At 52.2% G+C, this 142,285-nt stretch overlaps 1 protein-coding gene across 1 annotated transcript; it reads left to right on the forward strand.

The window, feature by feature from the left end:
- Window positions 1–7,607: 7,607 nt before the first annotated feature.
- Bmp7 (bone morphogenetic protein 7) lies at window positions 7,608–78,507 on the forward strand. The gene is made up of 7 exons (XM_041641896.1): window positions 7,608–8,029; window positions 33,161–33,353; window positions 54,104–54,252; window positions 68,110–68,307; window positions 72,359–72,435; window positions 73,809–73,919; window positions 76,560–78,507. Exons 1-7 carry the CDS (start codon window positions 7,615–7,617, stop codon window positions 76,707–76,709), a joined length of 1,293 nt encoding a protein of 430 aa, XP_041497830.1. The 5' UTR covers window positions 7,608–7,614; the 3' UTR covers window positions 76,710–78,507.
- The last annotated feature ends 63,778 nt before the right edge of the window (window positions 78,508–142,285 follow it).

Consider the following 142,285-nt stretch of genomic DNA (forward strand, 5'->3'; position numbering starts at 1 on the left):
TTCTGTCTCATCTGTGGGACGGGAAAGCCAACAACCCCACGTAAGGTTAGAGCTGGAGTTCGGTCCTTTGACATGGGAAGCTGTGCCCTTAATCTAGTTCTTAGGAGGCTTTGCATCCAGTTTAAGACCCTCCCAGAACTGCTAATCTCCCCATATTGGCTTTCTCCTACGAGTCAGGACTGAGGTAGTTAAAATAGGCTTAGGGGAGGATAACAAAACCCACAGAGTGAGAAGCCATCACACTGTTTCTGTGCATGTGTCTCTGTTGTGTGCACACGCATGCTCATGCACCTGTGTGTGTGACATAGGTCTATCATTCTCCATCGTATAACCCTGAGGCAGGGTTTCTCACTGAACCTGGAGTCAGGCTGGCAGCCATCAAGTCCCAGGAATCCTCCTGTCTCCACTTCTCCACAATGCTGGCTTTCTACGTGGGTGCTGGGATTTGAACTACATCTCTCTTGCTTACACAGCAGGCAGTTTTAACCCACTGACTGAGAGAGGGTCCTGTGTCAGGTGGTGACTGCATGCCTGAGTGCAGATTCTAAGCCCAGCTTGGCAAAGGCTCCTGAATCAGAGCCACACTGCTCTCTCCTGGCCTGAGAGGAAGACATTGAAACCCAATGGCCTGAGGAAGAGCACCTCACACAGTGGCTTAAGCTGGGAAATTCTGGCCCAAACCTAGCAGTCCCCTCTATGAGACCAGGGTAAGCTGGACTCCCAGAAACAGATCCCTGAATCATTTTTTTTTTGTCCAAAACTCAAAACCCAATTGGAGCGTGGTGAGAAGAAGGGCACTTGCAGCCAAGTCTGATGGCCGTGTAACAAACGTGGGAGAAGAGGATTGATCGACTACTGCAAGCTGCCCTCCTGCCTCTTCATGCATGCATGGCACATGTGGTTACGTGTGTGTGCGTAAAATAAGTAAATGTAATAAGACAATTTAAAAACAATGTGCTTGTCGGCAAACAAACATGAGAATTGTCGTATGTAAACTTGGTCCCACTTTCCCTTTTAGATCAGAGCTGTCTGGTGACTTAGTCAAGTTTGGGATGGTTTTGAGGTCCCCAACTCATGCTGGCTCCTTCCCTCCTTACTGTGTAAAGGTTACTTGTCCCAGCCTGTGTGTTCACAGTTTCCTTCATGGAAGCCAGTAAGGGTGCAAGCATCCTCGGGCCCAGTGGGGCTTATGCTGGTTTCTTGGTGCTTGCTGTGACACTGGGATACATTGCTTCTGCTTTAAGGCAAGCAGAAAAAAACGGGTCCCAAGATGCTGTGGGCATCATGCTACAATGATGGGCATGCCTATGGGCAAGGCTCCTGCCAGTACTTGGAGATATGCATGGGGCAAGTCCCTGTTCTGGGATGCCCCAGTGTTTAAGACTAGACAGCCTGCATTAGAGCTCTGATTGACAGCATTGGGCAGGTTCCTAGCAGCTGAGCTGAGCTCTCCCTTCTGGGGTGCAGACCAAGTACATCAACAGGGAACATGGTATAGGTGGTTGGGAGAGGTGGACCTTTAACTGAGGAAGTACTAACCACCAGGCATGCAAGTTTTGGTCTGCAGCCTTGGTGCCTTAGCCACCACTTAGGAGAGTGTTTGGTCATCCGTGGAGAGTCCACAGACAGTAGCAGCTGCCAAGCCCGGGAATGGTATGGGGCAGAGTCCAACTGCTTCCCCGGCCTGCACATGAGAGCTGCATTCGCCTGCACACTGGCAGATTCCAGCACCCCACCACCAGAAATGGTGGATGGAGTGAGGGGGAAGAGCAGGTAAGTTCTATTTCTAAAATCCTGGCAGTGCGCCTAGGCCCGCCCCCAGTGTGTCTGGGCCCGCCCCCAGTGTGTCTGGGCCAGCCCCCAGTGTGTCTGGGCCAGCCCCTAGTGTGTCTGGGCCAGCCCCCAGTGTGTCTAGGCCAGCCCCTAGTGCGTCTAGGCCAGCCCCTAGTGTGTCTAGGCCCACCCCCAGTGTGTCTAGGCCCGCCCCCAGTGTGTCTGGGCCCGCCCCCAGTGCGTCTGGGCCAGCCCCTAGTGTGTCTAGGCCAGCCCCCAGTGCGTCTAGGCCAGCCCCTAGTGCGTCTAGGCCAGCCCCTAGTGTGTCTAGGCCCACCCCCAGTGTGTCTAGGCCCGCCCCTAGTGTGTCTAGGCCAGCCCCCAGTGTGTCTAGGCCAGCCCCTAGTGTGTCTAGGCCAGCCCCCAGTGCATCTGGGCCCGCCCCCAGTGCGTCTAGGCCAGCCCCTAGTGTGTCTAGGCCCGCCCCCAGTGTGTCTAGGCCCACCCCCAGTGCGTCTAGGCCCGCCCCCAGTGTGTCTAGGCCTGCCCCCAGTGCGTCTAGGCCCGCCCCCAGTGTGTCTAGGCCTGCCCCCAGTGCGTCTAGGCCCACCCCCAGTGCGTCTAGGCCCGCCCCCAGTGTGTCTAGGCCTGCCCCCAGTGTGTCTAGACCCGCCCCCAGTGTGTCTCTGGATCCTTTTCCACCACTGGCTGGACCTTGAGACAGCCTTTCTTGGACTCTCAGGCTTCTGTTGCATGTGGAGATTGAAGCATGAGGCAATGTTATCTTAACAGGTGCCACCCCTGTAGCAAATGAGTCCTGTGGGTCAGGCATTCCCTGTCACCTTCTGGAAGGAGAGGAAAGGCCTCCCTCTAAAGTGCCCATTACCAAACCGGTCTTTCTCCAGAGGAAGGAGGGACAGCAATGATGGTCAGAACAAAGTACCCTCCTATCCCCCCACCCCACATTGCGGTGGCCCATTGCTTGCCAAACCCTAGAAATCATCACAGCTCCTGTGTGTATGATGAGGGCGCTGTCTGTCTGGCAGTGTGACCCCACAACCTGTGAGTCAATGGGACACTTTTCACTCCTCTCCCATCCTTTTTCTCTTTCTTCCTTTCTTTATTTCTTTTCTCCTTATTTTCTTCTTTTCTCCCCCACCCCCATGTGGTAATTGCATTTATGAGTAAAGGCCAAAGGCCAAGCTCAGGTACACGCCTCAGGAGCTATCCACTTTGTGTCTGTCAGGGTTCCTAAGGGAAGCTGGAGTTCACAGATGGGCTAGGTTGCCAGGCTGAGCAGTGAGCAGTGGGTGTCCTCCTGTGTAAATGCTGAGGATTGCTCTCCTCACGCTTGACAGGGAAGCACTTTCCTGACTGAGCTCTCTTCCCAGGCCACTTTCCTTCTTTCTGGCAATAGGCTCTGTGTAGCCCAGCCTGGCTTCGATCAAGCAATCCTCCTGCCTCATTGTCCCCAGAACTGGGGTCTTTTGGCCACTAAGTGCAGTGCCAAGATGGACTGATGGGTGGATGCCTACTTTCTTGTTCTGGTTTAAGTCGGCAAAGAACAGGCAGGAGGCGTGGACACAGGACCTGCTGCTGCTGCAGAGAAAACTTTGCCAGGAAGAAAGGCATGGCAGACGTGCAGAAATAAGTTCCCCTGTGGAGCGGTGCTCTAAGCACACGGGAGCGTGTGTGTGTGTGTGTGTGTGTGTGTGTGAGAGAGAGAGAGAGAGAGAGAGAGAGAGAGAGAGAGAGAGAGAGAAGCAGGTTTGTGTGGGTGGAAGGGTGGAGAGAGCTTGCTTTTGATCCTGGTCTGAGATCTAGGTCATCTGGCCTTGACCAGGTTGGGTGGGGGCAGAGGGAACTGACTGTAGCTTAGCCGTGCAAGGTACCCCTGGGTTGGCTCAGTTCCCGCTCTCCAGGCAGATGGAATTAGACTCTGCAGTGGAAGATGAGGTCCCACCTTGCTCTGCAATGTGTACATCAGCAGAATTCTTTTCTTTTTTTTTTTTTTTTTTTTATAGCCTTGGAGACATATGCTGTTGGGATCAAAATCACCTCTGCAGGGTGTGACTGACATGCAAACAGCCGAGAACTCCTTGCCCAGCACTGGGAGACTGGCTGGAGGGAGCAGCCTCCAGACACAGTGACACCCCTCCATTCCAGGCCCAGGTGGCCCAGGTGTGGAGCAGTCTGTGGGGATCACATTACATCCCAGAGCCTGAGCTGGGTGCCCAGGCCGGGTGGGGGTGGGGCTGGTGTGGGTCAGGCAGGGCCTGGCTGTTCAGGAAGTCCCCGGGCCCAGGCTGGCCTGGGGTGGGGGCTGGGGGACAATCAGAAGCTGGCAGGGGACTGGGATTCATGAGCCTTAACACTGGCTGGGCCTCCCTTCTTCTCACTCCGTTGCTCTTTGCTCAGGCCTGTCTCAATCCTCTGTGCAGGCCACCCTGGAAAAGTTCTGCTCATTTTAACCCCCGGGAGCTTCCTCTCGGTGGGTTTTCACACTTACTAGATGGCAACTAACTTTTAACAAGGATGTCTTCTCTACCCCAGGCACCTGGCAGATCCCTTTGCCTGAGGGGCACTTGTGAATCTTCAAGCAACCTTGGGAGTCACAAGCTCCTAGTCCCCTGTTTTATAGACTGGGAAACTAAGGCAGGGCCTGGCCAGTTTCACTGTCACTGAACCCAGGCTGTCACTTCCTCCCCACAAGGCTGTCCCTAAGCATCCCTAAAGGCTTTCCTGGGATGGCCTGGGTGCTCAAGGAATGCTTCTGTTCTGATTGCTTGCTCTAGCACCCAGGAAAGCCAGCTGGGGTCTGCTGAGGTCTTGGGGAGCACAGAGAGAGAGAGCCCTCCTCCCTCCAGGGTTTGACTGAGAGATAATCCTGACTAGGGGATGGTTGGAGTTCAGAGGGAATCTTCAGAGTGGAGGGATGAGAAAAGGTGGCTTCTGGGAGACAGGGACCTGGGTGAGGGGCGGCCTTTCGTGAGCCACCCCTGAGACAATGGCCATCTGGGTTATGTACGGTCCATCCACCCAACCCAGACCTGCTCAGGTTCCCTCTACAAAGCTTGTTAGGGAGATGCTCCTAAAGATGGGGCCAAGGATTGGCTTCCTAGAGCAGGACATCTTAGTTTAATGTAATTCTAGACTTTGGAAGGAAGCCACTTCCTGCATTGAAGCTGACATTGGGCTCAGCATAGTGCCTGTGGGGCCTTGACCTAGGCCTTGAGAGGGGCTGAGGCTAGCCTAGTTCTCCTTTCTGCTCTGTGGGCACTGCTGGTTGGGCTCCTCTTGTTGATGCCTCTCCCAGGAAAGTCTCTTCTTTGGGAGTTGTGTCTCACCTCTCGCCTCATGTGGGTGGCCCACTCTGTTGGCAGGGACTGGAGTCACCTGGGGTCTTGCTTGTGTATTGTGCTACAGACAGTGGATGCAGTGGCTTCCCTGTCACCTGCCCTGCAGCTCATAGGTCAGATGTCCTTCTCTACCCAAAGGCCAGCCAGATGTCCTATCTCTACTCTTTTGGATGCCTCCTTCGCCTGACTTTGGGGCTTTCCGGGGAGAAGGAAAGGGAAGCTACCTTCCGGTTCCCAGACCTTACTGTGGGTCCTTGTTGTTTCCAGAGGCCTGAGAATCAGTTCGTCATGGAGGTCACCATGCTGGCTCCCTCCCTGTTAAATCCTCCTCCCTGGCCCTATCTGAGGCATCCAGGCTGTCACAGGGTATTCTGAAGTGAAAGTAGGGCCTTTTGTTTATTCTTTATCAAGAACTGCAAAACGGTGACCATAGGTGTGACACCAGCTCACAGCCAGCATGGCCTCAGTTCACAAGGTCCAGGGAGGGACCTCTCGGGGTATCTACTGGCTAGGGATTCAGTACTGGGGGTATCCACAGCTTGGGCTAAGATCTGCGGGCCTGTTTTGTTGTCTAAACTCCTGCAGGCCTCAGGAAGCCTTGTTGTCCAAAATCCCCACAAGGAATCTCCTCTGTTCTAAGAGGCTTTCTCCCCAGGCTGTCGCTTCTCACCCTAGGACTCCAACAGGGGCCCCTACCCAATGCCCAATACCCAATTCACTCTTAATCTCAGACTTCCATGGGTCCTCTCAAGCCCAGCCTCCGGAGAGCAGGGCAGCCTGCCATTCCGTAGAGCCCCTGTCACTCTGGGCGAAAACTGTTCTGCTCCTGTTTTTTTGCAGATGAGGAAACTGAGGCGGCAAAGAGCAGCAACCCACTGAAAGCCCCAAAGGTCGAGTGTAGGGGGCCTTTCCTGGTGTGAGGAGAGGGTGGCTGATCCTTTGGGAACAGGAAAATGAAGTTGGGAGGTCTCCTGAACAGCCCCTGGGCCATGAATTTGGGTACAAAGACTAGCTGCCTACTCCTCAGCCTTGGGGGGGGGGGGGCTGGGAGGTGGTGTCTGACTGTGAGGGACTAAGGGGCTTGTGTCAGGACGTCACGATAAGGGGTGGGTGGAACCCCTCCTCTCCGAGGGGAGTGTGGCACTCTCTAGTTCCAAATTTTGCTTATACATTCAACAGAGTTGTAACCTCAGGGATTACCCCGGTTCTGGGTTCAAAATACTAGGGTAAAAACGCCTAGAAGCCAAATCTGAACGCTCACGGTGCTGGACTTGGGGGATGGGATGGAGGCTGGGGGGAGACCCCAGACCATGTAAATAAAGATTCGGTGTGTGTGTGTGTGCGTTTCGGGGCGTGAAGTGCAGAAAATAAAAGTACTGTCCGTAGGAGGAAACAACCTTATCTCCACATTATCTCTGCCCGTCCTGGAAGGTTCCCAGAGGAAGTGGCACCTGAGGGGGGAAGGGCGGGGAGAGACCGTCCCCTGAGGAGGATGGCCAGGGCAGCAGAGCTGGCAGCCCAGTGAGTGTGCAGTGGGGGTCTGCATGACGGGAGCAAATGCAGTATTCGGGAAGAAAGAGAGAAGAGCCAGGTCCAAGGATGGACACCTCTGGGAAGCTTGCTCTGATTCCCGCGCTCCCTCCCCGGTACTTTCCACCACAGCCCGAAGGTGCCACAGGTCTCATTTTGGTCACCTCCAAGTGCGAGTCCCTAGAGGGCAGGGCCGCCTCGGATTCCTCTCTCCGCACCCCTGCAGCGTCCGACCAGGTACGGGACACTTGGTGGGCACTTGGTAAATATTTGTAGAGCGCCCTGGGAGGAATGAATGAAGCCATTGGGCCAGGCTTGGGGAGGGCGGGGCTGGGCGCAGGTGGGAGGCCGCGGGAGCGGGAGGGGCGGGGAGGTCGGTCCTCCCGCTCCTCCTCCCCCCTTCTCCTACCCGGCCCCAGCGCGCACCACTCCGGGGCTCCCGAGGCGGCTGGAGGGGAGTCCGGGGCGCGCGGGGCTGGAGAAGCGACCCGGGGCTCTTGTTCTGGGCGCGGGAACTCAGAAGAGGGTTTGTCGCCGGTGCCCGCAGGCCTGGGCGCAACCCGAGCGAGAGAGGAGGGAGCGAGGGCTCGCCCGGCGCCCAGCCGCCTCCTCGGCACTCGCTCTCCGGACTCTAAGGTCTGCAAAGCTGCTGCTCCTCCCATCCCGGCCCGCCTCCTCGCTCTTTCGCTAGCTCTCCGGAGCTGCCGTGCTAACCCTGCGGTGCGTCCCGGCGAGTGCGGGCCGAGGGGCCCCGCGCCAGGGCTGAGCAGAAGACAGGGGCGTCCCGGGCAGAGCGCAGCCGGTCGGGGAGTGGCCATGTGTGGCAAGGCCGCTGCGAAGCTCGTCTGCAGCAAGTGACCTCGCGTCGTGGACCGCTGCCCTGCCCCCTCCGCTGCCACCTGGGGCGGCGCGGGCCCCGGTGCCCCGGATCGCGCGTAGTAGAGCCGGCGCGATGCACGTGCGCTCGCTGCGCGCCGCGGCGCCACACAGCTTCGTGGCTCTCTGGGCGCCTCTGTTCTTGCTGCGCTCCGCCCTAGCCGACTTCAGCCTGGACAACGAGGTGCACTCGAGCTTCATCCACCGGCGCCTCCGCAGCCAGGAGCGGCGGGAGATGCAGCGGGAGATCCTGTCCATCTTGGGCTTGCCCCATCGCCCGCGCCCGCACCTCCAGGGAAAGCATAACTCGGCGCCCATGTTCATGTTGGACCTGTACAACGCCATGGCAGTGGAGGAGAGCGGACCCGATGGCCAGGGCTTTTCCTACCCCTACAAGGCCGTCTTTAGTACCCAGGGTCCCCCTTTAGCCAGCTTGCAGGACAGCCACTTCCTCACCGACGCCGACATGGTCATGAGCTTCGTCAACCTCGGTGAGTGGCGGTGGGAGGGGTATATCACAGCCAGCCAGCGAGTCTACCTTCCCTTTGCAAAGCATCAGTGCCCGCCAGAGACTTTCGCACCGGGTTCTTAGTGAACCCTAAACTCTGTGCGTTCCTGGTAGGGCTTGCCGGCTCAGCGGGTTTGTGGGGGATACCGGGAGGGAAGGATAGGTCCTGAGTCTCTCTGCGGTCTCCGCCGCGGGTTGGGGCGGAAGGTGCTGGCCGGGCCGCGGCTTAGTTCAAAGCGCCCGGCTGGGTCATGTGAGCTGAACCGGCCACAGCGGCCCGCGCTACCTGGATTTAAAGGGCCCTTGTGGGCCCAGCTGCCTTCCCGCCCTTCCTTCGCTCCTCTCACCCCAACTTGGCCCTGGCACCGGGAGCATCCCTTTCCCTTACCTGCCTTGGCCAGCCCTACCTGTCCCCTTGCGGTGCGCCTGTGTCGGCGCGCGCCCGGAGCTCCTCGGAGCTCCTCTTCCAGTCGCAGGGCCCCCTACCTTTGGGTTCTTGTCTGGAGCCGGGGAAAGAACGTTGCCATTGCGAGTTTTCTATTTTAAATATTTAATGATAGGTCCCGGGCAGGCAGAATCCATTTTCAGCGTTTATCACGTGTGGCGCGCAAACCACGGGGTTTGGCGATTGGGTAGCTGGGGACCTCGGAGCAGAGGCCGCCACCGAGTGGCTGGTGAATCCTCTTCCCTACTGGAGTCCTAGCCAACCAAGTGATGCGAGGCTGGGTTGCAGTTGGTCCGGGATAGCTCCCCCTGCATCCGTGCGCTCACGTGTGTCTAACTTGCTCAAACTAACCCCCGGCAGTGCGCTGTGGGGTTGATCATCAAATATTTGGTTTTGGTGATAACACACCCTGATAGTGCTGTTTCCTGAGCCGCTTTTATTCTGCTTGTGGAAATTGCTGAGAAAACCCCAAATCAAGATAGCAAACACCGCGGGCGCTGTGTCAACTTGGAAATAATGAAGTTTGAAGGCCACCCCTCCCCCGCTGGGCACCTGGGGCTTGGAAGGGGACTCAGGTTAATCCTTCCAGCTCCAGATAAAGGCCCTGGAGTCCCTGGGAGGCTATTGTCTGCCTCCATTATTGGTCAAAAATATCAAATAATGAAACAAGGGTCACCGTGGGTGATAGAGATGCCAAAACAATATAAAACAAGTTTAAATTTTCCTTAGACGCTTGTTAAGAAGAGGCTCTGCTTTGTAACTATCTCCAAGACATAGGTGGAAAAAAAGGGTAGGAGAAAGCCTGAGAACTGCAGAGAGATTCTCCTGGGGGCAGGGCTGGGAGGTGGAGGCTGTGCTTCATTGTGTTAGTTCTTCAAAGTGTGTAGATTACCAAAAACTATAGACAACCACGTAATAACATGCTTAGCAATATATGGTCAGCATGGATGTGTGAAACCGCCTGTCCCAAGGCCAGAGTTAATAGGGTCCTTTTCCCAGAGTGAGGGTAGGGGCTTAAGGCATCTTTGTTCTCTCCTTCTGTGATCTCCAGGAAGGTCCTAACTGATGATTCAGAGTCTTGTTGGGCTCATCAAGCAGCGATCTATAATTCCTGGCTTTGGTGGCAGTTCTCTGTGCTTCAGGTCAGGCAGTGTGGCCCCAGCTGGCCTCCTCTATCCCAGAAGGCCAGGTGGCTCCCAGGGCGGCTCCCTGGGCCCTGCTGGGAACTTGGCGGGGGCGGTTGCTCCCCCCCTGGCCTTGGGTACAAGCTGGGGCATGCTGGGGAGGCCACAGTTGGGTGGCTTCCTCTGGCTGCACACACACCTTTTAGTCCATTCTTTCATGTTGAAAGGACAAAGACTGGCTTGTCTGAACCTCTTACCCAGTGGGGCTGGCTTCGGGCTTTTGTGGGACCATCCTGACTTTCTCAGGCCTGGCTTTCTGGGCCATCACTCCCAATTAGATAGCAGAGTGGCTTTAACAGAACCCATGGGCCTGGGTCTTGTGTTCTTTCCCTTTCTGTCCCTAAACTACAGGTAATTAGGGGAAACCCCAGACTGCAGCTGCTGTGAGCTCCCGTGGATGCATCTTTAATCTCTGCTGGGCCACAGCACAGGGCATGAACCTCCTGCCTCTGCTGCTGGGATTTCTCCCCGGGAGCGACTTGGGGGTGGCAGTCGGGTGGAAGAGGGGTTGTGTGGCCGCTGGAAACGTGTCCGACATTGAGTTTGCTGAGCTTAGTTGAACTGCCAGTCACGTGGATCAGAAATAGACAAAGCTTTAGAAAGCCAAGATGACTTTTACCCTCTCCCCCTGAGTGATACAATGTCATTGGTTCCCATCAACCATCCCTTGTCACCATTGTGGCACTTGGTGTTGGTGCAGACTGGCTTCCCTAAGCTGTTCCTTCTGACCCCCCAATACCTCTTGGGGACCCCTGCCTCAATCCTGAAGGCTTTGCAGGTCCTTTACCCTATCGTCTGCAGCCAAACTGGTTTTTATTCGTGTAAGTTGTTCTCCCTGGAATCTGAGCAGTTTGCCAGGCCAAGTTGGATCTACACTAGAGGGGACTGTACAACAAAACCAGGGTCGCGTGTGAGGACTTGACCCTCCCAGATGACAAAGACCAGCCCCGCATCATAAAGCCCCTGGACGGGGGCGGGGGTGAGACACCCATCATCCCAACTCTGGCCCCAGAGTTCAATGGCAAGATCTGTAGACTGGTTTGGATTAACAAGCCCCTGACTTCTCTGGGTAGACTTCATTTTGGAATTCAAAACAGGCTACACTCACTTAAACAGTCCTTAGGCAAAGTCGATCCTGCGGAGACTTAGTCTGGCCATTAACCCCAACTATTCTTTCCTTGGGAACCCCAGCATCTTTTCTCAGAATCTTCTAGAAAGCCAACCGGCTTGGAGAGGGTGTATGTGATTCCTGTTTATCTCTGGACCAGGTTAGGAAGGAATGAAATTTGTTTAATCTTTGAAACTAAGTTAGAAAAAGGAGAAGGTTAGAACCCTGTCATTATTGTAGCCAGCACATAAAAGTGGCTTTTGTTAACTCAGGCTGGGAAGCAGAAGGGAGACCTAGCAGTTTGGTTTTCACTTTACCCCATCTGGCTGTCCTTTCTGTAGACAAGTGTTTGGCGTTAACATCTCTCCTTTACCCCTCGGAACAGGCCCTACCACTGGGGAGTAGTAGGGAAAGGTTCTGTTACAATTTAAACACGTCCTTTGGGGACTGCTCCACAGAGCATGGCTGCAGGCGCCTGCAGCTGTAAGCTGGCCCGCCTTAGAATTTGGAAGGGGCTCCTTCACATTCCAGCCCTTTCTGGTTAGCAAAGGAAGGTTAATAGAGATGTCACATGGTTTCCCCCTTCATCTTTCTTCCTCTCTCTCTCTCTCTCCCTCTCTCTCTCTCTGCAGACCAACTTCACCATAGGGGTGCACTAACAGCTGTGTTTTCAGTAACCCTTTCAAAATCACTTTTAAACCTCATTTTCCTGGGTCTATAAATCAAAGATTTCCCCCTCCCCTTTTCCCAAGGATATTATGTGACCCAGATTTGAACTGTTTTGGATCTTTTGTGTATTTCCCTTCTGCAATCAAGGCAGAGGCTGGGCCCTGGATGGCAGCTCAGATGGCTGGCTTGGGTGTTTATCCCAGGGCTGTCATTTGGGTCTGAGGTTTCTGCAGAAGGTAGGAGGTGGTGCCTAGAGGAGCTGGTGATTGTTTTCCCCGCGTGGAGAAAAGAAAGCGCCTCTGAGACCCAGCTCCAGAGAACTGGGTCGGTGGGACTTTAGCCTAGGCAGTGATGGTGGCAGCCACCAAGCCTTTGCCCAGATAAACAGAGCAGGGACGATCCCCTACCACTCTCTGGCGAGCCTGTGATGTGAGCACATGTCACATGCCTGCTGAACTGGGAGACAAGTGATGATTTCATCCCAGGCAGAGTCCCGTGGACATTGATCGATCGCCCCGATCGCTTTCATATCTTGCCCACCCCGCTTGCTAAGGTCATATTTGGCCCTCATCGAGCCTCACAGTGTCCTCCGGCTGCCTCCTCCACCCTTCCCGCCCTGCCCCTTGGTGTAACTGGAATGGAGAGCCCTTCCCACCCCACAGCCCAGCAGTGGTTGGGGCCCATCGACGCACAGGGGATGTGGCTGGCTGCTGCACAGCTTGCCTTCTCGGGCTGGACTCTGCGGTGTCTCTGGGGTCAGGGCACAGGCAGGGATGTATAGGATCTGTCTTGCTATTGTCAGAAGGAATGCACTCAGGGATTAGCGGGAGAGCACGGTGGTGGGAGGGAGCCACAGCTGTGTACACTTATTATAAAAGATTTAAGTCCCACTGGTAAAATCAATATATTGAATTGCACAGCCCTCTGCTTTTAATTAGTTTAAATCAAACGCGCCCAGGCTGTTTTGCCTCTCCTTGCCTCCGTGGGGTGAGGAAACAACAATATTTACATAGAAACTGATAACACGTCCAGCTTCCCACTCCGACGGCCTCAGTTTGATGGATCCCAGATCGACGTGGAGTTGGGAGGGATGATGTCAGTGGGACATCGGTGATGCCTAAGACTTGGATCCCGATATTAGGATACAGTAGGTGTGTGCTCAGAGGCAGAGTTGGTGAGTCCCCTTTTCGTACAGGCACTCGGAAAGCTGAGATTCACCAATTCGCCCTCTAGAACATTCTTGCAAAACCATTCAGGGGCTCCGCCAGCATGTGGGGTTCTTTGTACTGGGGCAGCTCAGGGCACATGCTTTATTTATTCCAGAACTCGCCTTCCTAGTCCCTGCAGCTGTTTATAGAGGCAGGAGGGCTTGCATTGCAAGCGATCGCATGCACCACCAGGCCATTATGTGAGCCGGTCGGTATTAGCTGTGTGCTCAGCTGGGATTGAATTCCCCAGGTTTTGCAGCAAATGGCATTTGACAAATACTATTTGACAAAAAAATGTGACTTGGTATTTCTTAATGTGGAACAGATATTTCACGGTTAACGTCCCCCGGCGGAAAAAAAAAAAAAATCTCTCGACCCCCAAGTGTAATGGCAGTGCAGATGAACGCCAGGACGGGCTGGGTACTTCCCCTCTCCAGGATGGGCTGTTTATGATTTGGGGGATGTCAGGAGTGCACGGAGCCTGACACGCCCCGTTGTGAAGCTCAGAGTAGCATGTGCCAGGCTGTCCTTTCAACATTTGTGTCGGAAGGCATCGCGGGGAGCGGCGCAAAGCCTGCAGTGATCCTCGAGGAGTGGATCGAATTAATGAGGCCTCTGTGAACACCAGGGTTTGGGTAACTGCTTTATTGTTTGGGAACCAGAGTGCTTATAATCTGGTTCCTGTACCAACATGTTTAACGTGTGTTAATGCATTTCCAAAGCGGAGCCTCTCAGCACAGCCCTGCTTTTCATTAATTGATGTCAGTAGCATGGTACAGTATTTCAAAGGGCCGGCCAAGCATAAACTGTGTTTCCAATTTCCTTCCTTTCCTGTGTTTGGGATGCCATTGTTAATTTGTTCCCATGCAGGAGCCGGGGCTGCCAACCGGCTTTCTATAAAGGGCTTCACAGTGAAGGCTTCCAGCCCTCGCTCATGCTCAGGGCTGCCTGGCCAAGTTTCCTGACACTTTGCAGTTAATTCTGGATGATCTACGGGGTGGGGGGTTGGGGGCTTCCCTGCCGAGGAACGGAAGTTCTTGGTGACAGCGGTGGGTGTGGCTTGGCAAGGGAGCCCGGAGGAACATCCACCGTAATTCTCTTTAGACAGGGCTTAAACCCTTGCGTCTGTTTCCACCCTGGTAGAGTAAGTAGCCCTGTGACCTTGGGCGAGCTACTTTAACGTCTCTGAGTCTGTCCCCTCATGTTGTAAAGGCCAGATAGCAGACCTCTCCACCACAGAGTCTCAAGAAAACACCAGTCTCACCAACCCAGAAATAGTTGGTGTGTAATCAATGTACTTCTTGTTGTTGGGGTAGGTAGAACCATATTCGTTTTCTTATGTTAGTCCAAATTTCAGTTACAATTTCTTTTTTAAAAAATATTTTTATTTATTTTTACATACCAATCTCAGTCCCCCCTCCTCCCCAACTTTCCCCCACCCCATCCCCCATCCACTCCTCAGAGAGGGTAAAGCCTCCCCTGGGAAGTCAACTAAGACTGTCCCATCACCTCGAAGCAGGACCAAGGCCCTCCCTGTCCTGCCAGGCCTAGGCTGAGTGAGGTGTCTCTCCATAGAGAATGGGTTCCACAAAGTCAATTCATGCATTAGGGTTAGAGCCTGGTCTTCCTACACTTATTTATGGGGGAGGGGGTGCCAGTGTGGCACATGGAGGTTAGAAGACAGCCTGTGGAAGCCAGTTCTCCCCTTCCACCGTGATGGAGGTTAGAAGACAGCCTGTGGAAGCCAGTTCTCCCCTTCCACCATGATGGAGGTTAGAAGACAGCCTGTGGAAGCCAGTTCTCCCCTTCCACCATGACGGTTTTGGAGACTGAACTCAGGTGGTCACGCTTGGCAGTAAGTGCCTTTGCCTGCTGAGCCACCATCTTGCCCACCTCTACATTTCAGCTTTGTTTTTTTTTTTTAAGAACATTTTATTCTCTTTCTCTATCGTGTGTGTGTGTGTGTGTGTGTGTGTGTGTACTCACAAATGCCCACTGAAGCCAGAAGAGGGTGTGTGATCCCTTGGAGTTGGAGTTATTGACCTTTGTGAGCCTCCCTGTGTACACGCTGGGTCACAGCTCTGAGCTTCACGACTGAGCATCCTTCAGCACCGAGTCCCCTTTTCCGCCACAATTTCAGTTTCTAAGTAGTTAACTATAGATAATGAGATCAGCAGGGAATGCAGCTTGCTTGGTAGAGCTCTTGTCTGATGTGCAGGGGGTTCTTGGGGTGATTCCCAGCACCAAACTAGGCATTGTAATACCAACACTTGGAAGGGAGAGGGAGGAAGATTGTCTTGCTAAGGCTAGCTTTGGCTATGGAACACATTCAAGGCCAGCCTGGGCTACACAAAAACATGACTTTCAAAGAAAAAAAAAGGAAAGAAAAGAAAAGAAAAAAGGTTAAAAGATACTGAGCTCAAGTATTTGAAGTGTAAGAAAACGTATGTCCTGAGTTAAGTTTCTCCCCTTTTTCTGAGACTTAGAGACTCTGTCCAAACTGTCACTAATTCCATCCATCGTGCTCGAATCATCAAGGCCTCTGGACCACTCTGGTGGCACACAGATGCCATCCGACATAGACGGGAACAGAACACTGAACTGACTGATGGTGAACAGAGAAAATCCTGACTCTTTCTCTGGATTTTAGCACCTGTGGTTATTTAAAAACATCACAACCCGGGAGACCAAAATCGAGTAAGGGTTCTGTATAGAAGCTTCAAATGAAAACTTATTCCAACATGAAAAAGTTTAATTAAAAAAAAATCTCATTACTGAAGTATTTGTGCCCACCCCCCTTTCTGGAAGCTTTCACTTCGGGGGAGTTGACAAGCCCAGAGCATTCATTAATGGAGCCTGCGGCTTCCACTTGTGATTGGAGCAGGTGCAAGGTGCCCCCTGACTCCTCCAGCTGGGGCTGAGCAGACGACATCAATAAAGCCTTGTGTGGATTCCATGGAGGCCAGAGAAAGAGCGAGATCACGGCCAAGGCCCGAGGCAGATGTGCACCCTCCTTCCAGGGCTCCACAAACTTCCTTCAGCTCTCCATGCCTTTTGGGAAGTCCAGCACAGTATGCAAATGTCTGCATCGCTAAAGCCACGTCTCCCCGGAGCTTTTAGGCTTCCATCTCTGTAGTCACGCTTGATTAAATTTGTCTGTGAGTACACACGTGTGCTGTTTTCAGAACTGAGGGCTTGGTGTTTTCAGCCCTGGTCTTGGGTGTGTGTATTCTTATTGACTCAACCTCACGGGCATTTTTCTGTGGCACTAAACATTGCACTCTGAATCTGATGTACTAGGTGCTCACCTGCCTGGTGGACGTCATACAGCCATGTGCACGCAAACACGCATGGATGTATGCACATGCAGAGACATGTACAAACATGCATGCATACACATGCACGTTCACACACGTGAATATCCACATGTGTGCATGTATGTGTGTATCCACACACGTGTGCATGCACATGCACACAACCTTTGGCTTTTGATGAGGGACTCCTTGATTATTTTCTCAGCTCTCCTTGCTGCTGGGTCAGGCGCTGCCTTGCACAATTCCCAGGGTGCTCCAGGTGTTCACATGTTGGCTGTCTGTATCTGTGTACATAGCCAGCGGGGTGATGACATTCCAGGCAGAGTCCTGTAAATATGTCTGATCTTGTGGTTCCTCCCCGCGACGTTTTGAACGCACAGCCTACCTAGAAACAAACTGCGCAATGAGAAGCATGTTGGGAGATTTTTGCTTTATAAGGCATAGATGAGAATGGCAGTGTAAGCAGGGGCCCTAGAGAGGAAAAACAAAATGAGAATCTTTGTGTTTGTTTATCGGCAGGAATTGGATGTGACCTGTCCCCCAGCAGCTCATGTGTTTGAACACCTGGTCCCCAGCTAGTGGTGGTGTTTTGGGAGGTTGTAGGAACCGTTTAGTGACGGACTTAGGGTTCATGGGGGAGAGTTTGATGTTGAGGACACTGTGAAGTTTTCCCAGAAGGTACCAGCTGTCCCTTGTCCCCAAGTCTTGGCCTGCATGGAGAACGTCCTCTTCTCAGGCCTTAGAGATGGCATCTCCCTCCTCATAGGACCTGTGTGGCTGAAGCCAGACACTGAGTTCCCGGTCTTATCTAACCCTCTCTGAAATGGGACAGGATGAAAGTTCAGAGCTGGTAGCTCTCTATGTAGCCATTTAGTTAGTCTTCCCCTGCCTCAGACCTTCCCTTTTTTTTTTTTTTTTTTGGTTTTTCGAGACAGGGTTTCTCTGTGGCTTTGGAGCCTGTCCTGGAACTAGCTCTGTAGACCAGGCTGGTCTCGAACTCACAGAGATCCGCCTGCCTCTGCCTCCCGAGTGCTGGGATTAAAGGCGTGCGCCACCACCGCCCGGCTCAGACCTTCCCTTTTTTTAGCTCCGATTTCTGTAGGGTAAGTGCCACGGGGCCTAGAGGAAGAGGACAGACTGCCTGGGAACAGACAGCAGGCCTTGACCATGTGGTCCCTTCTGATGGGTAAGAGAGCCAGAAGAGGGCATGCCCTTCTCCCTCTCCATCCTGACTGTAGTAAAACTTCTCTCTGTCATAACCAGAAAAGAATTGTCAGGACAAAGAGCCTGCACACCCATAGATGGGGTCCTACATGCCTCCTGCTTCTCCAGCCCATCCAGGAAACCCCGGGGCAGCTACATGGGTGTTTTAGCTGTCAGATCTGGTGATGCTAGTGGAGAAGTCTGTGGAAGCGGTCTCACCATGTGCCCAGGACTTCCAATTGCAGCTGGGTTGTGACACGGGACAGTCATCCTTCTCTGGATGTCCTCCAACGGGGAGTTGAGTTCTTTTCTTGTGCCTGTGTGTCTCCCTCTGTGTGTCTGTGTGTGTATGTGCCGGTGGCTGGGTGTATGTGCATGTGGTATACGCATTGTGGGGAACACCCCGGCAGGCTCTGGGAACGAAAGCAGCTGTGCAGTTCAAATGCACAGACCTCCATCTGTGTGCAGGGTGACTTAGGACACAGCAAGAGAGGAAGTGAGGGGCAGAGGGTGTTTAGAGTGTGGCTTAGCGCACAGCCCAGGCTCACTGGGCACTGGGGGTGACTGCAGATTGTGGGCTTGCGTTCTGTAGTGAGGGCATGAGCATGGGAAGAGACTCAGGACCTGCAGGGTGACAGCTGCTGAGTCAAGGCAAGGGGTAAGGACCAGGAGCATACGCCACAGCTGAGGTCCTTCCTTGTGTGCGCATGCTCGTGTGGTGTATGCGTTTGCACCCGTGGTCCCCCACCTTCTTAACGCTGCAGCCCTTTGATATAGTTCCTCGTGTTGTGGTGGCCTCCAACCAGAAAATTATTGTCATTTATGTTTCATAGCTGTAATTTTGCTACTGTTATGAATTGTAATGCAAATACCTGTGTTTTCTGATGGTCTTGGGCGACCCCTGTGGAAGGGTCATTCAAACCACCAAAGGGGTCTAGACCCACGGGTTGAGAACTGCTGATTTTTACATGCTTAAGTATGCGCCTGGGTCAGGGCGAGTATACACATGTCGGGCGTGTCTGCATGTGTCTGCACTTGTGTGGAGGCCAGAGGTCAGCATGAGGTGTTGTTCCTGTCTTTCTTTCTCAACTAGTCTCCTCTTTGTTTTTGAGATAGGTCTCTCACTGACCCTACACCTCAGCATTGGAAGGCTGACAGGCCAGTGAGCTCTAGGGATTTACTTGTCCCTCCCTTCCTGTTGCTGGAGTAACAAATGTGTGTATGTGCCTCCTGCAGCTTTTTACATGGGTGTGGAGGATCCAAGGTTGCATAGGAGCCTCTCACCATCTCCTCAGCCCCCTGTAACAGTAAGAAGCCAAAGGGAAGCACAGCATGAAGTCCCCGGATCAGATCTTGGACAGGGCAGGACCAGACAGCAGTGAGCAAGCAGTCATGCTTCCAGCGCTCAGGTTCTGCAGCACGCCAGCACGAGTCTCAGCGCCGACAGTGCGTGTTTCTGGTCGATGCTCACATGGTGGGGGACTGGGTAAAGTGCACAGGTGTGGCTGTGTGTTTCTGGTCGACGTTCACATGGTGGGGGGCTGGGTAAAGCACATGGGTAGGGCGTCTACCCACCAGCCTTGAGATTCCTTTACAAATCTTGTTACTCCAAAAATAATTTATCTTATTTAATTTTTTTTAAAGGAAGCAACAAGAATGTCAGATCTCATGGGTACATGGATAGATGCCTGGCATGTTTGTCTCCAAGGTCTGCTTATGTAGTTAAGCTTTTCCCAAGCTCAGGCCCACCAGACCGATTCCTACTGGAGATACCTGCTGGGCACAGTCTGCATCGGGTCTCAAGGCTCTCTCTGTGGCAAGGCGCCCCTCCCTGCTGTCCAGAGTAGTGCTGTGGATTTGTGCCTCATGGGTCAATAACCAATCAATCTTCAGACCCATTAGCACAAAGGGGACCAACGGAGAGCAACTGGGGACTCAGTGGGGCAGTGCCTGGAGACATTTAAAGCTCCCTTGCCTGTTCTGAAAGGGCTTAGAACGGAGTAGACATTTGTTCACGGGGCAGGGGCTGTCTGGGGTCTTTCCATTTCTCCTCGGTCTTGAACTTTGTAAAACACCCCCCCACTTTTTTCCCTTCTCAAGTTCCATTTTCTGACTGACTTGACCTTACCATTTGTTGAGAGACAAGCCCTTAAAAATGGCAGTGGGGCCAGGAATCTTCCAGGGCCAGTAAATGTTTATGGGATGGAGGCATTGGTTGGTCCTTCCCCTCAGGAGGAAACAATAAATGAAGTGACTTGCCTCTCCACCGCGGGTACAACTGTGGGTTGTCTTGGTGGGGGTTGGGTAGGTGGAGAGGAGGGTGTGGAAGAGGGATCCAGGAATACTGGGACCAGTGAATGCCTTGGGAACATGGAGGTAGCCTTTGGAGGGAGTATAGGGCTGCTGTGCATGCAGTCTGCACGGTCACCCTGGTCTGTGTACCGTGGAATCTTCAGCCATCTCCTAGGCCTCCGCACACTAGCTACTAGGACTGTGTATGTCCACAGTCCTGACACCCTAATGTAAAACCCTAGACCTGGTTAAGCATCTTCTGGTTGAGGGGAAGTCCCTCCCCACAGTTGGAAACCACTGGCTCAGGGTGACTTTTCAGAAGCTTAAGAAGTTAACTGCAAGTTTGCAGCAACCAGGCTGAGTGGGGTTACCATGTTTTTGGGAGTGACTCACTTGCTGGCTGTAAGGGAGGAGTGTTGCAGTGAGGATTGGACCACTCCTGTACCCTGCCACCTTCCTGAGAGATGCCCCAGCAACTCAGGTGGAGGAAGACACTCCACTGACCAGCTATTCTCTCTCTGGGAGCCCAAAGTGATGGCTCTGTTCCCACTCCCTACAGGCTAAAGATGCTTAAATGTGCACCCAGACCTACTGGTTGCCTGGAGGAGGCTGGGTGTCTTAGCCTGGTGATCTTTTCAGATGAGCAAAATGGGCAAGCCAGCTTCCTGTAGGTTTCAAACCCTTTCAAATCAGAGAGGCCTCCTTAGGCCTTGGCTGGAGTTGGACCACGGTCTGAGGCTTGGTCTAGCCACTCACCTATTTCTGTACAACCCGTGATCTCAAAACAGTTTGTTCACCTAGAACACGAGTTAAATTGTCAGACATGACAATTAACCCACAGTCCAAGTGGCAGGGATGCTAAGTAAATGTTTTGCTGGCACACAGGCTGGGTGTGTTCTCTGTGGCCATCTCCGGTTCATAGTGGCCTTCTAGGGTGTTTTCGTCAGATGTTGTGGTAGTCGAAGCCTGAGTGTCTCCTGCCTGGTGGGCCATGGGCCTCTGCAGACTCCTGTGTCTCAGTTGCTAAGCCCTCCCGTGAACAGATACCATCTGGTTGCATTAGCCTTCTGCAGGGACCTCCTCCCCCTTCTCAGAGCACCTCCTTCCTGGTTTGGTGGGACCTATGTCTCCTCTGATGTGAGCCCCCAACCCGTTCCCCAGGGCAGTACTCCACCCCACCAGGTAGTGAGGTCTCTGTGTCCCATCCCTACAGACTTTTTGAAGTTTTCATAAGCAGCCCAGCTCTGAGGTCCATTCCTACCCCTGGGTAGATCCAAGACCTTTTCTTTTTTGAGCTCAGGGATTTGGTCCCATCTCTAGAGTTGATTCTGGTGCCCGTACCCTGGGGGCCAGGTTAATAGGAGGAGAGAGGAGATTGGTGCATCCATACTGAGGCCAGGGACCTCAGCTGTTGGCCTCAGTGTGGCCTGAGGACAGGCATGCATGCAGCCAGGGACCAGAGCATGGTGCCTCAGCCCTGCATATAGGACACAGGATGGAGGTGGCATGCCTGAGCAGAGAGACACTGGCTCAGTCAGAAGCTTGCCTGTGTTGACAGGGCACGAAGCAAAACGGGAAGTTGGCATTATCACATCAAGCTGATCCTGTCACACTAGAAAGTTATATCTGCACTGATTAGGATCTGTCATTGGTCAGGGCTTTTAAAGAAACAGAACTGGGGACAAGATGGAGGAGTGCCCTGAATAGAGACTGGTAACCTCCCCTGAGGTTCCCTGGAAGATGTCGCCTTCCTTGACTCTCCAGTCACCATAGGTTACAAGGACACATCTTTCTGCAAGCGAGGGTAGAAAGGTGTGCTCTGGCCTCTAGCCAGCTGTGCTCATGGAAGACAGGGGGAAGGTTAGACCTGGCTGTCGGGAGCCATGTTGAATGAATTGGAACGTTCTCTCGCTCTCTGTTGTTTCCTATATTGCGTACTTGTAGTTAGGAAGGTATGCGCGTGCGATTGGCTCCACTGTATGCGTGGGAAGCAGAGGCTGAGCCACTTCCAAAGCCTGAGAACACAGCAGTGTGCCACCGTGGATGTATGCAAAAGGCTGCCTGCATTTAATGGTTGCTTTGGGTTTGTTGGTACAGGGGACAGAACCCAGGGCCTTGAACCTGCTGGCCAGTGCTTCTTCATCTCTCAGCTGTGCCCACAGCTCATGGCTACTAACCGAACCAGGCTCTCAGCAGTCTACAGACTGCTCGAGGTTTCTCCTTAACCCCCACCCCAAAGGTCTGGCCTTGAAAATCCAGCTGAAGTTCAGCATTTGCTGCTAACATGACCTGTGACCAGCAGAATACTCCTAGTGTCCTTCCACAAGGGCAAATGTTCTTGACATTGACCCAAGCAAGTCAGGAGTTCAATCCTCCAGGTAGAAGTAGAGCTGGACAGGCCTCCGTCTGGGTCCTGCTCAGGGACGGGTGACAGCTGTCTCCCTGGTCAGAGTGTACACAAGGACAAGATGCCGTGAGTGCCATTAGAGTCTGGTCACATTTGATCCTTGGAGGTGGCTTCAGGCCATGTGGACCTGAACCTTAGCAGGACCCTTCGTCTGTGAGTGGGGTCTAGCCTTGACCCTGCTGCTGCTTGTTCCCCTGGAGGATGCTGGGACAAGGCCTGGGTGGGAGGAGTAGGAGATATTCGTCGGGTGCTTTCTGGCCAGCGTGCGTCTGCACATTTGTCAGAATTCTCCAAGCTTGGGCATCATGGCTCAATAATGGGTAGCTGTGTGTTGGGAGGAATCAGTGTAAAGAAAGAGCTCACTAGGCCAGCACCTGCTGAGTCCTGGAGAGGATGCAGGATCTGTGCAACAAAGGCTCACAGCACTGTCTATAGACAGAGCGTAAGCCCTCCCGCCTAGTCTGCTACCTGGCCTACTGGAGCAAACATGGCTGCTCACAACAACTCTTGATTATAGCATAGGCCTCCACCCCACCACACCCCACCCCCTTTTGCTTGCTCAGCTTCCCTTGCAGCTCGAACCAGCCTTGGGCTGTTATTCTAATTAGCAGACACAACAGGAAACCTGCTGGTTGGACAGCGGGCTAGGGGGTGGTTCAGAAAAATATTTTGCTTCCCACCGAGTGACTGCTTAGCAAACAAAACTTCGTATTCTTCCTTTCCTTGCCTTAAGTGTGGTTCTGTGGAGACGGTGCTTGGTGTGGGGACGGCCCTTTTGTGACCACGAGACCCGAGGATTGAAAGCCATTGTGCAAACAGTGGCAAAGTGAAAAAGACAGAAGTGGCCCCGGTTATTGATTGATGTGGCTGAACTTCCAAATTTAACCAAAACGTTTGGAGAGAGACTTGAAGCTTGATCACATGCTCTGCCATGACTCAGTTGCTTTAGAAGGTAGCTCTTACCGCATTGATGGGTGGCAGGAAGTCAGGCTCTGGTCCCTTGTGGCTGCGCTGCAGATACTGGGATATTGGGCCTGCTCTTTGGTTGCCGCTGGGTTAGTCACCATAATAAGAATCAAGTTTCCTTGTGCCCCATATCCTCTTGGTTCATAGTATCTTATGCTTGTAACATATACCCAGGGACACTTGGAACAATGGATGAGATGTAGGGGTGCCCCTTTCTGCTCTGGAGCCCCTAGTTCTCACACCCAGTGGTCATCACAATTTGTCGTTAAACGTGTAAATTCTTTTGTCAATCTGTTCTTACGTGGCAGATTGCAGGAACCCTGCATGGGAAGGACCCTGCTTGGAGCAGTACGAGCCTGTCAGTGATTTGGCATGAGTGTGTGCAGGAGGAAGAGTTCCTCAACTCCAGGGTGGGTCCACAGCGTCTCACTGTGAAGCCCGGGCTGGCCTGGACTCAACAGAGATCTCTCTGCCTCTGCCCCACCATGCCAGACTCCACAGACAGTTTTTTTTTTTTTTTTTTTTTTTTTTTGGTTTTTTCGAGACAGGGTTTCTCTGTGGTTTTGGAGCCTGTCCTGGAACTAGCTCTTGTAGACCAGGCTGGTCTCGAACTCACAAAGATCTGCCTGCCTCTGCCTCCCAAGTGCTGGGATTAAAGGCGTGCGCCACCACCGCCCGGCTCCACAGACAGTTTTTAAAGGGCTTTGGTAGTTCAGACCAGGAGTTTGAGCACCGTTTGTTCAAAATGTGAGCTTGAGACAGTGAGGGCCTTGAAGATTTCCAGTTCTCATCAAACCGTTTCCAGTCATCTCCCGCACCAGCCTTTTTCCAGGAGGATTGGTCTGGAGCCTGAGGTCAGTCGGCGCTATGGAAGACTCTTATTTTGAAGGGGAGACGGAGCCTGTTCTTCTCTGAGACACCTGCATCTCTGGGGCTAATGAGTTTAGGTTGATAGAACCCAGACCCCAGGAAGGATTATAAATTCTCATGTGATTTGATTTGCTGCTGGATACCTGAAAGCAGCTGTGCCTACCCAGCTGACCCTGCAGCCCCAGCTGCCTGGGGGCGGTCTGGGTCTCCCCTGGCCCAATGGGGAAGGAGGAGGCAACAGATCCACTCCCACCTGGCTGCTGGTCCTGGGCCCCTGCTGGGCTTGGGCCCCTGCTGGGCTTGGGCCCCTGCTGGACTGGCTGTTTAACAGGGACCTGCTTCTGCCACCTTGTATGCTGGCCTCTGTTGTCTTCACTTTTCACTACAGCCTCTGTGTGACTTTGTGTCCCGGGGGTGGGGAGAGGGGAGGCCGAGCCTTTTAGAGATGGACGAACGTGTTCTGAGCCCCTGTCAGTGGTTGCCAGAGGCTGTGTCCCATTGGGCATTCGAGGCCCCTGGGATCACACTCAGATTTCTTCCTGAGCGGACTGAGGTCAGGAGAGGAGTTTTCCTGGGCACCATGGGATGCTACCCAAGCCCTCTGCCGCCTTCCCAGAGAAGCTGCTGAGCTCCTGGCAGAGGAGCGGTAGGTGGGGCAGAGGTGAGCCGAAGAGCAAAGGCAGCCATCTTTGAAGACCTTTGAATGTACTGGAGGCTCCACAGATGTCGTGTATCCCAGTGGTTGTTAAAGTGGGGTCCCCTGGCAACATCATTACTCTTGGGAATAGGCTAGTCCCAACCCCAGAGCCCGTTCAGCCATCAGCATCTAGCAGGGGCAGTCTTGACCTTCCCCTGGCCTGGGTCCTCGGATCTGGAGCAAGAGCCGTGAGCCGAGAATGTGGAGCCAGGATTCATCCTAGCTCTGAACCACAGTGGGGACTGGCGTTTGGTTTCTGCAGCAGACAGCACACGGGCAGCAGTGTGCCAGACCAGAAGGGATGGAGGCCACGAGAGGGTAGTGATGAGCTGTGCCTGCCAGGCTGATTCCTGCCAACTGGGAAGAGGCCGGGGGCCAAGGGTCAGGTGGGTCTGGAGCAGAGCCCTTCATGTGTCACCTGGACATGTCTGACCACTGTGCCCACAATGACGTTAGCCACGTGTACTGTGAGCATCTGCTTTGAGGGACCTTGTGCCTGCAGGGGTCTTCCTGCAGGCAGAACCAGGAACATCAGTCTCCAGGGTCCATGAAACCCCACACATAAGCCTTAGACCCCAGGCTCTGGAATGGATGTGTGTGTGTGTGTGTGTGTGTGTGTGTGTGTGTGTGAGATACACATTAATGTGCACGGGTATGCAGGTGCATGTGGAGGCCGGAGATTAAGTCGAGTGTGAATCTTTTTCCCTCTTACGTTTTGGGGCAGGGTCTCCACCAAATCCAGAGGTCAATTCAGCTCGTCTGGTTGTGCAGCGAGCCCCAGGGATCCTCCCGTCTCTGCCTTCCCAGCACTGGGCTACAGATGTGTGCTGTCCTGCCCGGAATTTATGTGGGTGCTGGGGATCCAAACCCGCACCCTCATGCTTCTATCACAGGCCCTTCCGTGGAATTCTGCTGTCCATTGGCCGTCTCACTTTCAACTACCCTTCTTTGAAGATAGCCATCATGTTACCCCACACGGCCCTCCTTTCCACTTCACATCAATCCTACAATGCCTCGGAGCAGGTGGTGGCACTGGTGCGGCAGAGTCGTGTGGATCCGCAGGGCTTTCCACCATGCTGCACGCATTCGTCGGGCAGGGAGTCCACAGGCCACAAGTGGCTGCTTATGTTTAAATTAACTGTAACCAAAGCAAAACACTCAGCCACAGTGGCCACATCTCAAGGGCCCAGTGGCCACATGTGGTCCATGGCTACTGCCATGGTCAGTGCCCGTGGACAGAGGCCTATCCTGAGCCATGTGTAAGATCAAAGTTGGTGGGATGCTGGCAAGTTTGGATGACATGACCTAATGGAAGAGAAAGGGGACTTCAGAGTGATGAAAGGCATTGGGGTCCCACCCAGCTGGCTGACAGCCCAGATGGGGACCAAGTCCAGCACCCTTGACCTCTTGAGGTCTGGTTAGCTCAGAGCCTCTCAACACTTCAGGATAACATCTGGGAGGCATTGTGGAATGAGCCTGCAATCCTAGCACTTGAGAAGTGGAGACAGGAGGGTCAGGAGTTCAAGGTTATCCTTAGCTACACAGCAAGTTCAAAGCAAACAAGTCATGATTTCTCACAAAGTCAGAAAAGGGCCTAGGGGTATAGTCAGTGGTTGAGGGCTTGTCTGGGTTTAGTTCATGTCTTTGCAACAGATTAATAAACAAAGAAGAAAAAAAAAAGGAAAAAAAAGTGAGATGGACCTTAGCATTTTGTTAGGCTCTCCTTGAACTTGTAGGGGCTAGTGACCCTCTTACCAGAGCTTTCCCAGTAGCCAGGATCCCAGGCATGAGCCACCATTAATCCCCTCGTGTCTTTCTGTATTTCAAGGCTATGCAGTGCATTGTGGGGCGTGGCAACATTATGACCCCAACCAACCGGACTCTAGTAACTGCACCCATCTATCTGTATGATACCCACAGATGTGTCACGTGCTGCTTAGAGTGGCTGGGTGCAGAGGGGTTCTGGGACAAAGCTGCCCCAACTGGGAGAGTTTGACTTAGTGGGATGTTGTCATGATTTCTGTTGTTTTCCCTTGCTTTTCAGTTATTTGAGGATAGGACTGGGATCAGATAGCCCTGGATATCCGAATCCACACTCTTGGGATGTGAATGACAGGTCAAAGCTGACTATTGGCTTGTGGAGGGCAGAAGGCCCTAGACTCATGGACCATCTCTGCTCTCAGGTCTTTTTAGGCAAATAACTGGCTCGGCCCTGGAGAGATAATTAGACCCATCTTTCCCTCTTCTCCACCCCAGCCCGAACCCTCAGCTTCACCCAGTTTACAATGATGACATTGTTCGAGCTGTGCTGCACACATGTGGACACTGAAGTGTTTAATCTCGCAGCAAAGACCTCATGCCTCAGCCTTGTCTCCATCTCAGCGTCTCCGTAGCGGAGAAAGACACCCCCACCCCTGCCAACGCCAAAGCAGCCCCGTGCTCAGAGGGAGGGAGGCTGAGTCTCCTAAGACCCAATTGGAGAGCTGGTGTGGGGGACTCTGGAGGCCTGACTGTCACTACAAATACTCAGTGAAGTTCCAGAGCTAAGTGGCAGCGAGATGGACGTGAATCTGTGGGGAATGCCAAGGGCTCTGTGCACACCTGGCTCAGGTGCCTCCCCAGGACAGGGTTGGCAGTGGTTCAGAGTGATGGGGGCTTGGTCCTGACCTGTGGGCCTCCAGGTCTCTGTGGCCGTAGGTAGCCAGTGACTTTATACTGAGCCTCAGTCTCCTCAGTTGTGAGACAAACCTCCCTTGGAGTAGGGCTCTCATAAGGATCAAGGATGTAACGTGTAGGATAGGGATGGGGCATCTAGGCCGGTGAGAGGGTGTGTGTGTGTGTGGGGGGTATATGGGGTGTAGGTGGGTGGTGTGTGTGTGTGATGCGCATATGGTACTGTGTTTTTGTGTGATATAGGTTTGTATAGTGTGTGTACTGTGTGTGTTATGTGTGGGGTATATGGGGTGTAAGGGTGTGTGATGTGGTGTGTGTGTGTGTGTGTGTGTGTGTGTGTGGTGAGGTGTGTATTGAGACAGGAGGTCAACCTGAGATATCTTTTTCAGAAGCTGCCCATTGTCTTTTTCTGTCCTGCTAGCTCCCAAATAACGACACAGAGACTTCTTATTAATTATGAAAGCTCGGCCGATAGCTTAGGCTTCTAACTAGTTCTTATAATTTAAATTAACCCATATCTTTTTATCTATGTTCTTTTACATGGTTGCTTACTTTTACCTTGTAAAGCCCATGCTGTTTGCTCTGCGGCACTGGCGTCTCTCTCATGCCTCTGCCTTCTTCCCAGCATCCTCTCTGCCCCCCAAATCCTGCCTAGCTATTGGCCACTTAGCTTATTAAACCGGTCAGAGCGACACATTTCCACAGGGTACAAAAAGGTGATTTAGTTTTTTAGACAAAGTCCATTTTAGTTTTTAAGACAAAGTCTCTCACTGTGATCTGAAGCTCAGCAATTAAGCATGGCTGTCTGGCCAGTGAGCCCACAGACCACCTGTCTGCAGCCCCCCTCCATTGCTGGGGTTTCAGGCGGTGCCACAACGCCTGGCTTTTTCACGTGGGTCCTGGGGACTGAACTCATACCGTGCTTTTCCGGCAAGTATTTCACCATCTTTTCCAGCTGAGAGGGCTCTTAAGACAGTGGCTGTCTACCTCGCAGCCATCTCTGGTGACACACAGAGACACCGGGGCACAGGGCACTGCTGGTAAAATGGGCAGCTGCTGTGGCTGACAGTGGGCAGCTGCAGTAGAGCAGACAGAATTACCGGTCCTCTTTTTGGTCTCTGCCTGGAAGAATTCATAGCAATGTCTCCAGGGACTGCCTATACATCTATACTGACAGTGGCCTTTGTCACATCAGCGGGAATGGAAGCAATCCAAATTCTACAGGAGGATGAAGAGATAACAGGGTGTCGTCTATCTGTATGGTGGAATATTATTTGTCCTTGGAAAGGGACATCCTGATGCCTGTTATAACCTTGATGAATCTCAAGACATTGCTGAGTGAAGTGGCCAGTTGCAGGACAGATTCTGATAGGAGGTCCACGGAGGAGCGCAGTTAGCAATGACAAAACTTACCCGGTGGTCTCTAGTGCTGGGGAGTGGCTACTAAAGTGAGCATTTACTGGGGACAGAGTTTCACCTTTTCCAGATGAACAGTCTAGAGACAGCGGAATGTAAATGGGTCTTCAACGACTGACTGACGTGGGCGCAGGTGGAGAGGTGAGGTGGTGTTTTATCACCCACCTTTCCCCAGGTGAACGTTAAAGTTCAACAGCTATTGAGAACAAAGGGTTGGCTCAGGAGTTAAGAGCACTTGCTGCTCTGCTAGAGAATCCAGGGTTCTGTTCCCAGCACCCACATCAGTTGGTTCACACAATGCCTGTCGCTCCAGCTCCAGGGGATTCAACACCTTGGTCTTGCATAGGCACACACACATATGGCATGCATTCACACGAGGTCCTGGTCTTGCAGAGGCATGCATAGGCACACACACATATGGCGTGCATTCACACACACACACACACACACACACACACACACACACACACACACACCTAAAAATAATAATAAATCTTCAAGATCATCAAGTATAGGGACTTTGACGTTGCCTGGCTTAGAGGCCACATTGGTGAAGACAGGAAGGCCCTATAGGCTCCACCCACTTCTTTCTGGTACCGCCCAGCTGGATCTTGGATCCAAGCCTGGGTCTCTGTTTGAGCTGTGCTGACTGATGTGGTGATTTGGAAAACTGTTGCTGCGAAAACCTGTCTCCTCCCTCCCCCAGCAGTGAGGATGTCCTGGCCGCTCTGGAATAGCACTTTCCTTTAGAGTCCCAGGGTTTCAGGATCACTCAGTTTACCATGTATCTCCAGTGTCTTTTCAAGCTCTTTAATCTTGCCCTTCCTAGACACTGCCCCCACCGCGTGCTTTGTTTGCAGTTTAAGATGTGAGCTCTCCGCTTCCAGCTCCAGCCACCACGCCTGTCTGCTGCCATCCTTCCTCATCCACCTCCACCATCACTCAAGTGATGGACTCTAACCCTCTGGGACCATAAGCTCAAACAAACCCTTCCTTCTGCCAGTCGCAGAAAAGTAACTACTACAGTTCCCTTTTGTTTATTGATTTGTGTGGCTTCATGATTCTTTCTTTGCTAAGTGACCCTGTGATGTAAACACCCAGAGGGACATCCTGTTGTCTCCACTGATGACTGTTCCCCTGCCTCATTGTTTAGAGACCCCCTGACAGTGGCAGACACCCTTTGTGTGCTGAAGGGCCACCCTCTACGCTGCTAGGGCCATTACTGTTCCTCTCTGAGGACACAGGGCCATAAAGAGGAGAGGTCACATGACCCAGGCCGCAGAGCTAGTGACAGAACAAAGACCAAGACCCCAGGTCTCAAAGAATAGAGGGCAAAAGCGTAGGGCTCAGAGTTCCACAGTCACCCCTTTTGTGCTGTGGGTAAGCTAATTGGCCTCCCTGAATCCCAGTTTTCTCACCTGCAAAGCAGGGATCCCTCCAACCTCACAGGTCCCCCCTAGACAATGGCCAAAGCTATGCATCACGGGGGCATCTCCGAGCACTAACGAGACATGCGCCTTCTGCATCTCTGGCTTCTTCAGCCATCTTTGGCTGTGAGAGAGGTCCCACTCTACTGGCTTCTTTTCTGGCTGATCCTTTTTTTTTCCCCCAGTGGCACTGTTCTGAAGCCCGGGGCAGAGGTGGGGGTGGGGCTCAGGACTAAAGAGTTTTGGAGACTGACTTCACTTCAGCTGGGAGCCCAAGGTGCTCCTGGGCAGACATAGGGTGACTCTCCTTGCTGAGCCTGGAAGCATCAGTGGTCCAGGAGAATACGTCCCACTCAGTGAGGGAAGGGGAGGGGAGGGGAAGAGGAGGGGAGGGAAGGGTTGTTCCTGGTCTCTTCTGTGGGAAGAGGAGGAAAGAAGATTGGAAGTCTCATGGTGAGGGCCATCTCTCCACAGTGGCAGGGATGGAGCCAGGAGCAATCTCCTGACCTCCAGGGCACCGCTGGAACCTAAGCAGAAGCTCCCATGATAGCCTGATCCCATCTGTAGGCAAAGTCACCCAAACTCCACCGTTCAGTTGGAGAGGGCCCATGAGCCTTAGGATGAGAAGGGAAGAGGTGTATCCTGGTGACTGTGGGGGTTCTGTGGAGCAGACAGGGAGCAGAGCAGGGTTGTTTGGCCCAGGTGACAAAGAGTCAGGAGACAGCTGGGCTTGACTAGGGGTCTTTATGAATGACTTTTGGGAGTGACTCGTCATTGGTCTGTGAGGCCTACAACTGGAGGTATCAAAGGGAGGATCTGTGTGCGTGAGCTGGAGGCTGGGGAGACAGTCAGGTATGAGAGGAAGCCACATATGTGCCAGGGTTGTTTATATGCGGAGTTGTCTCCATGTGGGAGCCATTAGCATGTAGGCGGTCATCTGTAGGTGGGCTCATTTGCATGCAGGGAACCATCTGCCTGTGGGCTGTAACCATGTTCTGGGTAGATGAGCTCTCCCTGGAGGCGGAAGAGTGTGAGGAGACCAAGCCTGAGGGAGGGAATGCCTGCAAGGCGGACAGAAGTGAGGACCGAGAGGATGGTTGGGGAGTCAGAAGGCCCCTAATAGTTCCTGGTGAAAGAGAAAAGAAAAGGTAGCATTCAAATGCTGGGGTCCCATGCTGAATGCTACCTCCTGGAGGCCAGCAAGACTGTGGACGACCATTTATGTCCCAGCTGGTTACTGTGTGGTCTTTAGCGACTTTGCTGGGGCGGAGATGCTGTGGGGGTGTTCCCTGGAAGCTCCTCCCTGAGGTGAGCAGATGGGGTGGTGTGGGCGTAGGTACTGGCTGTTCACTGTGGCACAGGATGCTCTGGGACTTGTGGCTACCTCCCGAGCCTCAAGCCCCCTGTGGCTTCATCTTTCCCTGTCCCCTTCATAGGACTGTCCTCCTGTAGCTCATGTTCTGTGTGTACCTTGACAACTCTCCCTGGCAGCACACTTTGGGAAAAGAGTATTGTCTTAGTTAGCTGTGAAGAGACATCGTGACCACGGCAACTTTTATAAAGGAAAATGTTTAATTGGGTGGCTTACAGTTTCAGAGGTTTAATCCATTATCATCATGGCGGGACATGGCAGCATGCATGTGGGGTTCATGCACACACTACATACATGTAAATGGTACAATGTGACATCTGTTAAACAGGCAGAGAACTGATCCCACCAAACTGTCCTCACTGTTGCTATAGGCATATGTGGTGGTAACGGTCCTGGGTTTGGTAGGTCCTGGTTTAAATCCCGGCAGTGTGACTCCAGGCAGGCTGTTCGACACCCTTGGGTCTCAGGTGTGTGCTTGGCCATTGCTGCATTATGCTCCCTTCTTCAGGTAGCTCAGGCACGCTGCTGGTTAATTTTACCTATTAACACCGCCTAGAATCAACTGGGACATTGAGAAATGGTCTACATCAGGTTGCCTGTGAGCATGTCTGTGGAGGACTATCTTGATTGCTAATTATTGTGGAAAGACCAAGCCCTCTATGGGTCTTGGCATCCCGTAGGCAGTCAGGCCCTGGCTGTGTAAGAACGAGGAAAGCTGGTAAGCTCGCGGGCAGCATGGGTACATTCATTCTCTGTGCTCTTGCCTGTGACCAATCTCTTGCCTCTGCCTCCTCTGCTGTGACGGACTGTAACCAGGACCCGTGAGCCAAACAGACCCTTCCTCCCCTTAAGCTGCTTTGTGGCAGGATGTGTTATCACAGTAACAGACATGAAATGAGGGCGGACTGAGAGGAGCCGGCGGAGGACAGGATAGACCCGAGGATTTCTGCCTTGCCTCCTTGTCCTGGGGCCACCTCCCCAGGCTCTCTTGCTATCCAGGAGACTGCCTGGATCTCAGCAGCTGCTTGTCTTCCCTCTTAGGGATTGGTGGCATCTCTGATGCCTCTTTGTCATGCTGGCTCGCCTTTCCCATGTGCTGGCGTGGAAGGGATGGGCTTCTTGTGCTCCAGAGGACAGGAGGAGAGCCGACACTGGGAGGCGTGCCGAAGGTTTCTGGAGAGTTCTCTCTGGCACGGTGGGCCACGAGCAGCACGGTGTGGCTTCTCTTCCCATCTGGGAGGAGCCTTTGTGTCAGTGATTGAACTCTCTCATGATGGCAGAGCTGGTCATAACACAAGCAGACCATGACCAGACATCTCTAATTTTTAAAAGCATCCTCTGTCATTCTTCTATGCCTCCCAGGGCTGAGAACCACTGTCCTACGCTGTCCCAGGACAGGCCTACCAAGGTGCATCTTCTCACCAGTGGCAGTTACCTGCCATAACATCATCCGTCTCTTGTGTGAATCTTAGGTCCCTCACACATCACAGCCTCGTTTTCCACATGGCAACACGGAGCTTCAGGCGGGGTATCGGGACTCTTCACTGCCGCAGTGCTTCTTAGTGGCTGAGGCTGCATTCGAACCCAGTCCCGAGCTTCTAGGATTCCAGGCTGGTGTGGTTGTTTCTGTGGTCAGTGCTTTAGTTTCCCCAGCAAATTGGCTACAGAGCTATGCTCTTGTTGCTCAAGATGTCCCTAAGGTCTGGGCCTGTGACCATCTGGTCCACAGTGTGTCTATATGGGATGTGAGGTTTTCACAAAGGTTCCCTAAGGCAGTGTCCACCCAGCTCAGGTCAATTGCACGGGCAGAGATGAACCAGATACTAAATGTCTTCGGTTCTGGTGTGCTTTCTTCCCCTCCAGTGGAACATGACAAGGAATTCTTCCACCCCCGCTACCACCATCGGGAGTTCCGGTTCGATCTTTCCAAGATCCCCGAGGGGGAAGCCGTGACTGCAGCTGAGTTCCGAATCTATAAGGACTACATCCGGGAGCGTTTTGACAATGAGACCTTCCAGATCAGAGTCTACCAGGTGCTGCAGGAGCACTCAGGCAGGTAGGTTCGAGTCTGCCGGGTGCTCCAGGAGCACTCAGGCAGGTAGGTTCGAGTCTGCTGGGTGCTCCAGGAGCACTCAGGCAGGTAGGTTCTGCCTTTGTGTGGGAGTGGGGTGCTGAGCTTCCTCTCGCTGCAGAGAAAGGAGTGGGTGAGAGGCAGAGGGTGGGGCCAGGAACAGTCCTGGTGGCTTTCACTATTGGGCCCTAGACCAGATGACCATCTTAAAGTGTATGATGTGTGCATGTTCTTTCAAACTACGACCCTACACAGACTTGGTCAGGGATATCGGGAGACCAGGAAGCCTGGAGCCTGGGGCTGTGCCTCTCTAGACAGGCCTACATGAATGGTCTAGATTTGGTGGTGTGTTGAGGGGGAGGGGAGGGAGGGCTGGTGTTGATGGTTCTTCCGCTCACCGCTCTAAGTCCAGGGTGATGTCAGACCACCAATAAAAATGACCATTTATAATCAAATGCTCTAAGGGGAGCGGAAAAAAAGAAAAAACAAAAACAAACAAACCAAAGCAAACAGCTGGAGAACTCTTGGCTGTCCAAGAGTTGCTAGGTCAGGGACCAAAAGTTTGTTTCGAAAGCACTTCTGGGGCCCCGAGAAAAGTAAAGAGCTCAGAGATGATGGGGGGCTGCCCCTCACGTACATCCCAAAGCTGCTTTGCAGTTGAGGTTGCCTTTCTTTGTGACCAGGCTTTTGTTGAGGCTGTGAACTTCTGTCGTCCCCACAGACATGGTGGCACAGGAGTTAGTGGGAAGATCTTTGGCTAGGACGGGAACAGGGACGAGGGAAGCCTGGTCAGGGCAATGCCGTCGGGCAGCTCGTCTTGGTGGCTAAGGACACAACTTCTGTGGTGTGTCTCTGGTGACCCATGACACATGTGAAGTGACCCATGAGTCACTTCAGACAGACACTAGCACTTGGAAGTAAGGAGTCTGTGCAATGGGCACGATCGAAGTGTCCTAAGAGCACCGAGAAGGCCAGCCACGGGGACTTGGCCCAGCTTCTGAAGAACTCTCTGGTAAAAGTTTAGTTTTGAACTGAGTCTGGTGCTGCTCAGCTACCCAGGAGGATCAGGATGTCTTGGTGACGCCCTGTCTCACACTGAAAGGTAAAATAAGGTCTGGGGATGTAGCTCAGCGGTAGAGGGCTTGCCTAGAACCCATAAGGCCTTGGTATCTTGTGGGTCTTACCTTGGTCCCCAGGCCCGGCCTCATTTAGAGGACCTGGCCCGTTTTCTGGAGTTCCAAGCACCTGCTGTGTACTTGGGAACATCATCACTGTAGGGACTCTTTGTTTACAGAGCCGCTTGGAATCAAATCCAGGTTTTCGTGTAAACTGGGCAAGTGCTCTACCACTGAGCCACCCACCCCGGGCATCGAGACTCTTAGCCAGACCACGTGTTTGATCTTTCTTGAAGGTCGATGGCTTAGAGAAGGCACACACCCCAGCGGTTATTCGCCAACAAGTGGGGCCGCCACCTGTGCCCAGGGCTCTTAGCTGGTCTCCAGACCTGCCTCTCATAATGTCTCATGGAGAGGTCCAACTTTGGGAATGTGGTCCTGCCTAGCCCACCTGGGATGGCTGACTGGTCATGGCCATACACACCCTCTTCTCCCATCTCTCCCTGAGGGCCATTTGGTCTGCAGGTCACCTCTTACCTGTGCAGAACTGGCTTCCTGATACCACAACTTTTCATGCTGCTTTTCCAGAGAAGGGAGCTTCTCTATCCCGTGCCTGCGCATACCTTCTGTATCCCATGTTAGAAGGTGATGGAGGCCCAGAGACCCACAAGCTGTGCCAGGCGGTGTTCGTGGAAGTCAAGGCCACACCACTGATGAAACAATGGGTGCTGTGACTTATTTGTCAGCTACGTTTGTGTGCACATATGCCTAGTGCCATTCCCAGAGGTCAGATAGTGGGAATAAATGGGGGGCTGTGAGAGCCTGAATGCCATGTAAAGCTCTGGTTGGGGTGCATCCAAGTTCCCAGGATGCCACTATAATGAAGTCTCACAAACAGGGTGGCCCAGAACATTAGGACTGGGATTCCCTGTAGGCTGGAACTTCAGAGTTAGACTCAGTGAGGCCTGGCCCCCTGAAACCTGCGTGTGTGTGTTTGGGGGGTATGTGCGTGTACGTGTGTGTGTGTGTGTGTGTGTACACGAGCCTATATGCGAATGTGTTCTTCCTGAGGCTGCTGTCAGCTGCTGTGCATTCAGACTCAGCCTCCGCTCAGCACGACCCCAGCTGTTTTCACCGGGGTTCCCTCCCGCTGCATCTCCTCCAGCAGGAGAAGGTCCACTCCTCTCTACTCTGAGCATGTCTGCATATATCTACAGAAACACTGGTTCTGAATGAGGTCGGTTCCATTGACAGATCTGTGGGTTAGGACTGGAATCTCCTCCGTTTGGGGGTACAGTTAGTCATCACAGGATGACGAGGAGATGTGAATTCGGGAGCAAGCGAAGAGCCAAGGGAAGGGCTTGGAGCTGCTGGGGAAGGTGGTGGGATGATTGGGTGTCTCTTAGGCAGTCACCAATGTCCTGCTGAACTAAGGATGTTTGAATGACAGAGACCCCGTCAATAGAGGGCAGGGGAAGAGTGTCTGTGGGAACCACAGGGTCCTGTGGTCACATGACGGGCAGGATGGAGAGAACTGCCGTTGCTGGGATGGGGTGATCCTCTTGGGCCTTGCGTAGGACAGCCTTTGTGTGTCTTCTCCCCTCCACTCCTGAGACTCAGTGATGGATCCGCCGTTTGGGGAGGCGAGGAGGTATGGGTTGCCAGAGTTGCCAGAGGGACACGTGGTGTAGGAGTTTCCCTGGCATGGGTGGCGTGTTGCTGAGGGTCTGCCTCTGGGGGCAGGGGAGCCCTTGCCAGGCAGAGGAGGGGACACAGAGCAGGTAGAAGTGATTGGCCTGGAGGGAGCAGAGTTGATTGACAGCAGGAAGGCGGGACTATTGGGCCACTAAATATTCTTCCTGGGCTCCACGGACAGAAGCCATGTGGCCCTTCTCCAGGAGTTAAATAGCTTTAGCTTTAAGTCTGTTTTCTGGGTCACCTTTGAATGTAGGTGCTTCTCTGAGGCACGGGGATGGCTAATCCAGCTTTGAGAACCCGGATTCAAATCCTGCTAGCGTGCTCCTGGGAAGTCATGAGCTTGGAGCCTCAGTTTCCTCCTCTGGAAAGGAATGGGTTGTGGAGTTTCCCTGCCGGGGTGTGGGGGAGGATTTTAGGGACTGTCTTCCATGCGGTAAGTGTTCCCTAAGCACTCAGTCATTGTAGGAGGGAGAGAGACCATAGCAGAGTGGAGAGCTTCAGCCTTTGGCAGAACCACCCTCTCTGGGCTTCAGCTTCTGAACACTTGAATTCTTTAGCCTAAGAATATGCCTGGGGACACAGGCCTGAGCTGGGTAGAGATGTGTGGCTCTGTGGCATGTCTCTAGCTGTACATCTTCCATTAGAGCCTCCTCCTTGCCCAGACCTCTGAGGAGCCCAGTGCCTACCCCCCCCCCCCCCAACAAGTCCTTCCAACCCCTGGGCTCTGGGCTTCGAGATAGAGAACATAACTATGCTGCCACCAGCTACCCAGCTGTTCAGGGCCTGGGACATCTGGCTCTCTGGCAGGCTCAGCTAAGCTCCAGAGACACTCCGGGGGTGCTGGGATTAGCCAGCTGTGGGCTGGCCTCCACATCTCTCCCCTGGGGGAGTCACTTCCCACCAAGTCCTCTTGATCTCTTAGAGTTGGAGGCCTTCCATGGCCTGTCCCTGCCTCAAGCCCCAGGCAGCTGGAAAGGCAGGAGAGGTATGCCACCCTTGCCCAGCTGTGGGAGAGCCTGGGCTCAGGGTGGGCCTGAGGGTGGTGGCTTGGTTCTGAAGGCTTTGCTAGGGTTGCTGGGGAGGATCAGGAGCTTAGTCTTACTTTCTTGACCTTGGGCCTGAGGCTGGACTAGCTAGCTTCCAGGACCTGAGTTTGCTTCTGCTCTGTTGGTTCCATCCTCAGGCTAGGGGTTTCATTAGGCCCATCCTCAGCCTGTGCTCTTGCTGGCAGCTTCCGGATGTGCTCCTCCTGTATTAGAGGGCTATGCTTGCACCAGGAGCCCCAGGAGGCCAGGCCCTGTCACCACCAAGGTCAAGATGTTGTCTGCAGCTGGATGAAGAATATCCCCTGGTCCATCACAGGGTCTTCGGCTGCCAGGAGGGTGACCTCAGTCTCTACAATGCCAGGACTTGGATCAACCCTGGCCTGAGTCACTGTGAGGGAGAAGGGGCTGTTTCTGCCTGTCCCTCCAGAGAGAGATTCAGGGCAGAGGAGGCCAAAGGGGTGTGTTACCAACTCCCTCCTGAACCCAGTCCAGCCCTGCTTGTTCCTGAGTACCCAAGGTGGGGTTAGCAGCTTCCCCAGAACAGGCTCTTGCTTTCTACTCAGAAGAGGTGTCCTGTCCAGGGTGCCCCTGCTATCTGAACAGGTACACCCCTGTCCTGCAGTCCACTGCAGCCAACCTCCGAGGTGTCTCAGCTGTCTTTACCCCTCAAGTCCAGGGTGAGCAGGTGGAGCATGGCCTTTTACCCACACCAGGACAGGCTGTGCCGCTCTACCTCAGGATACACATGGAGGACCACAGGGGTTTGGGAAAGCTTGTGGGAGCTGATGGCAAGAAAACGTCCATCTGGTCTCTACACCCCCCCCCCACCAGTGGCCTCCAGGTGGCCCTGGGGTGGCACCTTGCCTCACCTGTTCTCTGTGAGGACTTTCAGGTAGCCATCACTTTGGTTGCAGGCTCAGGACTTGGCATCCAGACTCCGGGAGGGTTTTCCTATATCCAGGTTTAGGCAGGGGTCATGGGCACAGCGCAGAGACAGCAGACTACTGGGGCGTGTCCTGTTTTAGTATTCTCTCCATGCAGTGTCGTAGTGAGTATCCCACCTCCACAACGGGCCTCTTCAGTGTTACCCCTCTTCCACAGACTGCTTCAGAGGCGGGGTGGCTCAGCTGAGAACACACAGTCAGGAAGTGGCAAAGGGAGGCCTTGAACCCAGGTTTCTGAGACACCCCCACCTGCATTCTGGGTCGCAGTGAGAGTCTCAGCCGTGGCTGTGCATTGGGTGGGCTGTCCAGGGTCTGTTAAAGCTACCAGTGTGGGTGGGTTGGGCTGGATGTTAGCATTTCGCGAGATAGCCCATGTGTGCCGGGCTCTGAGCAGGTGGCTGCCATGCCTTATGGCCCTGTCTTGGTTGAGTCCCCTGTCAATAAGTAGAACAGGGGTCACCTGCCTAGCAAATGGCCTGTTTGCCTGCAGACTTCCTCTTCTCACAGGACAGAGCCCCACTCATGTTCCAGACTCTGTCCATTTCTCTAACATGGGGGAGGGATTAGCTGAGAGTGAGTGGGGGCCCTTCCAGAAGCTTCTGGCTTCTCCCTGCTCCTATTGGCCTATGCATAGGCTTTTGTATCTCCTTACTTCTGCCTCTTCCCACGACCCCTCAGTCACAGGGCGTTAGCGCGGGTCTGAGCTGCCTTAGCCTTGGGCAGTAGCTGGTGGTAGTTGTCCTGAAAAATCATGCGGGACGTGAAAATCCTGGGTTAGGACCACCTGGGTGCCTCTGCCTGAGGCCCCTTTCTCAGGGCGCCACTCCAGACCCCAGCCCGAGCCTTGGACAAGGTACCGTCAGACCCTGGTACTGCGTGGTTCCTCTCAGCGCCCCCTCAGTGATTTGCAAGGATCATTCTGGAAAAAGCTTGCATTCAATACCACCCAGCGTGGCAGGACAGCAAGCCACTGTGTCCAATCTAGTTAGTTCTGGAGAGGCAGTCAGCTGGTCCTGTCCTGTGTCCTGGAGCCAAATGCCCACTGGCTTCCTGTCCTGTGGTCTGAGGCCAGCTGGTGGGCTTTGATGGCTGTTTTGATCTGTACTGTGTGCCTTTTCCTTCCTTCCATCGCTCTTCCACAGCCTGGCTTCTTGGACTGGCTGGGCACCAATTGGATGTCAGTGGTAACAGGGCGTATTTGTGGGGCGCTTGTGATAGAGCCCTGTGGGGGCTCAGCAGGGGGCTCACAGGGGGGCTCTCATTTTCTTGGACTCCTTCCAGCACTGAATCACGTGGAGTCAGTCACTAGCCGGAGCCAGCATCATTTGCAGACCTGTGGCATGGGGAGGGCTCTTTCCTACCGCTGGGTAGATCCGGGCAAGTTCGAGACGCAGTCCTCCACCTCCTGTGACGTGTCGCTGCAGAAGAGATAGCTGTCCTGAGCAGCCATGACAGATGAGGGCAACTTGTCCATTCTCTTCCCCCAATTCTATGAACTGGGTGATCGGTCAATTGGATTTCCACCAGGGAAACTGAGGTAGAGAGGACAAATCACCTTCCTAGCTTGTCCTAGCATTATTGTGAAGATGCCCAGGTGGCCACCTGTAGCCATCCCCAGTTTCGTGACTGTGGGGTTGGCAACCTGCTGACCTTTCAGAGCCTCCTTGAGCACTGAGTGAATTCCGATAGGGTGGGTAGCCCCGGAGGCTGTGAGGGTGGCCCAGCTACAGAGACTGCTTGGGAAGTGAAGTCTGAGGCATGTAGTAGGCACTCAGGATGCCTGCTGCAGGAAAGGTCTGACCACTCTCAGCAGGGCAAAGGCTTCTTGTATGGCCGTGTCGCACCACCGCGAGGACATGCCCACGGGTACCTGCCACATATGTGAGTGCCAACAGCGCCTTTGCTCGTGGGCTGTCGGTCCACCCCTGCACATTCTGCCATACTCTCCTCGCTGCCTTGTTACCAATCTTACCTCAGCATCTGAGCTCCATTTCCAAAAAGTGAAAATTGCCTGTAATTATACTGCTTTCAATTCTCTGCGAGCTTTGCTGTGATGATTGTTATATTACACAGAGCCAGGGGGCCGCCTGGGTGTCCAAGGGTCGGCGGACCCTCGTGGCCAGTGAGGGGGCAATGGCAGCGTGTGCCGGGGTCCTGTGTTCCTGATGCTGGAATACATCTGGGGACAGTGCTTTAGGATCGGCCTGTCTGGATAACTTGATCAGATGCTTTAATTCCAAAAGCACTCTGTTCTTGAATTGGGACCCCTGCTTCCCTATAGGAACCGATTTTTCCAAATGTATTAACATATGTGTTTCATATCAGGGCCTGTAATTGCTTTAGCCTTCTTGGCAGGACACAAAGGGAATTAATATTTTTCAGTTTGTTTGTAAGCGGTCATCTGTAGCTGGGATAACAAATACCTTCTCAGATGCTGACTCGGTGAGGGTAGGGGAACAGGTGCCCCCGGAAGCGTTGTTTCTAAGAAGTCGGCTATTTCCGCGAAGGCCTCTGCTGCCTCATATTCTTGTCGGAAGACGGGATTCTCAAGGCTTTGTCAAACTCTGGTTTCTCCCATTGTCTTTCTACTGTCACCCCGTCTGTTCCATCTTCCTTCTTCTTGGCTTTGCATTTGCTGCTGCAGGAGTGGAAGAAGAAAAGCTGACATTTGGCCTCTGTTCTAGCACGCTCTGCCCCAGTCTCCCTCTGAGAACCGAGGCAGGCATGACTAATGGATCACAGCACTTCTTCCCACAATTCCTCAGTGCAGCTGCATGAAAGGGGAGCAGCCACTGTTGCTCAAGGGAATCTGCCAGCAAGGGAAGCCTGCTTGGCCCCTCGCTCAGGTCAAGGTGTCTCCAGGGCCGATGGTGAGATGACCTGTGTGTGCCTGTGTGTATAAAGCAGAGGTTGACATCAGGTATCTCCCTCAACCATTCTCCCCTTTCATTTTTGAGATAGGGTCTTTTGCTGAGTCTGCCGTTAGGCTGGATCTACTCACCAGGAAGCCCCCCGGGGCCCTCTTGTCTCTGCCTCCCCAGCGCTGGAATTGTAAGCGCACTACTGCCTTGCCAAGGACCTGAGTCTGGCCCGCAGCAACCTCCTAAAACCCACCTTCCCAGACCCTGAAATGAGGGCTTGTTACTAGGAGAAGAGTGGGTGGGGCGGTGGGGAGATGCAGGGGAGGGTGGTGCTCTTCAGGGTCCCCAGCTGTGGTCCGCTCCCCTGCAGGGGATTCAGAGGCAAAGCTGAATCCTTTATCTGGAGTGCTCCCACTTCCGTAGGCATCATTTTAGGCAGAGCTTCTGGCTTTGTGCTGGGGGCTTTTGACCTTTTTCTGGGGCAGGCTGATAGGGAGATGGGAGGTGTGCAGTGGCCTTTCCAGCCTCAATACACAAGATGCTGGCCTCATCCTGCAACACCCCAGTGCAAGAGCGGAATAGCCCCGGGAGGTCCAGAGCAGGCCACGTTTGGGGTGGAAAGTGCCTCAGTTCCCTCCCAGCGTTCCCACCTCCTCCTCAGCTTGTGCCTGCCTTCCCATGCCTGCCTCCCCTTGGCTCCCACTGTCCACAGTGCCTGAATCCACCCAGATTAGAGAGAAGAATCCAGACCCTCGATTCCAGCCTAGCTGTTTAGACAAAGATCCAGAGACAATCACTCTTGTTAACACTTGCTTCCAAGGCGGGTCACAGATCAGAGAAAGGTGATCAAGCGAATGTGTCAAGATACCATCTATAAACCTAGTCCTGTAGGAACAGAGGCAGGAGGATGACCACAAGTTCAAGTCCAGCCTTCTCTATGTAGAGACTTCCAAGCCAGCTAGGATAATATAGTGAGAGCCTGTCTTTTTTTTGTTTTGTTTTGTTGTTTTGTTTTGTTTTTAAAGCCTGTCTTTAAACAGAGTAACAAACACTGTCAAAGTGGGACCACAGATGTGCCTGGGGGCAGAGTGCTTGGCTGCTTCACAGGCACGTTCAGTGTCTGCCTGGCTCTCCACTCATGGCCAGTACCTAAGCAGGAACCATTTTTCTTAGCCGTCCCCTTTCCTTTCCTCCTCTGGTCCTCTGCTTCCTGAAACTTCCATTAGCCTAGCTGTGGAGAATCCTAAGCTTGGGAGTGGTCACACCCACACTGTCAGTAACAGAGCAGCAGAGGTTTGTGTTCGTCTAATGTAAGAGTTTATTGAAGATCCCTTACAAGCTGCACCAGTTTCCTTGCTGTGAGGGTACTTAAGCCGCTGGCAGGTCCTGTAGACTTGGAGATGGGGGAGGTGTGAGGGGCTATTTTGCTCATTTCCTCTTGGTGAGATTCACTCGGACACAGTGCAGGACTGAGCCACAATGTTCATCTAGTGACACATTCAAACACCACAATGACACAGCGAGACCGTAGGAGGTTCCCCCAAGACACGGTGGGGAGTCCTATGGAGATTCCGAGTCAGCTTGATGGTCTGAGGCGGGTGGTGCAAAGGCAGGTCACTCCAGACGTTCCCTGGTTGTTCTGAAATGCATTCCTGGTGGCCTCTGGGAGTAGTTCTCTCCTGTGTGGGTCCTGGGGATCAAGCTCAGGTCACCATGCTTAGTGGCAAGCACCTCAGACCAGTGAGGATCCTGTGGCCTTCGTACTTGGTCATCAGGCTTAGAGGCCAATGCCTTTACCTCTTGAGCCGTCTCACTGGCCCAGGTGCCCCCACTTTGCATGATCCAGGTGAGGCAGGGGCATCATTCGTTGGCCTCATATGTCTGTAAGTTCAAGAGTCTGTTAACTCTGCTATGATCTTGTGTATCCCCCGGTGTTTGCTTGTTTGTGTGTAGGTGTGCATGTGTGTACTTGTGTGTGGAAGCCAAGGCAACCACAGGTATCACCCACCTTGGTGTTAGGGTTTTTTCCCCCCCACTGGCTTGGAGCTCACCAAGTAGGCTAGCCTGGACAGCGTCCCTTGCTTCTGTCTGCAGCTCCCTGGCTTGCGGCTTTCAGGTTCCGTTTCTTGCTGTGCCCTGTTCCCCTCCCCTTCTGGTCTCTGGGTTTTGGAATCTTTAAGAGTCGGTCTGTGGTTCTTTTTTTTCTTCAGGTTGGAAAGATGACACGGCGGGGAAGCTGTCAGTGTCCACTAGTTGCTGTCTTGAGTGTTCGTGAGGAGTCTGAGGTTACCGTGCCCTATTTCAGTCTCGAGCTGGAGGCTGGAGGAAGTGGGGCAACCAGGGAAAGTCTGGAAAGATCCGCCTTTGCACCACAGCCTCAGTCAGGGGTCCATCAAGAGGACACGGAGCTGACTCAGAATCTCCACAGGGCTCCCCACAGTTTCTTGGCGGGGGGCTCCTAAGATCTCGCTGTGTCACTGTGATGATGTTTGATGTGTCACTAGGTGAACAGTGTGGCTCAGTCCTTGCACTGTGTCTAAGTGAATCTCACCAAGGGGGGAGGAGAATGAGTAGGCACCCCTCCCCCCTTCCAGTCTCCTAATCTACAGCACCAGCCAGGGTTCCTGTGGGAGGTGAGAGGAGGTGTCCAGGGTCTTTCCTTAGTCAGTGTGGGTGACCACCTTGGGATTTGAGAGTGGGCTTCCAAGGGGCTCAGAGCAGGATCAGTGGGTAAAGGCCCCAGGGAACTGGGGGAATCCAGTCCCTTTCTGGTGACACCTGTAAGTTTGAAAAAAAAAAAAAGCTACTCTTTATTCTTCTTTATTCTTTAATTTCTTTAAATACATACGCATACATATTCATTGTAAGTATTGTGCGTGTGTGTCTGTGTGTGCATGCATGTGCACACGCACAGATCAGAGGACAATTTGTAGAAGTCAGTTCTCTGCTTCTGGGGTCCTGGGGATGGAACTCAGGTCACCATCTTGGTAGCAAGCGCCTCGAGCCACAGAGCCATCTCAAGGCCCTTTCGGAGCATTTAATGTACTTACGCACATACAGTTTGGCATCTTTGAGGGTCAGTGGTACACATTTGCTTATTTCACTGCAGAACCCTTTTGGCTGCTGACCCTCTGCTCATGAGGTAAACTCCAGAGACCTTGATGAGTTTCAAACCTGTCTTCTTGCAGACAGGCTCCTGAAGCCCTGACGGTGAATGTCCTCTCCTCGTTCCCTGCCTGTAACAGCACAGCCTTCTGGTTGCTGTGTAAGCTGTCTCGGGCCCTCCACGGATGCCTGGTGGGCTTCCTCAGTGGGCAGCCTGCCAGTCCTGGGCTGGATGGGAAGGCGGTGGGTGGCCCCCCAGCTCATGCCGTGGCAGGAGGTGTTGCGGCTTCTCATCTGTTTTTCCACCTTTCTCCCGAACGACTTAATTTTGGTCTTCCTGGATGTGTAGGGCCTCAAGAGAGTGGTTTATAAAAAGCGCTGGGCCTCTCTGACCTCACCGTCAGGGCCGTTTGTGTCCTAACCCTGAGGTGGGCAGCTCCAGGCGCCTGGCGACCCGACCCTATGGGGCCAACTTCGTCTCAGGACTTTGATCTTCCTCCTGGGCCTCCCTGCGGCCTGGAGTGTGCCTGCTGGGCTGGCTCCAGGTACACCAGCCAAGGGCCTTCTCTCCTGACTCATGGGGCCTCTACCCACATGACATCATGCTAGCCTGCAAATGCTCTGTTCGCTCTCTGGATTTCTCTCCCGCTGCAGTGTTCTCTCTCCTTCTCTCTTTCTCCCTCCCTGCCCCCTCCCCCCCATCATGTCCAGAAGAGGGACGGTGTGGAAGGCAGGGAGAGGGAGGGAGGGAGGATCTGGCAAAGATTTTGCCACCCAATGTGCTCCCTACTTTCTGGGTCTTAGCATCTGACTTACGGTGACCAGAAGCCTGCAGGCTGTGGCTCCGCCCACCTCTGTCTCCACAGCAGCTTGCAACCTCTCCTCACTGGTCTCTGATCACACCTTCCACACTTCTGTTCCCTCTGTCAGGCACACTTGTCCCAGCAGACACCCTTGTCCCGGCCGTCTGGGCTGAATTAACTCTGCTCATTCTTCTTGTCCTGTTGGGGTGTCCCCGGGAACCTCCTTCCCTGGGAAGTCTTGTACTTTTGCTGTTTCCTTGATCTTTGTCAGCATCTTGCCTGCCCAATTTGGGTATTGCTGTCCTTGCCTCTGGTCCTCAAACCCCATTCTGGCTGCCATTGTCCCTCCAGTTTCTGGCGCTGGCATAAGGTTGAGAGGCAAGACATCCCAATGGTGACAGGGTTGCTGTAACAAGGGACCACACATTTAATGGCTTAAAATACAAACTCTAGGACTGAGGAGATGGCTAAGTGGGTAGAGTCCTTGCTGCCTAAGCATCCTGAGTCTGGATGCTCATCACATACACAAAAGCTAGGAACAGTGGCCACACCTTTAACCCCAGCATTTGCGATGGGGGCCAGGCGGGGCCAGGTAGAGCTCTGTGAATTCAGAGCCAGCGTGGTCTACATAGGGAGACCCTGCTTTTGATTGTAGTGCAAATTTATAACCCAAGTGTTGGAGGGTAGGGACAAGCGGATCCTGGGGCTCTTGCTGACTGACTGGGCTGGTCAACCCTGAGCATGAGGGCTCTGGGTTCACAGAAAGACTATCTCAGAAACTGAGATGGTGTGGGGGCTGGAGAGATGGCTCAGAGGTTAAGGTGCATTGCTTGCTCTTCCAAAGGTCCTGAGTTCAATTCCCAGCAACCACATGGTGGCTCACAACCATCTGTAATGAGAACTGGTGCCCTCTTCTGGCCTGCAGGCATACACACAGAAAGAATATTGTATGCATAGTAAATAAATAAATATTTAAAAAAAAAAAAGAAACTGAGATGGTGAATTACCAAAGAAGTCACCAGATGTCCACACTGGACTCCTGGGGAGGCCTCGGTTCCTAACCTTTCCTGGATTCTGGGAGTGTCCTCTCTCATTTTATGCTGACGTCTGACTCTCTGCTTTCTTGACTCTGTGGTGACTTGGGACCTCCCTGGAGAATTGCCTCAGTTCAGGTGTCCCCCATGTCTTCTCTTTGGACCCCTTCTGCCATTTAAGACAGCACACTCAGGTCCTGGCCCTCCACTCAGGACTTCTGAGGGTGTATTGTTCTGTTGGCTTCTCAGCTCAAGTCCATTTTCTTTTGTTTGGTGGTGGAGTCATTCAGTCCAGAACCTAATGCACCCTTGCCTGTCACCTCCTGTAACATGCGGTGTGATTCCTGGCTGTCGTTGTTCCAGTGAAGAGTGCCCAAATGTTTCTCTGTAACAGCTTGGGGCACCAGCAGACACCCTGATCCCTAGTCCTCTCCACTACTCTGTGGAGATGTCTCTTGGACCAGCAACACAGGAGACAGAGAGGTTAGGTGAGCAGGTGCCTGGCTGTAGCCCTGAACCAGGCCTCCTGGAGAGACCCTGGGGAATTCCAAAGGCTATTCTCTCCACCTGAAGAAAGTATCTGCTCCTTGCAGGTGGTGAGCTGTGCCTGAGGGCCCCTGCAGGTGGTGAGCTGTGCCTGAGGGCCCCTGCAGGTGGTGAGCTGTGCCTGAGGGTCCCTGTAGGTGGTGAGCTGTGCCTGAGGGCCCCTGCAGGTGGTGAGCTGTGCCTGAGGGTCTCTGCAGGTGGTGAGCTGTTCCTGAGGGTCCTGCAGGTGGTGAGCTGTGCCTGAGGGTCCTTGCAGGTGGTGAGCTGTGCCTGAGGGTCCTTGCAGGTGTTGAGCTGTGCCTGAGGGTCCCTGCAGGTGGTCAGCTGTGCCTGAGGGCTCCTGGGGGAGCTACAACTGTGTTTTGGGCTGTGATATTGGGGACCCCGCCTCAATTCTGAAACTTGAATCCAGGGCCTGGTGTCTGTTAAGTAAGCACTCTTACTGAGCTACACCCCTCTCTTTCTGTAATTCCCCCATCTGTCTCCTTTTGTATCTGCCTCTCCCATATTTTTATTTTGAGGCAGACTTGAGATTGCCCAGGCTGGCCTTGGGTCTGTAATTGTCCTAACAGTTGGAACTGTAGGCCTACACCACCATACCTGACTTGGAGAATGTTTAATCACACCACTTAAGATTTTATGACTGTCACCCAGATCCTTCCTCCTGTCCAGCCACCAGCAGCAGCATGATGACACAAACACTCCCCATCTTCGGCTGCAGCTAAGATGTTTTGCAGGGATTCCGAGGTTCTTCTGGGCCCTCAAGACACTGGGTGCTGGACCCCTTGACAGTGGTCAAATATGGCACGTCCCCCAAGGCTGGGTACTGGGTTCTGAAACAGGCCTTCACATGCAGTGGCGTGCCCTCAGATTTTCCAGAGGCCCCTGGGATCTTTTTTCTTCTTTTTTTCAGTAAGCTTTGGTGGTCTTGATGTGAGAAAATGTGGCCATCCCCAAGGGAGTGGTTGATGCCCCTGGGGATTGCAGACTAGAAATAGCCTCCCAGTAGTCAGAAGTCCCAGACAGGACTCTCCATCCTCCCACACTGGAGATTTAAAATACCCACTTTCCACAGCGGTAGAATTTTCCAGGGGAGGGTGTGTTGCGAGTTCCAGTGTGTGTGTGTGTGTGTGTGTGTGTGTGTGTCCTCTCACTTCCCAATGTTCACAGGTTTTCTTGTTTGTGTGTGCTTGCACATGTATTCGTGTGTGTGTGTGTGTGTGTGTGTGTGTGTGTGTGTGTGTAGGGTGCTCCTCCCTCTTCTCCAGGGTTAGGTTTTTGCTGTCCACTGGTTTCCTTTGGAGGAGGGGCCCTGGACCCAGCGGCTTGCAGTCCACAGTCAGGTGGTTAATTATTAACATCGCAGAGCCAGCATCAGGGTCAACTGGGGTTCACACCTTACAGAACAGGACTCTGGGAAAACCTGGGTTTCTGGAGGGGAGAAGGTGACCTTCTGTGTCTTGATGCTGTTTCTGTGTGTGAGTGCGATGTATGTGTGAGTGTGTGAATAGTGTGGTGTGTGTGTGTGTGTGTGTGTGTGAAAGTGTATGTCTGTGTCCTGAAGAATATGCTGAAGACTGTTTTGCTTTGTATTGAAACATTTAAAAACTTTATTTTTATTTTGTGTTTTGCCTGCATGCTGGTGTGTGAACTGCATGCCTGCTGGTGTGTGCATTATGTGCATATTGGTGTGTGCACTACATGCATTGTTTTTGCTTGCACTGCATGCATGCAGTACCCACAGAGGCAAGAAGAGGGCACTGGATCGCCTGGAACTGGAGTTATAGGTGGTTGTGAGACATCATGTGGGTGCTGGGAACTGAACCCCATGTCTGTGAGAACAGCAAGTGTTCTTAACCACTGAGCCATCGCTCAAGCCCCTGCACTTTGTTTTTGAGACAGGGTCTGTCACCTGGAACTGAGCAGGTAGGCTAGGCTAGATTGGCTGGGCTGTGAGCCCAGGGATGTCCTGTCCTCTGCCTCCTAGTGCTGGGATCACAAATGTGTGCCACCATGTCTGTCTCTTTAATCATGGAATCTGGGAATGGAACTCAGGTCTTCATGTTTGTGTTGGTAAATACTTTACCAACCAAGCCATCTCCCCAGTCCTTGCTATTCCTTTAAGAGGAATTAGTGGTGGTAACAGTCGGGAACGCATGCCCTGAAATCTGCTCTATGCCTCTCCTGAGCTTGGCAGACAGGGCCACGCTATACACGTCCGTGCAGTGGAAAATTAGTCCCGTCACACCGTGTTTTCTGGAAAGACCACAAGAACATGGGAATATGTTTCCCAGACAGTCAGGGCTTTGTTTATTCAATATTTATTTATTTAATGTGCAGTAGTGTTTTGCCTTGTATACTCTGTGTGAGGGAGTTGGATTCCCTAGAACTGGAGTTACGGACAGTTGTGAGCTGCCATGTGGGTGCTGGGAATTGAACCCAAGTCCTCTGGAAGAACAGCCAGTGGTCTTAACTACTGAGCCATCTCTCCAGCCCCGACAGTCAGGGTTTTGAGAGCCATGTATGTTTTCAGAATTGAGATTTGGAATGCTCCCTTTCCACCCTCTAGACTAGAGTACACACAAGCAGGCTTCCTGTGTAAGGGCTGCAAACTTTAGGGAGTTATTTCTGCAAGGCGCTGCCCTGTGTATTGTACATCACCCTCGAGCTTTATCCATCTAAAAAGATAGAGCATAACTCAGCCCTCATCGGAGGAGCTTCTGTTTGCAGTAGGTGGTGTTTAACACAGAGACCCACAGCTGGCCAGGGTTTAGAGAATAAGAGACAATGGGATGCTCAGCCTTAAATGGTGCATCTCTGTCACACACAGACACACACACGGCTCAGGGATCGTCCATTGCAGTGTGTAAGAGCCAGAGGTGGTGGGTGACTGCAAAGAAACATTGTCCCCTAGACACAACAGGGCAGCAGCAGATATGACGCAGAGCAGGTGTGACAGTGTGCACAAGATCTGTTCAAGCACTGGCCAGAAAAAAAGTACAGTATGGAGAGGGGAGGAGGAACCAAGTCCCACCCCTAGCTGGGTTTGTGTGAGGGAATAACAGAGAGAGTGTGTGCGTACATCTTCCCACGAGTCCGTCTCTTGGGTGCGTATGCACATGTATTTGGCGGCCAGAGTTTGGAATCAGATGTCGTCCCCAGGAAGGCAAACTGCCTTAGTATTTGAGATAGCACTTCTCACTGAACCTGGTGCCCATCAGTTCAGCTAGATTGGCTGCTGACCGAAACCCAGGATCCTCCTGTCTGCCTTCCATACACTGCCACACCCAGCTTTGTTTTTTTTTTTTTCTTCCTGTGCCTTTTATTTTTTTTCTTTTTTTATTGAGAAAAGGAGAAAAAAAAAAAAACAAGTTTCCACCTCCTCCCAGCCTCCCATTTCCCTCCCCCTCCTCTCACACCCAGCTTTGTACATAGGTACTGGGATTTGAACTTGGGTCCTCAAAGCTTGTCTGCCTTCCATGTACTGCAGCGCTGTTTTGTACATAGGTACCGGGGATTTGAACTTGGGTCCTCATATTTGCACTGCAATCACTTTGATGACTGAACCATCTGCCTGTTCTTTATAGCCTTCACATTTGCTCGTTAGTTTGCAGAGGACAGCCTGGGCTCCCCTCTCTGCCTTGTGGATTTTGGGAACTGAACTCTGATCGTCAGGCTCGGCAACAAGCACCTTTAACCACTACCTTGCCCATTCTAGTTTTTATTTGCTTTTCTCTGACAGCTGATGCAACTGGACCTGTTTTTCCTATCCACTGGCTGTTTGGCCATCTTTGGAGAACAGTCTATCAAAATTGACTACATTTGTCTGGTGTTGCCCATGTCCCACACAGTGCAGGTGCAGGGCAGATAGCAGGTGCCAAACAGGACCTAACAGATCCTGTACCTCCCTCCCTCCCTGCTGAGATGTGACCTGGGAGTTGGGAGAGGGGGACAAGGCTTAGGGATAAAGGTTCTTGAATTGTATTTCCTGTTCCACTGTCTAGTTTGACCATGTATAAGGCTTGTCGCTGGGACAATGACATGTCCCCATGCCCACATGTGTGAAATAGGAACCATATCCACAGCCTGGAACTCACTACGTAAGTCAGGTTCACAGCAGTCCTGCGTCGGCCTCCCCAGTGCTGGGATTATGGGCGTGTGCCACCGTGCCCAACTTGGGAGTGACATCTTAACATGACGGAGGGCCAAGGGAAGTTCAGAGTGCCGGCTTGGAAAGCACCCAGGCTCCAGGAGCGGGGAAGGTAAATGAATGCGTGTCTGTTCTTGGGGCCCCAGCACCTGCACCTTCTCCACCTCTGTACTCACCTGGGATGGGCAGCAGCCGTTGTGCTCTAGGTAAATAAGAATGTCCCAGAGGCCCATTCACCACTCACTTGCTCTCTCTGTTGTATGGCCAGTGTTCCTTTGCAATACTACGAGAGGGACCGGGAATCCAGTTTCCCACTCAGTTGAGTGTCCCTGCTGTCCCTTGCCTGTGGTCCCGCCTCTGTTCTGTCTCTACATCTTCATCCCACTCCTGCCCCCTCAGATAAGGCGTGGCTCTTGCATGCAAGCCTGAGATAAACGGCAAACTCCGCTGGCTGTGGGGAGTGGCCGCCTTCATGGTGATGTGGGGATGAATCACTTCTGTCCTGACACATCTGGCCTCAGTGTCCTGGCCTTTAATGAAAGAAGTCTTAGCATCCATGGGCAGGGCAGTCTGGTGAAGGCTTGCTCCGTCCTCTGGTCACAAGCATTGTTCCCTGTGCCAGCATCTGCTCCCACCTTCCTGCACATCTGGTTTCCTAGCAACGTCACCACCCAAGTTCCTCATCTCGTGCTTGGAGCAGATGTCCCGAGCTGACTTGGAGTGGCTTCTTTTTGCTCCCATCCGCTGACTGTCAGGGTAGCCAGCTGCTTCATTGACAGTCCTGGGAGTTCTCCAGAATCAGGGAAGCCATCAGGCAAGTCGGAGATGAGGCCAGCCAGATTTCCCTATGCGTGGCTTTGAAAGCCATGTAAGATATCCTCCAAACAAGATTTTAAAGTCACCTCTAAAGGGACATCAGAGTAGAAGAAGTAAGTGTGTCCTAAAGACTCGGTCATTGTTTTCATTCAACTTGGACACTGAAGTCAAACTTAGGGTCTTTCAAACACTGTGTGACCCTAACAGGGCTTCCTTGCCTCTGTAATAAGTAACCAAGAGGACAGACTACTGAGGATCTGGAGGACTTTGGGCCCTGAGGAATGACAGGCTCTTACCTCGTGGCTGATTTACTGGTCTAAGATCAGAACTTGTAGCACCTTAGTCTGTTTCTGCTGCTGCAACAAATTGCCCAAGACTGGGAAACTTACAAGAACAGAAATTCATGTCATAGTTTTGGAGGCTGGTGGTCAAGGCGCTGGTGGGATCTGTGTTCTGTGAATGTTACTGTTTCAAGTTGACACCTTGTTACTCTGTCCTTGCACAGTGAACTGCAGAAAGTCCAAAGGGCTCAAATACTGTCCCTCTACACCCCTCACAAGGGCTTGTCCCTCCGCGAAGACAGCGCCTTCATTGCCTGGTCACCCCCTAATACTGCCCCTCTACACCCCTCACAAGGGCTTGTCCCTCCGCGAAGACAGCGCCTTCATTGCCTGGTCACCCCCTAATACTGTCCCTCTACACCCCTCACAAGGGCTTGTCCCTCCGCGAAGACAGCGCCTTCATTGCCTGGTCACCCCCTAATACTGCCACATTGTGTATTAGTTTTCAACGTGAGCATGGGAAGGGACACGGTGTTCCAGCTGAAGCAATGATGTAATTCAACGTTTTCTAAATCAGGTGTAGGGGAGTGCGCATGAAAACCATCCACGCCCCCACCTGTGGTCTCTGTGATGTCATCCATGTCTGGAGTGCCCGCCACCACTCCCAAGCCTGGGTATGTGATGTACATAAACCACCGAGGTTCTCTGTGCCTAGACGGTTGGCTGGAGGGATGAGAAGGAGAAGACACAGCTAAGAGCATACATTGGTGACTTTGACCCGTGAGACTGCCGGTGTCTCACACCTGCCTTGGCACTGACTATGGATCTAACTAAGGTCTGCCCACAGCTTGCTCCCTGGCTTGTGTGTGTGTATGCACCTGGTGACTGTAGACTGCACTGTGGCTCTCAGCAGGGAGAATCTGCAGACCTCTAAGATGGATGGGACCGATGACTAGAGATGGCCAGCAGTAGTTAGGAGGAGGAGGGGACTGGGAGCAACTGGAGACTCTTTCTAGACTGGCGCTGTGTGTTGGCTCTGGTTACTGGCTTAGTGGGACACTCAGCAACAGGTCTGATTTGTCGAAGGCTCAGAGAGTTGAGTGAAACACGTCCAGACATGCCTTTTACGTCTCAGTGTCTGCCCAGCAGTGTGGGCAGGATTCTCCAGCTCCTAGGGTTGTTGTGAGGACTCAGCGACAGCATGCTTTTGACCCCAGAGCCTGGAGAGTGATCTGTGCCCAACCAACAGGTGCCATACTGATGTGTGTGTGTGAGCCACAAAACATACCCTGTTCCCAGGAAAGGTGGTAACTACAGGACTGAGGGCAACTGTCAGGGGCCCGGAGAAGGGTCCGGGTTGGAGAGGAGCTGCACTGTCCCCCAGTGCCCAGCACAACATAGGAGCTCTTGTATTTAGTTAACCACTGAAAATGTGGAATCTGAGTCTTGATAATTAAAAATCCACAAGAGCTGTTATGAATGCCTTATATATTGTATGCAGTGGTGGGGTGGTATTCATCTGTCCACCCATTCATCCATCATCCACATACCTACACGTCCATCCACCCCCATCTATCAATCCATCTGTTTATCTCATCCATACCTCTATTCACTGATTCATCCATATGTCATCTATCCATCCTCTATCATCTATTTTATCAATTCACCTATTATCCATTCATCCATCTATCCACATATCCATCCATGCATCCAGCCATCCACCCATCCAGCCATCTGCTCACCCACTCATCCATCATCTCTCTGTCTTTCATCTATCCACCTACCTACTTACCTCCCTCCCTCCCCACCCATTTCATCTATCTATTCATCTGCTCGCTTAGCCTATCCATTGATCTATCTACCCATCCTTCTGTCCATAAATCCATCTGTTGCTCCAACTCTCAGCCAGTTAGCCAGCCGTTTTCCACCTTTCATCGGGTGAATTATGGCTTTATCTTGCATGGAGCTCTTGGTGTGGTGCCAGACACATGGTGAATGACCTCCTTGGCATCACCTTCAGCCCCAGCAACTTGCAGGCTGTGTAGTTCTTGCCTCTCCTGTGTCTTGTTAGGGTCCCCTGACATCTGGTAGAGTGAGATGGCCTTGTTCCAGCTTTCTATTCCTGTGTGTACCTGTGTTTCTAATACGTTCTTTCCCCATCACGGCTGCTAAGTGGCCGTTGTGCTCAGGTCCTTTTCTGATAAGCCTGTGTGTAGGGGACTGGTGCCTTGCCCCCACTTGTCCTGTTACACAAAGCTTCCCTGTTTGCTAGGGTGCTGGCTGTCACGGTGGCTGAGCCATGACCTGCCTAACCTCAAGTCTCTTCCTCTTTCCAGGGAGTCGGACCTCTTCTTGTTGGACAGTCGTACCCTGTGGGCTTCTGAGGAGGGCTGGCTGGTGTTTGACATCACAGCCACCAGCAACCACTGGGTGGTCAACCCTCGACACAACCTGGGCCTGCAACTCTCCGTGGAGACCCTGGATGGTGAGTCTCAGACACCAACACCTCTAGTCCCAGTGAACCCCATGCTTTAAGCCTCCAAGGAGGCTCAGCAGCAGCCCACAAGCTTGTTTTCGCACGAGTCAGTGTCCTCTGGTGCTCCCCATCTCAACCAGGCCTCAGGAGTCTAGCTTCTTTTCTGAACCCAGCACATCCTCCTCCATTCCACAGAAGATTGGGAGTTGGGCAAGATGGGCCAGCGATGGCTTCACTGCTTACAGCTGTCCTGCATCAGCAGGGTTCGCAGTCATGTGACACATGTAGACTCCTGGGTCAACCCAGACCTGCTACATGAGAACTGCACAAGGCTAGCGCTCCGAGGTGGCATAACACACACAGCACAGCAGGGCGTACCAGACAGGTTTGTCAGCTTGTTACCCTTGGCACTCCTGGAGTCCTGGGCAATGGAGCATGGTTGCTGGCATCCCCAACCTTCTAAGCATTGATTCAGGTAGTATCACCCCAGAATGCCTTCAGACATGGCCAGATGTTCTCTGTGGGGTGATATTGAAGTACTGAAGTCACATCGGTGGAGAAGTCATTGTTAGCTGCTCCTTCCTGGCATCTCTCACTCTCTCTCACGTGTGTAATGGGCATGAGCACATGAGTGGAGGTGACCTCAGAGGCCTGAAGAGGGCAGCAGACAGATCCCCTGGGATTGGATGCAGGTGGTTTCTAGGTGAATGGTTGGGTACTGAGAACTGAGCTTGGGTCTTCTGCAAGAGCAGGAAGTGATCTTAATCTCGAGCCATCTTTCCAGCTCCTTTCCACCAGGTATTATATTATTGTTGTTGTTGGTTTTGTTTGTTTTGGTTTGGTTTTTGAGACAAGGTTTCTTTGTGTAGCTTTGGCTGTCCTGAATGAAAGGCATGCACCACGACCACTCTGGCACCTTCCCACCAGTTTTAAGGGGAAAAGGAAAGCAAATTGTTTTTATTCATTTTGGAATAGGAAATACTCATTCCTCCATAGTCAACATGATAGAAATGTGTTACAGTAAATAGTCCCCCCCCCACCCAATTTCCTTCCCCTAGATTCTGAGTTCCACTTTCCAGAGATAATTCCTGATTAGCACTCATGGATGCCTTTACAGGAATGATGTCTGGGTGCTTAAAAGCTTAGGTATAGATTCTGATCTCTGTTTCACTTCTCATACAAATGATGGTGCAGATAGACTTTTTTCATTGGACTTCTTTGGGACTGCCAGCTCCCCAATAATGACGCGGAGACTTATTATTATGAAAGACTGGACTTTAGCTTAGGCTTGTTTCCAGCTAGCTCTTATAAATTAAATTAACCTGTTTCTATAAATCTATATATTTCCACGAGCTTTTTTACCTCTCTTCCATTCTGTGTGTCTGACTCCTTCCTTGTCTTGCTGGTGTCTAGATTCATCCCCCTGAGTTCCTCCCTTTCCCAGAAGCCCCACCTAACCTCTTTCCGCTTAGCTACTGCCATTCAACTCTTATTAAACCAATCAGAAGGGGCCTTAGCAAAGACACATCTTCACAGTGTACAATAAGATTATCCCACAACATGATGGGTGTGTCTTAGTTACTTTCCTGTTCCTGAGACAGAACGCCATGACTGGGGTGATGCCATAGACAAAAGGATTTATTCTGGCTTAAAGTTCCTGAGGGTTAGGGTCCGTGGTGGTGAGGACAGCGTGACAGCAGGCAGTGGAAATGACGACAGGAACAGAAGCAGAGAGCGTGCATCTGCAAACAGAAAACATAAAACAGCAGCCAGAAGTAGGCGGGGCACTTTACTCTCAAAGTCCGCCCCCAGTGACACACTTCCTCCAGCAAAGCTGTACCAACTAAACCTTCCCAAACAGCGCCATCCTCTGGTTTCTCTGTAGCTTTGGAACCTGTCCTGGAACTCACTCTGTAGACCAGGCTGAACTCACAGAGTTCTGTCTGCCTCTGCCTCCCAAGTGCTGAAAATAAAAGCGTGTGCCACCACTGCCTGGTGTATGGGGACGTTTCTTATTCAAACCACCACAGTGTTCAGGTGACAACTTTACTTGGAGTTTGGTCCCATCATCTATTAACGAGTTTCTAATTCACTTTAAGGTGTGTTTTATGACCACACATTATTAGTGTCTAGACCCATGCTCTCCCGTGACTTTAGACCTGACTCAATCTTGGCAGTCTCGTCTCCAGCAGGCAGGTGGTCAGGTGGTAGAAGGAGAGAAATCCATGCAGGTTGTCCTCTGACCTCCACATATGTACAGTTACATGTGTGTGCCTCCCAGGGGGTTTACCAGGGCACCTTTCAAAATGTGGATTCAAACTGAATAGGTGTGGGGTACAGGGAGCCTGTCTTTCCAGACAGCCTTCCCTGCTCCCCAGGCTGCTGGTCCTTAACCCACGCTGTGAATGGTCCAGACTTAGATGTGACTGTCACTACACTGTGTGGACTCTTGCAGGTAGGACTGAGGTGAGGAGCCTGGCTCCGCCCTTTCCTTCTGAGCGGGTTAAGCTCATGTCTGAACTTGACTCTGCTTGTGGTACTTACACTTTATATCTTCACCCTGCCCCATTTAGAGACGTCCCAGATGCCCCCAGCATTGTGGTGGGTTCCTGCTGCCCCTCCTCAGCAGTCTGAGCTGTCATACCTGACCGACCTTACTAAGACCCACAGGACAGCGGCGCCTTGGGTTTCGTAGCATGTCTCTTCTCCCGAGGGAGGTGCTGTGTATGAGAGAGGGTCATAGTGCTGTTGTTACCTCGCTAGGCCCCAAGATTCCCAATAACACAGCAATGAGACACCCTCAGGGATTTGCCCTTGGGGAGTGTGGGTGGGGCCTGTGTGCTCAGGTGACTCCAATGGACCTCTCTCTGAAGACCACCGGATGGGGAAGACCATGAGCCTTAGGCTAGAAAGTGTCAATCACCCTGCCCTGAAGCACTTTCTCAGAGGTGCCCACCCACACAGCCAATGGCCTCTACATATCCATCTGGATGGTCTGAGACAGTCCTTCCCTGCCCAGGGGGTCCAAGGAAAGGCCTTCCTGGGAAAGCTGGACACTGGGCAAGCACGCCTTCCCTTCTGTGCCTTACCCAGAGGGCAGGTACAGCCTAAGTCATAAGATCATCATGCCTAGCTGCTGCCATTCACTACCGCACTGGCAAACTAAACTGCCACAGACACCCTGGCAGCAGGAACTGTTATTGGCCAGAAAAGAGTTGTTGTTTGATAATTTGCCCTTGCCACCAAACTAGGGAGCAGCGGCACTGGGATTCGAACCTGGGCCACCTGGCTCTTGAGGCTGAGCTCTAAGCACCAGGCTGCTCTACCTCAAAGCCTGGTGTGTCCTGTCACTGTTCTGGGAAAGGAGAGGAGAGTACTGGCCATTGAGTACCACCACCTAAGAGGAAAATCAAACCTGAGCCAGCTGAGCCAGCAGGACTGGCAGGGCACGGACACTCAGGACCCACTGAGTCAAGCTGGAAGTCCCAACAGGTGTCCCTGAGACCCGAAGAAACAGCCATTCTGGAGGGAATGCAGTTTGTCTGCATCTCCACTCTTCAATTCTTCATCTCTCTCGCTCCACCCGCCCCCATGTCCCACCTGGCCTCTTAAGAGCCGAAATAATCCATTTCAAGAAACATTCACGTAGAATCCTCCTAGGCGAAGTCCTCAGCCTGAGATTAAGCAAGGACACTTGGCAAAATGGCCTCCGATAAGTCCTCAAGAGAAGCCTGTGGCGTTTACTCAGCTGGCATTCCTCATAGTTAACGGACCGTGAACTCTTCCCTTCGAGGGGCACCTGTGGCTCTTCAGGGAGCACGGGCTGAGAAAGGCTGGTGCAGGCCAATGCCATAAATTCCCACCCAGTTATTGTTCTCAAAAGAGCCGATATGCCCAGCTTGGAGGGTTAGCAGGTGTCTGTCACAGCTATTCAACTCTATGACTGGAGTGCCAAAGCCGCCGTGGACCACAGGGAAGACGGGTGTGGCTGGTGCCACCAGACACATTTGTGGATGACGAACTGAATATCATAGCATTTCTTGTGTCAACTAGAGTTTTATTCTGGGGACACCCTGTTCATTTAGAGAGGTGGATGCCGACAGACTCCACGCCTGCAACCAGTAGGTGAGAGGCTCATGGGGCCCCCTGGGGAGTCAGTGCAACCAGCAGCTACTGTGTGATAGGTCTTGAGCTGGCAGCAGGTTCCCCTATGCCCACTCTGGGGACCTGAACTAATTTAGGTTACCTTGATATTTTGGACCGCTCCTGCTGAGGCCAGGCTCAGGGTGGTACCAGAGTGGAAGGAGACAGCCATCCTTACCCTGACTCTAACCTTGGTTAGAGTGGTGGTTCATCAAGACCACCTAGCTGGAGAGAAGACCTGCCTAGTGGCGGCTAGAATTTGGAACTGGTTGCCTGTCAGGCCTCAGTTTCCCTGCTCAGGGACATCTGTTTCCATCCTAATGTGGTCTTTCTGGAAGCCTGATGTTTCGCCTGATGTCAGATCCTACTGGATGGCAAACGCAGAGTTCTCTGGCGTGCTCACCGCTCACTTCCTCCATCTGGCCCTGAGGGAGGTCCCAGGTCAGAGGTGCTCTTCCCAGACCACCCAGGCAGTGTGCAAAGTCTGCCTCTGTGCGTTGGCCTTCCAGCTGCAGGCCCCAAAGCAGCACAGCTAGGTTCCCCGGGCAAGTGTGTGGTGTGGGACAGAAGTCAGCACCCTCTGGATACCTTGGCTCTCAGAAGACAGCACTGGAGAGGAGTGGATGGATGGATGGATGGATGGATGGATAGATGGATGGATGGATGGATGGATAGATGGCTGGTTGGATGGATGGATGGATGGATGGATGGATGGATAGATGGCTAGTTGGATGGATGGATAGATGGATGGATGGATGGATGGATGGATGGATGGATGGATTGAAGGCTGGCTGGCTGGCTTGATGGATGGATGGATGTCTGAGACCCAAGGTTAGCACTTGTGTATTTCAGACTGGTCTCAAACTTGTTGTGTAGTTAAGGGCGACCTTGAACTTCTTCATCCATCTCCCAGGTGCTGGAATTACAGGCACGTATCCCCAGGCCTGGTTTTGTGCAGTAGCAGAGGTCAAACCTAGGGCCTCTATGAGCACTCTAGCAACCGGGTATTCCCCAGCTCCCACCGAGTGCTTCCCAGCTCCCACCGGGTGCTCCCCAGCTCCCACTGAATGCTCCCCAGCTCCCACCGAGTGTTCCCCAGGTCCCACCGAGTACTCCCCAGCTCCCACCGGGTGCTCCCCAGCTCCCACCAGGTGCGTTTTCCGTACAGTCTGGAAATAAGCAGGTCTGGAGTGTGTGGGTGTCAGCAAATGCCTTCTAGAGTGTTCCAGAGGCTGGATGTTTCAGGTTTGAAGCAGAGTTGTTGGCTTTCACCAGTGCTAGTTAGCATGAGGGTAGCCAAAGGCTGCATTTGCGACTGTGCACTGGCTCTGTTCTAATAAAACTTTATTTGCTAAAGCAGGCAGTCGTCAGCCAGATATAAGACACAATTTGCTGATTCCTGGGCTAGAGTATCTTTGGCATCAAGATTTTTGCCTTTTGGCCCATCACCTAATGGAGGGATGGGATAACTCTAACTGGGAATGATTAGTTTTTGTGCAATGCCAGTGGCATTGGGTTCCCCCTGACATACATGTGGCCTCTGAGAGCAGCAGCCCCCTGCTGAGAACAGGAAGAGTTCGCGCACATGTGCCAGTGTGCCCGTTCGTGTGTGTGTGTGTGTGTGTGTGTGTGTGTGTGTGTGTGGTGAAGTGGTGTGTGTGTGCATGAGGGGAGGTGGTGTGTATATATGTGTGTGTGAGGGGAGGTGGTGTGTGTGTAGTATGTGTGTGTGCATAGGGTTAGGTAGTGTGTGTATATGTGTGTGAATAGGGGTAGGTAGTGTGTGTATATGTGTGTATGAGGGGAGGTGCTGTGTTTGTATGTGTGTGTGAGAGGAGGTAGTGTGTGTGTAGTATGTGTGTGTGCATAGGGTTAGGTAGTGTGTGTATATGTGTGTGTGAATAGGGGTAGGTAATGTGTGTATATGTGTGTGTGAGGGGAAGTGGTGTGTGTGTGTGCACGTGGGGGAGGTGCTGTGTGTGTATGTGTACATGGGGGAGGTGCTGTGTGTGTGTGTACATGGGGGAGGTGCTGTGTGTGTATGTGGTGTGGGTGTAATGTGTATGCATGGGGGTAGGTAAGTGTGTGTGAGGGGAGGTGCTGTGTGTGTGTGTGTGTGTGCGTGGGGGGAGGTGGGGTGTGTGGTGTGTGTCATGGAAGCACTGACTCAACTAACTGTTTCAGTTGACATCGATATACATGTCAACATGCAGATTTGCAAACAAAACAGCTAAGCACACACACACACAACGCACCCCCTAAAAAGTCATTTTTACTGTCCCTTACTTTTAAAAGGAATAAAATAAACAGCTAGGGCTGGGGCTTGGTAGAGACTTCCTACCCTGTTTGAAGTCCTGGGCTTGATCTCTAGCACCTCATAAAGGGGTTGTGTGGTGCACGCTTGGAATTCCAGCACCCTAGAGGTAGAGGTGGCAGGACCGGAAGTTCAAGGCCAGACCCAGCTGTATAATGAATTTAACACTAGCATGTGCTACGTGAAACTTTGTCTCAAGACACAGAACAGGGAGGCAACAGCAAAGAGGGCCAGCATGAGTCCCAGGAAGGAACAGCCCATACTGGCCTCGCCCACTACCTGCCTGGCTGGTGGGCAGGTGCCCTGTGCCCCTCCCTCCTGCTGGTTGTAGCCCTAAGGAGGTTCTCAGGACACAGAGAGAAAAATGTCCTGTCTCAGCCTCAAGGAGACACACGATGCCAGTGGAATTTGAGTGAGCAGCGATTGCTCGCAATGCTTTCAACGTGATCCTGCATGCAGCAAACAATATTTGTTTTTCTGAAGTTCAAGTTCAGGTGGGACAGCCTGCTTCCTTACTTCCCAAGCCCACCTCTTCATAGGCAAATCTGTGGGTTTGTGGATGGAGGAGAACGCCAGTCCACTAACCTTGCAACAAAATAGAAATGTCTTCTAATATTGCCAAAGACACAGATTTTGTGCTTCAAAGTATATGTGTGTTGTCTTTCTGCTTAGATTAGTTAATTCATCCACTTCCACCCCATGCCCCGCTCAGTAGCCTCGCTGGCTGTTTAAACACAAATAGTCAAAACAAATGATTGCAAGCCCTAATTGAAACCGTCACACAAAAGCATTGCAAAGGAAAAAGGATTCTTTTTTTTAGGTTTTGGTTTCTGTTTTTTTTTTTTTTCAACACAGGGTTTTTCTCCATAGCTTTAGCTGTCCTGGAACTCACTCTGTAGACCAGGCTGGCCTCGAACTCACAGAGATCCACCTGCCTCTGCCTCCTGAGTGCTGGGATTAAAGGCATGTGCCACCACTACCTGACTACAGTCAACCTTTTTTGACTGTCCTCTTGTTCGATATCAAAATAAAGAGCACAGCATAGTGGCATACACCTGTAATCTCAGCATCCAAGAGGGGAAGCAGGAGGATGGCTGTAGGTTCAAGGCCGACCTGGGCTATATAATGAGACCCTGTATCAAATATGTACTTGTCTGTATATGGATGCCTGTGTGTAATGTGTAGATGCGTATAGGCACACCGCTGTATTTAACAAGTCATGGTGTAACATCTGCCAATACTGAGGATGAACCCAGAGCTGATGTGGGATTCCCCTCTGTATGCTATGAATATGTTTTATTATTGTTGGTTAATAAAGAAGCTGCTTTGGCCTATGGCAGGGCAGAATATAGCAAGGTGGGAAATCCAAGCAGAGATAGAGGAGGAAAGAAGGCGGAGTCAGGGATATGCCATGCAGCTGCTGAAGGAGAAAGAAGCCAGAACCTAACCGGTAACCCACAGCCTTGTGGTGATACACAGATTAATCGAAATGGGTTAATTTAAGATGTAAGAGCTAGCTAGAAATACGCCTAAGCTATTGGTCAAACAGTTTTGTAATTAATATAGTTTCTGTGTGATTATTTGGGTCTAGGGGGCTGGAAAATAAAGAACAGTCACAGCTTACACAGGGCCTCCTGCATGCTGTGTAAGTGCTCTACCTGGGAGCCACATCTCAATAATTTATTTTGATTACTTTGTATACAAGCGACTAAGACAAGGCAGACAGAGTAACAGCCAGCCAGCCATGGCTTTCCATCCAGGTCTCTTTGCTTCTTAGGGGTCATGTGACATTGTCTGGGGTCCTGGGTGGAGGCTGTTTGAGCCTCCTCCAGTGCATAGAATACCCTCCAAGGGCGCACACCTGTAGTGCGCTCTCCAACTTCCTGCCCTCCTCCCTGTTTCCCACGTGCCATGGCTGTGGTTTCTGCTTCTGGGCTATTAGGAACAACGCCACTCTGGACGTTCATGTGTGGAGTGTGGTGTGGGCTATGTTAGCTGCCCACAAAAGTACCCCGCACAAATGACTTAAGGGAGAGGGGTTGACATTGGCTCATATTTTGAGGGGGTGTTCTCTACTGCAGAGAAGTTCTGGCAGCTAGTCACAGTGTGTCAGCAGTCAGGATATATAGAGAGAGACAAATGCTGGGGCTCAGCTCACTCTCTCATTCTGTGGAACCCTGGCCCACCACATTCACGGTGGTCTTCCCTCTTCTGTTAAAGCTCTCAGGAGAGTTCTTTGCAGACACATCCCGAGGTGTGTCTCTGGTTCTAAACTTAGCAGCAAAGGTGAACCATCACACGTAGTAGGGCGTGTTTAAATGCATCTGCAGACACGTACACGTAGTAGGGCATGTTTAAATGCATCTGCAGACACGCACACGTAGTAGGGCGTGTTTAAATGCATCTGCAGACACGTACACGTAGTAGGGCATGTTTAAATGCTTCTGCAGACACGCACACGTAGTAGGGCGTGTTTAAATGCTTCTGCAGACACGCACACATAGTAGGGTGTGTTTAAATGCATCTGCAGACACGTAACGTAGTAGGGCATGTTTAAATGCATCTGCAGACATGCACACGTAGTAGGGCGTGTTTAAATGCTTCTGCAGACACGCACACATAGTAGGGTGTGTTTAAATGCATCTGCAGACACGCACACGTAGTAGGGCGTGTTTAAATGCATCTGCAGACACGCACACGTAGTAGGGCGTGTTTAAATGCTTCTGCAGACACGTACACATAGTAGGGCGTGTTTAAATGCATCTGCAGACACGTAACGTAGTAGGGCGTGTTTAAATGCTTCTGCAGACACGCACACGCTAGGGCTTGTTTAAATGCATCTGCAGACACGCACACGTAGTAGGGCATGTTTAAATGCATCTGCAGACATGCACACGTAGTAGGGCATGTTTAAATGCATCTGCAGACATGCACACGTAGTAGGGCGTGTTTAAATGCATCTGCAGACATGCACACGTAGTAGGGCGTGTTTAAATGCATCTGCAGACATGCACACGTAGTAGGGCATGTTTAAATGCTTCTGCAGACACGCACACATAGTAGGGTGTGTTTAAATGCATCTGCAGACACGCACACGTAGTAGGGCGTGTTTAAATGCATCTGCAGACATGCACACGCTAGGGCGTGTTTAAATGCATCTGCAGACATGCACACGTAGTAGGGCGTGTTTAAATGCATCTGCAGACATGCACACGTAGTAGGGCGTGTTTAAATGCATCTGCAGACACGTACACGTAGTAGGGCGTGTTTAAATGCATCTGCAGACATGCACACGTAGTAGGGCGTGTTTAAATGCATCTGCAGACACGTAACGTAGTAGGGCGTGTTTAAATGCATCTGCAGACATGCACACGTAGTAGGGCGTGTTTAAATGCATCTGCAGACATGCACACGTAGTAGGGCGTGTTTAAATGCATCTGCAGACATGCACACGTAGTAGGGCATGTTTAAATGCATCTGCAGACATGCACACGTAGTAGGGCATGTTTAAATGCATCTGCAGACATGCACACGTAGTAGGGCGTGTTTAAATGCTTCTGCAGACATGCACACGTAGTAGGGCATGTTTAAATGCATCTGCAGACACGTAACGTAGTAGGGCATGTTTAAATGCATCTGCAGACATGCACACGTAGTAGGGCATGTTTAAATGCATCTGCAGACATGCACACGTAGTAGGGCATGTTTAAATGCATCTGCAGACATGCACACGTAGTAGGGCGTGTTTAAATGCATCTGCAGACATGCACACGTAGTAGGGCATGTTTAAATGCATCTGCAGACACGCACACGTAGTAGGGCGTGTTTAAATGCATCTGCAGACATGCACACGCTAGGGCGTGTTTAAATGCATCTGCAGACACGCACACGTAGTAGGGCGTGTTTAAATGCATCTGCAGACATGCACACGTAGTAGGGCGTGTTTAAATGCATCTGCAGACACGCACACGTAGTAGGGCGTGTTTAAATGCATCTGCAGACACGCACACGTAGTAGGGCGTGTTTAAATGCATCTGCAGACATGCACACGTAGTAGGGCGTGTTTAAATGCATCTGCAGACATGCACACGTAGTAGGGCGTGTTTAAATGCATCTGCAGTTATGCCAGACTTTTTCCTGACCCCGCTTTCTGCTGGAGGCGAAACAAATGCAGTTGGGTTGGCTTCCCGTCTTTACACAGAAAACCTGCATCCTTCCCCAGATTGGGCAATGGGGACAGGCCCAGTGCTTGCTCCTGAGGGCCAAAGGTGGCTGTGCCCTTGCTCCCTGTCACCAGCCTCTGAGGAGGGGGTGAGGAAAAGTCCAGGCTCTAACTTAGTCATCAAGGTGGGGCATTCATGGTGGTGATTGGGGTGAGGATGAAGGCTGCAGGCTGTCTTGACCCGGTGACATCCGAGTCACAAGAGACCTGTCTGTATTGTTCCTTCCCTGGGTAGCCCTTGTTTGAAAATATGGCTTCCCTGGGCTGAGGACATGAAGGTAGTGTTGGGAATGCCATCTGTCTCCCTTCACATTGCTGAGAGAATAAGTTTCTTCTGAACATTAGATTAATATGTTTTCTAGACATTTCCAGAACACCTCTCTTGCGTGTTCCGGCTGAACTGGGTCACGTCTCACCCCTAAGCCGTGACAGTGACTGTATCGTGAGGAGGATTAGGTGCCTCTTGTCCAACCACATCCTGCCCAGCCCTGAGGCTGGGGCCGAGTCAGCTTGAGGGAGGATGCCTAGGTGAAAAAAAAACATGTCATTTAGCAGGGAAACTGGGATGTGAGACCACTGGCCTCATCCTGTTTCATGTCATTTAGCAGGGAAACTGGGATGTGAGACCACTGGCCTCATCCTGTTTCACACAGTAGGCTGTGCTGGCAGCTGGTGGCAGGTGCGGGCTTTGGTTCCTGCTCAGCAGAGGTTATGACCAATGGAGGTGGCTTTGCTGACAGCTTCCAGCACTGCCCGGCAGGTCGAAAGGGCTACAGGGCCTGGGACCACTCTTGGCGCCTAGATTTAAGGGGTCCCGATAGGCATCAGGGTTTTAGGTGAGGCATTTTTATTTTGCCCTAAAAGCCTTCCAGGGGGGAAGCGCAATTCCTCAGGGCCTGACTTTAATGGTTTCTTTTATAGACTCACTCATGTTATAGATGGATGAACTGGGGGGGACCCTGCTCAAGAATGCAGGAGAGCTGGACGATGAAAAGGGGGGAAGGTAAATTGTGGGGGTTGGTGAAATGTGTTTTCTTAAACATGAACTCTTAAAAACCACACTGGCTCCCGGGACTGAGCCAGGCACTGGAGGCTGGGCTTCCCCAGGTTTGATCTGCCTGGCAACGCTAGCTGAAGTACTTCCTGATGGAGAGGAGCCAAGGCCCTCCAGAACCATCACTTCTACTGGCCGTGGTTCTGTCCCTGGACTTGGGCCATAATAGCTGCAACAATGAAGTGCCCTCCCCACCCCCAACCTCATCTAGGGTCAGATTCGGTGTCGCTGATTTGCACAGTTTTAGGCAGGTCCCTCAGCCGCTCTGATCTTGCTCTGCTGCACACAACCAACATTGTCTCCATCTGACGTACTCATCAGCAGTGTGATGTCAAATTCTGTTTCTAATGAGCTCATAGCTGTTGGTCCGTGGGAAGACATATAAAGCAATGTTACCATCAGGGCTTTGGGACGGCCTGGGACCTGCTTGTGAGTCACTTTTCTCAGTGTTGTGACAAAATGCCCAACAGAGCAACTTAGGGAAGCTTTGTTTGGGACCGTGGCTTGAAGGTCCAGTCCATCACGACATCCAGGCCATGAGGCAGCTGGTGACAGCATCCACAACCAGGAAGCAGACAGAAATGAGCAGGAGCTCAGCAGTCTTTGTTCTTTATACCCATTCCAGCACAGGTCCACCATGGAGATAGGGATACTGCCCACCTAGAGGGTAGTTCCTCCTAGGCCATTAACCCAGTCTAGAAACTACCCCCTACCCATAACCAGAGGTCTGTCTCCATTGGCAATCAACATTGACCGTTACATCCTGGAGTTAATTCCGTACTTTGTAACTCTGGTCTCTGGGTATCAGGCTTTCTTGGAGTACCAACTCCTGTCCACGCTTTTCAGGCTTGTACACTGGCAGGTTCTGTTGTGTTTTGAAGGAATTTGCTGAGCGACCAAAGGGCTGAGAAAAAAGACAGGTCTGCTAGACTGGCACATCCTTGGCTACAGCCATAAAGGCTTTACAAAGACGGGAAACTGAGGCAGGGGGCTGGGGAGTAGAACGTGGAAGACAAAGTATAGTTTAACTGAACAGATGCTGTGGGAAACCCCTTCTTGGAACCAAGGGTCAGGGTTAGAGTTGGGGGGCGAGGGTAGCCTCTCCCTCACTTTTCACAAAGCTACTGGCTCCTGTCATGAAGCCTTGCCCTGCGACCTTGTGTTTCTCAAGGGCTTACACCTGCCAAGACCTTGTTCAGGCAAAATGCTTGCCACAGGCCTGGAGGTGATCCGTGCCTCTTGCCTGTTAGCAGTGGTCACCTAGTGTGTCTTCTTCCCTCCCCCACCAGCTCTCATCCTCCTGGAATCCAGCTTTTCTTTCCCTCCAGGCCTTTATGTCTGCAGGGCCCTCCACCTGTAGTGAGGGGGTCTCAGACTAATACAGGGAGTCTCTGGCTAGTGCAGGGGGTCTCAGGCTAGACCACATACATGGGGCTCATTCCTTACTGCCACCCGGTCTCTCCTCTGGTGGCCTCTCCATTGTCATCAGGTGTCGGCAGCTATGCTTACTTCATTGGCACACAACAGTTACACCATGAAGCCTGCAAACCAAGTGACCCACTCTGGCCAGAGCAGTGTAAGCTGCACTAGCCTGAGACCCCCTGCACTAGCCTGTGACCCCCTTCACTATAGTCCGAGACCCCCTGCACTAGCCTGTGACCCCCTTCACTATAGCCCGAGACCCCCTGCACTAGCCTGTGACCCCCTTCACTATAGCCCGAGACCCCCTGCACTAGCCTGTGACCCCCTTCACTATAGCCCGAGACCCCCTGCACTAGCCTGTGACCCCCTGCACGAGCCTGAGACCCCCTGCACTAGCCTGTGACCCCCTGTACTAGCCTGAGACCCCCTGTACTAGCCTGAGACCCCCTGTACTAGCTTGAGATACCCTGCAGGTCTTGGCCTGGATCCTCATGCTTCTTAGTGTCTGGGTCATCATTGATGATTATGTGTTGTCTTCGATGCTCCCAGGGGTCACCAGAGAACAGGGTATCCCTAAAATAGCTCCTGGAATTATCCAGATAGTCCTTGTCAGATGAACAAATAGCCATGAATAGGTTGTCAGGTGAGGACGGAATCTTCCCCCACCCCTTCCCTGTCCCCACACCTCTGTAATGGACACCTCCTCTGCAGGACAGAGCATCAACCCCAAGTTGGCGGGCCTGATTGGGCGGCACGGACCTCAGAACAAGCAACCCTTCATGGTCGCCTTCTTCAAGGCCACAGAGGTCCATCTGCGGAGCATCCGGTCCACTGGGGGCAAGCAGCGCAGCCAGAACCGCTCCAAGACACCCAAGAACCAAGAGGCACTGAGGATGGCCAGTGTGGCAGGTAGGCCAATTCAGGTCCGAGCAGTCAGGAGGGACTATATGTACAAATGCATTACGGATAGTTCCAGACCAGATCAGCCTATGAGCTGGGATGCGCCTGTCGAGCATAGTTTCTCCAGGACTCTGGTGACCTCGAAGCAAAGAAGTCTAGACACAAACTCAACAAGCCTGCTTGCGAGAGCTCCAAACAGACTCGGTCTTCCCTCGGCCTTGGGAGTCTGAGGAAACACCCAAGGGGGTTTGGGCTGTTGAGAACTAAAAAGCGAGACCACCAGGCCATTGCTCCCCCTCCCTCCCCACCTCTTGAGCGCACCTTGCATTGTGCTTGTCTTCTTGAGAGTCATTCAGTTTCTGAAGAGAGAAGGTGGCCCACTGCGGCTGTTGGACCTATTGTTTCTGGGGTATCCCCCAGTATCCAGGGGAGACTTCCGTGGGTGGAGTTGGGTCAGAAATGTATATGAACACAGTCCTATTTCCACAGAGTCAGAATCTATTCTTAATTCAGAGGCTATGCCAATTTTATGGTCCAAATATCCCTTGGTATTCACCAAATACCCCTTTCCCTTGGTAGACATGGCCACTTCCAATCAGAGGTTTTTATTCCAATCTCAAGTGGTAAATCTGTCTTAACGACTTAACACCTAATGACTCAGCACACATTATACCTGTGTAGCATGGCATTACATATTAACACACACATTACAGAGTGGAGAAGAAGCTGTTTGGGAAGAGGCAGTGCTACTCAGCAAGGCTGTTCTAAAGCTGGAGATGCAGAGCCAACCCGGCCTCAAGGACAGTCTCTCTGGGGACTAGATGAAGGGGTCTCAGGTTGAGCTCAGGGCTGTTCAGAGCAGAGTTGCTGAATGCAGACCTAGGTGAGCTTTGGTGTTGGTCTGCAGAGGGCTGAGGGTGGCAGGCAGGGGCTGGGGGAGTCCTTGCCTGTGGCAACCCTGGGCAAGGTTCATGACTAGAGACCAGGACCACGTGCCAGCACGCTTTGGCTGTTCCTTTGATCCTAGCCGAGGTGAGGAGATGTATGAAGGATGGCTCATGAGTCTGATGTTCTGACATAAGCTATACTCAGAGATAGCATTGTTCATAGACACAAATAAACTACCAGGAAGTAGCACCTCTAGGGTGCTGGCTGATGTTGCTGTTTTACTTATATAAATGAGATGCCGAGTCCATCTTCCTTGGCATTCAGACCCAAGATGGAGCCACTTGGGGCAGCACGGCTGGTCTGTAAAACAGATTAACGGTGGCGAGGTACAGTCAGAAAGCTGCTGTTCTCAACAGTCACCGGGAGTCACCTGCCTGCTCTGCCACCTGAGTGTGGAGAGAGGCTTCCTAAGCTTCTCTTCTGCCAAGTAGGGCCTTTTATAGGCACCTCAAAGGGGTCTGTTAGCCTCCAAATTAAAAAAAAAATACTGAGTTCCTTCATATTTGGGGGCCTTGTTTATGCTGAGATTGGAATCCTGTGGTGGAAGCCTAGGTCTAGAAGCTATCTGGAGCAGGTAGAAGTGATTATGGCCCTCATCTGTATGCAGTGACAGAACCAGGATTGGGGGTGGTGACTGGGTAACTCAGCTCATTCCAGGGTTGGGGATGGGAACTGAGCTGAGGCCCACGAGCAAGGCCAGGCTGACCCCGTTGCTGAGGCCTGTGTGCCCTGAGGGTACAAAGTCCCATGGTTTAGCTTTTCTGACATCTTTGAGACTGGTGACTACGACAAGGAGGTTGCTAGAGCCACAGGTGGGTGGGACGTTCTCCCGGGAGTCTGATCTTCGAGTTTGAAATCCATCCCAAGCAGGAGTGGGAGTTTTCCGTTTCCAGGCCGTGTGTTGTGTAGGTGTGAGGTCATGCAGGGAGCTCTGGGAATGGTGGCTATAGCACCGGGTGAAGTATCTGTCTTCCCAGAATCCTGTGCAAACTCAGCTGGCAAGAAGCTCTGGCATATCCCTTGCCAGCAAAGGTGACCTTGTCTTGTAGATCTACGTTTGCCTCCGGAGTGAGGAATGCGGAGGGCTTGACCCTTCGTAGTCCCCCAGAATGCCCACCTTCATACCTCCAGGACAGGATCCTCCCTCGAATGACAGCTAGTCCCTCTGGCTCGGGTTCTGCCTACTCCCATGGATTTCAACTCCCTACTCTCGTTTTAAGTTCTTCCAAACCCTGCCTGGAAGTTTAACATAAAAAAACAAAACAAAACAAAACAAAAAAAAAACCACCAGGACTGGGGCTCCACCCTGGCTTAGTGAGGCAGCCTGTGCGTGTGTGTAGGCGTGTGCCCAGTGCCTTTGAAGTGCTCACACCTCACATGATGGGCCACACAAGTTGAATTCTCTCTTGCATGCACAGTATCCTTTATGTGTCCAGTTGGAGACACATGTCCCAGCATGCCTCTGCATGAAAGTCTCTTTCCTTTGGACCACTCCTGCCCCGGGGTTCCAGCCACTACTGAGATGCAGGTGGATAACCTGGGTCCCTTGTTCCCTTCCGTCCAACACCCTGGTAGCTGACCCTTGGGATAGCAGCAAGTACGAGCACCTATCCTAATTTGCTTACTACCTGAGCAAGACTTTTCAGAGGTAGCTGTGCAGCAGCTGGTGGCTGGCACCTTTTGTTCACCAGCTCTCTGCTATACTGGGTGGGGTGGGTGGAACAAGATTGGGGGCAGGGGAACTAGATGTCTCCCTTCCCTTGCTTTTCTGCTAAGAAGGACCTGAGAATACTGGGGAATTCCAACTACCTTCTCCTGGGGCGGCCACAACCCCAGCTAGGACACGCAAGGGCCCATGCCCCCCACAGCACGCCCCAGCGAGCTTCCAATGTTAAACCGCAGATCTTCACTGGGATCCGCCCCTTCTTTGCACGTGATAGAGTGACAGACATGGCTAATTGCCACAGCACCTTTTCTCATATCTCACTTTAGGATCTGCCCAGACTTAGAACGGGGAGCTGTGGGCAATCTGGCCCCAGGGATCCTACTCAGAGCTATACCTTGCTTAGACTCCTTCACCCTGGGCTGAGGATACAGTCCACTTCCCTTTCTCTTTCCTACCTGCCCCCACCCCATGGAGGAGAGAAATGGGGCTGGTGGGGTGGATAGTGCTAGCTGCAGTCCCTGGCTTTGCCACGGTGATGAACGGCATCTTAGGAGTGGTCCATAGTGGTTCCAGGAGGTAGACCAGTTGTCCAGGTCTGTGGACTGTGCTCTAATAGTGCCCTGGCCCTTTGTGTTGAGACAGGCTGGCCTGTGCTATTTCTTCCTGGACAGAGCTGTGCAGGTGAAATTCCCATGCATCCTGAGAAGCACAATCTCCTAAGGGATGTGTGTCACTTGTCATCGGACACCCTGTGGCCTGTCAGTAGGCTCAGAGGGAACAGTCATCACCTTTGGGTGGTTGTAGGGTGTGTAGGAATGAGAAATTGCCTGAGCGCTCAGGAAACTGGCCTGCAGGGCTCTGTCGTGTAGACAGGGGCCCGGGCTTTATGGGCAAGGATGTGGAATGGTGGAGAAGGTGATAGAAGTCAGGCTGGGGAAGTCATCAATCAAGTACCAACCACCCGTGCAGCTGCAGAGTAGAAGAAGCTTCTGTAGCTGTGCGTGAGGGACAGACAGATTCCCACAGTGTTTACAAAGTGCAGCCTCCGGCCCAATTCTACAAACTTGTGTCCTAGAAAACCAAGCACACTGTTTTTGTTCCTTAAACTCAACAGCTGCTGCAGGGGTGTGGACTTTCCTCTGGTTTCTTCCCGGCAGTGTCCCCAGCCTCGGTTCTGGACCTGTACCCTCAGGTGCATGAGTGTCTCAGGGCTGACTTGGTGGGCCTACTCAGGCAGGGTGGTCTGGAAGCAGGATAGTCTGGGCGGGATGGGGGGGTGCTCTACTAAAGGACAGAGGTGACCATGAAGGTCTCAAACTGGCTTCTGAGTCATCACTGTCCTTCAGCCCCTGAGTCCAGTGGCTGCTCCCCCACTTCAGACTCAAAGGGACTTGAACACGTATGAGCTTCTCTCTCCTCCCTGGGTTTTTCTCTTTGTCCATGCAGAAAACAGCAGCAGTGACCAGAGGCAAGCCTGCAAGAAACACGAACTGTATGTCAGCTTCCGAGACCTCGGCTGGCAGGTAAGGATGGCTGAGCTGCCACACATTGGGCCTTTCTCTGTCCCTGCCAGCCACAGGGATGTCTTTATGGGTGCAGTGTGTCACAGTCCATGTCTTTTCCTCCTCGGGACTAGAGTCCCATAAGTCCCAGGCTGGCACGGAACTCACTGGGATGACGTGCATCTACCTCCCAGGCACCGGGAGTACAGGAGTGTGCCACCATGCCTAGTTTGTGTCGTGTTGGAGTGGAACCCGGAGTGCCCTGCATGCTAGGCAAGCACTCTCCCAGCTCAGTTCACAGTTCTTGTCCCTGCTGGTGAGATGTCAGGTGACAGGAGCCCTGACCTGAGAGGGGGACTTGAGTTGAACGTGTGAGGACATCCATGATGTCCCATGACACCCAAGGTGTGGCTGACTCTTGGCATCAGAACTTGAAGCCCCACCCTTCTGAAGTGTGCACTTCAGTCTCCATGTACACCCCAGTCCCGGCCCTTGGCTTGCTGCTTCTCACACACATGATCGTGTGTTTGAACCCAGCCCTGGAGGGCCAGCTTCCTCTGCCCTTTCTCCACCCTGTTCTGTGACTCAGATCGGGTGTTTGTTTCTAAGCCAAGCGAGCAGGCTGCTGTGGTAGAGCAAGGGCTCTGAGCATACTGTTTATCCTGTGTGCTGTGCTGGACACTCCTGCAGCAGGAGCTCTCGGCTTGCAATCCCTAGACGGTACCACTTTGTGGGTTAGCATGACACAACACTTCCAGAGCTCAGAGAATATGCTCTCAGGATTACCCAAGCCACAGAGGGTCACTAGCCTCTTGCTCAAGAAGGTGCACCGGGCATGGAGGTCTGGTTTAGACTCACAGGCATGTCCTGTCTTGACAATGGGACAAAATGTTGTCATCCACAAAGTTCATGCTGAAGCCATACATACAAAGAAGGTGCAAGCAAACAAACAGCGAAATTACGACGTATTCGTTGTTTACGTATTGTGTTGGGGTTCATTAGTAGCTGTGCTTACCCAGTGGGTGCAAGGTCTAGGCTGTGAGATGGACGTGCCTGGGAGCAAGCTGAGGCTTGCCACCCCCAGCAGGGGCGGGGGTGGTTTTAGGTGTGGTCTCTGACCCATGGCTCCCTCCCTGCTGCTGTTGCACCTCTGGTCCAGGAGACGCAACACAAGGGCGGCCCCTCTAAGCTTGACTTGTTTGTCTTTTCCTTCTGCTGGGCTCACAAAGTATCACGCTCACTTTTCTGGCCCTGAAGGGACCCCACAACTCAGAAGAGCATAACCTGAGCCTGAGGGAGGACTCCACACAGGGTGGGAACACGGGGGTGGGACCCTGCCCTGGGCTCTCCACAGGGTCCTGTTAGGACCTGGCCTCACTTTCGTCTCTTTGCAGGACTGGATCATCGCCCCTGAAGGCTATGCTGCCTACTACTGTGAGGGGGAGTGTGCCTTCCCTCTAAACTCCTACATGAATGCCACCAACCACGCCATCGTCCAGACACTGGTGGGTGCCCCTGGGGGTGTGGCCTGTAGGAGATGGGAGTGGCTTCTACTGCCTTTAACCAGAACCTGAGCAACTGTGTGTCCAAGTGTGTCATGACTCTTGTGGGTACCTGCTATAGAAAAAGCTGAAAAAATATGTTTTAAGCATGTAGTGGTATAAAGATGAATATATATGCACACAATACACATATATATTTATATATCTTGGACCCTGTCACTGTGCCTTGCTGAGAATTGGGTCCCCTCCTGGTGGGGACTGTCCTCTTGAGTGTCAGCATGCTTTCCTGTGTTATGATAAAGTTTGACTGCTAGCTCCTGGAGCTCCCCCATTCACCAGCCCCTTTCAGAGCTAGGGCTTTCTTTCCCAGTTTTGACCTTGAACTTGAAGCTAAGTGATTTGAAAGGCTTTACTCTGTTGATTGTCTGCGAAGTGCCAGAACAGCCCAGTGTTCTTGACCTTGGGCTTTACTGTCCAGGGGAGGAAATGGCCAACTGAGCAAATGAGAGAATTTCAGGGGGAGAATGTGCCCGAAAGGGAGGATGGCAGGAGCCAGCCGCCGATTCAAGTCAACCCTCTATGGGTCACTGTGATGAGACCATACTGGCCTCAGATGCTGGGGGCCAAGGTGACCTTCCTCCCTGCAGTGGGTGCTGCCTGGACTTCCCTCAACAACTGAGCATCCATGCTGGTTTGAATTCTGGTGCCAAAGAGCTCACCACGGGACCCTCTTCCACGCAATTCTGTTTGCTATTCAAATTTATGTTTATTCCACACCATAAGTCCTGAACGGAGCTCATTGCTCATCGATGCCTTTCATTTAGTCCAAGCTTTACCCTGTGGCAGAGGAAGGGCTCCCCATCACTCCCTCCCTCCTCTCTCTTTTTTCTCTCTCTTTTCCTCCTGTACTTGCTTTTATGGTTAAGAGGCTGCACCCCAGAGCCTCGTGCATGCTTAGCAAGCTCTCTGCTGTCAAGCTGTTTCCTTAGCCATCAGGTTTCACTAAGCTATGGCCTGATCTTGATTTCTCTGTGACCTTGTGGCCCTCCTACCTCAAACTCTATTTTGAGTTGCTGGAATTACAGGCTTGCACCCCAAGCCTGGTTTTTCTAGATATTGTCTCCCTATGTATGTCCTAGAACTCGTTCTGTAGACCAGGCTGACCTTAAACTCAAAGATCTACCTGCCTCTGCCTCCCAAGTGCTGGGATTAAAGGCATGCACCACCACCACCCTGCTAGCAAGGCATATCTTTAAAGACTGGTTTTCCAACGTTTTCCCTTCCCCTTAACTATAAACTTCAGAGCTGCATTTGGCATGGAGTCTGGAGCTAGGGACGGAATGAGCTGTCCGGACCTGGTGTTCTGCCAATGTGGCTTATCGGACCTCCTCTGAGCAGCCAGAAGGTGCTGGGTCCTGTGTTCGGGGCCTTTCTCTAGCATCCTTCACCACTGCCTTCCTTTCTGGCCCCGGGGCAAGGGCACAGCTGCTTCTGTTAGCATTTCACTTCAGGGTCCATGGAAGTGTCCATGGCTGGAGGGAGGGGGCCTCTGTAGTCACGTGGACCAGGGGTAAATCCTTCTCTGAGGCATTCTGGTGAGATACTCGCAGTGGAAATGAACCAATACACCTAGGACTTCGTTAAAGTTATTCAAGAGGAGCAAGATGCGGAGGGTAGAGGTGTGTAAGGATTTGGTGCTGCCCATCAGGAGAGATGGAAGGAGCCGTCTCAGCCAAGCGAGCTGCTGAGATGTATTTGTTTGCCATTCCTGGTTTGCTCAATACCCAGAAGTTGCTCATTAACAGCCAATCGGGAGCTGGGGTTGTGGCTCAGCAGGCTGTTTTCCTAGCATGAACAAACCCCTAGGGTTCAGTCTATAGAGCTGAATAAACTGGGTGTAATGGTTTAGGTCTGTCATTTCAACCCAGCACTCAAGAGGTGGAAGCTAGCGACATAGCAAGTTTGAGGCCAGCTCTGGCATATAAGAGTCCCTATTTCAAAGAAACCAGTGACACATGAGAAGAACTGAATCTCTGGCCTTAACTGAATCTTAAGCACTGGGTTTACCTGATGGCATGGACTAGTTGGCTGGGCTGGGGTCAGCTTGGATGAGTGGCGGCCCTCTCCTTTCAGTTTGCTCCACTCCCCACTATTCCCTGCTGCCTGCTGAAGGTTGACTTTGCTTGCCAATGGTACTCACTTGGTACCTGCACAGCATCTGAGGTTTCCCTTGTCTGAACCCCTACTCTGTGGAGTGCATAGGTAAACAGCCTTCTCTTTGTTATTGTTGTGATGCTGGGGCTCGAACCCAGGACCTTGTGTGAGCTAGGCAAGCCCTCTGCCAGTAAGCTACAACCCATCCCTTAAGATAGAGTGCTTTTTACATGGGCAACGGTCAGGGAGGATGTTCCACAGTCCGCAGTTTGGAGCCCCAGCTGCCTCTCCCACATCAGATGTGTGCAGGAAGCCAGGTTCCCTCACCCACTATAGCAGAGGCAAGTCCTGAGCTGAGTTGAGTCACGAGACAGGCTCACCTGTCATTTATGGTTATCTTAACCAGACAGCAGAACTGTCTTAGAGAACTCTAGAAGCCCGCAGAAGGCCTCACCGCCTCTCAGCATGATTTGTGTTGGTGGCTTGCAGGTTCATTTCATCAACCCGGACACGGTGCCTAAGCCTTGCTGTGCGCCCACACAGCTCAACGCCATATCCGTCCTCTACTTCGACGACAGCTCCAATGTCATCCTGAAGAAGTACAGAAACATGGTGGTCCGGGCCTGTGGTTGCCACTGACCTCTTCAGAGAGCCCGACCCTTTGGGGCCACATTGTTCCAGATCTGAGGTGTCTCACCACCTAGTCTCTCACTGCCCACCTTGGCGAGGAGCAAACAGATCAGCCATCTCTCCGGAGCCTTCCGAACCTCACCTCCCCGACTGGAAATACGTAAGGCGTTAGAACCCTGAGTGCCCTGGCTGGCCAGCGGGCTGTGATTCTGGCACGTTATGGACAAGATCCTACAAGCTGCCACAGGCAACGTTTAGCAGGAAAAAGATCTCCCAAGGAAGAGTCCGTTGGACACGTGGCCTCCGTGGTGCTGAGCCCTTGAGGGGTAATCACTAGTGTTCTCCAGCCAGGCCATCAGCTGCAGCAGGAGGAAGGGCACAGCCAGGGTGGGCGCTTACGTCTGTGCTGAAGGAAGACCAGCAGAAGTCCCTGTAATAAAATGTCACAATAAAACCCATGAATGAAAATGGTTAGGATGTCACAGATATATTTTCCTAAACAATTTATCCCCGTTTCTTGGTTTATTCTGACTTCATAAACAGAAGCTAGGGCCTGTGGAGGCTGGAGGGCCCCCCTCCTTTCCATTTGGTTTCCTTCTGAGGCTTCAGGGCCCAGTGTTTACCAGAACTGCCCAAATCCACTGTATAGAGAGGGGAAGGAGGGATGTCTGCTCAGAAGAAGCCAGGGAGTGCTGGCCTCAAAGGAGACACACATTGGGGTGGAGAAGGAGGGAGGCACACACGTGCACGCATGTGTGAAACACACCAAGACTTTGGCTCTGCCAGCCCCTTGGCCCCAGTTCCCTCCCTGTACTGGGAAATAATGAGAAAATTCAAAGTGAATAAGCAGAAAGGCAGGACAGGACCTGTGCTCCGTCCCTAGTGAGGAAGCACAGGGGTTAGCCCAAAGCCCATGGTGCAGGGGCAGTGTCCTCTAAATAAGGACATCTGGCACCTCTCTGGCCACACTCCAGAGCCAGGCCCTGCCCTTTACAGCTGCCTCTCCTCACTCTCAACCCCATCAGAAGGCCCTGCACCAAACTGCTTCCTCAATCTGGGGGAGACTGGGTTCAGGGATGTCCTGTACTTGGAAGGACTTAGAGGGCAACTTCCTGACCTGAATTCCTGCCTTAGAGGGGCCAGTCTGTCATGGCTCAAGCAAGCCCACTCTGCCTGGGTCTGCGGTGCCCTAACTATCATGCACCAGTCCCTAGCTTCATGTACAAAGCTGTGGCGAGGGCTGGACAATCTGCCAATGATTCCCACATCCACACGAAGAATGGGGTTAGCCAGGTGGGACCCATTGCCCTGTAGAGTCTGGTCACATGGGGAACCCATTCTCCATATCTGTGATCCTGGAAACACTGGGTTCTCTTCTGTTATTTTTCTTCTTCAGTAGCTTGGGCTGCAGCCTCCACTCTGCCTGATCAATGGAGAGAAGAATCATCTTGTAATTTGTTTTGTGTCTTGGCAGATCTGGGGCTTTTTTGTGTGAATCCCTCTCGGTATGCATTTTACCACTCATGGCCCTAATCCGTCCGCAGTGTTTTTTGTACATTTAAATGTGTAAATAATTGTGACAAGACAAATTATTTATTTCCATCTGAAGTTCTTTTCAAAGGCTCCTCGTGGAGAACAATGGGGTCGCTTTCCTTCAATCTGTTTGTTTTCTTATTTAAAACTATTTATTAACAGTCGGACCGATGTACCCATAGCTGTCGAATAAAGTGGTCCTTAGTGAAAACGCTGTATGATTAGAGGAAAGGGGTTTGACTTTGCAATAAAAGGAGACATTTGGTTCTGGTTGCCAGGCCCGTGTGTGGATTTGTGTCTTTCCCCTCACCCCTGTGCTCCTGGACACTGGAGTTTCGTCTGCTGAGAACCCGCAACCTTGATCTCTACCATTAGCGGGATGTTTATCATCGAGGCCCAGAGGGAAACGGTGCTCATCAATATTTGGTGCAGCTGTGTGGGGCTCCAGGCCGGAGGGACAGAACCAGAAAACAAATGCGAATCTGGTAGGCTGGGATGGCAAAGATCCTTGATTGAATTACAGTCCAGCCGTCAGCAGCTGCTTCAAAGAGGTAGGGGGTAAATTAGCTGTGTTTACTGCTAACATAGTCAAGGATTTAGTCATCCCAATAAAATAGAGACACAAGGGAGAAAAGGGGGGCGTATACCCCAAACTTGAAAGCAGCACTGGCTTCACAGCTGGCGTCATTCAGTGCCCGTCACCCGTACAGTTGGGGGCTGCCCTTGCAGGCCAGCTGTGGAGGTGGGCGGCCCACCGCAGGCCTGGATAGGGTGTGGGCCCCCGTCAAGCTAGCAGCGGTGCTCATCTGGCTCCATCTGGCTTTGAAGTGTGCACTAAGGTCACCTGATGGATGTTTCTAGAATCCCAGCCGGTACTTGGACAGGCTGCTCCTCCGTCTTCCCTGTTGACTCAGACCCAGCAACCACTCCTAACGCATTCCAGCCCCTGAAGTTCCTAAACCCCTGCTGTCACTGTCCTGACAATCTAGCTTTTGTTCTGTTTTCCAGGCTGAAGACCAGAGCCACAAACCGGAGGTCCAGATGTGGCCTTCCAGATGTGCCTTGTCCTCTCTACCCCACCCCCAGGAGTGTTTACACATTTTTAAAAACACAAATTCGTTGCCAATATGTTTTTTGCAAATCAGGAGTTCAGGTTTCTCTTGAGTAGTCAGCGGACTGGGACACCTGGCACTTCGGCGAGTGTTGCTCCTAGCAGAACAGAGATGCCAGGGCCCCAGCCACCACCACACTCCGTGGCCTCTTCCACAAAGGGGCGAAGTCAGTTGGCATTTTAAAAACGGCAGATGAACATCAATTTGTGCCCAAGTCCCAGAAGGAATAAAAAGAAAAGCTATGCTGGGAGATGCATGAACTTCAGGACAGGCAAGTGGCTTTTATGTTTGTCTTAAGCTAGCCTGTTCCCACAGCCCTCAGCAGGCCGTGTGGCCATGTGTGGTAGACCAGATGTACCTATCTCCTATCCCCTCCCCCTTTTCTTGGCTTCCACCTCTCTGCCAAATGCTGTTTAATATTGGGCACCAGCAGGTGACCTCCTTAAAGGCCCCCAACTAACCATTTCTGAAACCTAGGCTCCCCAGAGTTGGAATTTCCTGGGGCTGTTTAGGGCGTAGGGATTACTGACTCCCAGCTTTTACCCTTGGGCCCCTTTGCATCCAGAATCCAGGCTGAGTTTCTGAACTACATGCTCAGCATGGAGGCTCCCGACTGTTTGAGGCTCTGCACCTCTGGGCGTGACCTTGACCTGGATGGTGATGACTACTGTCCTGAGCGAGCAGTGGCTCCTCCTGGGGCCTGGCGGCCACTGTGGAAACAGAGAAATGTGCCAGGGGATCCCCTCTCTGGAGGAGTCTCTCGTGGGCACATTGCCCTTCCCGCTGCAGTTTTTGCAGGTAAGCGTCCACACGTCCTGGGGCCGACACAGCACACTTTCATACACGCTGTTTAGCAGGCTTGGCCCTACCGTCCAGAGGCCCTCTCTTTAGGAACAATGCCTGCCATATTCAAGGAAGGACCTGTCTCGCAGATGGCAGAATTCTTGCCAGCCTCTTGGAATGCTATGTCATTGCACACATCAGGAACCAACACAGGCTGCACGAACATTAAAATGTCAATCAGCAACAACACACAGTGCACAATTCCAGGGCTATGCTGAATCCAGGGTCCCCACCAAGATTCCAGTTAGGTGTCTAGAATAGCTATTTGTCACCCCCAAATTCTTCAGACGGTCCCTCATTGTCCACCTCCTTGGTGTGCCCCTGACTGCTCTGTTTGGAGGACTTGGCACTTGAACAAGCTCAGGAGAAGCCTGGAGGCTGCACTGGCTCCAGGCTTCAGCAGTGGAAGCAGCACAGGTCTTAGCTGTCATGGGGCTGGTATTCGTCCCTGGATGGGGCCCTACACAACTGTTCACACACAGCATTGATAAAACGATGCCCCCAGTGGGGCACTTTCATGATGCCAATGGAAAGCACCTCCAGGGAGTACATGCCGACAGCCTTGGCCAGCCTCAGTCTCTTCTAGGACTCAGCTTTGTCAGGTCGACTGGTCCCCACCCACACTTGGGGTGTTGAGTGTCTGCCCCTGCCAAAGACATGCGTGATGACCTCCTTAGACATTTCCTATTGGCCTGTGAACCCCATTCTCCTGGCTCAGATCCTTCAGCACTCTGGCGCTGGCCTCTTTTGGTTCCAGATTTGAGGAAATAAAAATAGAAGAGGAAAACACTCTGCTCTCCAAGGCTGTTTCGACAGCTGCTTGGATGGAGGCAGTGTGCACCTGGCCAGGAGGGCTGTGCTGCCCCTGCTGCATCGGCTCTGGTGCTCCCTGACTCCTGCAGTCCTCCTCGTTAGCAGGACAAGGCCCTGATTCTGATCAGCTCGGAGGAAACATGGGGGCTGACTCACGCCTGAAATCACCCACCCAGCTCTACTGGCCCACCTCAGGTCTGGTCCCACCCACCATCCAGCTAGGACACAGGCTCCACCCTCCAGAGAACCTTGAGTGTAATTATGCATTTTTCTCTCGCCGGCTTGAATTGATTAATGTTTATGGACAAGTGCCTCATAGTTTTATTTTGCCTGAGGCCCCACAGATCCTGTGCCCAAGGGACAGAGTACAGCACCTATCACACGTCGCTCACGAAGGACATTCTTAGAGCCTGTGAGCCTTAGGTGGTGTCCTGAACAAGACAAGCTGTGGACAGCAGGCACTGAGGCCCCTTCGCAGTGACAGCACAGAGAAAAAGGTCAGACACCAGCAGGATCTCATAATACCCTGGGGTCCCAGAAGGAGGAAAGATCTACTCAAGCTGGGGCCTTCAGAGGTGGGTGAAGGGCAGTGGGGAGGGGTCAAGAGAAAAAGCAAGGTAGGGCAGATCCTAGGGGTGGCCTTGTGATGAGCTGGGAGCAGCCATTTAAATTGTCACCCCTCTACCTGCACACAAACTGCCAGAGTCTCCTAAAAAGGTGGACAGAGGGTGGAGAGATGGACACAGTCAAGAGCACAGGCTGCTCTAGCAGAGGACAGGATCCAAATCCCAGCACCTACATAGCCACTCCCAACTGCTTGTTGCTCAAGTTCCGTGGGACCTGAGGTCCTCTTCTGGCCTTCTTGGGTACTGCATGCATGTGATACCCAGACATGCAAAACGCCCAACAAATAAAATAATTAGTGACCTATAAATACTAATATCAAGAAGAAGAAAGATCAGGTGCTTATTCCAGCACGGTTTTTGATACCCTTGAATTTCTCGTTAGGAATGACCAGAAAATCTGTCCACCATACCTGAGCTTATGGTGATTCTTAATGGCAAGTGAACCAACCTTGGCTCAAGAGGGCAGAGCTTTCAGGTCTATGGGCTGAAGGAGAGGACTTCTGGCCCTGGAGGTCACTGATGGCCAGCGATGTTATCCATGGTGTCACCGCTTGGAATCTCTCAGCACTAGCACAGCTGACTGGGTGATTTTTGATAATTAGATGTCATTAATAACAGGCTGGGCGTCAGGAGATGTGAGCGCTGCTCCAAGTAGTCACGCGACTTTGGAGGGAGCCTTAACCCTAGTCTCTGGGTCTTCCCCTCCCATGCCAAAGCTGGACAGCTCTGGGATTTTGTTCCGCAATTCTGGTGGTACTGGGCTGTGTTTGGGGGTCATCAGTGACATCTCTCAGGTGTGCACAGGATGAGCTCGGGGGGAGCCATGATCTTTATCCCACACGGTAGCTGTTTCCTCTGCTTCTTGTAGGAAAGGAAGTGACTGGGACCTGGCTCGGAATGACGCATCTGACCGTAGCCGCCTGTTTGCCCAATCTCACGTCATTGTTTAATGCCATAAGCAAGCCACGGATAACAGACTAAATAATCCCCAAGGACAGTTTATGTGAGCGTGGTGGAGGCTGTGGGATGATGGTGGAGGTTGGGGGCGAGGGGCCTGGACACCATGAGCTCAGAGGTCTGCACCTTTGATGGCGATGTTCAGTTTAAGAAACAGTTGTCCTGCATAAAAAAACAGTTTCAGTCGCTGGTGGGAGCAGAGAATTACCCATTTGAGCTCTGGCCCCTCCTAACAGAATCCAGAGGCCTTCAGAGGTCCCCTCAACCCAGAGCTGCACGGTAGGAACTTTGTGCCTCCACCCTGTGAGGTTGCCCTGGCTGTGGCTTGGGAGTTGTTCACCGCGGAGTGTTGTGAGAGGCGGAGGCGTTCTGAACACATTCTTTTCCCAGCTGCCTTTTGGGAGGGGCTGCTTCAGCTTGGGAATTCTCTCCAGTGCCCCCACCCCCACCCTGCTCACACAAGCGCTGGTCTTTGTTTGACCCGTTCAGAGTGTTGCTGATGGAAAGAATGACAGGTGACCTGGGCCTCCGGTCCAGCCTGTCCTTTGAGTGGTCCCTAAAATAATACCATTAGTGGGGCCAAGCTAAGGCTGCTTATCTCTGGAGTGGCCTGCCGATAGCACTGAGCAGGTCCTCGTGGGATCCTGGGGCCCAGATGGAGACGTGGCTGTGAGCCCCCGATGAATGAGCAGGTCTTAGCACCCGCTGTCTTGATGACATTCCAAGGGATATAAATAGCCCCTCAGGCTTGGCACCTGCCTGTGCAGTGTGGTGTTGGCCACATGGAGAGGGCCCACCTGGCATGCGGCAGACACCTCGAGCCATTTTGCAGTTCTGCTTGCACAGCTGGGGCTGTGAGGTCAAGTGACATCGGGGACTGATGCACAGTGCAGCCTTTGTCCAGCTGTACTGGTCAGGGATGCTTACTCTCAGCACCACGCCCACGGAGTCTCCTGGCTGTAGCTGGCTCACCTGCAGCCTTTCCTCTTGCCCTCATTCGGTTTTCCCCAGCCGTGGTTCCGAAATAAAGAAGGGCACCCAGGAAGAGGAGGGAGGCTGCCCGGAACGCTGCTCTTCTTCCAGGACATTGTGCACATTTGCTAGGCTTGCCTCTGGGTATTTCTCCCACTGCTGTGCTCTCTATAATTCAACAAGTTTCATCCTCCACCTCTGTAACTTACTCCTTCGATTTGCTGCATCACAGAGCTCCACAATGTAGCCCAGGCTAGCTGCAAACTTACCAGTTTCACGCCTCAGCTTCTCTGCTACTGCAATCAGCTTCATATTTGATGGCCTTCTGCCTGAGCACACACAAGCCACCTAGCTTTCCATCCTTGCTGCTCTTATCATCTATGGGACCTCAGGTAAGCTCTGTAATCTGCTTTGGTTCTCATGCACGGAAGTGATTTTGAACCTCATGGAAAGGATGGAAGAACTAAATAGGTTAATATATACGGTGCTCAGAGAAGCGCCTGGTTCAGAATGAGCACAGAATAAGCGTGGAGTTGACAACACCATCAGCACCGTCATGTTTACCGCCGTCATCAATATGCCTACCACTGCCAGCACCGACCTCACCACCGCCATCATCATCACCACCATCACCACCATCACCAGCAGCAGCATCACCATCACCCCCAGTATCACCACTATCTGCATCTCCATCACCTTCCTTTTGCTCATTGCTCCCCACACATGCAATACCATTCAGTGGGATTGGGGCAGAGAAACAAGTACATCCATACTGGGTTGACACAATATGGCCATACTTTAGCCTGGCCTACAGGTAGCCCAGCCTCGCTGAGTACTGTCCCAGTGACTGTAGAGAGGCAGGGAACCCAGGCATCCCACCAAGCATCTCAGAGTCCAGGAGGAACACACAGGTGAGACCAGCCCGCTCTCCTGAGCATGTTTGTCCATCGCCTCCACCATAGGTGAAGAACAGGTTGAGCGAAGAACAGGAAGTGCCATTGGTCAAGCAGCAAGCGTGAGGCAGCCAGGTGAGGGTGGGTGCTCTTGTTTCTGGACACTGGACTGACAAGGCTCCCTCTGAGCTGTGTTCACACCTGTAAGGTGGGTGGGAGGCTGATGTCATGAGCTTGCCTCTGTGCTTGACTCATCCCTTTGCTGATCTGAACAAGCGGGAACATGTCGCTCTGCCACTGGGGCGGTGGCCCTCCGAAAGTTTGTGTTTCTTATTTCCTGCCTACACAGACACTGACCACATGTTTCTTCTCTCCACTGCTCATACCCAGATGAGCCTTCCTGGTTCTCTTTGAGCCTCTGCGTCTTGTGATTTCAGAATCCCTTTCCTGGGGTACACTGTGTACGTCCACTGAGAATCTGAGGCAATTGCAATTTAGCCTCTCTGAATTGCTTTCGGTTCCTCCGGAGATCTGTGTCCCTCCAACTGCCTTGGATCCCGCAGAAGCCCTCTGTCCCAGACTCTGGCATCTTGACCCAGTTAGCTGACCTTGGCCCACACAGGGCTCACCTGCGTCGGGGCACTTCACAGGTGTGCTCAGAGCCCAGAACCCTGGACTTAAGATGACTTTCAAGGGCTCTCTGCTCGCTCTGGGCTGTGGAGCTGTGCTAGGACCACATAGGCATCTTCTTGGAAGGTCCCACTGAAGTCCATAAGACACCCCAACTCTAATCTCTTAAGGTCAGTCTCAAACACTCTTCACCCAGCCCCAAACCTATCCAGTGAGCTACACCTTGGGATGTCCCAGTAGGCCCTCTTCTCTGGCTTCACTGACCAGGATTCTCTCCATGGCCTCCCACCCAACCTCTTCCTGGGCAGCCCTGGCCATGCCATTCCCTTGAAGCCAACTTGGTCCAACAAGCTTCCTGCTTAGACACGCGTGGCCCAGCACCTTACATCCAGATTCTGTACAGAAAAGATGCTAAAATTGGGTGCTCAGTTATAACCCCAGACCTCAGGAGTTAAAAGTAGGAGAGTCAGGAGTTCAAGGTCATTCTTGGCTACTTAGTGAGTTCCAGGGCAGTCTGGGCCACAGGAGGCCCTATCTCAAATCCCACTCCCAAAACAAGTTAGCACTGAACCCCAAAAAATGGAAAAGATGCTGAAAGACAATATACCAATATCAGTTATCTTGGGCAGGTGGGAAATTGGGCGCATTTATTGCCTGTAACATTAAGACCATGTCCAGTGAGTACCTGTCTGCATAATGAGAAAGCAAGCTAAACATATAGATGAAAACATATGCACAAAATAAAAATACACTTATCAAATAGTATAAATGCATATATCTTGAGCAAGAAGACACTAGCAGCTTCCTGCAGCCTTCAAGTTAAGTCCCAGGGCTCCTTAGGTCCTGTGAGTCCTCCTTCCTGGTCTGGCCTCAGCCACCATCCATACACCTTGGGTCCAGTTTCCAGCCTCTGAGGCCTCTGATTGCTGCAGATTGGCTCTAAACCTGACCCTGATAAGAACATTGCTGTCTCTCTGGGTAGCTGGGCGGGAATGCAGCCTGCTGCTCCTCTCTACACACACATACAGTCAGAATGCTCTCATAGAAAGTAAAAATAAATAAATATAACTAAAAAAAACAAATTCTGGAAACCCCTGGCTCAGGCCCTGGTCAATGGTAACATTTGCCTCACAAGTCAGGGAGGACATAGCAAAGGTTCTCTGTCTAAACCAGGAAACGGCTTCCACAAGACCCCAAATCTGCCATCGTCTTGGCCTTGAACCTAAAGCCCTCCTCCCCCAGAACAGTGGCAACTCTCTACTGTTTGTAAGCTTCCCAGCCCATGGCACTTTCTCCCAGCTGCCTGACAACACCCACATATCCATTGAGCTCACACCGGGAAAACAATGATGGAGACGTTACAATTCCTCCATCTACAGACTTGGTCCCTCCTGCACCAGCTAGCAATCCAGAAAATCCCCCACAGACAGAACCACAGGCCAATCTGATCTGGGGAGCCCCCCCTCATTGAGACTCCCTTCTTGAGTGACTGGAAGCTGCCTTTGTGAGAAAGAAGAACTAGCAAGGTCCACCACAGGAGGAGTCACACAGCCTAGGAGACCTGGAAGCTACTCATCAGGAACTAGGTTGAGGGAGGATTTAGACACCAAAACCCAAAGAAATTGCTAACTGATGACCTGAGGTGTCCATCTGGGAAGAGCTTTAGGGTCCTTAAGGAGAGCTGAGGGCACAGGATCATGGACTTAAGAGCCTGCTTCCTCCCTCTGCATTGGCTGTGCTTTGGTACCTGCTGCTTTGGTCTCTGGCTCCCTAGGACCAGGGGCTTCACCTTAGTCCCCAGTGACCTGACGGCAGTGTCCTGCTCTCACAGGAGGCCAGCCTGTCACTGTGTTGTCACCTGGCTCTAGAGACACTGGGTCTTGTCTCTGCAGGCTGGTTCTCACAGCATTTCCAAAGGGGTGGGACTGGGAAGTCCCTGTCCCCTGGGCCTCCTACCCTCTGGTCCTCAGCAATCCACACCCACCTTCTACGGTCCAGGGGGCTTTTCTCATCCTGTTGCTCTTTGTGTCTTTATCTTTCTTTAACAATTTACATAATTCCCTTTGAAGAAAGGCAAAGAGAATGCATGCATATGGTGACATTGTGTCCTTCTTTGCCTAGGACTCGTGGGTTTTCAAACAGGGGTCTTGCATCCCAGGAAACCCTGTTGCACGAAGCTTCCAGGGGAACCACTGTGGTTGCCCCATGATGGACTGACTGGACCTGCCTTTGCTGGGAGCTCCCTGCAGAACCACCCTGAGACTAGCATGCTCACCCCGAGTCACAGCTCCACAGTCTCCCTGAACCAGTGACTGGGTCACTCATTGCGGGCACTCACAAGTGTCTGGAAAAGTCCCTGTATTTCTGGAAACCCCAAAGATAAACAGCACACATGACTATCATTACCCAAATTGCTGGGGGCAGCAGAGTGGGCAGGCCTGGTGCGCTCCGCCCACACGCTCTCTGTAATTATAAGACAGCACTTTAAAAGCCTCCAGTCCAAACAAGAGCTGCATGCAGAGATCAAGATGGGTGCTGGGGCTGGAGAGGGGTAACCTGGAGGAGGCTGGGGGACTCAGTCAGTGGAAGGGCACTGGGCTGGCCCTACCACTCCTGCAGTGGAGAATGGGGTTTGCAGACGGGAGTGTCCCCAGCAGGCCTTTCTTGGCACCCCAGTCCCCATTTGGATGGATATGCCGTTAATCACACCAACAGTCATGATGGGGACTGCTTTTCCTGAACGGACCTGCCTAGGGGGACATCCTCTGCTGTGGAGATGGACCTAGTGGCTAGGTCCTTCACTAGAGAGAGGGGCACCTAGCCTGAAGGTGGCACAGGGCTGGCAGTAGGGCAGCTGGTGAAGAGGAGGCCCACTTCCAAGATGCTGAGGTAGCCCCATCCTCGCCCACACACTAGATGTGTTATTTTGCCTCTCAGAGCCTTGGTGCCCTCATCTGCAAAATGGGTTTAATTATATATAGCACATGCTTCACAGGGCTGTGGGGAAGATGGAGAAGGAAGATAGGGGCTTCATGCATAGGCTGGCCGCTGGCCCGCACTCGGCAGTGATGGTATCGTTTACTGCCACTTTGATTTAGCTCTTCCCTGGTGGAAATCACCTCTTTACCATCAATCAGCTATGGCCACCAGACATGGAAGTAAGGTAATCACCTGATCATCAGGGAAGTTAGACGGAGCAAGACCACATTAATGAGAACTCAGCTCTCCAGCCTGCATACCTATCCGGATCCTTTCCCCACCCCAGTCTGTACCCCACGAAGCCCATGACCACTGGAGTCCAAGCCCTGGGCCCACTGTACCTGCCTCTGGCACACAAGCAATGGCACTTGCCAGCTGGGTGAGTTTTGGGGGAGCTGGTCCAGCCAAATTTATGGCCGTAGCCAAGGCAGAGAGACAGGTAGAGAGCCACCAAGCTGCCTCACACTGAGGTTATGGGGCGTGGTGGCCAGGAACCTGCTTTGGCCACCATTTTCTCTAATGGGGAGAGATCTGAAGAGCTGAGCTTCTTGCTGATGGTGGAGCCATTGTGGACTTTGTCGCTGTGCTCCTGCGTCCCCTCCACTCTCCTCTGGTGGAGTCTCGCAGCAGGGACAGCCACACAGCGTCTGAAGAAAACTGACAGAGCCCTGGTTCTCAGTAACGTTAGCGCGAATTTGGGTGGATGAATGAGCTGGTTTGAAGTTGAAAGTGAAGAAACCGAGCATGGTGGTAGACATGCCTGTCATCTCAGCACATGGGAGGTGATGGCAAGGGGATCAGGAGTTCTAACTCATTCTCAGCTACACAGTAAGCCCGAGTCTAGCCTCGGCTATTTGAGACCGTGTCACAAATGAACAAACAGAGCAGTTCCTCAGTGGTGGAGGAAGCTTGGAGGACCAGCGAGCTCAGTTAGCCCTAAGCTCCACCCTTAGCCGCTCCGGCCCTTCCATTACTGTCTATAACTTGCCCATTTTTATTTCTCAAAAGCCCAAGAACCAGTTAGACTAACCAATGAGCACAGATGAAGGCAGAACCCAGTGCAAGATGGGAACTCGGGGCCTTTTGTTTAGAAACCATTGAGACCTTACCAGCAGTGTTGAGCCAAGTGCTGAGCCACGCACCCCAGCCAGCAGCTGGGAGACAGAGGCAGGAGGACCTGATTCAACACATCCTTGGCTGTAGTGTGTGTTCAAAGCCATACAGGGACACACGAGATCCTAAACAGAAGAATTTTATGCAGAGCTTGGGATTCCGTGAAGGTGAAGCCTGTATTCACAGGCTGCCCCTAGATCCAACCAACCCAGTACCCCAAATGGCTGGCTGACATTTGTTGTGTGGTGATGATGGATAGGTTAAACCAGGCTGTAGATACCCGTCCTGATGCTTACCCCGTAGGATGTCTGTCCCTTGTTTGCCAATTGCAGGTAAGAGACGGGCATAGGTGTGGCATTCCTGGAGAAGCAGGGCCAGCCAGGGTGTAGGCATGGACTGGCATGAGCCACAGCAGAGGAACGGTGCTGTTTGTGGTGGGCCAAGTCATCTCAGGAGCTCAGCTGGCTGCAGAGAGTGGCATCGGGATTGTGGCATGTGTTTGGGAGGCAGGGGAGTGAGGAAGTGAGTCAGGGAGGGGAAAGGCCACCACAGGTTCATGCAGGGGCAGGCTGTATCTGTGGGAGTCTGAGGACAGTACAGAAGGACCTCAAGACAGCAGAGGCTGGCATTCTAGCCCAGGCCTGTGGCCAGCATCCAGATAGGCTGCCTGGGTCATTGCTATGTGCCGCCTGCTGTCCTGTTTCATCTTGCCAACAACCGTGTGTGTGTGTGTGTGTGTGTGTGTGTGTGTGTGTGTGTCTGTGTCTGTGTCTGTGTCTGTGTGTCTCTGTGTGTGTGTGTGTGTCTGTGTGTGTGTGTCTGTGTGTGTGTGTGTGTGTGTGTGTGTACGCGCATGATGCTTAGGAGGCCAGAAGAGGCACTGGGTCTTATGGAACTGGAGTTAAAATGGTTGTGATCCTCCATGTGGATGCTGGGATTGAACTCTGTGAACTCTAGAAGGGCACCCAGTGCTCTCTAACTCTGAGCTTTCTTTCTAGTCTCCCTTCTCCTTGTTTTTTTGAGACAGGTACTGTCACTAAACCTGAAGCTCACCAATTGGCCAGACTGGTCAGCCACTGAGTTCCACAAATCTCCCATGAATCCACCTATGCCTGCCTCCAGCACTGGGGGGCTAGGATTTTCACGTGGCTTCTGGGAATCAGAACTCAGATCTTGATGCTTGCCCGGCAGACACTTTAGTAGCTAAGTCATCTGCCCAGGCCCCTAGTGACCCCATTTTATAGATGAGTAAACTGAGGCCCAGGGACTGAATTGTTTAGTGACTAGTGGAGCTGAAGGCCTGGGTGCTGGAATCTGTAGGGTTGTGCTCACACTGCCTGGCTTACCGGTTCAGTCTCTAAACTTTGAGATACAGCAGCCTGAGTCCCCACATTCTCAGCCTCATGCTGGACCACTGTCTCTGGGCACAGTTTGCCTTGGCTACGCAGGGTTTGGAGTTCTGTCCTTGTGCTGGGGGGCTCCTCAGTCTGCCCTCTGCAGCCACTTTGATGTGGCTGGAGCTTGCTGGCTTGCGTCTGGCCTGCACATGCGGAGGCACGCCTCCAGGCCCGTCCTCCAATAACCCTCCAGTGCTTCTCCACAACTGCTCGTGATCCCAGCACCTTCCAGATCTGCCCTTCTGGTCAAGAGGCGAGTGGGGGACACAGTTCTTGGGGACAAAGGACTCTAGCCTCAAAGTTCTGCTTAGGCAGCAGGCAGGGCTGGCTCCTGGCACAGCCGCAGGGACAGACTGCCAGTTGACTGAGTTGGCTCTGAGCCCTTGGACCCCCCACTGCCCTAGACCCCCCTCAATACAGCATATAGAGAAATCCTACCCACTTTAGGGATGGTGGACATTTGTTCCAAGAGGACAATTCTAAACACTCTAAGGAGTACCCTTGCCAAGGGCAGAGGCCGGGGTGTGGAGTCACTGGGCTGTGGACGTGGTCTCCCTCTGTTTCACAGAGCCTATGGTGAAGATGCCCATGGTCGGGGGGTGGGGGGGGAGACTGTGACATCAGTCAGTATGCCTGCCTTCTGAACTTTGAGGGTCTGAGTTTGAATCTTAGCTCCCCATTGGGTGTCTGTGTGGATGTCATCTAGTAGCAGAGGCCCTCTGAGCCTCCCACTGTGTGTCTGAGTGCCCCTGGGATTGCAGGACCTATGGGATTTTTCAAAGATCAAATGCATGCCCTACAAATCCAGTTTCCAAGATCCAAACACTGACCAGCTGTGCCCAGTCTAGGAGCCAACAACATTGGCACAGGCCTCCAGGCCTCGAGCTGCAAGCTGCAGGGGGAACCAGGGTTCTTCTGGGTGGCTGAATGGCTTGGCCCCCGCCCTCGGAGTGGCTATCACATGGGGATTTGGTTGCAGAGTCCAGCATAGAAGGAAGACAGGCTGAACTTGGCCTCCTGCAAGGCAGCGTCAAGCCAGCCATGTGCTGTTCTGCACGCTGGGTGCAAGAGCCTGATTTAGCCCAGTAACTGGCAGCCCCCTGTCACAGCTGAGGAAGCCCAGCAGGGCCCTCGCTGTGCAAACTCCTCCCATCATGGTTTATGTGACACTCAGGGACTGGAAGGAAATGAAAGTCAGAGGAAGGGAGTCCGAGGCAAGGAGGTGGGGTGGGGGTGTTGTGAGGTGGGGTGGGGGTGTTGTGAGGTGGGGTGGGGGTGGGGTGGGGCAGTGAGTGCAGGCGAGTTCTTCCCCTATGAACGGCAGCTCAGGACATATAAAAATATAACACGGGCTTGCTTCCCCCTTTTAATAACAAAAGTCCTTTGAGTTGAGTCCCAAGGAAAGTATATAATCTTCATGGGCCACGCACTGCTCTGAACTGCAGCCAGGCGTGTGAGCCAGAGGACTGGGGTCAAACCTTGTCTCCGGAGGGGAGGCTGGTTAAGGCTTGGGCAGGAGGTACAACCTATTTGGGCCTCAGTTTCCTCTTCTGTATGGAGCAGGGTGGGCACTGCAGAGAACACCTGCAAAAGTCCCTCGGCCTGTACCTGGTCCAGCGTGGGGCTCTCTAAACATCAGGTCGTATTAAAGATATTGTTCTGAGACAGCTTGATGTTAGCAAACACATCACAGTTTTTAGTGACTAAAATGTTTATATAACTTCAGATATATGGCCAGGAAGATTGTCTTGTATGCCTGGTGTGCGTGCTCACTCCTGTGTGGGTGCAGGTGTGTACATTTGTGTGTAGAGACACTGTCACGGGGCCGTGTCTGCTCATGGTTCTCAGATACCTTCATCTTTCCTTTGAGATGATTTGTTCTTGGTATGGAGCTAAGGACCCCTCTACCTCCACCAAGGGCCATCACTGAGAATGGGAATCAAACTCAGGACCCTGTATTTGTGAGGTGAGCGCTTCGCCACTGAGCCACCTCCCCAGCCTTCAGTCTGAGTGTTGTTTCTTGGGGGGAGATACACGTGATGGTGGTCAAAGACTGGGGATTTCTAAATTGGGGTGTTTCTGAAACCTGGGGGCAAGCTCTTTGCCACGGGGCCACACTGTGCTTGCTAAGGACTCAGCAAGACTCCTGGCCTCCACCTACCAGACGCCTTCTCCCAGCGATTCTGGGCTGAGTATCATGGCTGTGGAGGGAAACTGAGGCCAAGGAGGATAAGACTTTTGTCTTTTTCTCAAAAAAATCTTGAGAAAACTGAAACTGGGCTGAGCCTGAGAAAACACCACAGCAAAGCGACAGATGGTCTTTTGGCTTGGTGGCAGTTGAGGACTTCTGAACTGACAATTTACAATTCATGGCTGGCGAGACCGCTCAGCAGGTAAAGGCACCTGCCGTGAAGTCTGATGAGCTGAGTGCAATCCCTGAGACCCTCATGGTGGAAGGAGATGACATCTCTCCAAAGATGTCCTCTGATCTCCACACATAGGCCATGGTGTGTACATACCCCCTAACACAATAAAGAATTAAATATAACTTAAACATTTAAATCCCAGCATTTCTTCCCCTTCCCTGCCTCTACACAGGTGTGATTAATCCACATTTGCCACCTGTCACCTGGGGACCAGCCTAACACATCTGATGGGTTCTCCAGCACTTGTGGCCGTCCCTTTGGAGCACCCCCAGTCTTCAGTTATTATTCTCCATGATTTTCATCTCTGCCTGTAGAATGACCACATCTTTTTACTTACCGTTTCCTTGAGATCAGCTCTACCACCACCTCTTCTCCCGGCACCTTCAGCCTTGACCTCAGCTGTTGCTTCTACGCAGCAAGCTCCCTATGTTTTCTTAATACATCTAAACACAAACACCTAAGGCAAAAAAGGTTGCTGGTGTTGCCTTACTGCAGTTACTGCCATCTTTCTCCTGCCCTGACAAAATGCCCGAGGACAGCAGTCTGATGGGAGAAGGCTTTGCTGTGGCTCACCGTTGGGAAGTGCAGCCCACCATAGTGGAAAAAGCATGAGGCAGCTGGTTGCAGGGCATTCACAGTTGGGAAGCAGCTGTCACATGACATCCACAGTCAGGAAGCAGCTGGTCACATGACATCCAAAGTCGGAAAGCAGCTGTCACATGACACCCACAGTCAGGAAGCAGCTGTCACGTGACATCCACAGTAGGGAAGCAGCTGTCACATGACAGACATCCACAGTCAGGAAGCAGAGAGATGAACGCTGTCCTCATCTCACTTTTCCTTTCTATTCAGTCTGGGACCCCAGCTCCCAGGACATTGTCCACATTCCAGAAGAGTCTTTCTTCTTCACTTAAACATCTCTGGAAACAACCTCACAGACACACCTTTTGGTGACTCTAAATCCAATTACAATAACCAAGAGGAGAAGCATCACACCTCTCTTGGGAAGTGGCCCTGCTTTTCCCGGTAGGAGGTACCTTGGGATGAGGCCAAAGTGGGTCCCACAGAGAGACCCTGTATGGAAACATCAACGCGTAGGGTGTGCAGGGCACACCTGTAATCCCAGCACTCGGGAGGCTGAGGCAGGAGGATTGTGCTGTAAATTGAAAGCCAGTCTGGCCTATAGAAGGAGTTACAGGTCCTGGGCTGCATAATGGGACACTGCCTAAAATAAAAGAAAATAAGTAAAGCTTAGGAAACCACCACAGAAATAAGAAGATTCTGTGTAGTGGAATAGGATTTGGGGAGAGAGTGGTACACTCAGAGACAGGGTCTCAAGTAGCCCAGGATAGCTTTGAATTCATTGTGTAGCTGAGGGTGACCTTGGGGTCTGATATTTCTGCCTCTTCCACCAGACCTAAGACTGCAGGTGTGTGTTGTCACTCCCAACCAAATATAATATTTAGATTTTTTTAAAATTATACTTATTTGCTTATTTAGTGTACTGTTGAGGGCACAGCACCACACCACCTGTGTGGAGGTCAGAGCTCAAGCTTCAGGACTTGTTCTCTTTACTGTGTGTGTCACAGGAATCAAGCCCAGGACAGCAGACTCAGCAGCAAGCACCTTTACCCGCCGAACCATCTCAACAGTCCTCCAGTACAGGTTTTTAAAACATTAGACATTAATACAAAACAATTTCTACAAGAACATCCCAGAACTATGGAGAAAGATGGAGTAGTCTGGTGCCCTGGAGCTTGAGACACAGGACAGCTAAGAGCTGCAGCCGAGGTCTCAGGAGTGAGTCTAAGCAGACGGTGTCCTTTCTCTCATTCTGAGATTGGGTTTTAGAGTGTTCCTTAGTTATTGCTCTATTGCTGTGGAGAGATGCTAGGACCAAGGCAACTTATAAAAGAAAGCATTTAACTGGGGACTTGCTCATAGCTTCAGAGGGGCGTCCATGCTCATCCTGGTGGAGGGCATGGCAGCAGACTGACAGGCGAGGTGACAGGCGTGGGGCTGGAGCAGCAGCTGAGAGCTTACATGTGATCTGAAGGCTGCTGGCAGAGAGTGATGCTGGATCTGTCTTGGGCTTTAGAAACTTCAAACCCCAGTGCCATGCCTTCCCAGGCAAGGCCACACATCCTGATCCCTTCTAAACAGTTCCACCAACTTGAAACCAAGCATTCAAATCTATGAGCCTATGGGGGACATTCTCATTCAGACCAGCACAGAGTGACAAGGCGGGGGGCCCTGCCCTTGCTTCACCCTTGGCTTAGGGGTTGGTCCCAGGCTACCTCTTCCGCGCATCGCCTCCTAGGTCCTCCCCCCACCCCGAGTTCCACAGCTTGTACTCGCTCATACCACTGTCTCCAGCAGAGCTCATAGTCTGTTTCCACCAGGGCCACAGAAGTTTGCAAGACACAAAGCAAAACTCATCCCCACACGGTCTCCAATTTTGGTTTGCTTGTTGAGACAGGGTCTCACCGTAGCCCAGGCTGGCCTTGAACTTCCCATTATCGGGACTCAACATCCAAAATACTAAGGTACAGTTATGGATCAATGAGCTCCATTCTATCAGATGCATCAGGCTCAGAGCCTCAGGCAGCTGCTTCACCTGAGTCTGAATTATGGTCTCAGCCATAAGCTGCTCTCCCATTATCCTCCCTCCCAAGCCTCCAGTGAATGGCTGGCCTTGCTGTGACTGGAATACTCCAAGCCTCTGCTGCCTCCAGACCTTCTACCCAAAGACCTTAGATGTCTGCTTGGCTTCTACCAGCCTCAGTTTACTAGGGGTTCGGTTTCCTTGTCACAGCTTCAGAGAGGTCTTCCTCAGCCACTGATCTAAGGTGACTCCCTTCCCTGGTCCTTCTGAGCACGTTCTGCCTTTTCTGTCATCGGCATGCTGGTCATGCCTGTCTGGTGTTTACATAGATGTGCTAGGCAACCCCACCCTGAGCACCACACTTGTGCAGCGAGTGCCTTACATAAAGAGCCATTGCCACAGGCCATAGGTCATGACCTGGAGTCTTCTTGCTCCTTAATCTGTGTCCCCACCAGTTAAAGAAGTTTGTCCAGTGTATGTAAGATCACCAAATTAAAGACATCGGTCCTTTTCCGCCCCCTTTCCAGGCTCTGTGAGCACTTTTAGGACAAATGAAGTTCCAATAGCTCCCCAAAACTCTTACACTGTCACATTCCACCTCTACCCTGGGACCCCTTTTGCAATCAGTCCCTGGGCTGCGCCCCCCCCATATCTTCAGCTCCTCACATTCTCTGTCTGGCCCTCTTTGCAGCCAGTCCCTGGGCTCCCCCCCCCCATATCTTCAGCTCCCCACACTCTCTGTCTGGCTCGGATTACTGCCAGCCACCCGCAGACAGCAAACATGGACCAGCTGTGTGCAGGAAGCCGCCTGCACCTCGACATGATGGCGCAGGATGTCTTCAGTTAGCGTAAATCGTCTCTGAAAAGTCCGGGCTCTCCCTCTGCGTAAAATGTCTCTCATTAATTCTGACTCGGAGATCAAACAGTCAACAACGTGTTGATCCCCACTTACTTCCTTGTATCAGACCACGATTCCAGAGAGTTACGGAGCCCCTCTGACAAATGCACCCACCCATGAGGAGGCCCAGTGGGGACCCTGAGAGGAAGCGATTAGCTGGTCTGCCCACGGCCTCCGGTCGCTCGCGGGTGCCTCCTTACTAGACTTCTCCTTGAAGAGTTCTTTCTCTCTTTCACTTTCTGCCTTCGCCCTTTCAACCATAGGAAACGGGCATCTCTCATCCTTCGTCTTGGGCGGCATCAGAGGTAGGCTGGGAAATGAAAAGACTTCATCGAGTAGCGGCACTGGGTTTGCCCATCCCTCTGTGCAGATGAGATCCTGTGTTTTGTGAATGGACTTTTCTTCTTTTCAGGCCTTGCAGTCTTGTCAGCCAAGTCCTGTGGATTTCCACATTCTGTACCCAGCCAGGATTTCTAAGATGGCACTGTATCTTCAGATGCTCCAGGGCCAAATGAATATAGATAAGCCAACAACTAGCTGGATGCCAGAATCCAGGGGGTGGTGGGGACTGTGGGAATTGCAGAACCCTACCCGGCCAGCAGGAGGAGCCACTGTTCAAACTGTGTCCACCTTGAGACTCCCCTCCACCCCCCCACCCCTGATAAGAATTGCTAGAGAGAGGGAGAAAGCCGGTACATATTTAGCTTTTGTGGGGGACAGACCCACACATGTCCCAGAAGAACTGAGGCCCCATCTCTGAGAAAGATAATCATATTGTCATCTTGGACTGGAGGGTGGACTCGAGGAAATACTTTGTTAGTTAGATGTGGAAACCAACCATGACGCTTGGTGTTCATCGTCAACCAGACAGAACGTAGAATCACCCCAGAGATGGGCCTCTGGACATGCTTGTGGGGGACGATCTTGATTAGATTTTCCTACGCTTGAACTGAGTTAGGAAGAGTTTCCCACTGAGGGTGGCGCCTTTCCAGGGCTGGGATTCTGGACTGTGTGAGCCGAGAAGAGGCTTGGGTAGCAGCCCGTTTTCATCGCTCTCTGGTTCTGGATTGAGGATGCAGTGACCAGCTGCTTCTGGCTGACTTCCCGGCCGTGATGGTCTGAGCCCTGACCTGTGAGCGTTGGGAGAATGACGAGTCAAGTGTGAGAGACAAGCTGAGTTTGAAGAGAAGCTGTTTCTACCGCAGGCCCTGGCAGAGAGGCTCCCGGCCTACTTCTTCACACCAGGCAAGCCACCCTCCACTGAGACACATGCCCGGGCCTCTTTCCACTCTTCGCTTGGTGACGGGAGTCTCACGAAGTTGCCACAGAGACCTTGAACTTGTGATCCTCCAGCTTCAGCTTCCTGAGTAACGGGGACGGCTGAGCCCCCATTTATTGCAGACTTGAGCCCCCGTACCCCTCTGTAGGAACAGCTCACCTTGCACTCTTTCCTCGCAGCCTTCTTCTTCTGGGAGGGGCACACGACTCCTCTCAACCCTGCCCGAGGCTAGGTGGGTACCAACACACAACAGGAGCTTGGGATGCCCTTTAGGCATCTGCCTCAATGGAACCCTGGCTGGCAGGACTTGGGGCTTGGGTGTGTCCTGTGATTTATGGAGCTGTTATCAATCTCAGACTGGGTAGGGGAGCAATGCACTAGAGGGAAAAGCAAGGCTTGGAGAGAGTGTACAAGCTGGGGCCTGGTGTGGGACCGAAAACCACCCCGGCTGTAATGGGAACCCACCCAGCCAATTCGAGTTGATAGTTCTAATGTTCCCCGAATCTTGCAAAATGTGTATCCAATTAGCCACTACTGAAGGGCCTTATTTATAAAATAATACTTCTGTGGTCGGGTTGCACTTTTCCATTTCTTTCTGGTGCACGGGGCTCAGGTTGCAGATTGGGCCCGTGATTAATCGAGGCAAACACCGGCTTTCTGTTGGCATCCGCACAGGGTGGAGTCGGGCCAGAGCTGGAATCCGGAGGCTCCTCACTTCTTCAGGGGCCTCTCTGGAGGAACATAGGGTGAGGAAGTGTGGGGAGGGGGCAGTGGATGGAAAAATCACTCCGGTCGACAGACAGGCCTGGGTAGAAGTACCACATGGCCCAGGCAGGCCCCACACAGGAGTGGATAATTGGAGGGTGATGGGCAGCGTGAGGAATGACTGGCAGGCCTGCCAGCTGCATGGCTCTTTCCCAGGCATGGGCAGAGCTGGCACAGAAAAGTCAAGTCAGGGCAGGGCCTAGAGAGTGATGCCGGGGGAAAATCGAGGCAGCGGGATGAAGAGGAGGAAGGACTGGGTTCAACCTGTTTGCATCCTGCCGTGGTAACTGTGGACAAGACACACTCAAAGGAGCATGGTTGTACCAGTAAAACTTTATTTACAATAGTAGTCAGTGGCCAGATCTGGCCCTTGGGCCTTCATTTGCAGCCCTAGTTTAGGGCAGTGGGAACCGAGAGACAAAGTTGAAACAAGTTGACAGCTTGGGCGGGGGGTGGAAGCGGGTAGGATGAAATTTTCTGCCCCCACAGAGGGCAGGACGTTGGTCTTCTGTGTAAGGAGTGTGACTCTCACAGAAGTGAATGCTAATTAAAGCCCTTAGTACAGGAAGCAGGGCTGTCCCTTTGCTCAGAGTGTCTCTTCTTATCTTTGGGGGCCCCACAACATCTCAAGCATTTGAGTGACATCTAGCCCGAGCCTCCCAGGCTACTCCATCCCCCACCCTTGTTTCTCTTCCTCCATCCTCTCTAGGCCACACCTAGCTGACAGCTCCAGGCCCAGGGAAGATTCTCTGGGTCCTATGGGGCTTTGAGCCACGTCCCCTCCCTCTGTGAGTGCCCCAGACGGAAGTTCCTTCTGTACCTGCTTCTTTGTGCATCCACGAGAAAGCTGAGAATTTCTGCTGAGAGTCTCTGCTGCTGGTGGGTGTGTTGCTGGATGTGAAGACTGGGGAGGTCTCAGAGGGGGTGGATGGAGACTTCTACCTGGTGTTTCTGGGATCATGTCCCAGACAGAGACAGTCAAAGTGAGGGACTGACAGGAAGTGGCATTATAGCATAAATGTGCACAACAGTTTCTCAGGAAGTCACACTGCCCAGGATGTTGGATAGTGTCTGATGGACACTAATGAAGGGGTGGATTGTGTGTGTGATTTCAAGAATGGTTTGGGATTTCCCCAGTTCAAGACTTACTCCACCACTACAAACCCCTTTTTGTCTGTGTATAAGGTTTCAAATGTGCCACGGTATCTGATGCTTGGTGGGAGCATTCAGCTTCTGAGACTAATGACATGCAGATGTGATTATAATAAGCCAAGGACAGTGAGCACCCTCTCTGTCCACCATGTTGGTTCCAGCTGGTTTTGGGCGGTGTTGGGTGGTCTTGTTCCTGTTTGAACTGTCCCATGACCCTGTTCAGCAGCTACCACACAATTTGTCCCTTTGCCCTCCATGTCTGCCTAGCCCACCTTGACTGGCACAGACGTTCCGCAAGCTTCACGGGGTTGAACTTTTGGGTCCTGGGGGCAGAGGAGGGTCACACAAACCCCCTTGTGTGACCATCATGTATCAAACAGCTATCATGTGTCACAGCTAGGATACTGGGATGCTGTGTCCATCATCCCAAGCTGTGATGCTTGGGGCCAAAGCATTGGAGAGGCCAGTGGTGGACCTGCTGGGACCTACTCCGGCCTTCGACCCACTAGACCTGGTTAAAAGGACATGGTGGCTTACGCAATTGGAGTGTGTTTGCTCTGGGGCCCGGGAGGAAGGGCAATAGCTTGCCCTAGGCACAGCTTCCTAGTGGTAGACAGGAGACAACAAGACACAAGCCAAACAAAGGGAATGGTGATTTTGAAAACCTCTGCTCACTTTGCATCTGCCAGAAAGAGTCAGACCTCCAGGTCTGCAGCAGCAGGACAGGGAGGGTGCTGCCATAGAGAGACGGAGATGTGAGTGACACAGCCAACACTCACACGCATGCATACACATGCACACACACATGCACACACACTCACACGCATGCACACACGCATGCACACACGCATGCACACACGCATGCACACACTCACACAAATGCACACACTCACACGCATGCACACACGCATGCACACACACATGCACACACACGCATGCACACATATGCACACACTCACACACATGCACACACTCATACGCATGCACACACATGCACACACACTCACACGCATGCACACACTCACACGCATGCACACACACATGCACACACATGCACACACATGCACACACACTCACACACATGCACACACACTCACACACATGCACACACACTCACACGCATGCACACACACATGCACACACACACATGCACACACACTCACACGCATGCACACACACACGCACACACACACACACACATTCCTTGCTACTTTTCTTGTTCTGACCAAATGCCCACAGAAGCAGCTGAAGGAAGAAAGGATTGATTTTAATTCACAGAAGTCCTGGCAGGGTTTTCATCTGACCCGGTACCTAGCTGCCCATGGCTGCTGGACCAGCAAGCAGAGCACAGGCTGGAGCCAGAAGAGTGAACAACCTCCAACCCTGTCCCTAGTGACCTTGTCTCTCTCTAAGTCTCATACTCCAACCCCCCTACAACTTCTCCAAACAATGCTACCAGCTGGGGACCAGGTGGTCAAGCAAAAAAAAACCATGGGGGACACTTCTGATGCACAAAGCCACCGCGTGTATCTCTTGGGAGTATTTCCATCAGCAAGGACCAGAGAAGCCATGGAACTGTAGTTTGAATTGTGTATTATGTGATCTCACCCCCAAGAAGCCCGGGACTAATGGGCCCAAGTCTACTCTGATGTCTCACACAGAGCCCCGCTCCTAGACACCTGCTGGCCGGCCATCTTCAACACATGGTGCTGCCCCATGGGGACAGCACAGCAGCCCCTGCCCCAAACCAATCTACCGTCTATGACAGCAATCCAGGCTGTCAGTCCCTTGCTGTCACTTCTGCAGGGTCCTCAGGGGATGTCTGGGGTTCATTTTCTTGGAGACAGTGTGGCAAGGGTGAAGGGGAGGGAGCCACAATCCTTCAGACCTTCTTGGGGAGATTCCCCGCAAATGTGTTGTACTCTCCCCTCAGCCTCGGAGAGTAGGAACAAGTCCCTACATTGAGCTGCAGATGCATACCCAGGCTGAGGAGGCTGAGGAGGCCGAGGAGGCTGAGGAGGCTGAGGGCATGTGGGTGGGGCCCCTGCAGCAGGTGTAGGAGCCCTCTCTTTCCCAATGCTTACTTCCCCTTGGCTATTAGATGCATCTTTGCCGATCAGCTAACGTACTGTGATGATACCCGCCGTCAAGTCGGAGAGGAGGACATCCCAGAGGCAGTGCCATCCCCCATTCTAGAGTGTTCCATAAGCTAGACTTTCCACAAGCTCTGCCAGCCTCAAATGCCCAGTTCAGTTCTCTCCATGTGGGTAGGCGAGGGCCAGCGCCTACAGGTAAGGGTCTTTTGTTCCTGCACCTGTGAGGCTTAGGAAGAGGCAGGCAGAAAGTATTAGCCTATGCCACGGTCAAAAAGGGTTGGGCCAGAGCAAGAGGGAGGCCTGTGAAGACAACCGCCTTAAAGATGATGCCATGTGCAGGTTTTATTTTCTGGTAGGTCGGAGTCACAGTGGCCCTATAAAACTATCAGCTTGTCTTCCGGCCTAGGGAAGACAAAGCAGGAGATCAAACGAGGCTGCAAGTAATGTAAACACAGTTAGGGTCACAGGTGAGTGAGCCTGGCTCCCACAGTGAGGCAGAATCCTGTGAAACAGGGCAGGGGATAACTCCCACAACACCGACTCCTCCTGCCTTCAGAGGCCCACTTTCCACTCTTCTATCCTCTTGGGCAGATCCACTCCCTCACAAAAAGTCCACCATGTCCACCTCTAATAGTGGAGAGAGAGAGTGTGTGTGTGTGTGTGTGTGTGTGTGTGTGTGTGTGTGTGTGTCTGTCTGTCCTTGTTTACAGACACTCCTAGGCCATTTGGGGTCACACCTCCAAGGCAAGGCAGCCTTCATATCTTCTGTTCATCTTGAACTTGTCTGACACCAAGTTCCCTGGGTTCTGCAGCCCAAATCGAGGCAGGTTATATATTCACCCAACAAACAATAGTCACCCTTGAGTGCTTTTGATGTGCTAACCTCTGCCAGGCTTCTTCATATAGACTGAGCGAGAACCCTGTATGATGGTGAGGGCTAGAGAAAAAAATCAGGCCAGTCTGTAGTTGGCATTTTCTTAGGGCTGCCAGCCAGCTCCCAAATAAAGCCATAGAGACTCATTATAAATTATGAATGCTTAGGCTTGTCCCACTAGCTCTTTGACCTTAATTTAACCTGTTTCCATTCCTCTACGTTTTTCCTCGGGGCTTTTGCCTTTCTTGCCTTCTGTATGTCCTACTTTCCTGCTTCCTCTGTGTCTGGCTGGCATGCCCCTCCCCCATCTCCCTGGTGCCTCTTCTTCAGTCTAAATTCCTCTTACTCCTTACTCTCTCTACCCACAACTCCAGCCTTTACCTCCTCCCTCACTATTGGCTGCTCAACATTTTATTAGACCAATCAGGCAGTCAAGGTAAAAGAGCAACACACCTTTACATAGGTAACCAAATGCAACACACCTTTGCGTGGTTAAACAAAAGCATCTCTTTACATAGCTAAACAAATATCCCACAACACCAGTCACACAGGCCAAAGGTGCTGCCTCTGGAGGTCAGGGCTACCAGGAGAACATGACCACCAGAAGGGTCAGGACAAGTTTCGTCCTAGTCAGATGTTGAGGAAGGAGCCTGCCCTTCAGGAGCTCAGGGATGCCTGGATCTGGAAGGTTGTCATGGTCCCTGTCTCCCAGGAGATGAGCCTCTGGGCTTGTCTGTGGGGGATGGAATTCTCTTGACTTTAGCTGAGGCAGGTCTGACTTGCCCATCTTGGGCGGCTCCATTCCTTAGCTGGGATCCTAGGTTAAGCAGCAGCAGGCATTACTCTCTGCTTCCTGGCTGTGGATAAATGTGACCTGTGGTTCAAGCTCCTGCCACCTTGACTTTGCTGCCATGATGATCTGTGCCTTGAACTGTGCGCTAAAAACAAAACGAAACCTCCCTCTCCCTTAGGTTCTTTTTAGGGTGTTTTGTCACCCCAACAGAAACAAAATTAAGACATTCCCCATCCAATTGAACGGGTACCTACTGAGTACCGAACCATATTTTCCGAACCAACTCCTTTTCTCACAACTAAGGGCTTAGCCAAGTTCACACCAGAAAAGTTGACACACAGACCCAGGCAGCTATCCTCAATTGAGGGAGCAGGTATGATTCTCACCTGACTCCTCAGAGGGGTCTATAGGCTCTCATCTCTAACCCCCCTCTTTTGCATCCAATGAAACCTCTTCCCCAGAGCAGGAGGTTGTGGAATCCCAGAAGCTAAATCTGCAGACAGCTAGAGCCGCTCAGCTCTGGGGCCAACCTGGAGAGGGCCCCAGATGCAGCCCCTGCTTCTCCACTGCATGTTTCCCATTTCCGCTCTGCTGTGTGGGGGATGCCAGGGCCTGGAACAGGGGTAGTTGTAGTGTTAACTTTTACAAGCACAGACTACAAATAGTATCCCTCCTGGAGAATGCTCTCATTCCCAAGGCTGTTGCTCCCAGCTCCACAGTTTGCAGAATGGCTTTGCAGAGTGGGACTCACTCAGCCTTAGCTCTTGAACCCACGGAGCCCTGTAAGTAGAGTTCATGCCCAGATTTCCGTCATTGCCACTCTGAAGTATGACAGCCACCTTCCTTGTTCCCTGATCTTTTTCATTATGGCCACAGTTGAAACACATTTCCACAATGCAAACTGCTGGTCCGTGCAGAACTGGCCTTGTGTCTGTCTCTGTGTGTACATTTCAGACCTTCCTTGGCAGACTTTTTTTTCATCTGCTGCCATCACTAGCATGCTTTGCAAACTGCAGTTGGTAGAGGGGCTAACTTGAGCACTAGACTGATTTTTTGTGTTGGGTTAGCGAGCTACCACTCACACAATTGACTCATACGAGCTGATTAAATAGAAAACTCTGCGTGTGTGTGTGTCTGTCTGTCTGTCTGTATGTACGCGTGCATGTGTTTATGTGTATCATGCATGTGTGTCTGTGTATGTATATGTACACGTGTGTGTGTGTGTGTGTGTGTGTGTGTGTGTGTGCAGGTAGACATTTGTGCCCATATGCTCTGGGAGGCCAGAAGATGACGTCAGACGTCCGCTCTCACTCTCTACCCTGTGACAGGATCTCTCATTGAAACTGGAGCTAGGGTAGCAGTCAGCAAATCCCAACAATCCTCCTGTCTCCACCTTTTCTATCACAGTGCTGGAGTTATAGGTGTGTGAGCAGCCACACCTGACTTCAGTTTTAATGTGTGTGTTGGGAATTTGCATAGTCCTCCTGCTTGGACAGTAAGAGCTCTGACCCACTGAACTTACCTCCTCCAGACACAAACCACACACACACACACACACACACACACACACACACACACACACGTATATTTGAGATAGGGTCTCACCTCAGCCCCAGCCGGCCTGAAGCTCCCACTGATTTTACTGCTTGGGCTCTTGAGTGTGGCAATCAAAGGTGTGAGCCACCACTTCTGCTAAAAACTCTTGTTTCAGTAACTGAATCCCTGCCACAGTGATTCAGTCAGGCGGTCCCTGCGGGCCTGGAGGTGCTATCTTTCTGGGCCTCAGTTTCATCTCCGAAGGAGGCCATGGCGGTGTTGTCTCTTACCCTGCATCTCCCTTTTCTGCCGACTCTGAGGCTTTTTGAACATGTCATCAATTAGAATAAAAACTCTATTGGCAACTTTTCTTGTCCAAGGGCACAGGGCTTGGATAGAGGAAGTGGGTAGTTAGAATCTGGTGGGAACAGAGTTGAGTTTTGCAAGATGGGATGCGACTGGAGATGACAGGGGACGGCTGAACCAGAATGTGAAGGTTCTTGGTGATACGGGGCTGATCATCTAGACGAGCTTGAGAAGCTGTTCGTTCTAATGCTCTGTGCGTGTGTGCATATGTGAGTGTGTGTGTGCTTGTGTGTGTGCTGAAAATGAACACCCCCAACCCTGCTGAAGCTAATGGGAGGAAACGGAGGTGTCTTAGGTGGAATTTCCAGCGTTAGACTCACAGAGAGGGGGCTGCTGTGATTGGTGGGCCCGCAAGCCAGCAGGTCAGCAGTCCATACCCTGTCTGGGAGTGAAAGCAGTCTGCTCAGGCAGCCTTGGGGAATATGGTGGGATCTGCCTAGCAGTCTGCTCAGGCAGCCTTGGGGAATAATGGTGGGATCTGCCTAGCAGTCTGCTCAGGCAGCCTTGGGGAATATGGTGGGATCTGCCTAGCAGTCTGCTCAGGCAGCCTTGGGGAATATGGTGGGATCTGCCTAGCAGTCTGCTCAGGCAGCCTTGGGGAATAATGGTGGGATCTGCCTAGCAGTCTGCTCAGGCAGCCTTGGGGAATATGGTGGGATCTGCCTAGCAGTCTGCTCAGGCAGCCTTGGGGAATATGGTGGGATCTGCCTAGCAGTCTGCTCAGGCAGCCTTGGGGAATATGGTGGGATCTGCCTAGCAGTCTGCTCAGGCAGCCTTGGGGAATATGGTGGGATCTCTGCCTAGCAGTCTGCTCAGGCAGCCTTGGGGAATATGGTGGGATCTGCCTAGCAGTCTGCTCAGGCAGCCTTGGGGAATAATGGTGGGATCTGCCTAGCAGTCTGCTCAGGCAGCCTTGGGGAATAATGGTGGGATCTGCCTAGCAGTCTGCTCAGGCAGCCTTGGGGAATAATGGTGGGATCTCTGCCTTCCAGAGTTTAGCTCTGCTCTGTCCACTGAAGCTGCTGTTTCCAGGATCCATTTCTCAGACCACAGCAGGGCTCTTTCCCTGCCATGTCCGTGAGCACTGCTGCCAGGGTGGAGGGGAGGGTCAGCTCCCGTCGGGGAAGCGGCTCCCTGTCGTTGTTTCCTCATCTCCCTTGAGGAAGGTGATGGGTGCAGTTCACATGACGAGGTCCCAGCCTCAGGCTGTGTGACCTGGGCGCCATCCACACCCCTTCCTGCTGGCTCTGCTCTCTCATGGAATAGATGAGTCCTGCTTCCCAAGACATGTTCCCTGAGTCCCCAGGATCAGAACCAGGGACGTTTGTGCCTTCCATGTTGGGTTGGGCATTGTTCTTTTGCACTCTGTTGTTCAAATTAGTGAAGCGTGACCCGCCTGTAGTGACAATCAGACCCGGTGATGGTGGCATGGGCCTTTCTTGCAGATGACCTCTGGGCCTGATGAGAGGTTCACAAGCCAGAGAGAGGCAGGGCTGGGATTGGAGCCCCAGTGTTGTGTTTGTGGGGGCAGAGTTGAGTTTTTCAGGGCAGGTGCTCTGAGAACGGGCCCCATCTGCCAGCATGAAGGCAACGGTCTTCTCCACTGCAGCCTCACAGCCCAGGCCTTGGCTCTCAGGATCCACACGCGCAGGGCTAGCTGCGGCTGGAGGCCTCACCCCAAAGTCGCCTGGGGGCCTGTGCCGGCCTTCACGTACTCATTAAGTCGAGTTGAAACAAAGGTCAGCTTTTACTGCCAGTCTGGAAGGATCGTGGCTGCTCTGGCCAGTGCAGAGACCAGCCCTGCGGAAAGGCTGCCAGGCTCTGCTGTGTGTGGACGTGTTTACAGCTTGGTGGCTGAAGATAGCCGACTAGAGAGGGCCTCTGGTTCCTTTGAGGTCGTTGGAACGCTGTGGGCTTGGGGAGTACACATGTCTTGTTCGGTTCACGGCAAGGGACCCTTCTCAGGTTTGCCGGGGCACTGCACTAAGCAGGGGTGTCCTAGGCTGGGATTAGAAGATATAGACTCACAGCAGAAAGCAGCCCCCCACTGTCCCAGCCTCCTCCCTGGAGAGGTACACCGGATTCAGGGTACTCAGGATAGATCTACTAAACAGCTGTTTTCCCCAGACTCCTTGAGCCTCGTTCTCTGCCATGGGACAATGCTGTGCCCCTTAATGGGAGATTGGCTCCTTCTCTTCCTCCTGGTTCCTGTGCACACTTCTGGCCTGCCTGGACTAAAAGACAGTGGGGGAAGGGTGTGTGTGTGTGTGTGTGTGTGTGTGTGTGTGTGTGTGTGTGAGAGAGAGAGAGAGAGAGAGAGAGAGAAAGAGAGAGAGATCAAACATCTGTGCAAATTACCAGCGGTTGCAGTGCTGGGATTAGGTGGTTTGGGGTGGCTTGTTATGCGGCTATGGGTAACTGATACATATACCTGACCCTTCCCTTCTATGACACACTCTTCTGGAAGGTTCCCCACCCCCGTTCTCTGTTGTTGGTGTGGGGTCATCAAAACATGACACCAAAGGGCTCACTGACAAATCAAACAATCAAACGGATGTTGGAAGTGTCAATGTGAGATCTGTTTATTTGCCAAGGAGCTAAAGAAATATATTCTCCCTACCCAGATTCACACACGCCTGTGTCACGGTGCCCTCTTTCTTTCCAGAACTAATCTTAAATTCCCCTCAGAACAAAGGTCTCTCTGTTGGCAGCCGACCTCAAAGAGAGAGCTTTGTTCAGGCTCAAACCCCCACCCCCACTCCCACCCCTGGGGCAGGGAGGCTGACACCCCTGTGCCAACCACCCCTCCACTCCCGCAGCAGGGGTTGGCATCCCTGTGCCAACTCGCCAGTGTCTGCAGCCCCCACCTGGGGACTCCACATGGGGAGGTTAAGGCCTCTATATCCTCCCCAGGCTGAATGGGCACATGGCCGGCTGTGTCTAAGAGAATAACAGCCTTATAGCTCGGCAACCGGGCAGGAGAGGGGGAAAACCAAGAGGCCCGGAGCAGAAAGGATAGTGTTGGGAGTGGGGGACTTAGACAGTGGGAAGGAGCCTCAGCAGGCACCCGAGGATTCCCCCGTCCATGATTAGCTTTCAGAACTGCGGAGAAGTGACCACAGACAGGGGTTGAAGGGAACAGTGCCTGCCTCTTCACAGGCCGTCTGTCAGGCAGGGGGCTTTCAGCCCCCAGCAGCCAGCTTCATCCTGTGCTATGTGGTTCCTTCCGTACTAATAAGGATTCTCTTTTAAGTCAGATCTTTCTTGTTTTTTTTTTCTTTTTGAGACAGGGTCTCATGTAGCCCAGGCTGGCCTCAAATTCACTATGCAACAGAGGATGGCCTGAACTCCTGATCCTCCTGTATTCCACGCGCTGTATGAGACAAGCTTCGCCAGACCTGACTCACGTCAGGCTGGGGCTAGAACTCACGGCGCTGTGTGCTATGCACACTGAGCAAGCACTGTACCACCTGAGTTACATCCCTCCAGTTATAGAAGTCGTCTCCTGAGATCCAAAGGGTCTTGGTCACAGCAAAGTGGAGAGGGTTCCAAAGCGGTGTGGGCCACTGTGAGTCACCACAGAGTCCTGCCTGCTGCACCACTGACAAAAACCCTCCCCAACCCCCATAGGCCTGGTCTCTCCATCAAGGCCAGAGGGGTGGTGTTGACTAAAATTTGGGACTAAAGAGACGTGTGAAACAGATTTAAAAGTTGCCTCTCCAAGCCAGGCATGGTGGTGCACAGCCATCTGTAACCCCAGCACAGAGAAGGACGGAGCCTGAAAGCCCCAGATTCAAGGCTGTCTAGGCTACAGAGCAAAAGATCTTCTCAAGGAAGAGAAGCAGCAAACGACAGAAAGCCGCATGACGGTTCATGCTGTAAGCTTGGCAGGACCTAGAACCCCAGAAAGGGCCTGCCATGCTAGGTGGGATTTCTTGGCTAGGCTCGTTGAGGTGGGAAGACACCTTCTCCCAACATAGAGATCCTATGGCCTGGGCCGGGGTCCTGAACCGTATGAAGGGAGGAGGTGAGCTGAGCGCCAGCCTTCATCTCTCTGTGGCCGGACCGTGTCTACGGTGTGGCCGCTGCCTCACTTCTACCGCCTGCCTAACAGAAGGGTTAGGGTTCACTGTACCTCAAACCGTAAACTGACAGAAACCCTTCGCTCCTTAGGTTGCTGTTCTTAGGAATTTTTATCAAAGTAGAAAACATACCCATTTCCCATCGTTTTCACCAAGCAGTGGGTTACTTTCTTCATAACAAAGGAGAAATTTTCTTAACAAAGTTACCGGCGACATTCTCCCCGACACCTGTTATTCTTCACTTTCATTATAACTTCTTCATGGCTGTGTGTGTGTGTGTGTGTGTGTGTGTGTGTGTGTGTATGTATTTGGGGTGGTGTTAACCTGTCTTTTCCTAACAACTGGTGGTGCCATCTCTTGGAAATGTGTCAGCTGAAGTCCAGTTTTAAATGGACGGTTTGTCTTTTGTCATTGTCCTCTCAGAGTTCTTTACATATTATGGATACTCCATAACCTCTTGGTCTGGCAAATCAGTGTTAACACTGAGCCCTGGCCAGGGAATCACAAAGCCAAGTCCTTGTGCGGGATGATTTTCCATGTCATGTGTGAAAACAAATCCCAACCAGGATGTCCGAGCCTATGTCCACCCTCTGGCCACTCCAGGCCCAAGTGAGTGAGGATACTGTCAGATCAAGTGTGTGACTTTGCCTCTTTTTTCTAGGACATGCTGGAGGATGACCTTGAACTCATGACCTTCCTGTCTCCACCCCCGACTGCAAGTGCCTCCATGTCTGCAATGATTCTATTTTTGTGAGACAGAACCTTGCTGTCTGTGTAGGTCAGGCTGGCTTCAAACTCATGATCCTCCTGCCCAGCCTCCAGAGTTCTGGGATTTATGGTGGGCAGCACCATGTCTGATGTACAGGAGGAAGGACTATGAAAAATCTCTCTACACAGCCTCTTTGGGTGCTGACCGAAAAGGCTGGTGAACACTGAGGGGGAAAACATCTATGAACAAGGGAGAAAATTTGCCCCAGCAGAGAAAGGAGAAGAAAATCAGCCACTGAAATCCCCTGTGCCGAGAACAGTGCTGAGATTCACCAAGGCCTGGAGGGATGCCAGGGAGGATGGGCCTGTGACCACAGCAATTGGGGGCTCCCTGCTGGAGGGTGCATTTTAGCAGGGTTTTCAGGGTGGGCATCCACTGTGCAGAAAGATGGGAAAGGTTTCCCAGGCAGAGGACTGGCGAGCATTACGGCCCTGGGCCCAGGAGCCGCTCCAGAGTCCGGATTGGGGACATTTTAGAAAGCTGGGCTGGGTGACACAGATCTGTAACCCCAGCTGCACAAGCCGCAGGGGGAGGAGTGCCCTTCTGAGACATGCCTGGACGACATAGGGAGACCCTGTTTCCAAATTAAGATCAGAAAAGGGTTTGGGGTGTGACTGGGGGCGAAGAACTCGTTCAGTGCATACAAAGCCCTGGGTTCCACCCCCAGCTCTCAAAATAAAGAAAATAAAGATGTTTACAAACAAACAAATTTTTTGAGCCCATATTCAAGCCTGTTCCTCTGGGTCCCAGCACCTGCCCTGTGATCTAAGCAGCTGAGAACCCTGCTAAAATGCACCCTCCACCAGGGTTTGTTCAGACAGGCTTTCTGTGTGTAACAGTCCTGGCTGTCTGGGAACTAGCTCTTGTAGACCAGGCTGGCTTTGAACTCACAGAGATCAGCCTGTCTCTGCCTGCTGAGTGCTAGGATTAAAGGTATGTGCCACCACTGCCTGGCCAGTAGTTGTGACTTTTATTCTGGTGAGGAACCCTGGGGTGGGAAGAAAGCGCTGGGGGTAGAGCAGAGTGCTGACCTAGTCTGATGCCTCTGTGGGTCACACGGAGATTGTGTGTCACTCCGTGTCCACATTTCAAGCCCCTAACAGAGCCCTCCCACTCTCAGTGATCTCAGACAGTGTGCTATCTCTTTGTGACAGAGAGAGCATGCCGGCAGCCCTGTTCCTGACACCCTGCCGGGTCCTGGCTTTGAAGCTGGGCTCTGCACAGCAATTACCCCAGCAACTGGTCTGCTCTGCTGAGTGTGAAGAGTCAGGGAGACTTTTACGGGGGTGGGTGGGGTCGGCTTCCAGGGATCTCAGGGCGTGCTTTGACAATCTTGACCCACCTTTGCCACCGAGTCTGAAGAATGGAGGCTTCTGGAGAGGGTCAGTGGGCCAGCTGGGATGGCTCTAAGGCAGTGGCAGGCAGCTGGGATGGAAACCCTTCAGTGGGTCCCTCCTTTGGGTGACTCCAGCTAGTCCTCTTGGGGACACCAACCCTTCATCTTCATTGTTCTCTGCCGAGACCTGGATATGGCCCACGTAAGGGGAAACCCAAGGAGGTCAGTGGATACCAATTCCACGGTAAAGTTCAGAATCTATATGGATGGTGTGTAGGGCGGTCCATGTCTAACCCCTCCATGACACAGTGACACAGCATTGGGACGAGGTCGTCCGCGGTCACTGTCTCTTCATCACCATCAGCTCCTGCTTCAGGACATCCAGGGGCCTTGAGTCGCATCCTGATGGAATCAGACAGACACGGCTGACCCTGTGCCGTTTTCACACGTGTTTCCGTGGGGCCCCAGTGCTGTCTTTAACACGTCCAAAGAGAATCGGTGACGTGTCCTGGGCGCATGGGTAGGAGACGACTTTGCCTCCATCCAGGCTCCAGCTTCACAGAGGTAGGCGGGGCTATGAGTCACACAGGTGTGGGTTTGGACGCGCAGAAGCTGAGCAAGCAGACCTTCAGCTGTACCACCTGACTGCATCTGGACCTCCCAGCCTGCGGGGTAGCAGCGCCCTCTGGTCCTGGCTAGGAATCACAGGCCCTGGGTTGAGACAGCCACCCTCCTGGTCTCTGACCCTCTTTGGAGGTTTATGGCTTAGTGTTACCAGTGGAGACCAGTCCAGGGCTGCAGGTCTAGATCCTGAGGGGCATGTGACCAACAATGTGAGTGGGCACAGCCAGCTGTCAGGGTGACAGGCCCGCCTGGGCATGTCAGCTCAGTGGGAAGGAGTGAGCGTGCTTCGTGTGTGTGTGTGTGTGTGTGTGTGTGTGTGTGTGTGTGTGGTGCGTGTGTAACGGTGTGTGTGACTGCGTGTCCTGTCTGGGCCTAGGATGACACAGCTCAGGCAGAAGTCAAAGGCGCCCCCTGCTGGTAGTTAAGTTTCTCTGCCCTGCAGGCCCCAGAAGGGGACAATAACCAACAGATACTGCCGTGGGCTGAGTAGTCCTCCTGCATGGCAAGCATTCATGCCCTGGCAAGTATTTATGTGTTCCAGGTTGTAACCATCACCAGGAGACAGCCTTCCCCACACTGTGTCGCTGGACCCCAGCATCCACAACCCACACACCCTTCCCTGGTGCACCTGTCTTCCTCTCGTGAGGGTGAACACAGGCCATCGAGGAAATATCCACCCCACAATGTCCTTTCCCAGACACATCTGAGAGGTCCCTTCAGCGGTGACAAATAGCACCATCCAGGTTCTGTGGATAAGATGGGAAGGTGACATTTGGGGGCCACTGCTCTGAACTCCCTGGGTGTATCACTTTGGTTCTGAACCTCAGTTTTGCTTCTGCTAGAAACTCCAGGGTCCTGCAGGAGGGTGTTCACAATAAGGGTCTCCTCCCCAGCACCCGGTGGTAGGCATGCTTCACAAGGATGTACATACACCCAAGGCCCTGACAGTCTCCACCAACCTTGTCACCGGTCAAATGAGGGGACAGTGTCCAACAACCCCTAATAAGAGCCCAAGTCTCCTCCCTGAGCCAGCTGTTGCTCTCTGCTGCCCTCTGCTGGCTCTATGGGCTTCGCAGCACTCTGGCTGGTAGGCAGGCTGTCTTCCTTCTACAGTGTGGGGTCCTTATGCTCCCCACGTTGGGGTGGCCTCACACCCTGTATCTACAAACAGGTTTCATTCTTGAGATCTTTCTCTGGGCAGGGAGGATGGCAACCTGGGGCTGTAGACGCAACAGATTCACTGATAGTCAAGGATTCCGAATCCTTCCTGAGCTGTGCTGAGACCTGGCTGTGTGACCTCAGACAAACGGCTTCACTTCTCTGAGTCCCTGTCTCTTGAAAGTGGGAGGATCCGAGCCTGCCTTGCCAGACATGGGCTGTGTGACAGAGACAAGGCTTTCCCCCCGCTGTCTACTTGTCTTTGTTTGCTTGTTAAATTTCAGTTGCACCCCGTTAGGGCATTTTGGGAGACCCGGCTATGAGGCATACCCAATTCCATTTTACAAGTGAGGAAACTGAGTCTCAGAGGCATGGAGCCTCCTGCAACAGCTCAGGCAGGGAACCAGGCTGTAAGCTCAGGGCCTTGCAAACCTGCAGCCATTCCCATAGCTTTCTGTTCTTTCGTCTCTGGCCTAGCATGTGTCCAGATTGGCCAATACATATGTTCTTGATAATTTTTTTTTAAAACAGGGGAGGTGTTTGAAATAAAGGACATAATGAAAGCTCTTTGTTCAGTAGCCGCCCTGTGTCTGGGACAAGAGGTCCTTGGAGGCACGGAGGGGCTTCTCAGGCTTCAGTGTGTCGCTGTGGGTGTCTTGGCCTTCCTTCGAGTCCATCCCCCTGCTGGGCCTTGCAGCTCACAGTAAGGGTCCCAGAGAGCCAGACACACCCAGATCCCAAGCTCCCAGCAGAGACGCCTGGGGGCTTGCTTCCCAGGCTTTCCCAGTTGCATAACCACCCATGGGCTCTTTCTAATTTTACAAATGCTCCCAAGTTCAGGGCCAGCTTGGGTAATAGGGATTTTGTAAGCTGTGTTTTGATTCTCATTAGCAAGCCATAAATCCTTTTAACAGCTTTTCTTTTGGGGTGAGTGGAATACCCTAAAGACCACTAGAAGATTCTGGAAGGGTGCAGCACCGGGGAGTTACTGTGCCCAGTGGTTTAGGTGCATGGGTCTTGATTTTACAGACAGGGAAGTGAACTTGTGGGAGCTAAGGGGATCCCCAAAGCCACACAGCTAGGCTGAGGCAAAGCCCCATTCCCTCCCAGACACCAACCTTGGATTAACCACTCGCCAAGACTGGCAGACTTCTCTTTAAAGGATCTGTGATGCTCAGGGTCTCTCAGGCATGTGTTTGCAAAAACAGGTGCTGGGAGGACTTGAACCTAGGGCTGAGGTTTGCAAGCCCCCTGGTTTTAGCTGCTGGGGCGGTTCAGGGTTCTGGGGAGATAGCTACCGGAAAGATTATGGGGTAGAAGGATCCCAGGTCTCCGATGATGAATGGCTTGTCACTGCCTCCCTCTTCAGGACCCGTGAAAACAGGTTTGTATTCAAGGGATCTGACCAACTCCAGAGGGAATCAGCAGAAGATATGGCATCAGCTGGGGAGGCGTGAGACCCCAGAGGCTGGCAGTATGGCAATAGACACTTCTCCCAGGAGGTCTGTGACCTGTGAAATATCTGTCGTCATTTCTTTCCGACTGCTGGGATAAATACCTGACAAAAGCCTTAAGGGAGAAGGAGGTTTATTTGCCATGCCGTTTCTGGTATAGTCCAGCATTGAGGGGTTTGGTCTTATGACTTCCATAACCATGGAGAAAGAGAGATGCTTGCTTGGTGGTGCTTAGCTGCTCACCCCACTTAAGACGGGTCTTCCCACATCAATGGAGTCAGTGAAGACACTCTCCCATAGGCATCAGAGGACCACCTCCTAGGTGACTCTAACCACCACACCACCTTAGAGACCCATGGTAACCCATCATTCACCATTGATCTGGCTGGAGAGGAGCCACTAGGAGAGGGGACCACACCCTGGCTGTGACATCCCCAGCTGCTAGGAGCCAGGACTTCTCCACAATGCGCCCCTCCCCTGTTCCCACAGCCCGAGGTGCTTTTTGCTTCTCTCTGTGGCTCTGAAGAGCTTCCCTCAGCTCCTTGAAGCCATTGGTGCTCCTTTGTTGCTTCAATTAGGAACACAATAAGTTAGAGAACAGAAAGTCTCAGGCTTGTCCCCAGGCTTGAGGTTGGCCTGAAGACAGACTGAAGCCTCCAGGAGCTGAGGTTGGATTTCCTGCATATATGGTTAGGTACAAAGAGAGCCCAGGACTTGCAATGTGGGCACATGTGTCCAGGGTGTCCCCTCTGAGCCTGGAGCAGCTTCGAGCTTTGCTGGCTACTGCCAGTCCATCGAGCCCCAGGATGTCATTGAACTACTTCCTCAGGTGTGGAAGTGAAGCAGCCGTGAATCTGCCCGATACTACCCACAGTGAGGGAGGCCTCCTAGGACAGTGGGCAACTGGTCTCCCCCAGTTCCTGATCCTGGGAGGCCCACGCCAGCCAGTCTGTGTTTCCAGCAGCGGAAGGCCAGCCCTCCCCACTCAAGACCACCCAATCGCAGCGGCTTCTTTCTCACTCTGGCTCCAGTGGAGCCTAGAAATGCCGGGATGCCTCGAGATGTCCTTACATGAACTGAGCAGTGCCCACTCTCCTGGGTAGGAAGGGGGCTGTGTCTCAGGGCTCGGTCACTCTTCCCCAATCCTGCAAAAGGCCTAGGCTGACAGCCAACTGTGGGCTGCTGCAGCCTCCATGACCACTCCATGGAGGATTTGGGGACACAGGAGCTGGTCTGTGAGAGAAGCACGCTGGGCGAGTTCCCTGGGCCATCTGACTTAGGACCTCAGGTATATCATTATAGCAATGGAAAAAGTAGCTAACACGTGGAGTGACAGCCAGTCTGGTTGATCCCTGGAGATAAGGTTCGCCCCATGTTGGACACCCTGCTGGTGGCTGACGAGCTTTCCAATAAGGGGCCAGCATCAGAGTGGGAACTGATGTACTAAAGCCTATGTGCCCAGTATGGCCACTCCTATCCCCCAGAAAATGGGCTTTCAAGGGTCTCTGGAGCTGGGCGTGGTGGTACCTAGATTTATTCCCAGCACTTGGGAGTCAGAGGCAGGCGGATCTCTGTGGGTTCAAGGCCAGCCTGCTCTACACTACAAATTTCAAGACAGGCCCAACTACATAGTGAGACCCTGTCTCAAAACACAAACAAACCAGGAAAGATCCAAGGGGGTAAAGCATGAAACCCCTGTGTAGCTGGGACCCTGACTCCAGAGATGTGTCCTTAGACACTGAAGGCAGAGGGTGTGTGACAAGAAAGATGGGGGGATGTGGTCACACCCCTCCTGGCTCCCAGCATCTAGAGAACCCAGGAAGCTCTTCCTTTAGGGACCCAGGTGAGCAAAGCCTGTCCCCAGTCACAGCTGCTGTACACAGTCTGAGATACCCTTTTCCCGCTAATATGCGTGTATGTCTGTCACTTCTCCCAAGAGCCCTGGCAAAGGTCCTGACTGTCCCAACCCTCTAAAGATGGAAACCGAGGCTCAGAGAAGTGAGGTTTTTTGTCTCAGGTCCCTGGGGAAGGACTCTGGAGTTAAATTACCCTTGGCCTTGCTTCAGAACACTGGGTACCTCCCAAGTCTCTCCCCTCCCCCACCACACACTCACACCCGCCTGCCACAGCACACTCTGCTGCCCCTAATGGCACAATTACAATCAAGTGAGACACTGCACCGAGCTGCTGGCCAAGAAGGCTGGTTGTGATTTAGGCCAATCAACTCGGCCTCATCGCTAATCAGAATGACGGTAAACAGGAAGCAAAGAGGACGCATCTATAACGGGGACCCTGGGACCCCCATGGTACTTGGTGGGGTTTTTGCCAGGGCCAAAACCACCAGCGTGTCTTGCATTAGTTGGTTCCTCCACCATGCAACACGGCGCTGGGGACACTCACAGAGAAGGTACATCCCACGTCAGCAGCCTGATACTGAGGCGTGGTATGGAGTCCCGCAGCAGGACTCCCAAGCTCAGTCATCCCTGTCTGCACACAGATTCAGAAGAGGCAAGCATCCCAAGGTCCAGTTGAAGAGTGGAAGAAGGGAGAATATGAGCAAGAAAGTCAGGATCACGAGGGGTTGGTACACCCACTGAGACAGTGTGCCTGAGCTAATGGAAGCTCACCAAATCCAGCTGGACTCAGACTGAACCGAGCATGGGATCAAACTGGACCCTTCGAATGTGGCTGACAATTGGGGCAGACTGAGAAGCCAACAATAATGGCACTGGGATTTGTCTCTACTGCATGTATTGGCTTTTTGGGATCCTATTCTATTTGGATGCACACCTTCCTAAGCCTGGATGTAGGGGGGGAGGGCCTTGAACTTCCCACAGAGCAGGGTACCTAGCCCTCTCTCAGGACTGGAGGGGGAGGGGAGGAGGGTGTGGGGGGAACGGGAGGGAAGTGGGAGGAGGTGAAAATTTTGATTGGTATTATTTATAAAGTAATAAAAAAAATTAAAAAAAAAGAAGAGGCAAGCAGGGCTCCTTGTCCCTGGGCTGTGTGTGGTGCAAGCAGGACAGGTGGAGGGTAAGGGACTCCCTGAGTCCTGCTCTCTTTCACTAGTCCCTATCCCAGGTGGGGAGGGGCTGTAGGGCGTGTTATCATCAGGGGTGGAGAAGCTGTAGAAAGTCAGTAAGGCTGACTTGTCCGCTGCGTGGACAAGTTCACAGGTGTGAAGCCGTGACACTTGCCTGACTCTGAAAGGGACACCAGCTGTCACTGTGACTTCATATTAGTGGCTGCTCTTTGGAGTTACTGGCGAGGCCAACTTCCGCCCCCCTGTGCTAGAGACAAGGTGGTCGCACCAGTCTAGACCCTGGCTTGCCTGCCTTTCTTCTCTTATTTCTTCCCCTCCTTCCTTTTTGCCTGCTCACTCTCTCTTCTCTCCCATCTGAAGCCTCCCCCAACAGCTTTTGTCTATTATGGGCAGGCAACCTCCAGGACACAGAGAGTTAGCTTCAGGAAGCCTCTGTGGCTCAAGGTCGGGTGCAGGAATCGCAAGTCTTGGTGCAAAGGGAAAATGCAATGCCCTCTGGATGGAGTCAAGGGTGGTGTTCACTGAGCCCTGAGTCCTCTAAGCCTTGGGAATCTCCTAGTATGGAATCTCCTGGGTCCTCCAACCCTGGCGTGGGGTCTCTTTAATTTCTGGCATAGGGTTCTCTCTCCATGGGTGAAATCTTCTGAAAACGTAGGGTACTCCGAGCATGGCGTCCTGGGCTCTAGCTAGAGAAGATGGGCCTGGTTGCACTGTCCCATTACCACGAAGACTGTAACTCGGGACTCTGTTGACTCTGGTCCGAGACTCCCTTACTGGCCTAAAGTGAGGTAAGAACAGGCGGGGAGGGAGGCACTAAGGCAGTGTGTCTCCGTGGACTGGACTATTGTGCAGTTGCAGTCCTGCATTTTAGCTGGAAACGACGGGATGGTGGCTGGGATCACACATCCCACGGGAAACCCCGTCGGAGGGCTTGACTGTGTAGATTCCTGCTTGGCCACCGCCCCTGAAGACGCTCAACGATCCTGCGAGTACCTTTCGGAAAAGAATGGCGGCGGCCAGCAGAGGGGGCCGCTGGAGCGCGCGTCCCCAGCGGGGCCTCCCAGCTGCCTGGGGTTTTCGCGAAGGAAGATTACGGAATTCTGTAGCATCTACCTGGCCAGGCTTCGGCCGTTTTTTTTTTTTTGTATTTTGTATGAGAATCCTTTCCCCGGGGGGGGGGGAGTCCATCTTTAACCCCTGGTTGGGCTAAAGTGTGAACAGGTGGGAGAGCTTTAAAATCAGCTGCCTCGGGCTGCAGCACCTGCGGGGTATCAAAGTTCTTAAAACCGTTCTTCTAATTCTATCAAGTAGAGGTGTGTGTGTGTGTGTGATCTCAGTTGGGCGTAATAGTGCATGCCTGTAATTCCAGCATTTGGGAGGCTAAGAAAGGAGAATCCTGTGTTCAAGATCAGCCCTGGCTAAATATCAAGCCCCTGATTCAACAGTCAAAAGCAAACAGACAGACAAAAAACCAAACGGAGGAGAGGAGTGAAGTACTGCCTTTCCTACCCTATGCTGTAGACGTGGGGTGGGGGGGATGGGCATCCGTGTTCTGAGATAGCCCAGGTTAGGGTTAGGATCCTGCGCTAGCAGGGAGGGCGGGATAGGAAGGCAGTTGCTGGGCTCCTGAACCCACACCCTCCGGAACAGCCCCGCCCTGGGGTTTTTGCAGCAGGGGCGCACGGACGAGCCTTGGGGAGCAGCTGGGCAACCGCCCTGAGCAGCAGAACCTGCAGAGTGAAGCGAGAAGGCAAGTACAGGCCGCTCGAGGGCGTGTTTCTTAGTAATCTTCTCAACACAAAGAATAATTCAAAGTTTAAGCAAGGCGATAGAAACCCGAGTGACTCAAAAGGTATTTTGGGAGCAGAGTGGCTCCTCCCCGGTGTCAGGATGAGCAATCCAAGCGATTACCAGATACTCAATAAGAAAATTGTCTCCAGGGTGGAAATCTAAAATAAGGAGCTCTTGAGGCAGAAAGGCCTGTGTTGGACTTTGGGTAGGTGATTGCTAACAAGGTCTCCTTCCCGAGCGAAGTGGGTTCCCGGTACAGAAGTGATGATGATGATGATGTGTGTGTGGAGGGGGTGAGGTGGGGGGTCTCCATTCTTGGAAATGACCTTGCCTAACACTAGGAATTCCCACCCTGCAGAGAGATTGGATTCTAGACCACGCCCTTTTGCTCATAGTGAGTCATTTGGTTCTCTATGGGGTGAAGAAGGCATGGCTGGACCCTCACAGCCTATCTTTCCAACTACCGTCACCCCGTCTTTCGACCCCTCTTTTCCAGTCATTATGTTTTTAGCATTCTCCCAACATGGCCTTTATACTTCAGGCAATCAGGGGACAACCCAAAGTGACGGCCACTCCAGAACCCAGAACACCCTGACCACCATTTTCCCCATTAAGCCCAACAAGCCAGGAAAGCCAGGCAGGCCTGGAGCATTTGAAGAGGATCTGGGATCCCACTGCTCTCTCTTCTTTATCCTGTGTGCAGAGAATCCTCCTCACATAAGTAAAACCCCGAGGCTCTACTTATTTTGAGACAGGGACTCATGTAAGCCAGGGTAACCCCAAACCTTGAAGTTGTGATCCTCCTGCCCCTCCTTAGTGCCTGGATTAAAGACATGTGCTGTCACACCCAGTTTCTGCCATGTTGGGGATCAAATACGGGGCTTTGTGTGTGCTAGGTGAACACACTACCAATTGAGCCACCGCTCCAGCTCCCAGAGACTCCACAAGCAGAGGGCAGGCTGTCTTCTCACTGTGGCTTTCAGAAGAAAAAAAGCCACAGGGAATAACTAATAAAGAGGCTGCGGAGTAGGGAAAGGATATCCCAGCACCTGGAGGTACAAACCAGATTCAGCAGGCAACTCCTGCCCTGGGGCAGGTCACTTGGGAGGTGGGAGGAGGAGGGATGGCTCCTGTCTCTCTAGCCATAAGAAGGGCCATAAAGCTTGCAGAACCCACATCCAGGGCTCCAGAAAGATCAGCTGCTATTAAGCAATAAATAGGAAACAGCAGTATATTTCAATCCATCGTCAGCAAAGCCTGATTTATCCAGAGTCTCCATGTAGTAAAAATTGGCTCCAATATAATTTAGCCCACATCAGAAGTCGGATTTGGAAGGAGTATTGTAGAGAAACTACAAATTACATTTTTAAAGATTGGTCTGTAATTACAGGCTTAATTAATTACACGAGGGAGCTGTTCTTGAAAAGGTGTGGAGCATGTGGCCTGGGAGTTGCCCAGCAGAGTCTCTGCTGAGGATTTGCGAACACGGGTGTGTCGCCACTGGGCTTTGGCCTAAAAGAAGACCACTTGCTCTGCCAGTTGGAAATTCTAACGCGTCGTTTTTAAGAAGAGAAAAGTGCATACTTTGGGTGAGGGAGGACAGGGTTCAGATCTGAGCAGAGGAGGAGGGTCTGAGATTAGGACGGCAGCTTTTGCTTGCCCAGAGAGGCGCTCCACTTCCATCTTGCGGTACGCTCACCCAACACCCTGACACCTGTTTTCACTGTTGCTACCTTTGATGGAACCCAGAGACTTCCATGTGCCCGGCAGGTGCTCTGCCATGGAGCCAATCTAGAGACAGAATATATGTTACCCAAGCCGGACTTGACCGTGCAACCTCCATTCCTGAGGAGCTGGTAGGTCAGGCCTGCCTCACTCCACCCAACTGTCAGCCTTGCATGTGGCTGCTCTTCACACCACTCACCCAGCCACCTCCCCAGCTCTGGAATTAGAAGCAAGCACTGCAACACCTGGCTCTATTTGTTTGTCATTAACCTGGGTTCTTGGGGTTGAACTCAGGCCTTTGTGCTTGCAAGGTAAGGACTTGGGCTTAGCCACCTCCCTCACCCCTGTGGTGATGCTCTTCCGGGGAAACAACGGTGGCCAGAGGGCCAGCTCATTCTGGTCTGCAGAAGAGAGTTCTGTGTTCAGGGGTGCCCCTGCCTTGGGCAGTCAGGACACTTGTTAGCAGATGTGGAAGGAACCTATGGTCCTCTCTTGGGAATTTCGTCAGTGCCAAAATGAGGCGGTCCAATGGATGGTTTGTGCTCACCAGAGGAAAGATGTAGAGCCAGTGGCCATCTGCCCAGGGCCCAGCATGGGACCCAGTCACCCCCACCAGGACTCCCTGGTGCTAGCTTGGGGCACATTTAGCCTGTGCTGTGCTCCTGATGGAAGGGTTTGTGCATGTGACCATTTCATTCATTGGTTTTTAGCAGATGGTGAATGGCAGGCATGATGTTCTGCAGCGTTTGGCTCATTGGCTCGGCAGTGAACCCAGAGGCCCTTCCTGGAGCGTGTTCTTCAAGGTCAGCGCGTGCCCTTCAGCTTCTGTGTGTAGCTCAGGCCCTGAGGTTCCAGACCCAGGCTTTGAGACCTGGCTCGTCCCCAGAATGACACACCCGGAAGCAGTGTGAGAATGCTGCAGTGGGGGCAGGCTGGGACTTGACAGGTCCCACCCTCTCTAAGGCACCCACAGAATCACATCCTCTGTCCCCTTCCCACACTCCTTTGGCAGAGTCTGCCTAGAAACCTGGGAGAACTGGTGCCCATGGCATGCCAGGAGGCTGAATGGGCACCCAGGATCCCATGATGTGATGTGGATTCCCCTCTGGATGCTGTGAATGTGCTTTGTGACCATTGGTTAATAAAGAAGCTGCTTTGGGCCTCTGGCAGCGCAGAATAGAGCAAGGCGGAATTCCAAGCAGAGATAGAGGAGAAAAGAAGGCGAAGTCAGGGAAATGCCACATAGCCACTGAAGGATACATTCGCCCGAACTTTACCGGTAAACCACGAGCGTCGTGGTAAAATTAAAATAACAGAAATGGGTGAATTTAAGATGTAAGAGCTAGCTAGAAATATGCTTAAGCTATTGGCCAAACAGTGTTGTATTAATAGAGTTTCTGTGTGATTATTTCGGGCCTGTGGTTTTGACACAGTGTGGTTCAGGCACTCCTGGGCCCCCTTCTCACTGAAGTGCAGGTACCCAAGGTCTTAGTTTCCTGCCAGCCATCGTGATCCTGTCCTTCCCCCTTTTCAGAGAGGCTCCATTAGATCCAGCAGAGAGTTCCAGGCTGGGGTGAGGTCTTAGGTACCCTTCTATTTTTCATTACGGCTATACCAGCACACATACATGTCAAACTGTGCAGATTTTCTCTCTCACAGTTTTTAAATTTTTTCAGACTACCTGTATGCGTCCATGTGTATATATGTACACATTAGTGCAGGTGCCCACGGAGGTCAGTGGCATTAGATCCCCCTGGAGTCACAGGTGGCCACAAGCTGTCCGTGTGGTACTGGGAATGGAACTCAGGCTCTGGGCAAGAGCAGAAGGTGCTCTTAATTTCTGAGCCACATCTAACCTTGTTTTTTAAAACTTTCAAAAATATGTTTGCAAATGTAGTATTTAAAACTTGAGAGACTGGGGCTGGAGAGGTGACTCATCAGTTAAGAGCTCCGGCTGTTCCTCCCAAGGACCCGGGTTCAATTCCCCAGCACCCACATGGCAGCTCACAACTATCTGTAACTGCAGTTCCAGGGGAACTGACACCTGAACACAAACGTGCAGCAGGCAAAGCATCGATGCACATAAAATGGAAATGTGGTAGTTTGAATGCAATTGGCCTCCGTAATCTCATAGGGAGAGGCACTATTAGGAGGTGCGGCCTTGTCAGAGTAGGTGTGGCCTTGAGGTTTCCTACACTCAGGATACCACCCAGTGTCTCAGTTGACTTCCTGTTAACTACAAGATGTAGGTAGGACTCTCAGCTACTTCTCCAGCACCACGTCTGCCTGCATGCCTCCATGCTCCCCACGGTGACTGATAATGGACTGAACCTCTGAAACTATAAGCCACCCAATTAAATGTTTTCTTTTATAAGAGTTGCCATGGTCATAGTGTCTCTTCACAGCAATAGAAACCCGAACTAGGACAAGAAATAAATCATTTGTAAAAGAATTGAGAGACCTGGTTAGAGGACCTGGATTCCTTGTATGTGTAGGTGAAAGTGTACACATCTGTACAGGTGTGCATACAACTGTGTGCACATGGAGGTCAGGTCAACATCAGCATTCTCCTCTCACTAGTCCCTGTCTCAGCCCCCAACCCCAGCTCTGGGATTGCAGGTTCATCCTCCCGTGTCTGGCTTTTACACTGGTGTTTGGGACTCCTGCACACCTCAGACCTGTGGGGCGAGCTAGCATGTCACCCCCTGAGCCATCGCCACAGCTCCTGGGCTTTCTGGATTTATTGATGTGCTTAACAAAAGCTAGGACTTGCTAACAGGCCGGGTTCTAGGCCAAGACAGGCCTGGCTGCTCCCAGCTGCTGCAGCGCCCCCCCTCCATACTGTGACCCCTCCCTGTGTCACTGTGGCAGGTTGGATTTCCAAACTTCCTCTGATGAGCTTGGAGACAAAGGCTCTGTGAAGCCTGTCACAGCTCCTGGTGTGGCTGGGCACCTAACCAGTGTCTCTCCTTCCTCCTTCCTTTTCGCCATCCCAGACAAGAGTCCTTCTTGCCCTTATTGTGAGCTGTGATGTCCCGGTTGATGACTATATTTCTAGAATCCTGGTTAGCATGAACCATGGGGTGTAAGAGGCAGCTTTGGGACAGGGCAGTGGTGGCACACACCTTTAATCCCAGAATTTGAGAGGCAGAGGCAGGTGGACCTCTGTAGTTCTAGGCCAGCCTGGTCTACAGAGTGAGTTCCAAGATAGTCAAAGCTACACAGAGAAACCCAGTCTCAAAAGCAAAACAAAACAAAACAAACAAAAACAACAACAACAAAAGAGATAGCTTTGGCATGCTGCTCCTTAAAGACACGTGACCCCAGTGATAGCTGAACTTTTTGTGCTTTTTTCCCCTTAGTGAGCCCTGCCCCTTTTCTTCTGCCTAAGTCACAATGGCTGGGGATCCAGGATCCTGATGACCTCAGGGTCCCAGCTAGCCTACTTCCTGGAAGTTGCCTATCATAGGTGACTCAGTGTACTTAGAACACAAACCCCGTCCTCGTGGAGGTTATCAATACTGCCCCCGAGTTTCATCTGGCTGCTGACTCAGAGCTAGGACCTGGAGAATCAAAACTCAGCAGGAAGTGCATTAGTTCTGTGGTCCTCCAGACATTCTGACATGCTCACTTCATCAAACAATCAGCGGAGGTTTAAAAAGGCGAGAGGATAAGCTAGAGAGACAGCTTAGTGGTTAAGAGCACTGGCTGCTCTTCCCGAGGACCCAGGTTTGAGTGCCAGCACCCACATGATAGCTCAGAGCCATCTGTAACTCCAGTTCTTAGGGGATCTGATGCCCCCTTTTGGCCTCTGTGGGCACTTGGTGTATATGTGGCACACATGTACGGGGAAGCAAATACCCATACACATAACATAAAACCTCAAGGAATAAAAAGGGCTGGAGGTAAAATACACTCTGTAGAATTCTAGGTGCTCTGGAAGGTTCTAGACCTTCCATGGGAATGTGTTGACTCTGAAATTCTTCGTTTTTTATTTCCTTAGCTCTGTTTCCACATGCTTCCTCTTGAAGTCCTACACCTTGAGTCTCGCCCTGGGCCTACGCAATCTGGATGATGCCGGGGTTGGAATCTTCTATGAGGTTCTTGGAGTGTTTAGAACCACATGTCCCTCCTCGGTCCCTCTGCTTGCAGGACACAGCAGGCCCTGCTGTCTTGTAGGAGTGGCCTCTTGAGTTTGTTCTGTCCCAGGAAGTGGCGAAGTTCCTACATCTAGACAGGTGTGACCAAGGAGCTGACTTTGAACTGACCGGCTCTGAAGGAGCCCCCATGCCCGGCAGCTGCCATGTTTGCTAGCATAGCCCCCGTGCTCCTCTGTCATTTGCTAGGATTTCCCCCTGGACTTCATGGGAAGGATCTGGACCCCTCATCTAAACAGCTTTCCTTTCCACCAAACCACATTCTACCTTGACGTCCGCGCTGCCTCAGGTTCAGGCTCTAGTCTCAGCCCTGTTTGCCAGCCGCGGTCACTCCCTTTGCCTTAAAGCTGGCTCCCTCTGCACTGTCTTGGGCTGTCCCAAAGGGCCAGCTACACACCCAAGGACTTTGACTGGAGATGTCCTCATGGGCAGCCCTTCCTGTCACCAAGTCCTCTCCATCCTTGATGTCAGCTTTTGGAGGGCAGAGTCCTTGCTCTGTCTTGCCAGCTGGCTCTCAGGCTGTGGGAATTCAAAAGTCGCAGGCATCTAGTTGGTCCCTTGTGTGTCTCTTTCCAGCAGCGAGCCAGCTGCCAGCTATGGATGGACTCAGTGCTGAAACTGGTGACCTCAGGACCCGGTCTTTGTTCTAGGAGCTTTCCAGGGAAACATGGGTGGTTCTTGTTGATGTCATTACACCTCAGCTGACGTTTGACTTGGAAGCCCGAAGTTCTGCCTTTGGGGGTCCTGCCACTGGCCTTGGGGTGGTACATTTTCCCACCATGGGCGGCCTACTCTGTCCTTTCAATAGGAAGAATGTGGAGGACTGGGTATAGATCCAGGGAGGAAGCATAATGCTAAAATTGTTTTAAATCACTGTGCTTAGGAGATCTATAAAATAAAAACACCTCTAACCTGTGAGCCCCACTTGCCCAAGGACAGATAACTTTAAAAATTGACCTGGGTGTCCTGCTGTTTTATCTGTGGCAGCCCTGGCTGAAGAGGCATGATCTACCACACACCTGCCAGGACAGAGCAGGCTTCTCGCTTCCCAGGATACATGTCCAGGTATGGGCCGTTCTCACGGCAAACCTCTACAGAAAAGCAAAAAAGGTACCCCGGTTTCCTGTGACGTGCTGAGGAGCTGGAGAGCTGATTACCTGTGCATTGGCTGGGCCCTGCAGCTCAACCTTGCTCCTCTGCCACAAAATTCCCAGGCAGCCCCAGGGGACGGCAGGGCGGGGCCCGTGCCTCTGATTTGCTGCCAAGCTGAGTCTACAGTGACTCTCATCAATCTTTCGCTTAATCATTTAGCAGTTGTAAAGGCCTCGTTAAAAACACTGAGGTCTATAGGAAACACCACCCAGTGCTCAGAGGCAGGCCAAACCCGCCCTGTACCCTGCAGGAGTCTTTAATTGCAGCGCAGTCTTTTAGGAAAAGGTGGAAATGGATGCCGGGACTGTAGAGGGGCAGCGCTGTGTCCTGAGTCCTGACCCCAAGCTCGACCCCCTATACAACTGGATGCATGTGGCTGGCCTCGGCTATCCTAGGCTGGCCATGGGGAACAACCCCCTCCCCCTTCTTGCCTCACTTCTGGCTCAGGTGGGCGTGGTGGGCGTGGGTCCCTTGGCCTGGTACCTGTGAATTACAGTTTCTGCCATTTGAAAGAACTATGAAAGCAAAGTCAGTGTCTGGCAGCCTCGGGTTGCAGGCTGTGGGTCTGGCCCTACGGGGAGTGAGCCAGAGTGGAGTGTGGATTCCAGGACCCCATGGGTGGCATTGATGAGCATTGACCAGAGCTGGAGAACTGGTGGAGGGCGAGCCCCCCTGGCCTCAGCGTCGGGGCTACCGGTTACTCTTATCAACCTTTGCCCCCGGTGTTTGTTTCACCCACGACAGCATCCTTTCCATCTGTGCCCTCTGGGGTTTGGCTCCCCTTGGCAGATGCTCAGATTTGAAATCCATGTCTCAGAACAGGAGCTCACAGCCCAGGAATCTGCTCCACAGACACTTCCTCCTTCCATCCCAGGCTCTGCAGCCTCCTCCCTGGCCCTAGCTTCTACTCTAGTCCCTAAGGCGTCTGTCCTCGGGGAGCCGAAGCTGCTCTGGTGACTTAGCACTTCAGATGTAGTGATTGCTCTGCCAGGTGTGCAGTGACAGCCAAGTCTCTGCATCTCTGACATTCTAGACCGCAGCATCCTTCTCTATGGTGGGCTCTCCTGTGCTGTGCAGGATGTCAGGACCATCCCTGACCTCTCCCTGACAGCTGTTAAATACTCCCTGAATATGTCTCCAAAGTTTACTCTCTGTTCCCCGAGGACAGTTTGTGCTCCCAGCTAAGAACAGACAGCCTAACCTATGCCCCTAGCTGAGGCTCCATCCACGAACTCTCTTGACCCAGCTCAGCACTGTGCCCTGCTGCCTCCTTGGGGCCCATCACCCAGATCCATCACCGGAATGACCCTTCCCTATGAGGTCGTGGAGGACTCGTTAACACATGGACAGACCAGGCCTGCAACCCCAGCCACCTGAGAGGCTGGGGCAGAAGAATGACAAATTCAAGGCCAGCCTGAGCTAATGAGGGACACATTGAGAAATGGCATTCCCACTCAGAGTCCCACTCAGGGAGTCCTGCCTTCCAGAAGCACCCAGGACATGGAGAAGAGGATGTGGGACTCCTGGGAGGCTTTCTGCCTGACAGACATCCCTGGAGATACTTGCTCAGGAACTGTGTGACCAGGGAAAACATAAAATCAGATGCACGCTTGTGCAGACTCAAGTTCAAGTTGGTTTTTTTAAAAAAAAAAAAAAAGAACAAGTTTTGTTTGTCTATGTGTATTTGTTTTTTTTTAAGATTTATTTATTTATTATATATACAACATTCTGCCTCAATGTATGTCCGCACGCCAGAGGAGGGCACCAGATCTCATTACAGATGGTTGTGAGCCACCATGTGGTTGCTGGGAATTGAACTCAGGACCTCTGGAAGAGCAGCCAGTGCTCTTAACCTCTGAGCCATCTCTCCAGCCCCCTAGTCTATGTGTGTTTGTGCATGTGTGTTTGGTGTGCATGTGTCTATGAGTGGCTACAGGTGCTCATGGAGACCAGAAAGAGATGCTAGATCCCCTGAAGATAGAGTTATGGGCAGTTGTGAGCTGCCATGTAGATGCTGGGAACCGAACTCAGGGCCTCTGGAAGAGCAGTGAGTGTTATTAACCACTGAGCCACCTCTCCTCACCTCTTACTGTTGGTGTTGGTTTATTTGTTTTTAGGTGGCGATTTTATTCAGACGTTTTAACCATGATCAATATTAAGTGTTAACCCAAATCAGCCAGTCTTCATGCAGTCTGTGGCAGGGACCGATCCAAAGCTCCAGCCCCAGGGGTGGCCACCCTCCTGGGTATATAACCCAAGAGCTACACATTCAGAATGTGTGGGTGTGGGGCCTCAGACTGCAGGGAACAGGGTGAGCATTTGGTGGTGCTTCCTTGATTTAGAGAAGAGGAAACATGCTCAGAGAGGTCAATGACCCACCTGGAGTCACACAGTAGCTCCTAGGATCTGGACTTGTGTCCTGCTTTCCCTCTCAGGGAGCCATGTCTGGGGTAGAAGGAATTCGCAGCAAGGCGGGAGGGTGGGGAGCCCTGAGCTAGGGTCTGCATGGGAGGGTGGGGTTGTGGACTGGGAACCCAACACCCAGGGCCACATGCTGAGGCAGGTCACACCACTCCATAGGCGGCTGGCTTTCCCTGTCCTTCCCTTTCATCCCAGGAAACTCGGTGTTCTTACTCACTGGAGATAAAATCAGCCATTCAAGTCGTTCCAAGCTGCAGACGGTTGAAGGCAGGCGGACTGCCCAGCTGTGCTGGGGCTGAGCACAGGCTGTTGTCAGTGGGAGCGGAGCCTGGCAGTTCATGAGGAAACTCCAGGCAGGCATTTTGCAATGGGGAGCAAGGTACTTTTTTTCTGGGAACTCACTCCCACTTCCTCGGATCTCTACAGAGAGCACAGTGTAGGTGTCGGGCACTAATGCTGTCATCGTGGTCACATTGTCCCCCACGTGTGTCCACAACTGCAAACCACACAATTATTTGTGTGCTCGCCTGTCTACTTCCCTCGGGTGGCTCTCACAACCACACCTTACACACTCCGAGTAACTGTGTTCTAGAGGGAACTGTGCCCTCGCCTCCTCCATCCTCCACCCCCGCCCCACTGGGAACGCGGGTTAGCTACAAAGGCCGCTGAAATTAGCAGGGTTACATTCAGTGGATTTGAACTTTGAAAACAGTTGCGTTCCCTGGAGACTTTGACGGCTGGAAAACCTGCCGTGGGACTGGGTTCATAAATACGGGCACACACGGGCGGGCAGACTCTTTGAGCGAGGGCTGTGCCAAGACAGATGCAAGAGCAACTTCTGTGCCCAGAGGTGGGGGCTGATCCGACGCGGGCACAGCCGGCCGCGCAGCCGCAGTGTGGGGCCGCTGATTGCGCAACCTGGGAGACGCTGTTTTCCAAGAGAAAGAAACGACATGGGAAAATTCGTCGGGCTTGGACTTAGATGATTAAAACCTTCGTTCTAACCTGGTAATGAAAGAGGCTTATATAATTAGATTTCAAATTTGTAGTGAGGGTAGTAGAGTGGGAGGAGATGCCAGCACCATTACCTCTGGGGAACGGATTTGAAAACTGCTTTATTTCTGACAGTGTCTACTTACCTTTTAACTTCAGAGAACCATCTGGAACGAACACGGTACCTTAAAGAGTAAAGCACTTCTTTAAGGGGTGCGAATTATGGTGCAATTTTAAAGCAATTTCGCCGGCGAGATGGTCTTTGGGTAAAGGCACTTGCTGCTAAGCCTGAAGACTCAAGTTCGATCCCCAAGAAAAGAGTGAGCTCCGTAGGTTGTTCTCTGGCCTCCACACGGTGCCATGACCAGTCCTCACCCTCAATGCATAAATAAATTAAAATGTAATTTAAAATACGTATAGTTTTAAAAACCTTATTTTTAATAGTTTTGTGCATGTATCTAAGCATTTTGTTTATATTCATCTCAACTATCTTCTTATCCCCCCTCCGCTCCTGCCAATCATCTTCCCAACATGTTCCCTCCTACTTTCTTTCTTAAAGCTTGTTTATTTTTATTCTTTTAGAAAATATTTATCTACTTGTGTTTTACGTGTATGAATGTCTGCCCATGTGCATTCATGAGTCTGGTACCTTCGGAGACAGCAGAAGGGGCTGAATCCCCTGGAACTGGAGTTACAAATAACTGTGAGCCACCATGCATGATGCTGGGAACTGATCTCAGGTCCTTAGGCCTGGGCAGCAAGCCCTTCTCCCACTGGGCCATCTCACTAGCCCCTTGTTCTTATTTAACTCTTTGCTGGGTGTGTGGGGGGATGGTATCTATGGTTCTGTGTATGTGTGTGTGTGGGGGGTGTATGTTCACTTGCAAATGGAGGTCAGAGTCAACACTGGGTATCTTTTTCAATTGCTGTCCACATTGTTTTTGACTCGGGGCTCACGAACCTCATCAACAAGCTAGGCACGAACCTCATCAACAAGCTAGGCTGTCTGGCCAGTGAGTCCCAGACATCCTCCTGTATCTCCCTCCCCATGCTGGGGTGACAAGGACATACCACCTTGTTTGTGATTTTTCTTTTTATGTGGGTGCTAGAAATCGATACAGGTCCTCATGCATTTCCAGGAGCATTAACTGGGTCATCTTCCCGAGCACCCTAGTCATCTAAGGGACAAATGTATTACTAATTTTCTTTTCAGGAGCGAGACTGAAGAGCATATTTTCTAAAGCATGGGGTCGTAACTGTGGTCACATTCAAATCACAAGGAGTCAGAGTAAGGGAGTCAAACAGCGGCATGGAAGCCAGCACACACTTGCTTGTTGCTCTGGCAGCCATTGGCATGTTCTTAATGCCCAACTCCTGAAAGAAATTAAACACAAAGCTCATAAAACAAAATGCCAACCCAAAGAAAAGATTAATCTGCTTGGCGTTTCCAAAGTGCAGAAGCGAAACTTTGTGTCCCTCTTTCTTGCCTCTCCCTCCTATTGTTTGAAACCAGGACAAAACTCTGCAGTTCCCAGTGTGTCCTGGGAATTGCTTTCCCAAACCTACACCCCCATCTGGATTGTGTCACCTCTGCGTCCTTCTTCCTGGCTGTCATGGGTGATGAGATCTGCCTTCCACCTCCTGGCCCCCTCAACGTCCCCTGACACCATGGACACTCTTAGCTGGTACTTCTTCATTCAGACCAGAGCATGCTGGGAGGATTCTGTAACACCGCCCCACCCCCACCCCTATGCCCACCCCCACTTCTGTTTTATAAAATGGAAAATTGAGGCTGAGAAGGAGAAGAAAATTGACACACACCCCTCTACCCCAGTCAAGTGAATAGCAGATGGGTCCCCTCAAAGATTTTGTCAGAACCCCAACCCAGGGACCAGAGAGAAAGCTCGGCAAGTAAAGTGATTGCTAGGCAAGCCCAAGGACACAAGTTCCAGTCCCAGCACCCATGTTAAAGCCACGTGTGATGGTGCCTGACAGTAATCCCAGTGCTGGGGGGCGGGGTAGAGACAAGAGTTCCTGGAGTTCAAGAGACCCTCTCCCCCCCCCACGGGGTGGGGGGGTGATCCTCTAACCCAGGGTGGAACACTCAGCTTAATAAAGTTCAGGTGGGACTTCACAGTGAGGAGTACCCACGTTGAACTGGGCAGAGGGATTACCCCTTCCCGCCACCTGGGTAGGTCCCGCTGGCATGCAGGGTTGAGCACCCTGTAGCTCTGCAGCTGCAAGCCCACTTGGCTTTGAAGTCTCCAGCTGGCTGTCAACAAGGACAGTGACATAGTCTCCAGAAATGCCTCCAGCAGGTGGAAAGACTGGCAGACAAGGAGGATGGAGCCTCCTCTCCCAGTGTGTGGGGCTGGCCCTGCGAGGCTATAAATCAAGACCTTGCAACACAGTAGCTGTCTGAAGCTCAGCCCAGTAATAAACAACAGTTCAGTCCTTTTTATTATTACTAGGTTTTTTTCTTTCTGAAACTAATCCGTTCAGTATGAGTCACTTTGGCGAAGTCGAGACGTTCCCTGGGGAAGTGATGGAGCCCAGAGCAATTCTATCCACGGGAGCATCTCAAAGATGAGGCCCTTGTTCCAGAAGATTCCAGGAAATGGTTCCCACCCAATCCCAGGGCAAACAGGGAAGGGGGTGTGCCCAGATTTCTCGGCTGTAGCTGAAATGCCAGCTAAAACACAGTCCATGCTGAGACGTGTACTGAGGTGAGTTCAGATGCGCCCGTGTTTCCTGTGTTTGGCCTGGCGACGGCACTCGGCACTCGTAAAGGAACCTTGTTCTCTGAGGTGACACATGACCAGCAGAGGCAGCACAAGGCAGAAGGGACTATTCCTCATCCCAGTGACCTTCACGTTCTCGCTGGAACACTCATTTCCTGTTGTACCTAGTGAGGGTCGGTGGATGCTTGACCCCTGCAGAGTTGCTGCCCTGCTGGCCTGGAAAGCCCAGGTCTGGGCTCTGCCCTCCAGTGCTGGTCTGGGCTGGGGCCTGAGACGTCACTTCTACACTTTCTCAGAGAACGTTGGTCCTGGGTCTATAGTCTGAGAACTGTGTGGTTAGAGTCTACACTGTACCCCACATTGGCCCTGCATGGCCCAGCCTCTCTAACCCATCTACCATACTTCCCTTGCTCGCTAGACTCCTTTCTAGTGCCCACAGGGTCTTTGTGTGTGCTGTCTCTGTTTGACATGCTGCCTTGCTCTGTGACTCTTTCCTTAAGAGTGAGGGGTGGTCCCATCCCTCTTTCCAGGTATGGAAGCTGAGCTGCAGATGGCCTAAAGCCTGGGCCAAGCTGAGAGACAGCTAGAACTACAAGCTAGGTTCCAGCGCCAGCCAGACCAGGCCACCCACCATGCTGCCTTCTACAGTGGCTGTTTTTGAAAACAAACCAATTCAAGTTCACCCTAGACATACTGTTTAAGATTTAGCTCCCATCTCTTCCTATCCTACCCAAGAGAGGGGGAGACAGAGGTGAAAAGAGAGAGGGAGAAGGAGCGGGAGGGGGAAAGGAGGAGGAAAGGGGAAGAAATGCCGTCTTCAGACACAGCAATAGCACTGCAAGTTGCCACAACAACTGTAAGCAAGGCTGTTTTCTGATCCTGTCCTGGTGGTAGGAAGGCATCAGCGTCCAACCATTCTTCATCCGACTAGTCATCCACCCAACCATCCATCTCTCTAGCCATTTACCCATCTATTCACCAATGCTCCATCTGTTTATTCCCTTTCAACTCTCTGCCCAACCATGCATCTACCTATTTGTTTTTCTTTCCATTTAAACATCCATCCATCCACCCAACCATCTATCTATCCATCCATCCATCCATCCATCCATTTACCATCTATATCCATGGTGGATGGATGGATAAAGCAGGAACCATAGAGATAAAAATCTAAGCTTTTGAGATCAGAGAAAGCCCCTCAAATATGACTCAAGACCCAAAGACCTTCTTTTTTAGAAGAATGTCTGCACATCTTTTTGTCGAGTCATCTCTCCATCCTTTCAACTGTTTACTCATGTGGTCATCTAATCATACATGCGTGCATGCATACATTGTTATCCATCATCTATCACACATTGGCTAACTATGCCAGGCACAGTTCTGAGGCTAGGGATTCAATGATGAAGCAGAAGATATGGCCTCTGACCCTGACAACCTCGACATTCTGGGCTGTGCTCAGTACAATCAAGAAGGTCATTAAACTGGGGCACAGGTCAGAGGCACATCCAGCTGGTTGTCCCAGGCTTGAGAGGCAGTCTGTGGGCAGCTGGACTCTGTAACTGGACCCAGGGAGCACGGGCTGGGCAAGTTCTTGTAACAAACCCGTTCTTCCTAGCCTGGAACAAAGCCCCGTGGGCTTACTCAGCTAGGAACACTCTTTTCCAGATCTCACAGCTTGCTATATCTAGTTAAAGGCGGGATACTTCCTCTTCAGCCAGAGTGACTGCCCTTGAAGTGAATGATGAGCTCTTCCTGAATGTTCCTGTGGCCCATTTTCCCTGGGCACCGGCTCTGTTCCGGGCACTGGGGACAGCAGTGAGCAGATGTGCTGTGGCTCCTGTTGGAACAGGGCCCTGCCCTCTCCTTGATCCTTCCCCACAAACCCCACTGCTTGCTCTAGTATCTACCTGCTCCACTGCAGACCCTTGGAGGGTAAAGGTCCTCCTGTCTTGTTCTCTGTGGCATTCTCAGGGGCTGGAACACTGGGGGGCTGGATGAATGAATGAGTGAATGAATGAATGAAGTCCTATGATCCTGAAGAATGATTAGCCCCAGGAGACATTTGGAAGTGTCTGAGCCATTTTGTGGTTCTCATACCTGGGGTGCTGCCTCTGACCTCAAGTGAACAGTGACCAGGATTGTTGTTGATACTTAACAGTGCCCAGGAGGGTCCCCTTAAATTATGATGTGACCCCTGCTCTGGAACATCCTTCTTGTTCTCAGAGGATTAACAGCACTGTCTCTCCTCAGAGGCTGCAAGTCCGGGGGTGGGCAGAGTCCTGACTTGCAGGTACCTTTGAGCAGGTGCCAAATAAATTAATCTCCTGTGGTGCCTACCTGGAGCAGAGCCTGCCGGGAGGGCTCCCCTGGCTCATCTCATGGGCTGCAGTTAATCCCTGGGGCTCTGGGGCTTGCTGCCCCTAGATCCTGTGGGCACTGGCCCAGCCCACAGCCAGCTCCCCCACAGAAGGAACAGCACTGTTTGCTTCTGTTCTGTTTAACTGTCACTTTTTTTAAACTGCTATTCTCCTAGCTTGGTCTCTCTTCCAGCCAGTGTGAGGATCAGGGGGACACAGAAGCTCCCATCTCCCCTTCACTTGGGTCACCATCCGGGAGAGAGGGACACTGAGTGATCATGTATGCGAGAGGTGCTGTAAATGTATGTCAATGTCCATAGCAAGCTGGGGGTTCCATGACAAGAGATGTAAGGGATCCATTTGGGAAGTGAAGCTTCAGCTGGCTGAAGAGGAGGTGGGGAAGTGGGGAGGGTTCTCCCTTTGGGCCAGAGAAGAGTTTTGGCCAGAAGAAATTATCTGGTCGGGTCACCCGTGGGGCCTGATAGGGTGGGGAGTCGTGGCAGCTCCCCATGAGGTGAGGTGCGGTTTTCAGGGACTTTATAGGATGTTTAGAGAATTTGGCCTTGAGCGGCTGGTGTGCACGAGGAGGTTTCATGTCCCATGTTTCTTAGGGAAAAATTGCTCTGCCGCTCTGGAGGGAGGCGGTGGAGGAGAGGAGCCAAGAGACACCTGCAGTCTATAGCTGCCCAAGTTCAATCTGGGCACAGGCAAAGAACCAAGCTGCCAGGCAAGGGACAATCAGGGTGTGAGTGCAAGGTCACTTCCCAAAGGGACACAGGAAGGACGTGGGCATGAGAAGAGGACACCACCCCCAGTGTCCTGGTTTTCTTGCTGGAATGGATGATGGATGGGTCCTTCACGCAGCCAAACATGTGGGAGGACCAGGCAGCCCCAGTCAAAGAAAGAATCAAGAATTTGGCACACATCTGAAATCCCTGCGCTCAGAGGTAGAGGCAGGAGGATCCTGAATTCAAAGAGCTTTGGAGCAAATTCAAGCCTTCCTGGGCTAAAGAGCAAGCCCTGTCCCCCAAAGAGCGGAAAGAGAAAAGTTGGGAGAAGCCCAGTGAATCAAAACAATTTAAATACAGATGCAAGGGCTGTGGCTGGAGCCTGGCAAGCGAAGGCCCTAGGTTCCATCCCCAGGGGCATAAATTGGACATGGTGGGTGCGTGCCTGAAACCCCAGCACTCAGGAGGGTTCTGACTTCAAGGCTGTCTTCATGAGCTTAAGGCTAGCCTGGGCTACATGGGATCTTGTGTGTGGTTCATTTAGAACTGGGCTGATACAGCCTGTGGCAGAGTGAGGGTCATGGTGCTCACTCCTCCTCTCGTCACTCCACAGCTCTCCTGTCTGTGGAACTGTCCCCTCACAGCTGACACCACAGTGGGCCACTACACACTCAGCAGGTGCCCTGCATGTCACTCAGGGATGAGGAATGTCTCAGGCTCCACCTGGGAAGGCTGCCTCTGCATGCTCCCTCCTTGGGAGTGGCCACAACCCGTTTCTTCAGAGACAGTCACTGTGCTTGTGGCCTTAAGCTGGAAGCCACCCTCTCTTCTGCTCTGTGGGTCTCTCTGGTCATTTGTTTCCTTGAAGCAGGCAGGTTGAAAAGGCCACAGCGGGCTTCTGCTGGGGAGACAGAGGTCACAATCTTCGGTATCCAATCCTAAGAGCCAACAGTCTTCCCCCCTGGGGAGGGGCTCTGGCAGGGCTAGAGTTCCAGTAGACGTCCCCTTCTACCCAGAGGGACATCTAAGACACACAGGTCAGCCAGTGAGTGAGAAAAGAGGCAGACTTCTGGGAGGAGTGGTGTGGCAGGAGCATAGTGTCACCGAATGTTTGATGCAGGGGATTGCTTGCATCTGGCCTGGGCCTGGGCCTCCTGCCTCTATTAGATCAGTGGACACCATAGATAACTCCATGGCATGGGATGGGGCGGGTAGGGGGAAGCCTTGGCTTCTGTGGCACTTCGGCAAGTGGATGTATTTCCTTTTTGGGGTTCCCTACCTTTTTTATTATCCTGAAAGCCATTGACTGAACTCTCCTAGCTTGGGTTTGGGGTTTAGTGATAGCATAGACTTGTGTCTTTGTGAGAATTATTTAAAAAAAAAAAACTTGTGTCCCACTTCCCGCTGCAGTGCAGTCTGTGAACAAAAGTAATTCATCTCAGTGTGCAAGTTCTGATCACAGCCCATCACTGAGGGAAGCAGGGCAGGGACCTGGAGCCAGGAGCTGATGGAGAGAGGCTGCTTACTGGCTTACTCCCACGGCTTGTTCAGTTTGTTTTCTTCCTTCCTTTCCTCTCTTTTTTCCTGACAGGGTTTCCCTGTGTAGCCCTGGCTGTCCTGAAACTTGCTTTGTAGACCAGGCTGGTTTCAAACTCACAGAGATCTACTTGCCTCTGCCTCCTGAGTGCTGGGATTAAAGGCATGCACCATCACCACCTGGCTTCAATTGTTTTCTTAAACAACCCAATACTACCCAGCACAGGAGCAGCACCATGGAGGCAGAGAGGGGTCCTTCTATAAGCTGGGAGCAGCCGCCCTCTGCGTCTGGTCTTCAACGGGAGAAACAAGAGCAGAGGAAAGCTCTTCCAAAGTGGGACAGGTCTCTTCATCTCCACTCTGGGTCACCCAGTTGCGGAGCAGACTGTGAACTTGACAAGACAAAATTGTAGTCTGCCAGTCAGGCGGGAGGTCCAGGTCTTTTCTCTTAGACATCCTGCCTCTTGGTCTCTTCTAACCCAACAACAGGTCAAGGAAATGAGTGGAGAATGGTTCGGTTCCAGACAGCCTCATGGGGAGAGCTTTGATCCTGTCCCCTCCCCTCAATCACCATGGCTTTTTTTCTGTTGGTGTTGGGGGTTGCCGCTCCAGCGCGGGCTGGAACCAAGAGTCTCGGCAGAGGGTGTCCAGGTTGAATGAATACACAGAGCGCGAGGTTGAGGTGGAACAGCTTCTCCCTTTATTCTCTTGCTGGGCTGGCTTTTATACCATGGCACCAAATGAGGAGGGGGCTGCGAAGGGACTGTAGCCGGACCCTGGCAGGGATCAAGGAATGGTCACCATGCACTCAAAATTCCTTCCTTCCCCACTCCAGGAGCAGAGGGAATTTATTATGTTTTCCTTGCAGTAAGCACCTCAAATGGGGGCAGGGATATCAACTCGGGACTGCAGTTCCCACAGGGGGTGGCAAGTCTTGTGCTGTGGGAGTCATTTAGATCATAAGGTGTTGTCTTAGTTTCTGTTCTATAGTGGAGAGACACTATAACTACTCCTATCAAGGAAAGCATTTATTTGAAGCTGCCTTACAGTTTCAGACATAGTCCATTATTATCACGGAAGGAAGCATTGGGACACACAAGCAGACATAGTGCTGGAGAAGCAGCTGAGAGGTCCAAGTCTGAATCTGAAGGCAGCAGGAAGAGAGATACTGGGACTGGCTTGGGCTTTTGAAACCTCGAAGCCCACCCTGAGTGACACACTTCCTCCAACAAGGCCACACCTCCTAATCCTTCTCAAGTAGTTCCACTCCCTAATGACTAAGCATTCAGATACACGGAGCCTAAGGAGCCATTCTCATCCACATCACCACAGATGTGGGGAGACTCCTGGCTGCTTCCCGCTCAACCCTGTTCAGCAGTGCTTTGCCTCAGTTTCCACAGCCAATGACTCCCCTGGCATTGTCAAAGCCTGCTGGCTGTGAGGCAGGGGACTGCCTCTGCTTGAGTACAGTCTGGCTTAGTCTTATTTTGTCACCTGCTTTCACTCTGTCGCCTTACCTCATGTCCGTCTTACCAGGTTCTTTTCTCCTTGCTGTCCAAGAAGCAACCGAAGACAAGAGGGTTATTGTGGCCCAAGGTTTGAGGGGACATAGTCCGTTGTGATAGGAAAGGCGTGGTGACAGGAATAAGAAGCCTCTGGTCACACAGCATCTGCAGTCAGAAATTGAAGCACCATTAATAAAAACTCAGGGTCAGAAATTAGGGTTCAACCTGAAGATCTGGAAATCAAAACAGTCAGCCACTGGCTCTTACCGCGACCTCAGTCTGAAATGGCCATCCTGCCTCTCGGAATCTCAGAATGGGACTGTGTCTGAGAGCTGTTTTCTCCCATTCTATAATCCTCTCTAGGGCTGGGATTAAAGGCGTGCACCACCATGGTTAAAGGCATGCACCGCCCGGTTTCTATGGCAACTAGTGTGGCTACGAGGATTAAAGATAAGTGTCATTGTGGTTACTGGGATTAAAGATGTGTGTTAACATAACCTGGTCTGTAAGGCTGACCAGTGGGGCTGTTTTACTCTCAGATCTTCAAGAAATCTTTATTTATTAAAATACAATTGAAATGCTACTACAAGGAAGCAGAGAGTGAACCAGAAGTGGGGCCATAAAACCTCAAAGCCGCTCCAGCCCCCTACGTCCTCTCGTGCAGCCCGAGCTGATCCCTGAGACTGTCCCGTAAGTTGTCCTCTGCCCTTCACAGTGTGCATGTCAAGCTGTGCGCTCACGAGCATGTGTAGATACACACACACACACACACACACACACACACACAATAAGACTGTCCTGTAAGTTGTCCTCTGCCCTTCACAGTGTGCATGTCGAGCTGTGCGCTCACGAGCATGTGTAGATACACACACACACACACACACACACACACACACACACACACAATAAACAAGTAAGACTATGAGAAGGGATTTCCCCAGCAAACCTTCTTCTCTCTCAAACAACAGGAGGACATCTGCAGGAAGCTGCTTGACCCCTGGGCTCCTGCCTCTGCCACTTTGAGTGACAGGTTTTGATTTCTCTTCTGTGATCTCTGAGCACTTTTGGGGTTCCACAGGGCTTGGATTCCAGCTTGACCTCTGTGGTTCATAGACAGACACACCCTGGTGTTGCCACCCTGTCCACCGTGTGACATTTCCAGAGCCCCGTGTCTCTGCAGGAGTCCTGTGTCTCTGCTGGAGCCCCATGTCTCTGCAGGCCCTGGTCTCTGCTGGAGCCCCATGTCTTTGCAGGGCCTTGGTCTCTGCAGGGCCCTGGTCTCTGCTGGAGCCCCGTGTCTCTGCAGGGGCCCCGTGTCTCTGCAGGGCCTTGGTCTCTGCAGGGCCCTGGTCTCTGCTGGAGCCCCGTGTCTCTGCAGGGCCCTAGTCTCTGCTGGAGCCCCGTGTCTCTGCAGGGGCCCCGTGTCTCTGCAGGGGCCCCGTGTCTCTGCAGGGCCCTGGTCTCTGCTGGAGCCCCATGTCTCTGCAGGGCCCTGGTCTCTGCACATTTGGTTTCAATTCCCTAACCTCTTGAGTGCATTTTGCTGTCCTGATGTCCCGATGAGATAAAACCACACACATGTGAACTAAAGGCTGAGAGAGCCTGGGAAAGCCAGAGAAAGTGAGAGGAACTGCTGGAACCACCCCGCCCCCGCTCTCCAGAGTGTACAGTTCACCTTGGGTGAGGGTGAGGGGGGTGGGGGCTGTCTGCCTAGCGGAGTCCCTCTTCTGAGCTCCTAAGAGAGGGAAGGGGATGATGCGGACCACCCAGAATGGGGGGCATGGGAATGGGCGGTCTTTCTGAACCTAAGATGTAATTAAGGAAGGGGTCCAGAGGCTATTAATGGGTTCAGAGAGCCAGGGGAAGGATTTCACACACAGACAGACACACAAACACACAGATACAACACATACAGCTGCGCACATGTTTGCAGACACACACAAACTCAGACATGTACAGTCACACAGACAGTCACACACATAGATGCACATAAGTACAGACACGGACAGACAGATGCAGACACACCTACAGACTCCTACAAAGCCCTTCTATTCTACACAGGGAATGCCATCAGATACTCGGAATCTACAAATAAAGTCAGTCTTTTGCATTTTTGAGTTAATTCCATTTTCTAAGTGTAAGGACACCCCAAGGAACTAGCTCAGGGCAATGGCTGGCCTGTCGAGGCTGTGAGCAGACGGTTCTCAGCTCTACATGGTAACTTCCAGTTTCTGAAATGGACCCCTTGTGCCGGCTGATCTTATGTCAACTTGACCCAAGACAAGAGTCATCTGAAAGGAGGGCCCCTCAATTAAGGAAATGTCTCCATAAGATCCAGCTGTAAGGCATTTTCTTAATCAGCTGTGGATAGAGGAGGGCCCAGTCCATTGCAGGTGGTTCTGTAAGAAAGCAGACTGAGCTAGCCATGGGGAACAAGCCAGTAAGCAGCACTTCTCTGTGCCTCCTGCATCAGCTCCTGCCTCCAGGTTCCTGCACTGCGTGAGTTCCTGTTCTGACGTCCTTTGGTGATAAACAGTAATGTGAAATGTTTAATAAACCCTTCTTGCCCAACTTGGTTTGTTTGTTTGTTTGTTTGTTTGTTTGGTTTTTGGTCATAGTGTTTTGCTGCAACAACAGAAACCCTAGCTAAGACACCTCTCTCACTCAGGGTGTACATGTTTACAAGCTCTCTCTCTCTCTCTCTCTCTCTCTCTCTCTCTCTCTCTCTCTCACACACACACACACACACACACACACACACACACACACACCGTGACCGACTAGAGGCTGACAACAGGAATCTTGTCTTTTTTAGTTCTTTGGCTTATGTTTTGGTTCAGAACCATCACTGAACCTGGGGCTCACAGATTCAGGTCGACTGGGTGGCCAGCAAACCCTGGATGTCCTCTCTCTGCCTCCTCGCACTACCAAAGAGTGCATGGCACTATGCCTGGTTCCTTATGTTGGTATGAGGTCCTTGTACTTGGATGACAGTTGACTTTATCAACTGGCCCCATGCTTGTTACTTCCTGAACGCCTCCTGAAGATCAGACACAGGGATAATGCTAATATCTAATCCTAATCACTTAATACCCACTTCTCGTGACAGCCGTACAAAGTGGAGAAACTGAAGTTTGGGGTGCAGGCTTTCCTTATCCTTAGGTAATTGAAGTAATTTCCCAAGCCTCAATTTCCCCATCTGTAACAGCAGCAGATGTTCAGGGCTCCTGAAGGGCTGAAGAGAGCAGACGCAGAAGCAGAGACCGGTGGCCACTTCAGTGGTCATTTGCTACAGGTTGAGCTGTGTCCCTGGAGTGTGACCACCTTAGTTCCTATCCTGAGGTTCTTGCCCTGG

Source organism: Microtus oregoni, unplaced genomic scaffold (assembly GCF_018167655.1).
Source record: "Microtus oregoni isolate MIOR12 unplaced genomic scaffold, Mior012 000071F_ref0000514, whole genome shotgun sequence".
Lineage (NCBI taxonomy): Eukaryota > Metazoa > Chordata > Mammalia > Rodentia > Cricetidae > Microtus > Microtus oregoni.

What these genes read in the sequence shown, in the direction of transcription:
- Bmp7 (XM_041641896.1), top strand. Translation starts at nt 7,615, where the DNA reads ATGCACGTGCGCTCGCTGCGCGCCGCGGCGCCACACAGCTTCGTGGCT. An exon ending in CTCCGTGGAGACCCTGGATG is followed by an intron (nt 54,253 to 68,109) that starts GTGAGTCTCAGA and finishes CCTCCTCTGCAG; the next exon opens with GACAGAGCATCAACCCCAAG. An exon ending in ACGCCATCGTCCAGACACTG is followed by an intron (nt 73,920 to 76,559) that starts GTGGGTGCCCCT and finishes GGTGGCTTGCAG; the next exon opens with GTTCATTTCATCAACCCGGA.